This window comes from Narcine bancroftii, chromosome 5, assembly GCF_036971445.1.
Source record: "Narcine bancroftii isolate sNarBan1 chromosome 5, sNarBan1.hap1, whole genome shotgun sequence".
Lineage (NCBI taxonomy): Eukaryota > Metazoa > Chordata > Chondrichthyes > Torpediniformes > Narcinidae > Narcine > Narcine bancroftii.
The window spans coordinates 203,350,497-203,494,675 of NC_091473.1; the positions used below are offsets into that span (position 1 = coordinate 203,350,497).

The 144,179-nt window shown below is 45.4% G+C and overlaps 3 protein-coding genes and 1 pseudogene across 11 annotated transcripts; 1 reads left to right on the forward strand and 3 right to left on the reverse strand.

Moving 5' to 3' along the window:
* Positions 1-7,945: 7,945 nt before the first annotated feature.
* LOC138764594 (zinc finger protein 239-like) lies at positions 7,946-91,738 on the forward strand. 9 transcript variants are annotated; one of them, XR_011358212.1, is made up of 7 exons: positions 7,946-8,468; positions 31,507-31,560; positions 32,268-32,501; positions 40,057-42,118; positions 44,279-44,315; positions 82,778-84,994; positions 90,041-91,738. XR_011358212.1 is itself a non-coding variant. In XM_069940715.1 (2 exons), the coding sequence occupies exon 2, from the start codon at positions 11,765-11,767 to the stop codon at positions 12,602-12,604; it is 840 nt and encodes a 279-aa protein (XP_069796816.1). In that variant the 5' UTR covers positions 7,961-8,468; positions 11,112-11,764; the 3' UTR covers positions 12,605-15,170. The 9 variants fall into 9 exon arrangements, 1 of the variants encoding a protein (XP_069796816.1); XR_011358214.1 differs by lacking the exons at positions 44,279-44,315; positions 82,778-84,994; positions 90,041-91,738 and having other exon boundaries at positions 40,057-40,123; positions 41,928-43,656; XR_011358218.1 differs by lacking the exons at positions 44,279-44,315; positions 82,778-84,994; positions 90,041-91,738 and having other exon boundaries at positions 40,057-40,123; positions 42,006-43,656.
* Positions 44,920-45,771, reverse strand: LOC138765477 (zinc finger protein 391-like; the record flags this gene model as incomplete). The annotated part of the gene is made up of 1 exon (XM_069942515.1): positions 44,920-45,771. A coding segment is annotated over one exon (711 nt), but the record flags the coding sequence as incomplete, so codon positions are not given.
* Positions 91,739-92,212: 474 nt separating the features above from the next.
* Positions 92,213-97,084, reverse strand: LOC138764588 (probable G-protein coupled receptor 139). The gene is made up of 2 exons (XM_069940709.1): positions 97,015-97,084; positions 92,213-93,120 (listed from the first exon to the last, which is right to left on the reverse strand). Exons 1-2 carry the CDS (start codon positions 97,082-97,084, stop codon positions 92,213-92,215), a joined length of 978 nt encoding a protein of 325 aa, XP_069796810.1.
* Positions 97,085-116,143: 19,059 nt separating this feature from the next.
* On the reverse strand, positions 116,144-127,891 carry LOC138764589 (probable G-protein coupled receptor 139; annotated as a pseudogene).
* Positions 127,892-144,179: the final 16,288 nt, after the last annotated feature.

A 144,179-nucleotide genomic window follows, 5' to 3' on the forward strand; every position in this document is an offset into this window, starting at 1 on the left:
TGCCGTGGTCTGGCCCCGCCGAACAAAAACGTACTCCGCAGAAAGCAGTTCACCGGGAACCTGGGCGGCAGTGGGGGTTCGAACAAGTCCAAGTATGCCCTGAGGTGAGGAAGTAGTTCGTGCGGCAACTGCTGGGGATTGTGAGGTGCCAGGTAGTGCCAGTGGCGCACCATAGACCAGCTCAGCTGTTGATGCCTGCAGATCTTCCTTAGGAGTGGAGCAGATGCCCAGGAGCACCCAAGGCAGTTCGTCCGCCCAGTCGGGACCGGTGAGGCGGGCCATAAGCGCCGACTTAAGGTGGCGGTGCAGACATTCGACCAGTCCATTGGCCTGCAAGTGGTAGGCCATGGTGCGGTGTAGCTGGATCCTCAACCTGTTGGCGAGCTGTGCCCAGACCGCAGATGTGAACTGAGCACCCCGATCACTGGTGAGGTGAACCGTGACGCCAAACCGGGTGACCCAACCATGCAACAGTGCTCGGGAGCAGGAGTTAGTGGAGGCGTCTGGCATCGGGATCGCCTCAGGCCAGCGAGTGGTGCGGTCCACCACCGTAAACAGGTAATGGTTGTCCCGGGAAACAGGTAAGGGCCCGATGATGTCCACGTGAATGTGGCTGAACTGTTCCTGGATGTGCTCAAACTCCTGTATGGGCGCCCTGATGTGCCTGTGCGCCTTGGACATCTGGCAAAGGATGCATGTTCGGCCCAGCCCGCGATCTGCTTCCACAGCCAATGCCATATGAACCATTCTGCCACCATCTGGACCGTGCACCTGATGGACGGATGTGAAAGGTCGTGGATGTGATGGATGACCTGCCTGTGCCACTGCTGGGGAACCACTGGCCGCGGGATGCCCAAGGAGATATCGCACAGGATGGTGCCTTCACCACTTGGAGTTGGGAGGTCTCAGAACCGTAGGCCCGTGATGGCGGTCTTGAAGGCCCTCATCTCCTCATCAGATTCCTGGTCCCGGGCGAGCTACTTCGAGGCTGGGCGTCAGTGCGCAGATGGCCAGTCGCAAGAGTGCATCAGCAACCACATTGTCCTTCCCCACCTGTGCCGAAGGTCGGTGGTAAACTCCGACACGAAGGAGAGGTGACGCTGCTGGCGGGCCAACCAGGGATCCTTTGCCATCGTGAGCGCCTGGGTGAGGGGTTTGTGGTCGGTGAAGATGGTAAAAGTCCTCCCCTCCAAAAAATAGCAGAAATGCTGCACCGCCAGGTACATGCCCAGTAACTCACGGTCGAAGGCACTAAACTTGCGTTCTGGTGGGCAGAGCAGGTGGCTGAAGAACTTCAGTGGCTTCCAATGTCCATTCACCTACTGCTCCAGGATGGCACTGATGGCTGTGGCAGAGGCATCGACAGAGAGTGCCATATGCAGGTCGGTGTGCAAGCATGGTGGCCTTCGCGAGGGCATCCTTGGTGGCCTCGAATGCTTCTGAGTTCCAAGCGAGCATATTGTGCTTGCCTGCGATGAGGGCGAACAGCGGCTGCATGATGTGCGCAGCTCCTGGGATGAAGTGGTTGTAAAAGTTAACCATACCCGCAAACTCCTGCAGCCCCTTGAGGCTATGGGAACCTTTGCAGCAGCGGCGTGGCGTGGCTCCTTCGACTGTGATGGTATGGCCCAGGAACTGCATGGACTCTTTCCCGAACTGGCACTTGGGCAGGTTGATGGTAAGGCCGAAGTCGGCCAGCCGGGAGAAAAGGGCACGTAGATGGGCCACGTGTTGCTTCCGGTCCTTGCTGGCGACAAGGATGTCGTCCAAGTAAATAAAGACAAAATCCATGTCCCTGCCCACAAAGTCCATGAGGCGTTGGAAGGTCTGAGCAGCGTTCTTAAGCCCAAATGGCATGGAAAGAATTCGAACAGGTCAAAGGGGGTGATGATGGCCGTCTTGGTTATGTCCTCAGGGTGCACCGGGACCTGATGATATCCACGCACCAGGTCAACCTTGGAGAAGACCCTCACGCCATGCAGGTTGGCCGTAAAGTCCTGGATGTGAGGGATGGGGTAACGGTCAGGAACAGTTGCCTCGCTGAGCTGTCGATAGTCTCCGCAGAGACGCCAGCCACCGGAGGCTTTCGGGACCAGGTGGAGCGGCAAGGCCCATGGGCTGTTGGACCACCAAATGATCCCCAGCTCCAACAGGTGCAAAAACTCCTCCTTCGCTACCTGGAGCTTGTCAGGCGGGAGCCGACATGCCTTGGCGTGAACCGGTGGGCCCTGGGTTGGGATGTGGTGGAACACCCCGTGGCACGGTGAGGCAGCAGAGAACTGTGGCTTGAGGAGTGTTGGGAACTTGTCCAGGATTCGCTGGAACTCATCTCTGGGCGTGCTGATCGTGGTCATCTGCGGTTGCTCCAAGTGGGAGGTGTCAAGGCCAATGTCCTGAAAGGTGCAGGCATCCACCAGGCGCCTACCTCGAATGTCCACTAGAAGCCAGTGTGTGAGGAGGAAGTCTGCACCCAGGATGGCAGTCGGGAGGGACAAGACGGTGAATCTCCTCGAGAACTTCCGCTGGCCAATCAGGAAGTGGACGGTCTTGTCTCCATATGTCTGGATTGCCGTTGCGTTGGCCACATGGAGGGGAGGTCCATGAGGTCGGTTCCTGGATTCGATGGCCATGGCCGGGATGATGCTGATTTGGACTCCAGTGTCAATGAGGAACCGCTGGCCGCTGACTGAGTCCCGCAGGTAGAGAAGGCTGTGTCCTTGTCCAGCCGCTGCAGCCATTAACAGTGGCTGGCCTGGTCGCTTCCCTGGAATGAGCAGGACTGATGACACTTCCGAGCTTTGGCTCCCCAGCGCTGGTGGTAGAAGCAAAGGCCTGAAGTGGATGCTGTGGCCTTGGTTATGTTCTTGGGGGCCCCTGCAGGGGCCGGGTGCTCTAACGCAGCATTAGGGGTGGGCTTGGCATGGTCATGCCCATGCCTTGTGACCTGCTGAACCACTGAGCCTTCCGAGAATCATGCGAGCCATAGCTCTTGGGCCTTCTGGGTGACCTTCCTTGGGTCGGTGAAGCTCTCCTGGACCAGCAGCGGCCGAAAGTCCCCGGGCATATGTTGGAAGAAGATGTGCTCAAAAAGTGGGCAGTTGGTGTGCTCACCCATGAGCGTGAACATCTCATCCATCAGTTCCATTGGGGACCTGTCCCCCAGGGCATTGAGTGGCACGCTGGTGTCCCTGGATAGTCCGAGGGACCCAGTAAGCACTTGCTTGATGGTCTCATACTTGTCCTCGGCGGGTGGGTGCTGAACAAGGTGCAGCACGTATCTGGCGGTGGCCTGGTCCAGGGCAGCAACCACATGGTAGAATTTGGTCGTGTCGGACAAAATTTGGCGGAGGTGAAACTGAGCCTCTGCATGGCCAAATCAGGTCTCTGGCTCCTGAACCCAGAATTCAGGCAATTTCACAGCTATAGCGCTGATCCCTTGCTCAGTTATGATAGGTTCAAAGATGTTTGAACCAGTCGGGGTCACCAATTGTAGCGGCAGCTACACTGCTCTTGCAATAACACACACAACCAGACAGGTTGTGAGCAGACTAGTTTATTGCAGGCTGCTGGGCTGCACTTATACTCCCAGCCCAGACCTGGCTGAGAACCGCACTGGAGGGCGCTGACGTCACCCTGGCGTCCCGTGGTCCCCAAGCACAGGTTTCTGAGCCCCGAGCTGGAAGGAAGGGAAATCCCTGATGGCGCCATTTTGGCCAGCTGCTCCACCACATGGCTTACAAGCGTGGCTGGTTCACCTGCCTTGTGGTGGAGCAGCCACACCTTCTCCAATTAAACACGTTACCATTTTTCTATGTTCATCCTTGTCCAATGTGGTGATATGTAATTACACTACTAGATCGCCAGTGGTCATTCCGGTGACCTTGTATATAAAGCAGTCCAGAGCTACAGTCTAGCCTTCCTGGTTTGTCTTGCAGAGAGACAAGACCTATTAGTGTACATATTAGTTTATTAAAGTTGTCTTATACTCGCACTGCTATTGTGGTTATTGTCAATACATCCATAGCTCAGGGAGTTGTGGTTACTATCACCGAAATGCTTCGCTACTGAGAGGCCTGTCACCTAACCAGGTTCATTACCCAGTACGAGATATAGTATGGGCTCTCCTCTAAATTTTTAAAATTTGAATTTAGACATACAGCACGATAACAGGCCCTTTCAGCCCACAAGCCTATGCCACCCAATTATATCCAATTCACCTACAACCCCAATAAGTTTTTGGGAGGAAATTGGAGCACCCAGAGGAAACCCACAGAGACACTGGGAGAACACCCAAACTCCTTGCAGACAGTGCTGGAAGTAGACCCGGGTTGCTGGTGCTGTGGCAAAGTTGCGCTAACCGCTACACTAACCGTTCCGCCCAGTCAGGTGGTCCACATACTGTGTCAGGAATCCTTCTTGGACATGCCTAACAAATTCTGCCCCATCTATCCCTCTTGCAGACAGGAGATGGCAATCAATATTAGGGAAGTTGAAATCTCCATATCAACTCTGTAATTTCTGCTGCATTCCAAAATCTGTCCCTTGATGTCCAAGGGCAATTTGGGAATCTATAGACTACTCCCATTACAGTGATTACTCCCTGTCTATTTCTACCTTCCACCCACACCAACTCAGTAGACATTCCCTTTACAGCCTCCTCCCTGACCAATAATGTTACTCCCCACCAACCCCTCATCTTACCTCCCATCCTATTCTTTTTAAACACTTAAACCACGGTATCTCCATCAGCCAATCCTGTCTTTCCTATAGCCAAGTCTCTGAAATGGCCACAACCCTCACAGGCAGTTGACATTTGAGTATTGCTGAAGTTGGATAACACTTTCAGCAGTAGCCGATCTCAGTAACATGGGAAGTCTCAAATCTGTCTCCTGTAACAAGCTAGCCATTGAGACTTGACACTGGTGCATTCAAAGAAATATTTGGGTTACAGCCGCCTACCTGCTGGGTTGGATAAACACCCAGGTGGACCTGATGTCCAGGAAATTCAATGATAGCACTGAGTGGATTCTGGGGAAGAAATATTTAAACTGCAAGCAGACCCCTTTGGCATGCTGGAGATAGATTTGCTCACATCCCAGCGGAATGCTCTGGTTCTGAGGTATGTGTCCTGGCTGCCGGATCCCCAAGAGGAGGCCATTGACACCTTTACCCTAGATTGGGCTAAATATAACTTTTATATGTTCCCCCCCATTTGCCTTGGTGGCAAAATGCCTGAATAAGATACAGGAGGATGAGGCCACGGGATTGCTAGTTGTGCCAAATTGGTCTTCCCAATGTTGGTTCCCCATATTCTAAGGCTGATGGTGGGGAGTCCGTTAATATTCACAAACAACAAAGGTCTGCTAATCCAACTGGTGTCAAAGATATCTCATCCATTGGCTCACTTAAGTTTGTTAGGTTGCAGGATCGGAGAGCGAGGATCGAAAGCCTAGAACTTTGGACATCCTGTGGGCATCTTGGAGAAAGTCTACACTAATGCCTCCAATGTATGGAAATAGAAAAAGTATTTTGCCCAAAATGGACTGAATGAACAGTCAGCCTCTATCGGAGGTGTATTGAGTTTAATAACTGATATGTTTTATGTGCAGGGGGCCAGCTACAGCACGGTGATTACAGCAAAGAGAGCACTGGCTGCTTTCTTGACACTCCAGGACTCTGAGCATGCGATGATGAACCACCCCCGATAAAAAGATTAATGAAAGGAGTGCTCCATTTGCATCCTCCGGTACACAGATATAAAGAAATTTGGGATGTAAAAATTGTTTTGGACTATTTAAGACTACTGTCACCAACTTCCAGTTTGGACTTATGTAGCCTGTCCCATAAGATGATCATGTTAGTGACCTTGACATCAGCCCAGAGAGTACAAACTTTGTTTCACATTCATATGGACTATATCCATTGGGAGGAGAACTGTGTAAGAATCAAATTTACAGACATTCTGAAACATAACAGGCAAGGGAGAATTGGGATAAAATTGTCATTGTATGCATATGGAGAGGACGAACGGTTATGTGCGTTGGATTGTTTGAAAGATATGTTGCATGTACAAAACATATTAGGCTAAATGAGAAGTCAATTTTTATATGTTATAAACAACTGTATCAGCGGGCTACCTCCCAGACATTAGCCAGATGGCTGTGGGAGATCATGAGAGTGGCTGGAGTGGATATTGCTCAGTTTGGGTCCCACTCAACAAGAGTGGTGGCAACCTCGACTGCCACTAGGGCTGAGGTCCCTATATGGGATATCCTCTGCCAAGCGGGATGGAGTAATGAGAGAACCTTTAATAGGTTCTACAATAAGCCTTTAAATTCAGAGGGACAGAGTTTCACGTCCTCCATTCTGCATGCGGCAGATTGACAAAGGCTGCAGATGGGGGACCCATTGAACTGATTATGGTCTGTTGGGGACCACCCGAAGGGGATAGGCCACTGGGCTACAAACTTTCACGTTGGTGAACTGATGTACATTGCGAAGAATAATGGAACATTAAATGAGCACTTACTTGTGTGAAGCTTGATGATTATTATTCGAGCAATGGGAGTTGGTGAGTCAATGTGCCCACCTCTCCCTCCCTTTCTTGATTATGGATAAAGATGTTTGTTATGTAATAAATAATGTTTAGTCACAGGTTTGTGTTTTGGTTGGTTCATCAAACTTCACAGGTAAGTGCTTGTCTAATGTTCCAATTCATAGCATCTGCTGTCTTTCTTGTTTAAACTCATGATGAGCTCACTTCGTGCAGGTGCAGTCGTCAGTGACAATTGTATTGTCTCAGATGCCCCAATTGGATGGGGAGAGGAGAGGAAGGGCCAACAGGTAAGAGGAAATAAGCTGAGGCGATGAGGGAAGGAAGTAGTTCTCTGAATGGAGAGGGAAGGGAGGGAGGGATGGGATAGAGAAGAGGGAGACTTGGGGGGAGCGTTAATAGAAATTGGAGAACTTGATGGTAATGCTGACTGGTTGGAGAGCACTCGGATGGAATATGAGGCCATGCATAGACATGGTGTAGCAATGGTTTGTGGAATTAAACTGGTTGGCCACATGGAGGTACCTGTTATTGAGCGAAGGTGCTCAATGAAAAGATCTCCCAGTTTGCATCTTCACTTGGAAAGACTGTTTGGGGCGCCGAATGGTGGTGAGGGAGCAGGTGTGAATACAAATGTGGCATTTCATATGGTCACAAAGGTAGGTACTGAGGGGTCGATTAGTGGAAATTACAGTACATGGCAAGGAATGGTCCCTGAAAGATGGGTCTGGGGTGGGGTCATATAGGATCTGTCCTGAAGCCTCCACATTGATGCAATCATAAAGAAGCCACACCAATGGCTTTACTTTATGAGGAGATTCAGTATGTCATTGAAGACTGTTGTAAACATCTACATGTACCGTGGAGAGCATTCTGGCTGGTTTCATCACTGCCTGGTATGGAGGCGCCAACTCTCAGGACAAGAATAAACTCCGAGGGTTGTTAACTCTGCGCAGGCACCAGCCTTCACTCCATTGAGAACATCCACGAGAGGTAGTGTCTTAAGAAAGCAGCCTCTATTCCTCCCCTCCCCAACCCCCCCTCCCCCGGCCTTGCCCTCTTCAGTCTGTTACCATCGGGGAAAAGGGACAGGAGCCTAAAATCGAGCACTGTGCGGCACAAGGACAGCTTCTTCCCCGCTGCCATCAGATTCCTGAATGAACTAAAATCGATGCCTTCTTTTTCGTGCCCTATTATTGTGATTAATATTTTATTTTGCTGTTAGATGTTTGCAAAACACCGAATTACATAACGTTTTTCGTCAATAACTTACTCAATATGACTGAAACTACGAATGTAAAGTATTAGCAGTTCTTCCCCCCCCCCCCCCCCCCGTACTGTATATAACTTATTGCGAATAAAGTTTGAGTTTCCTCAACATTGTGCCTTGACTTTGACAGGGGCCACAGAGACGTGGCCTGCGGTCTCCATGGTAACCAGGCCTCTCCGGCTCTTCGCTGCCGACTGTCACGGAGAGACGGCCGAGTCGTGCGGCGGCGGAGAAACTCTCCGCAAATAATTTGCGCTGCCTGGATCAATCCTGCAAAGCAGCACCTTTCCCGTTTTTCTGTTTATTTAAAATTTATTTCCCCCTCCCCCTCCTCACCACTCGGACTCCTGTTCATTTCAGCGGCGTGCGGACCGAACGCTCTCTGCCGATGATGGATGGGGCTAAGCGCCAGTAGCGACGGAGTGTGAAGGGGCGGGACGTGGCGCTGACCAATCGCAGCGGCGGACCTCCCCTGGACTTCCTGCCGCGAAGCCGGCCCGCCCGAGGTGACCTGTCGTCCTTTGTCCGGCGGCGGAAGTCAGCCCGGGCGTCCGCTGCGGGATGCCGTGAAGTCGGTCGGAGGGGTGCAGGCGGAGAAGGGAAGAGGATTGCTGTGTAGTGTTGTCTGCCGCCAAACCGACCTTTGTGAGTAGTGCGGAATGCACCGACGTGGATTTGCCGTGTTTGTGTTGAGGGGAGGGTACAAAGCCGCTAGTGTGGCTGACTCCCATGGGGGCGGGGGAAGAGAGTTGGGGTTGAAGCCCCATTTCCAGAAAGGATGCTAAATAGGAAAGTCTGCAGACGCAAAGAAATGCAGGAGGGAACCCAGCATCGCCCATAGGAGGTAAAGGTATATTACCCACGTTCTGGGCCTGAACCCTTCTTCAAGGGGTGAGCAATAAGCAGGCAGGGGCCTGGATGAAATGAAAGGGCAGGGGAAGGGGGCAGTGCAGACCAATTGACAGCAAAAAAAGGTGTTACTTTGGTTATAGATCGGAGGACAAGAGCGGGGTTTGGGTAGTGGGGGTGTTTGGCTCTGTGAATGCAGAGCTGGGTGCTTGGCACCACCAGATTCAGGAACAGCTGCTCCCACCCTTCACTCTCACGCCCCACAACAACAAACTCAGTGAGTGTGTTTTGTAACAGCAAACTCGATCAAGAACTCCGAGGCATGATTATTTCGGAGGTGGAAAGTGTGCTGACTGGCTGCATCACGGTCTGGTGCGGGGACACCAGTGTGCCTGAGGGTAAAGCCCTCCCAAAGGTAATGGACATAGTTCGAGACATCATGGGTAAAACCCTCCCCACTATCGAGAACATCTACAGGGAACGCTGCCGTCGGAGAGCAGCAGCAGTCATCAAGGATCCACACCACCCGGCACATGCTTTGTTCTCACTGCTGCCATCAGGAAAGAGGTATAGGTACCACAAGATTCACACAACCAGATTCAGGAACAGCTGTTACCCCTCAACCATCAGACTCCTCAACAACAAACTCAATCAGACTCATTTAAGGACTTTTGCACTTTATTGTTTTTTTTCCCTCTCTTTATTGCACAGTCAATTGTTTACCTGGCTACAGTTTTTTTTGCACTACCAATAAGTGATAATATTGCCTGGCCTGCAGGAAGAAGGAAAGAAAGAATCTCAGGGTTGTATGTACTCTGACAACTCCAGTCTGTTGGTGGTTACTACTCCTCCCTTCCCTTTCTTTTAATCCAAACTCTTTCAGAATCAATTTATTGTCATGAGCAAGTCACAAAATTCATTGTTTTGGAGCAGCATCAGTACAAAAATTCGTAGAAGCCACCTTTCAAAAATAAAATAGTGCACGAAAAGTGAAAGTAAGGCAACATCTTTCAGGAATCTGATAGCAGCGGGGACGAAGCTGTCCTTGTGCCACTGAGTCCTCGTCTTTAGGTTCCTGTACATTTTCCCCGATGATAGCAGATCATGGCCTAGGTGGTGGGGGTCTCTGAGGATAGAGGTTGCTTTCTTAAGACACCTCCTCTATGATCTCTTACCTGTTAGCCTGCATGCTTTTTACTTGTATCTTAACAAAGCCCTCAGACCTGAAACATTGGCAGCAGTTAGCACAATACTTTTACAGCGCCTGCAACCGGAACCAGGGTTTGAATCCTGTGCTGTCTGTAAGGAGTTTGAATATACTCCCCATGTCTGCGTGGGTTTTCTCCAGCAGCTCCAGTTTTCTCCCACTTTGAAATGTAGGTTAATTGGGCGACATGTACTTGGGTAAAATGGCCTCTTACCATGCTGTATGTTTAAATTTTTTAAAATTGAATTAAAAAAAAATTTATAATGGGTTACTCTTTACTTGCTTTTGATGCTGCGTGACCTGCTGAGCTTCCTCAGCACTTCTCCATATTAACTACAATCACAGTGTCTGCAGCTTTCTTATGTAAATCTATTGAAGGGGGATCGAGTGGTTGATGATCCTGAGAAGGGAGCAGAGGCAGTAAAGGGGTAGGGATGGAATTGGGGACGAATCAAGGGAGCAGAAAGATATGGGAGCCAGAGTATGTTTACTATCTTACTGTATATATACAACCAGACAAAACAGCTTTTCTCTGGACAACTCAGCACACAATAATGATGAGAGATATAAACAGACAACTTAAATTATATAAATATTTTGGGATGATTTACTCAGTTACAGAATATTGTTCATCAATCTCATAACTTACAGAAAGCGGCTCTTTTCCAGGCTGGCATTTCTGATTTTGATCCTCCTATACCTCCTTCCTGATGGCAATAGGTCCAACATGCCGTGTGATGGAGGAAAGGGTCCTCTATAATACTTAGAACCCTATTTAATCAATGCTCCCAGTCAATGATTACATGGGTTTATTTGGGAGGCACAGGTTCATGGGCTCAAAGGGCTATATCTCTACATTTAAACTTGAGTTAAATTTTAAGAAAAGATAAATAGTGGAAAGGGAAGCCCCAATGTAATCTTCTTGACCATTTCGATGAGCAATCTGATATTTTGCAGCTACCATACCACACCATGATGCAGCCAGACAGGGCACTCAATAATGCTCCTGTAAAATGTTGTCAAGATGAGGGCTGGTAACCTTGCCCTCCTCAGCCTCCTGACTGGGGCAAGCCCTAGATATTGGAGATGTGGCAGGATTGATTGTGTCCAAAGGGATGGGTTGGGGCCTGAATTAGTGAAAATAATGGGAAGGGTTCTTGAATAGCAGAAATTTGTTTTCTGAATTTTTATAATGCTCACAATGTGATCACCCATGTAAACTCCTATTATAGGATGTCACAAGTGGATTTGTTGAGGAGAGATTGCAAAGTCGACGTTTTGTTAAGAATCGATTGATTCATCGGGACCTTCAGCGTGGAAGGAAAAACAATTTTGCCCGTGCCATCTGTGCGGAAAAATTTTCGGACATTAGTGCGGAGGGAAAAGCACAGACGCCCACGTTGGAGTGCAAGAATTCCAGGGAACTCACTGTGGGAAGAACTTCAAAAGGCCTGAAAAGATTTTGCCCTTTTCATCGTGCAGAGAGAGGGAGAGACTATTCGAGCATCGTGTGTGTGGAGCAGGCTCTGACTGCTTTTCCAATCTGGAGGAACACGAGGACCTCCGAATAACCGAGTATGGGGACTATGACACAGGATTTGGATCCCCGTCTGAGCTGCAGACTCACAGGTCCGCTCCCTCGAGGGAGAGACCGTTCCCATGCCCCGTGTGTGGGCAGGGGTTTGCCCAGTGCTCTGCCCTGCTTGCCCACCGGAGTGTGCACTTTGGGGAGGCAGCATTGCTTGGGCAGGGGTTCGCTCCCTCCTCGCCCCTGCGTCGACACCAGTGTACTGACGCCGAGCGTCGGCCATTCATCTGCTCGGAGTGCGGCAAGAGCTTCACCCAGTCCTCCCGTCTCCTGAGCCACCAGCGGCTTCATGCTGGCATGAGGCCTTTTGAGTGTCAGGTCTGTGGTGAGAGCTTTGAGAGCGCTGCTGCGCGGAAGGTGCACCGGCAGACACACGCACGGGAGAAGCCCTTTGGCTGCACCCGCTGTGGCCGGAGGTTCGGGCAGTCCTCTGACCTGCTGCGGCACCAGCGGGCCCATGCCAAGGAGCGTCCCTTCGTCTGTGCCATCTGTGGCCGTGCCTTCGGCCAGTCCTCTGACCTGCTGACCCACCAGCGCGTTCACACGGGCGAGCGGCCCTTCGCCTGCCCCCAATGCGGTAGGCGCTTCTCCCGATCCTCCCACCTGATAACTCACCGGCAGGTCCACTCCGATGAGAGGCCCCACGGCTGCGACATCTGCGGGAAGTGCTTCAAGAGGCACGAGGACCTGCTCAGGCACCAGCGGGTCCACACTGATGAGCGACCTTTCAGCTGTCCCCTGTGCTCCAAGCGCTTCCGCCACTCTTCCACCTTGACGAGGCACCACCGGGTCCACACTGGTGAGAGGCCCTTCTCCTGCCCATCTTGTGGGAGAGGCTTCGCTCACTCCAACAACCTGCTGAGGCACCAGCGGGTTCACCTGTCAGGGACAGGGAGGGCAAGGGAGCACTTAAACGTGACACCTGGCGTCCCTCCTCTGTGCCTGCCCCCCCCTTCACTTCCCGTAGCTGCAGCGAACCTGCCTTGTGTCACCGGGGACCCACCTCCGGTTCCAATCCCGACCTCTGGAGCTGTCTGTGCAGAGTTTGGACACTCTCCCTGTGATCTCCAGGATTTCTTCTGGGTGACGATGGGAGTTTATTGTCATGCACAGAAGTACAATGTGCAGATGCACTGAAATTCTTGCTTGTTGTATCTCCACAGGTACATGAGAGCCACCAACAACTAATCAGTATAAATTCCCACACCAGAGTGGAATAATATAAAATATTGTGCTCTTCCACTTTATATAGCTGTATAAAGTTAATTTTAATTTGGAAAACCAGCACAGTAACCGGCCCACAGGCCCATGCCGCCCAAGTACACTACACCCATGTACTCGATTAACCCACCAACCCTGCCAATCTCTGGGATGTGGGAGGGAACTGGAGAACCCCAAGGGGAGGATGTATAAATTCTTTCAGGCAGCGCTGGATTAAAACCCAGGTCGTGGATGCTGTAATAACGCTGCGTTCACCGTGCTGTCGTTAATTTAGAAACATGGTGCAGTGTCAGGCCTTTCTGGTCTGCGTTCCCGCGCTGCCCTAATACAGCCATGTGACCAATGAACCTTTTAACCATGTATGTCTTTAGAATGTGGGAAGAAGTGTTCCTTAAGTGTTTTCTTGAATTTTTTGTGCTCAAGTGCCTCATTTGTTCTTGCTGCCTGTAGCTGCTGTGCACCTCCTTTTTAATCAGGGCTTCTATCTTTTGAAAACCAAGGTTCCCTATACTTAGTCTTGTCTTCAATTCTGATAGGGACAAACAAACTCTGTCCTCTCAAAGTTACACCTTTGAAGGCCTCCCACTACCAAGCACATCTTTGCCAGAAAACAACCTGTTCCAGTCCACACTTCCTCCTCGATCCTTTCTCATTCCCTCATGCCTTTTTCCAATTTAGAATACCAACCTGAGGTCTGGACCCATCCTTTTCCATAATTATCTTGAAACTACTAGTGTTATGATCACTAGAGACAAAATGTTCCCCTATAGGCCCTTCTGTCACCTGTACTGTCTTGTTTCCTAATAGGAGGTTAAGTATTGCACTCTCTCTGGTTGGGAGCTATACATATTGACTATGGAAACATTTGACAAATTCTAACCCATCCAGCCCTTTTACACTCTGGGAGTCTCACTCAATATGTGGAAAGTTTAAATGACCTACTATCACAAACAAGAAAGTTTGCTAACTCTGTATTTGTCATGAATACACAAAGGAGCTGGAGAATTTCAGCAGGTTGCACAGCGTCTGATTACAGACTATTACCATCACAACTCTGCGTTTCTTGTAACTGTCTGTATCTCTGTACAAATTTGCTCTTCCATTTCATGCTATTGGGTAGTCTGAAATGTAATCACATCAATGTGGTTGTCACTTTCTCATTCCTCCGTCCTATCGATGTACAGTAGCCACAACAGAACAAGGAGAAGCTGGAGGGACTTGGCAGGTCAGGCAGCGTTTGTGCAGAGGAGTAGTCAGTCAATAACTTGGTTTGGACACTCCTGACCTGAGACAGCTACTGCCCATTCCTCCCTGTGTCTCCTGTCTGACCCTCTGAATTCCTCTCAATATTCAAGAACTGTATCTCCACAGTTTTTGTTTGTTCCTTGTAATGGTATCCCTGTGTTCATTTTAGATGGTGGGAAAGGTCACATCAACCTTTACAATCTTGCTCACTGACCACCTTCAGAGTGAGTTCCCATGAAAAAATTAGTGGTGGTGTTACTGGGCCATTAGACTGTTAACCCAGGTTAAGTGGTGTCTTTACTAGGGTGTTAGTACGGAGACTTGGATTAGTGGTGTCCTTGCTGGGATGTCAGTCAGGAGCCTGTAGTGACAAATCAGTAGTGTTGTTATTGGGCTGTTAGTCTGGAGATCTTGATTAGTAATGCTGGCCATTACTGGGTTGTTAATCTGGAGAAGTGAAAACAAAACTGGAGAAACTCTGCAGGTCAAATTGTCCTTTATATTAGCAACGGTAAAATTGCATGAGTGATGTTTTGGTCTTGAACCCTTCATCAAGGTTGTGTTTCTCCACCATCAGGTTTTTACTTCAACTATGGTATCTGCAGACTTTTGTGTTTTGCTACTGTTAGTCTGAAGACCTGGATTGTTGGCATCATTACTGGACTATCAGTCTGGAGACCTGAATTGGTGATGCCAATTCTGGCCTTTTAAGTTTCAAGATTCGGTTTATAAATCCAGTGCAATATTACTAGAAATTTATTTTCGCCAGACAGATTGGCCACCGGCAGAAATTGCCTCTTAAAGTCCGAGAAAGAGAAGCAAAAGAGAATGTCCTCCCAGATGCCAGGGATATTTCAGATCGGGTCCAAGATATCCTACAGTGGGAGGGAGAACAGCCAAAGGTTGCAGTACATATTGGTACCAATGACATAGGAAAAGGGAAGAGGTCCTGAAATAAGATTATGGGGAGTTAGGAAGGAAGTTAAGTAGCAGGACCTCAAAGGTAGTAATCTCGGGAATACTGCCTGTGCCAAGAGACAGTGAATATAGGAATAGAATAAGGTGGAGGATAAACATGTGGCTGAGGGATTGAAGCAAGGGCTGGGGATTCAGATTTCTGGACCATTGGGACTTAGTATGGGGCACATGTGACCTGTGGGGGGGGGAAAAAAAAGGATGGGTTGCCCTTGAATCCTGGGGGAACCAATAATCCTGCTGGGGAGGTTTACTAAGGCTACTGGGGAGAGTTTAAACTAGAATTGGTGGGAGGGAGGGTGGGAACTGAACTGAAGAGACTGGGGAAGAGGAGGTTGGCTCACGATTAAAGAAAGCTGTGTGAGGGAGGATAGGCAGATGATGGAGAAGGGAGCACAGATGGATAGGTTTGAGATGTGTTTATTTTAATGTTAGTAGTATTGTACAGATGAGCTTAGAGCGTGGATCAGTACTTGGAACTATGATGTGGTGGCCATACAGAGACTTAGCTGGCTCAGGGATAGGATTGGTGACTTCCAGTGCCAGGTTTTAGCTGTTGCAGAAGAGATGTGGGCTTGGCACTGTTGGCTGCAGGAAAGGTGGCCATCATGGAGGGATTGTCTACGGCAGGGCTTCTCAAACTGGGTTCCATGGAAGAAATGACAGGGAGTAATAGCGATCTACCTGTTTAACTTACTTATTAGCTCTGTCTTTAATTCAATTTGTTTCCGGGAAGGCAGCAAACAGTCCCACCACCCTAAGAAAACAGAAAGGCGTCATGAGGCCTGACATCAGCAGCACAGATGTCAGGCCTGTGCATCATTTTCAACCAATGAGAACACATGGTTTCGTCTCCACACACTAATATCAATTGGCATCCCTTTAGAACAAGGGGTTCAGATGGGGTGGAGTTTGTTAGGTATGTTCAGGAACGTTTCTTGACACAATATGTAGATAAGCCTACAAGTCTGTACTTGATTTCATATTGGAAAATGAACCTGGTCAGGTGTCGGATCTCTCAGTAGAAGAGCATTTTGGAGATAATGATCAATAGCATTGGAGAGAGATAGGAACAGACAAGTTAGAAAAACTAATTGGAGAAAAGGGAATTTTGTGGCTATCAGGCAGGTCATTGGAAGCTTACATTGAGAGCAGATTTCTCAGAAGAAATGTAGCGAACGTTCAGGGGATATTTGTGTGAAGCTCTTCATGTGTACTTTCCAATGAGACAGGGAAGTTAAGGTACAGGAACTGGTGTACAAAGGCTGTAATAATTCTAGTAAAGAAGAAAAGGTTTGGAGAACTAGGTCATGTTAGAGAGCTAGAAGATTGTAAGGCTAATAGGAAGGGGCTTACAAAAGGAAATTAGGAGAGCCAGAAGGGGCCATGAGAAGGCCTTGGTGGGCAGGATTAAGGAAAACCCCAAGACATTCTGTGAAGACCGATCAAGTGTGACAGTGGGCAAGTCTGTATGGAATTGGAGGAAATTGCAGAGGGACTTAATGAATACTTCAGTGTTCACTATGGAAAAGGATCTTGGTAATTGTAGTGATGACTTGCAGCAGACTGAAAAACTTGAGCATGTAGATATTAAGAGAGAGGATGGGCTGGAGCTTTTGGAAAGCATCAAGTTGGATAAGTCACCAGAACCAGAAGAGATGTCCCCCAGGCTACTGTTGAGGTGAGGGAGGAGGTTGCTGAACCTCTGGCAATGACCTTTGAATCATCAATGGGGAGGGGAGAGATATTGGAGGGTTGCAGATGTTGTTCCTTTATTCAAGAAAGGGAGTAGAGATAGCTACTAGTGAGTCTTTCTTGGTAAGTTGATGGAGAAAATCCTGAGAGGCAGGATTTATGAACATTTGGAGAGGTGTAATATGATTAGGAATAGTCAACATGGCTTTGTCAAGGGCAGGTTGTGCCTTATGAACCTGATTGAATTTTTTGAGGATGTGACTAAACACATTGATGAAAGAAGAGCAGTATATGTAGTGTATATGGATTTCAGCAAGACATTTGATAAGGTACCGCTTATTGAGAAAGTTGGGAGGCAAGGGATCCAAGGGGACACTGCTTTGTTCATCCAAAACTGGCTTGGCCACAGAAGGCGAAGAGTGGTTGCAGTCGGATCTTATTCTGCATGGAGGTTGGTGACCAGTGGTGTTCCTCCGGGGTCTGTTCTGGGACCCTTGCTCTTTGTGATTTTTATAAATGACCTGGATGAGGTTAGTAAGTTTGCTGATGACACAAAAGTTGGAGGTGTTGTGGATAGTGTGGGGAGCAGTCAGAGGTTACAGCGGGACACTGATAGGATGCAAAACTGGTCTGAGAGGTGGCAGATGGAGTTCAACCCGGATAAGTGTGAAGTGGTTCTTTTTGGTAGGTTAGATATGGCAGAATATAGTATTAATGGTAAGACTATTGGCAGTGTGGAAGATCAGAGGTGTATAAGATGATGAGAAGCATTGATCGTGTGGATGGTCAGTCTTTTTTTCCAGGGCTGAAATGGGGCCATTAGTCCAGAGACCCAGATTAGTGGTGTCATTACTGAACTGTTAGACCTAGACCCAGATTAGTGGTGGTGTTACAGGGACCCTTAGTCTGGGTACCTGGATTAGTGTTGTCATTACAGGGTTCGTTAGTCCAGATATACAGATTAGCAGTGTCATTACTGGGATGCCAGTCCGGAGTCATGGTTGAGTGGTGTAGTTTCTGGAGTTGTTAGTCTGGAGACCCAGATTAGTGTTGTTGTTACTGGGATGTAGTCCAGAGACGCAGATTAGTAGTGTCATTACAGGGGCCCTTAGTCTGGAAGCCCAGATTAGTGTTTCCGTTACAGGGACAGTTAGTACGGAGACCTGGTTTAGCTGCATCATTACTCGGCTGTGTGACTGGATTCCTGGATTAGCAGCTTTGTTATTGAGCTGTTGTTGGAGACCCAGATTAGCGACGTCATTATTGGTCTGTTAGTCTGTAGTCCCGGCAGATTAGTGATATTGTTACTGGGGTATTAGTCTGGAGACTGTGATTAGTGGTGTCGTTACTGGGGCCGATAGTCTGGTGACCCAAATTAGCAGTATTATTACTGGGATGTTAGTCTGGAGACCTGGATTAGTTGTGTTGTTAGTCCAGAGACCTGGATTAGCGGTGGTGTAACTGGCATGTTAGTCTGGAGCCTGGATTAGCGGTGTCCTTAACTGGGGCTGTCACTCCAGAGACCTAGATTAATTGTGTTGTTTCTGGCGTATTTGTCTGGAAGCCAGCGAATGAGTTCTCTATTCACTTCCCTTGCCATATAAATGTTGGTACATAGAACATAACAGCCCACAATGTTTTGCCGACTATTAGAAGCCTACTCCACAAACTAAACCTATTTTTCTTGTATCTATGTACCTGTCTATGAGACTTTTAAAAGTCCCTTTTGTTCCAACCTCCACCACCATCCCTCTCTGTAGAAAAAGAAAACTTACTCCTGATGTCTCCCCAAGAGCTTATGGACGACAGCCTGAATCTGGTGTCCCAGGGCAGTAGGCAAGTGGAATTGGTCAAGGCTGTAGTGTGAGCTATCCCCAGAATGGGGGATTCAACCACATCCAAACCTAATGATTTGATAACCTGAAACATCAACTCTTGCTCAACCCACCAATTCAATTTTATCATCTCAGTACCTCCCGCGTTCTGTTTTTAGTTTGCTTTTTCCTGCTGCCTTTGCAGTCTTCTGCTCCAATTTCCTACCTGTTGGCTCAGTGAAGGACTTCCTGCATCTGCCTCGTTGATCCTGTCCAATCCCAGAGGACAGCAGTGGAAGCAGGTGATCTTCACTCATGAGGGACTGCATAAAATGATTTTGTTTTAAAACAATGCATTATTTTGTATAATGTGTGTATGTATGTATATAAATATATATATAAATGCATGAATAAAGAATCCTGAATCAACCTCTGCTGGTGAATGAATTGGTGCAGGTGGGTGATGTTGCCACGGACACAGCCTCTTCCTGTGCTGTATGGAGACCATAGGATGTTGGAACGAAATGACGCTCTTTGGTCCATCAAGTCCAGCCTGCCATTCAATCATGGCTGATTTACAACCTCACTCTTCTGCCATCTCCCTGTAACTATTGCTTCCTAATCAAGAACCTATCAACCTCCCTCAACCATATCAAACATAGTGATGGCCCTCCGTGGCAACTAATTGCATCAATTCACCTCTGGGTAGAAAATATCTTCTCCATTTTGACTCTTAATAGATGCTCTTGTGGAATCCTGAGGTAGTGCTCTATGGTGTCAGACTCTCCCACCATAGGAAGCATCCTCTCCACGTTCCAAATTCCAGTGAGTACAGTTCCATAGCCATCAAATGCTCCTCACGTGATGACCCTTTTGTTCCATAGATCATTCTTGTGAACCTCTGGATTAATAGAATATTGGTATATATTATGCAGTATGTAGTGAGTTGATGGAGGTCTGGCGGATAGAAAACAATATTTGGAAATGTGAGGTCATCCATTTGAGAAGAAAACGTAAAGAATCAGAAGTTCACCAGGTTGATTCCAGACATGAGGGGGTTAGGAGACTGGTTGCAGAATAGGAGATAGCTTTGCTCAGCACCTCTACTCCATCAACAGAGAGCTCCCAGTAGCCAACCATTTCAATTCTGAGTCACATTCGCGTCTGCCCAAGGCCTTATGCACTATCCCATCTTCATCCGCAGACTGGTGGAACAACCCCTTATTTTCTGTCTGGGCGCTCTCCAGCCAGGTGCCCTTAACACTGACTTCTCTGCTCTCTGCTAAACTTGCTCACCTTTTGTTTTCCCTCCCCCTTTCCAGTTCTCCCTTCTTACCCACCCAGCCATCCCTCCTCCCCTGATTGCTGCTGTCCCCTATCATTTGCCTTTACCAGCCTCCACCCCCCCCCCCCCAATCTTTTTGTTCAGATGCCTGCCAACATTCTTTCATACCTTCTCAAGCCTAAAATGTTGGTTATGAATTTTTATCTTTGCTACATAAAGGTCACTGTTTGACCTGCTGAGTTCAGCATTTTGTTTTTACCATGAGGAGAGATTGAAACATCTGGGACTGTGGTTATGGAATTCATAAGAATGAGAGGGGATCTTAGAAAAATGTAAAACTATGAAAGAGATAGCTAAGATAGAGACTGGAAAGTTGTTTCCATTGGTAAGTAAGACTAGAACTTGGAGACACTTCTTCAAGAATGGGACCATTTCAGCCTCACGAGCCCTTGCTGCCCATTTACACTGAATTAACCTACACCCCGGTAGGTTTTGAACAGTGGTAGGAAACTGGATCCCCCAGGGAAAACCCACGCAGACAAGGGGAGAGTGTACAAACTCCTTGTACAGACAGCGTGGGATTCAAACCCCGGTTGATGGTGCTGCAACAGCGTTACGCCAACGGTGCCGCCGTAAGAACTGATTTTTCCCAGAGTGTCCGATTTATTGTCAGTACATTCATGACTTCACTTACATGACTTCAATATGAGATTCCTTTTTCCTGTAGGTGAGGCAGAATTACCACTAATTGGTAGTGCAAAAATAAACTGTACGCAGCGTAAACAAGTAAACAAATTTTAAAAAAATTTAAAAATTGCAATATTGAGAGAACAAAAAAATTAATAATGTGCACATCAGAGTCCTTAAATGAGTCTCTGATGGAGTTTTTCGTGGAGGAGTTTGATGGTGGAGGGGTAGCAGCTGTTCCTGAACCTGGTGGTATGAGTCTTGTGGCGCCTATACTTCTTTCCTGACGGCAGCATGTGCTGGGTGGTGAGACGGCGTACCCTGGAGATGTGCTAAATAGTGGGAAGGATTTTGCCTGTGATATCTCACACTGCCTCCACTACCTTTTGGAGGTCTTTATGCTCCATGGCGTTTCCATACCAGACCGTGGTGCAGCCAGTCAGAACATTTTCTACCACACCTCTGCAGAAATTTCCCAGTGTCATGCCAAATCTCTGCAAACTCCTTGGGAAGTAGAAGTGCTGAAATGCTTTCTTCACAATGCCATTGATTTTTTGGGTCCAGGAAAGATCCTCCAAGATAGTGACTCACAAGATCTTAAATTTCTCACCCTCTCCACCTCTGATTCCCCCAATGATCACTGGATTGTAAACCTCTGGCTTTTCTGAAATCAATAATCAGCTCCTTAGTTTTGGTGACATTGAGTGCAAGATAGTTGTTTTTGCACCATTCAGTTAAGTTTTCTATCTCCATCCTGTAAGCTGACTCATCCCCTTGATACAACCCACTACCATGGTATAATGGGCAAATTTGTAAATGGTGATATTGTAATACTGACCCATACAGTTGCAGGTGTAAAGTGAGTAGAGCAGGGGGGCTAAGAACACGGCCCTGTGGTGCCCTGGTACTGATGGAGATTGTGGAGGAGAAGTTCTTACCAATCTTCACTGTTTTTGTTTTGGGAGGAAATCCATGATCCAATTATACAGTGAGATGTCTTGAGGTTTGCTGATCAGTTTTGAGGGAATGATGGTGTTAAATGCCAAACTCTAGTTGATAAAGAGCATCTTGTATGCACCTTTGCTGTCCAGGTGGTCCATGGCTTTGTGTAGAGCCAGTGAGATGGCAACCTGTTACTATGATAGGGACACTGGAATGTATACGGGTCACCACTCAGATAAGAGCGGATATGCTTCATCATGTATTGAATCTGTGGTCTGCTTTGCCCAAGGAAGAAGTGGAGGCTGCCTCATTAAATATATTTGTCGAGTTAGATGTTTGAATAGATGGGGTTTAGGAGGAAAAAGCAGATAAATGGAGCTGAGTCTACAGTCAGATCAGATATTCTTATTGAATGGCGGAGCAGGCTCAAAAGGCCAGATGACCAACTCCTGCTCCTATTATGTTCGTATTGTCACGTCGATACAGTGAAAAACTTTGAATGTTATCCAGGCAAGTAGTGCAAGAGTAAAAAAAATATTCCACCACCTCTCCAGCTTCATTTCAAAGATGGAATTCCACCAAACCCCCTTTCCTTGTGGAACTATCTACATTAGTGGTTCTCAACCTTTTTCTTTCCCCTCACATACTACTTTAAGTAATCCCTCTGCCATGGGTGCTCTGTGATTAGAAAGGGATTATTTAAGGTGGGATGTGAGTGGGAAGGGAAGGTTGAGAATCTCTGCTCTAGACCCAATTGTAACTGAAATATTTTGCTTCAGAAAAATTGTCATTGGCCCATTTCCTTTGGAGTTATGAAACCGCGCACAGAATGAGTCAGTTAGGGATGACTAAAACAGTGGTTTGCAAGCATTTTCTTTCCACCCACATCCCACCTTAAGTAATCCCTTACTAATCACAGAGCACCTATGGCATAAGGAATACTTAAAGAGGAATGTGAGTGGAAAGAAAAAGGTTGAGAACCACTTTTCGGCATATTGTCTCAAACAGTGGTTTGAAATAAAATTTTAAACTTTGACATACAGGGTAACAGGCCATTTCAGCCCACATGTCCGTGTCATCCAATTTGCACCCAATTAACCTACACCCCCCCCCCCCCCCCCCCGTACGTTTCGAACGGTGGAAGGAAACCAGAACCCCCAGGGAAAACCCACGCAGACACGAGAATCATCGTGCTAACCGTTACGCCAACCGTGCCACATTTAGCAAATTTCACCCCAAGCCATTTATGCCAAGATAATCCCAGTCAAAAGTTGGGAAAACTATTGGAAAATACATTCAAGGATCAAGGATCAAATTTATGCAGATTTTGGAAGTCATGGTAAGATTAGGAGCAGGCAACATGGCTTTGTGAGGAGTAGGTCATGTCTTGTACCAAAGAGCTTTTTGTGGAGGTGACAAAGATGATTGATGAGGGTAGGGCAGTATATGCTGTTGTCATAGACCCATGAAACCCCCTTCACTCCCACCCCCCCCCCCCCCCCAACCATAGTAGGCTGATTTAGAAGGAACAGATGCATGGGATCCACAGTGAATTAATTGATTGGATTCAGAATTGGCTGGCTTGTGGTGGAAGGCTGTTATTTGGGGTGGGCGGTGTTTGTTTCTGACCATGGGTGTTGGAAGTGCTGTTACTTGGGGTGGGGGTGGGTGGGTGGTGTTTGTTTGTGACCATGGGTGTTGGAAGTGCTGTTATTTGTGATTATTACTTAAATGTCTTCAAAGAAAAGGCAGGCAGGTGTGTCAGTGGTGTTGAGGGCCAACAAAGGAGACAACAGATTACAGATCAGTTGTAGACATAGAGAAATGATAGATAGAGTTTCATGTGAGGTGTTGTACTTTGGAAGGTCAAATAGAAAGGGAAATACATGCTGATTTGAAATGTATTGATGTTCAGAAAGATCTGAGAAGCTCATTGAAAGTGGCCAAACCAAAATATAGGGAGGTATTGAAGGCCTGTGGGATGTTTGGACATAGGGTGGGGCATTGACTACAAAAGTAAGGTCATGTTTCAGCTATGTAAAATTTTGGTTAGGCTGTGTACAAATCTGGTCACTCCATTACAGGATAGGTGTTGTGGCTTTGGAGAGGGTTCAGAAGAGGTTTACCAGTATGTTGCATGGTTTAGAGGCTATGAGTTATGGGGAGAGATTGATAAAACTTGACTAATTTTCTCTGGAGCATAGAGTGGGCTGCTGGTGACTTGCGGTCGGAGGTTGCACACAGGCTGTGGGCTGCTGGAGGCTGGCAGATGGGAACTGAGAATCGAGAGGGTGCTGGGGACAAAAAGGACTCCCGAAGGGCCTCTGGTGCTTAAGGCTTCATTATCATGTCGGAGGTTTAGATTTGCAACTCAGGTTGCCTGCCACTGGACTCTGCGGCTGCAGAGGCTGTGGGAGCGCTGGAGGGAATCCATGGACAGTCAGTGTCTCTGACGGGACTCTCTTCTCTTATCCAATTGTAGAGGTGCCTGCAGCAGACATATATCATGTATACAGCTTGACCTCTATTATCTGGCGCTCTGTGGATTGGCAACTCCCGTAGTCTGGCATGTTGTGAATCTGCTACAGTTAGTACAAATTCCTTCCAGACAGCGTGCGACTCAAACCCTGGTCCTGACCACTGGTGTTGTAAAGGTTGAATCTGCCACATTCGGGTCTGGGGTTTGTGTCCCGCGCCGTCTGGAAGGAGTTTGTGCTAACGTCCCAGCTGCTGGCACTGTAAAGGCGTTGCACTAACCACTATGCTACCGTGCCACCCCATGGTATTATTTCCTGTTTTAAGCTTTGTTCTACCTTTGATGTGTTTAGATAGGGGGTTCCCCTAGGGATCTGTTTCTGTTTTACGGCATTTTCTGTGGTCCGACGATGGCCAGGTCTCGACATCGCCAGATTAAAGAAATTCAACCTGTATTACATTTTAAATATATTACTCCGTGACAATAAAAGGAACCTTTGAGACTCAGGGGTTAAACAAGAAAGTCGACAGATGCTGAGGTTGAGAGCGATACACAAATGTGCTGGTGGAACACAGCAGTTCACGCAGCATCCATAGGAAGTAAAGGATAACCAATGTTTCAGTGAAACACGAAGCTGGAAATGCTGTGACTATAGTTTCTTAATGCTGAAAGAACTCGCCTGGTCTTTTCAGCATCCATCGGAGACAAAGATACATTCCCAACGTTTCTGGCCTGAGCCCTTCAAGGAATAGGCAGAAGGAGGCAGAAGCAGGAAAACTCAGAATTCAGACAATGCCAGCTAGGGGAGGAATCCAGACCAACAAAAGGTGTCTTTAATTTGGATTTCCAGCTTCTGCTAACCTGCTCTCCTCTCTTCCCCCTTCCCCTTCCAGCTCTCCTCCCTCCTTCCTCTCTATTCACCCAGCCATCCCTCATCCCATTGCTCCCTCCTTTCTCCACCAGTTTCCTCCTGCCTTTGCGACCACAGTCCTCTCCCATTCTTTGTTTGGATGCTTGCCGACATTTTTCCATACCTTGTTGAAGGGCTGAAGCTCGAAATGTTGGTTCTGTATTTTTACCTTTGCTCTATAAAGAACACTTTCACCTGCTGAGTTTCGCCAGTTTTATGTTTATACTTTTATCACAAAAAGTGTTAGTTGGATACTGTGGTAAACCACTGTAATGTATAATTATCTGGTCAAGCATGCCTTTTGGCCTGTTGTACCTGTGGCCCCTCCCCACAGGCTCCTGTATAAAGGTGACTGTTCCACAGTCCCCTGCAACTCAGTGCAGGACAGCCGAACAGTAGTGATATGCCATGTTCTCAAGTGAATTAAAGCCTATTGGTTTCTCCACAATAGTCTTCTGAGCGATTGATGGTGCATCTATTTAATTCACTTGTTTTCAACAATGGAGCAGATCCACAAACCAGAAAAGCTGGAGATCGACCCTCAATCGCCTAAGGCATCTGCCAGCTTCAAACTCTAGCTTTGCTGTTTTGAGCCGTTCCTTCAGGCCAGTGTGTGATCAGAAACCGACAAACTGCAAGTACTGTACTCCTGGGTCGGCATCCTGGTGTACTCCACGATCAGGGATGCTACAACATACCAGGAGTCCATGGACATCCTCAAAGGGGAATACCTGCGTAAAATCAACGTTTCTATGCTGGACACCTTCTAGAGACTCACAAAACAACAACCCGGTGAGTCAAACACTGAATATCTCCAGGCCCTGCAAGCACTCGCCAGGGCCTGTGAATGCAAAGCCGTGTCCACTACAGAGTATACAGAGGACCTGATCCAGGATGCCTATATCGCGGGGATCAAGTCGAACTACATCAGACAGATTTTTGGAGCAAGAGAGTCTGCAGAGAGCAGTAGAGCTGGCAGGTATGCTGGAGGCAGCTCTCTGGAACACGGGAGGCCTACTCGACCGACACCATGGCCACCTCGTGGTCACCCTGGCCGCAGCCATCCTGGGACACACCGCCACTCCCCCTGTTCCACCAACAACCAGACGACAGCAGCAGTGCTCCGCGAAACCCTCCCGACACTTAACCGGCTCTGGTAACGACCCAACCACAGCTGTGGTGTTCCAGGAACTACCAAAGTGCTACTTCTGCGGCCTGGGCAAGCATCAGGGGAAACACTACCCAATGAAGGATTCAATCTGCTCCAGCTGTGGAAAGAAGGGCCACTGCGCCAAAGTATGCGTCCAAACCCCTTCCTAGCAGCACCATGTATGATCCATGGGGGACACCATCTTCGGGACCCAGCTGCGTCACGTGTTGGCAGTAGAGGCCACCATCTTCTGGATCCAGCAATACTGCATGCGGACCCTGGGGGCTGCTATCTTGGATGCCGCCACCTTCTACTTTAGCGAGGTCCTACAACCTGACTCTAGCCTCCATCACCCTCTAACTGGACAGTCCGTACCAATTTGCCAGGTCTATGATGGTTATCAAGGTAAACGGCCACGTGATGAGTTGCTTGTTCGATAGTGGGTGCACGGAGAGTTTTATACATCCGGACACAGTGCGGCGTCTCTCCCTCACAGTACTGCTGGTGAACCAAAAGGTCTCCTTGGCATCCAAGTTGTATACAACAGAAGTTCTGTATTGTGACTTTAATATATATGACAACTTTAGACTGATGGTCATGTCACAGCTCTGCGCTGCTGTACTGTTGGGGCTTGATTTTCATCGTCACCATAAAAGTGTGATGATGGCGTTTGATGAGCCCCATCCACACCTCACTGTTCGTAACCAGCAATTCGATAGCCAACCCCACCCCCCCCCCCACCATACACCTCTACCAACCAAAACCACTCACCTTGCATGACTTGTGGGCTCTCCACACTTAAAGTCCCCCCTCTATCGCTATTTGCCACCTCACCCCCAACTGCAAACCTGTCACCACTAAAAGCAGATGGTATAGAGCAGGGGACAGGGCCTCATCTGGAGAGAGGTACAGCACTTACTTAAGGAAGGGGTTATTGAAGCCAGCAATAGCCCTTGGAGAGTGCAAGTAGTGGTAGTGCAGAATGGAGAAAAGAATAGAATGGTCATCAACTACAGTCAGACCACTGGAAGCATACCTCCTTCCTTGAATTGCCAACATGGTCAACCAAATTGCCCAGTATCGGGTCTTCTCAACCATCAACCTAAAGTCAGCAGACACCAGCTACCCATCCGCCCAGAGAACTCCCAGTATATGGTGTTCAAGGTGGATGGCCACCTCTACCACTTCCTGTGAGTCCCCTTTGGTGTCACGAACAGCGTCTCAGTCTTCCAGCGGGAGATGGACGATATGGTGGATCAGTACAAGTTGTGGGCCACTCTCCCGTATCTCGATAACATCACCTTCTGCGGCCACGACCTGCAGGACCATGATGCCAACCTCCAGAGATTTCTCAAGACAGCCAAACTCCTTAATCTGACGTACAACAAAGCCAAGTGAATGTTCCGCATAACTTGCCTGCCATCCTTGGCTGTGTCATGGAGAATGGTGTCATTGGCCCAGACCCAGACCACATGCAATCACTCTTAGAGCTTCCCCTCCCACATAGCCTCAAGGTCCTGAAGAGGTGTCTTGGGGTTTTCTCTTATTAAGCTTAGTGAGTCCCCAATTATGCAGACAAGGCCCGCCCTATTATCAAATTCATGTACTTCCCTCTGGTGGAAGAGGCTTGTGCAGCCTTCAACCGCATCAAATCTGACGTCGCCAAGGCCACGATGCATGCTGTGGGTGAATCCACCCCTTTTCAGGTGGAAAGTGATGCATCAGACTTCACCCTGATAGCCACCCTTAATCAGGCTGGCAGGCCCATCGCATTTTTATCAAGCACCCTGCAGGGCCCCGAGATTTGGCACTCCTCTGTCGAAAAAGAGGCCCAAGCCATTGCCGAAGCAGTGCGGCACTGACACCATTACCTGTCTGGTAAGAGATTCACTTTGTCATGTTCATGTTCAACAATCAGCAGTGGGGAAAAATCAAAAATAATGAGATAGTGCGGTGGAGAATAGAATTATCCACCTATAACTATGACATCCTGTTCCGGCCGGGAAACTTAATGAGCCACCAGACACCCTATCCTGTGGGATATTTCAGCACCCAGATCGACCGACTGCAAAACCTCCATAATGATCTCTGTCACCCCAGAGTCACCAGGTTTTTTCACTTTGTTAAAGCACGCAACCTGTCTTACTCCATTGACAAGATCAGGACCATGACAAAAAAACTGCCAGGTCTGTGATGAGTACAACCCACATCAGCTCGACAGGGCACAACTTATTAAAGCCACTTGCCCCTTTGAACGACTCAGTGTCGACTTTAAAAGACCCCTTAAAATCATCGATGAATATTCCCATTTGCCATCCTCTGCTCAGTCATGACGGCTACCACAGTCGTCAAGGCCCTGCGCAGCCTCTTCACTCTATTTGACTTCCCCCAGTTATATCCACAGCGACTGGGGGCCTTCCTTTATGAGTGATGGCCTGCACCAGTACTTGTTGGCCAGAGGCATTGCCACAAGCAGATCCACTAGTTATAACCCCCAGGGTAACGGGCAAGTGGAGAGGGAGAATGCTATGGTCTGGAAGGCAGTCCTCTTGGCTTTGCAGTCAAAGGTCCTCCCAGTCTCCTGCTGGCAGGAGGCCCTCCACTCTATCATTTCCCTGCTGGGCACTGCCACTAACGCAACACCACACAAATATATGTTTTCCTTCCCCAGGAAATCTGTGACAGGGATCACACTACCAGCGTGGCTGATGCCCCCAGGGTCCGTCCTGCTCCGGAGACATGTGAGGAACTATAAGCCTGACCCATTGATCGAAAGGGTCCACCTCCTCCATGTCAACCCCCTGATATGCCTACGTGGCATATCTGGACAGGCACAAAGAAACCGTTTCCATCAGGGACTAGGCTCCCTCAGGGGCCCTGGAGACCACCGCTAATCACCCCACCCGCTCCTCATCGTTCACGATACGCCTGATCTCTAGTATCCTGCCGCCGCCCCAAGGGAGGGTACACCAGGCACGGCACCCACCCACCAGCACAATACTGATGGATACAAACAGACGCCCGACACCATCCAGGACTCCACTGCTGCATCGCAGCCGGTTCGACAATGATCCCAGGAAACGACCAGACCACTTGATAGGCTGAACTTAAGGCTTTCAAATTGTAAACTTGTAACTTTGTAAATGTCACTTCACCCCGCGGGACTCTTTTTTAAAAAACAAGGGGTGAATGTGGTAAGCCACTGTAATGTATAAATATCTGGTCAAGCATGCCTATTGGCTGGTTGTATCTGTGGCCCCTCTCCACTGGCTCCTGTATAAAAGTGACTGTTTCACAGCCCCCTGCAACTCAGTGTAGGACAACTGAACTGTTGGGATATGCCATGTTGTCAAGTGAATTAAACCCTATTGGTTTCTCCATAAAAGTCTCCTGAGTGATTGAAGGTTCATCAGATACAATAAAGGGAGAGGTGAGAATTTATCTTGTCTACACGAAAGCAGACGGAGAAGGGGAGAGGCAGAGCTGGGGGAAGGCGATGGAGGAAGAATTAGGGGAAGGCGATGGAGGAAGAACTGGGGGGGTGGGGGGAGAGGTTTAATGAAAGCCAGAGGAGTTGATATCAATGCCATTTAGTAGGAGAGGGCCCAGTCAGAAGATGAGGTGTTGGTCTTCCAGTTTGCGGGTGGTCTCAGTCTGGCAGTGCACGAGACCATGGACAGACATGTCGGCAAGGGAATGGGACTGGGGGATTGAAATGGATAGCCACACTTGTCTGAATGCCGAGATCTTGTGCGATTTCCTGCTTTTGTCTCATTCTTCTTATTCCTTGAATTCAGGCCTGAAACGTCAGCAATATCGCTTTGTCTTTTACGGACGCTGAGTTCGTCCAGTATTTTGGTGTGTTTCAGACCTGGGGCCCTCATCAGGTATAGGGAAAAATCTGAATAATAGGGAGAGGAGAGGTAGTTGAAGCGTAGGATAACAGATCATACAGGTGGAAGGTCAGAAGAGAAAAAAAGCTGAAGTGGTGGGGCCGAGGGTAGTGAACATGGATTTAGACTGAATGCCCCAGGTGTAGGGAGGGGTATGGAGGACTATGGTCTGGGTGCAGGGCCTGCTTCTGTGTTGTTGCATTCTATGGTTCGAAGGCCATGGGCAAAGTGATGGAAAAAATATACAAAATGAATACGATGGTGCTGAACTGGATAAGGTGGGTCATGGGGGCTTGTTTCCACACAAGGCTGTGATCCCAAATTCCCTGAAAATGTCCCTCTTGTCATCCAATTTTCCTTGGCAGGAAATGCAGATGATGGTAGTTCAATCAACATTGGAGAAAGACCCTAGTACAGAAACAAGCCTTAGGCCTACCTTGTCGGCACTGAACTCAATGTCAAATTAAACTAAATCTCTTCGTCCTGCTCATTATCTGCATTTCTCCACTCCCCGAAAAATCTGTGTGCCTGTCTAAAAGTCTCTTAAATTGGATCTGCTTCCACCAGGACCCCTGGCAACTGCACATTTCCTTTGTAAAAATAAACTTGCCTTGGAAATGTTTACACTTTTCCCCCTCTCACCATCAATGCATGGCCTCAAGTACTTGGCTTTTTAAAAAAATGTTTACATTTAAATATAGATATACAGCACGGGCAAAGTCGACTCGAGCCCGCACCACCCAATTTACATACATCCCCCGGTACATTTCAAACAGTGGGAGCCCCAGGGTGGGGGGGGTGTGGGGGGGGGGGTGGGGACTCACACAAACATCAGACATGGGGAGAATGTACAGACCAACCCTGGTCCCGATCGCTGGCGCTGTAAAGGCGTGGTGCTAACTGCCATGCCAACTGTGCTGCCCTCTGGGAAAAGATTCTGATTTTCCACCCCATGCCTCTCATGTCTTCTATGAGGTCTCCTCTCAGCTTGTATCATCCCAGAGTAAACAACCAAAGATGGTCCAACCTCTCCTAGCCTCTAATCCACCCAGTATCTCATCTGTACACCTTCTAAAACCTCCATATCATGTAATGGGGCAACCAGAATTCCACACAGCATTTCAAGCGCAGCCTACTGTATATGTCATTGTATAGGACGACTCTGTACAGGTTGTCCCAGGAATTTCCAACTAAAATGTACCCTTTGAATAAGAAGACCCTCCCCCCCCCCCCAATCTGGTACTTGCCGCTGACCAGTGGATGCTGTTAAAAGCAAATTAACAATATTTTAAGAACAAACTCTCCTTTAAAGGTTTACATTTTATTTGGATATTTTAAAATAAACCACTGCCGGCTCCTGTAACAGGCCGTTTAAAGCCTGTACAGAGCTGACAGCAGCCAGAACCGGGTGGACGGTCCCTGCGGGGGAGCGTTGAGACTTTGCCGACAACTAACAGGGCAGCATGTGGGAGATTGCATTGGAGCTGGCGGAAAGATGGCGGCCATGTCACGCCAACGCCCAGCAAGGTGAGAATGTTAGACCCATTGTATAGGACTTTAAGGTGAAAATTTTGTTTCGGGGACCATCCTATACGTAAATGTGTTCTGGTCTTCTTTCAGAGATGCAACACAATCTGAACATTTCCTGTGTTTTCTGCATCTGTAATTCTCTACTTTCTCCTTTTGTTGAATAATTTGGTGTTGCAGATTTATTGTCATACAACCCTGAGATATTTTTCCCTGCAGGGGAGACAGAATGACCAGAATGCCACAAAAAAAAAACGGACTCAACGTACACATGTAAGAAAATGTAAACAAACTGACTGTAGAGCTCTTCTGACCTATAAGGCCGTGCTCCCAAATAAACCAGTTAATCCCCGGTACGTTTCGAATGGTGGGAGGAAACTGGAGCCCCCGGGGAAAATTCACACAGACACGGGGAGAATGCACAAACCCCTCATAGATAGCGCCGGATTTGAACGCGGATTGCTGGTGCTGTAATAGACATCCATGGCTTCTGTTGTCTTGTTCCAATTTTCCTAACGTGCCTTTTTTTTGCATTCACCTTGCATCACCATCCCAACAGTCTTTGTAAAAAAATGTTTCCGTAATGGGCCACTCTTGTCCCTTTATGATTTTAAAATGTTTAAATTTAGACATACAGCATTTTGGCCCACGAGCTCATGCCACCCAATTTACACCCAAATAACCTACCTCCCCCACCACACTGGTATGTTTCAAATGGTGGGAGGAAACCAGAAGCCCCGGGGTAAACCCACACAAACATGGGGAGAACGTACAAACTCCTAACGGACAGGTGAGATTTAAGCCCCACTCCCGATCGCTGGGGCTGTAAAGGCACTCCGCCAACCACTTTGCCAACCGTCCTGCCCCTTTGAATAACTTTATCGTTCCCTCTTTATCCTTCATCAAGCATGAAAGATTGCCTGTTTTTCCAGGCAATCTGCATAACTGTCAAAGTGTTCTGCATTCTTTTCACCTTGTAGGCAGTGAGGTACAGGAAAAGGACCTTTGGGCAGATGATATCTGTGTCGAACACCATGCCAGACTCACCTAGATCCCTGTTAAAGAAGAAGGTCTGCAGATGGCAGGGTCGAGGGCAATCCACAAACACGCTGGTGGAACTCAGCAGATCACGCAGCATCCAATGGGAACCAAGGCTTTGGGCCTGGGCCCTTCATCGGGTATTAGCAAACACAGACAGGCACCTGAATAAAAAGGTGGGTGAGGGGGGTAAGGGGCACAGGTAGGAAGGCAGAAGAGAAAAAATGCTGAGAAGTGACAGGGGGAGGAGGTGGGAAGTTGGAGGTAAGGAGACAGAAGGATAGGGAGAGAGACTCGGGGATGGGTTTAATGGAAATTGGAGGTCTGGTTGGAGATTGCCCAGAGGGAAGGAATACAGTCAGGCATCGCTTAACATCCACGATATGTTCTGTGAAGTAGGATGTTATACGATTTTGACATTGTGTGAAAACTATATTATACAGTATATAGTAAAGCTATATGGGATGCTGTAGTGTACCTGTATTGACTAAATAGCCAAGATACTGTACACACACAGTACTGTATTTCAGCTCATATATCTGGCAAGGGTTAAGTAGGTTAATACTGTACAATACTGTAAACTTTTTTATTTGTAAATAAGGAAAGTTCATGTTAAAATAACTATAGAAAGAACAGTACATACATACATAAGCCAGTAACAGGCATTTATTATGACTATCAAGACATATGTATTATAGGTTATGTATGTACTATACCATTATACGCCAGGCAACACAATCACTTTGTATACAAGAGACGTGTTGCGCGCAGTAAGCTGTTGCATTCACTACGTCCCCTTCTCCTATCGGGATTTCTGAACTCTATTATAACCTTATTGGACCACGGACGCGTATGCAGTCGGACATCGCCCGAATGGATACTGAGTGGCGCATGATTGCATACAGCGTTCTTCCATGGACAGACATGTCAGTGTGGGGCTGGGGTGCGGAGTCTAAATGTTTAGCCACTGGGAAGTCCTCGCAGTTGCAGCGGGCAGAGCAAAGGTGCTGAACGAAATGGTCTCCCAGCCTGCATCCAGTCTCACCGAGACCCACTACTTCTGATGGACGCTGAGTTTCTCCAGCACCTTTATGTATTAAACAAGATCCTTTCTGGCCGCATGCGGTCTATATCCTTCCCCAGGGTTGCCAGATTTCTTTAAAAATTAAATTTTAAAAAGTTTTTAAAAGCACCAACAGACCCAAAAGGAGCCTAAAAATCTTCTAAAACCATCAAAAAACTGCCGATCGACACTTTCTGCCACCAACCCATTCAAGAAAGCGCCAAATTTATGGCAACCCTGTCCTTCCCTTCCATGCATATCCGTGTCTACTTTCAAGCCTTTTAAATGTTTTCAAGCCTGCAGATTTGGTCATGCAGAACCTGGCTGTTTGTTTGAGCAGAAACAAAAGCAAAATACTGTTATGTTGGATCTCTATCAAAGTGCTGGAAATGTTCAGCTGGTCGGGCAAGTTTGGTGGCAAGAGAAGTCAAGTTAACACTTTCGGGTTGACAGGTTAAATTGGTGGGGGAATTGACATTACTACATGGAGATGGAAAAGAGGAATCCTGGCCAATTTCTACAGAGGTGTGGTGGAAAGTGTGCTGACCGGCTGCATCACGGTCTGGTACGGGGGCACCCAAGTGTAAAGCCCTCCAAAAGGTAGTGGACACAGCCCCAGTACATCACAGGCAAAACCCTGTGATCTACAGGGAACACTGCTGTCGAAGAGCAGCACCAATCATCCAGGATCCACACCACTCTGCACTTGCTATGTTCTCGCTGCTGCCATCAGGAAAGAGGTCTAGGGGCCAGAAAACTCGCACCATCAGGTTCAGGAACAGTTGGTACCCTTTCACCATCCGACTCTTCAACGACAAACTCAATCAGGAGCCTCTTAAACTGCAGCACCTGGGTCGCCCTCCTGAGACCCGGGTGCGATGACTGGGGCAAAGATGCTGGAAGCACCTTTCAAATTGCAGGCGGTTCTACCCATTAAATCGCCATCCTGGTGATTTGAGGGGGATCCCGCCCCCGCGATAATACTTCACATACTCACTGGATGTTCGGATGCTACCTGCCCAGTGACGCACTCATGCAAGCGCTGACGTCACCGGAATGAAGTGGGTCGGCCATTTTCATTTTCAATTCGTCTGTGGACGTAGCCTCGGTTAAGTTTAACTGGGTTCCCTGACTACCTCTAAGGTAAGATTCCGATGGGGTTGACCGGGTCAGACCCTTTCTAACTACCACATAACTGGGATGCTAACTGGGCAAATTGCCTGCTTAACCCCATTTTACACGGCAGTTTGAAAGGACTCTTATTTTTGCACTTTGTTTATTTTTCTCCTGTCTATATTGCACAGTTGTTTACATGTGCAGATTGTGCACAGTTTTTGTTTGCACGACCAATAAGTGGTCATTCTGCCTGGCCCGCACGAAAAAGGATCTCAGGGTTGTATGTGATGTCATGTATGTTCTCTGACAATAAACCTGAATCGAGGACAGCAAGTCAATGCAGAGGATCATCCAAACAGTCGAGAAGATCACTGGGATTTCCCTTCCTCTACTGATGACATTCACCGGCAGCGTTACTGAAATAGGGCTCAAAGAATTATAGAAGAGCCTTTCCATCCAGCACACAGTACCTTTGACCCGCGTCCATCAGGAAGGAGATACAGGAATGTCAAAATCCGGACTGTCAGGCTGGGAAGTAGCTATGATTTTGATGAATATCACAGTTTCCCCCAGTTCTTCCTCCCTTACCCCTGTCTCCTTTCACAAACACATAATCAATCGTCACCTCTACCCTTATTATATCCAACTAACACCTTTCGTTGGTCTGGACTCTTTCCACAGACAGCACTGTCTGTATTCTGAGATTTCCTGTTTTTTGCTCAGGCCCAAAACGTCAGCAATATATTTCATGCCAGGCCTCTGCCTGGAGTTCACAGCGGGAAAACGTAAAACTTACCTTTCCTGGAGCAGCCCTAAAAGGCTACTCCAACGTCGCATTCATGTTGAGCGGCTCCTCGTCGCGCCCTCCGGCGCCAATGGAGGCGGGGCGACTGGTGCCGCAGCGCCACCCGTCATAAATATGCGGTAAAGCAATGGCCGTCGTCCCTACCCATAATCCCCCATGCAGCTGGAATTGCTCTGTGCTTCCCAGAACAGTTCCAACTGCGTGGGGGATTATGGGTATGGAAGTCGGCCATTGCTCTGCCGTGTTTTGAGCCGCAGAGAGTGGCCCGAGACTGTCACAGCCTGCATCGGCTGCCCCCTGACGGCTCCCGTCAGCTTATGCTGCCCTGACGGCTCCCGCAGGTCCCTGCTGCTTGACGGCTCCCGCCTGATGCCCCTGCCTTGAAGGGGTCGTGGAGGGAGAGGGGTGAGTGGGGAGATGGCGTCACCGGCCCGTCCCTAACCACATTCATGTGGGGAGGTTGAGCGTGATTATCCTTCCCCGAGAAGGGTTGCAATCGGCGCCTCAAAGCCGGCCACTCCTTGTTCAGAAAGGTACGTCTCAAGGCATAAGGGCGGAGAACCTTATTCACAGACGGGAATTTTCCTTGCTTGCCTTCTGTCTCCTATGGACGCAGAAAGACCAGCTGAGTTCCTCGAGCTGTGTTTTTCCAGCGTCTGCAGACTTCACTCTGTTGATATGAATGGCACCCTGTATGCTTGATCAGTTATGGCCAAAATTAACATGTACCGAAGCAAAGGACTGCAATTCGCCTACCATCACAAACGTTCCACACCAGGTGCAATATCACTGGCTTTCCCCTCAGCTCTGGATCACCTAGATAACTGTAACTCATACTTCATCGACTACAGCTCGGCCATTATTCCCTCAGTGCTGGTCAACAAGTTCCAAACCTTGGGCTTCTGCACCCACCTCAGCAACTGGATCCTTGACTTCCTCATCGGAAGACCACAGTCAGTACGAATTGGAAACAATGTCTCCTCTTCCTCACTGATTATCAACACAGGCGCACCCCAAGGATGCGTGCTCAGCTCACTGCTCTATGACTGTGTGGCCAGACACAATTCCAAAGCTGTCTGGAAATTTTCCAATGACATCACAGAGGTCGGCAAAAGATTCAAGATTTAATTTATTGTCATGTGCTAAAGACCGTGCAATATTAAGTGAAATTTGTTTTCGTGTGCCGTAAAGCAAACAGATTTGCCGTCGGCAGAACTTGCCTGAAGTGCAAAAGAAAGGCCCCTCAGAGTGTCCATGGATTTGTCTCCCGAGCTCCCGTGGCCACACAGAGTCCAGTCCAATCCATCGGCAGCCCGAGTTCCAGATCTGAATCTCTGACACGATCAAGGATCCTTCAGTGCCCTCGCATCCCGGTTCCAATACCTGGTACCCCTCCAGCCAGTCTCCAGCAGTCCGCAACCCAGTGTGAACCCCTCGTCTGCAGTCACCAGCAGCCTGGAGCCTGCACGGATTCCTCACCTCGAGTCTCCAACAGCCTATATGTTTATTCAACCACCGAGCCCCTCACTGATCCACCACCCTATGGGTCATCTCAACTTCTCCTGAAATGGGAAGTAGTCACCCCCTTTTGTGGTGGCCTGCACTAGTTCTCTGCTTTCCTGAGTCTGTAACGCCCTGTGGCTGCTGCTAATCTTGGGCACAGACCTCATGGTCGCGGGAATTATAAATAAAACCACCGTCGGCTCCATATACAGGCTGTTTGAAGTCTTTACGGAGCTGACAGCAGTCGGACTAGTTGGTTGGACCCTACGGAAACACTGTGACTCCGCTCCCTGCTGGTCTGGCAGTGCCACCATATTCACCTAGCCAGCGATATAGAAGCAAACAGGAGGGAAGACAGATCAGCTCGTTGACAGGTGTCACAACAACAACCTTTGACTCAATATTAGCAAAACCAAGGAGATGATTGTGAACTTCAGGAGGAGGGGTCAGGAATGGAGAGGGTCAAGAACTTAAATTTTCTGAGGTCATTATCTTCCGAGGATGTGTCCTGGAGCCTCCATGTCAATGCAATCATGAAGAAGGCTCGTGATATACTTTGTGAGGAGGTTTGGTACATCACCGAAGACAGTCGGAAACTTCCAGGTGAACCGTGGAGAGCATTATGACTGGTTGCATCACTGCCTGGTACGGAGACGCCATCGCTCAGGACAAGAATAAACTCCAGAGGGTTGTTAACTGGGCCTGCGACATCACAGGCACCAGACTTCACTCCATCGAGGATATCGACACGAGGCGGTGTCTTAAAAAAGCAGCTTCTGTCCTCAAAGACCCCCACACCCCCAGGCCATGCCCTCTTCACTCTGCTACAATCGGGGAAAAGGGACTCAGCGGCACATGGACAGCTTCTACCCCGCTGCCATCAGATTTCTTTTCCTTGCAAGATTTATTTTGAAATGAGCGGTTCATGGAAATTTTGTGACGTGTTCATGACAATAAATTCTGATTCTAACCGAGTAAATCATCTCAAGGTATTTATTTGAAATGACATCTTTCTGTATGTATGTGGAAATGGCTGTACCTGCTAGAGCCACTGCAAATGTTGGAGACCTGGTGAGGGCGAGGATTGGAGACAAAGTGCACCTCCGCAGTGTCCTACCGCCCGGTCCTAATGCCAGCACTCTGTAAACTGTTTCATTAAAGGAGCCGACGGGGTTTTTACTTAAACCCTGCAACCGTGGGGTATGTGCCCAAGATGGCAGAGGTGCTGGCAGTGACCTCGATGGGTTGCAGACTCCGAGGGAGCAGCGGACTGGCGCTGGGCACCTGAAACAGGGCGAAAGAGAAAAAGCACTGGAGACGACTCTATAGGCAGCGGACCAGCATGGGGCTCAGCGGCTGACAGTCAAAGGACCCACACAGGCTGCGGGCTGCTGAAGACTCGTGGTCGAAGAACCCACACGGGCTGCGGGAGACTGGCGGTCGAAGGACCCACACAGGATGCTGGAGACTGGCTCGTGAGAACCAAGTACCGGAAGAGGGATTCGAGCAAGTGTTGAGGGCAAGAAGAGCTCCTGAAGGACCTCGGGCGCTGAAGGCTTCCTGATCGTAGCGGAGGTTTGGATCTGGAGCTCGAGTGGCCAAACAGGGGTCTGTGGAGCTGCAGGGGGCGAGTCCACGGAGACTCAGTCCCTGAAGGGACTCTCTCTTTAACTTACTGTAAGGGGTGGCGGGCAACATTAATGGCGACTCTTTATGTGCCTTACAGATAAAGAGGAAATTTCATGTAATATTACATTTTCCGTTTTATTATGCCAATTAAAGAATCTTGATCTCGATCATGTGCTGTGCATTATGTGTGTTCGTGTTCACCGTGATGAAGAGAAATTGTTTTGTCTGGTTGAATATGTACAGTCTGTTGTGTGTGGAAAAGCATGTTGGACAGGTTCCAAGAGCAGTGGGTCTGAACACAGGTGAGCTGAACAGTAATTTTTATTTACATACATAGGGAAAGCACACCCACACACACACACCCTCCCACACCCACATGCACACAGACACACATAGCCATACACACAGACACCCCCCCCCCCCCACAGACACACACACACACACTTGATGGATTGTACGACATACTCGCTTCATCAGATGTAACAGCTACCCGGTACTCGCAACCACCTGCGAAGAGATAGCTTTACAATCAAGAAATAAAATACGATGCCCATGACACACAGTAAATGACTGGAGAGGCTGAGACTGAGTCCCTGATCTACAGGCTTTTATTCACAATGGACAAGAACCTCGTCCTGTGCCGCGACGCAGGCTTTCCGGGGAAGGGTCAGGGTGATGGAGGCTTTAGAAAGAGGGAAGGGCTGCAGGTACAGTCACAGGACGGGGCAGAGCCAGGTATCAGGAAATCCGAAATACAATATAGTTCAGCAGTTCACCACAGCCCACCACACCATGCAGGCACGACTCTTAACTAAACTAGGGACAGTGATTTCTGGACACACAATGACTACAGCTCCCAACCCCCTTTACCTGCACACACCTCACCAACCTGGACTGGAGCTGGGGTTCGTCCCAGAAGAGAAAGAGGCAGGTAGTCCACACGGGATGGGCTTTATGGTGGCATCAGCTGGAGAACCCGGCCCAGGCATCGATGAGGTGCTTTTTTAAACTTTAGAAACATAGAAGATGGGAGCAGGAATAGGTCATTCGGCCCTTCGAGCCTGCTCCGCCATTCAATGAGATCATGGCTGATCTTAAAGTTCAGTACCCCGTCCCCGCCTTCTTTCCATAACCCCCAATTCCCTTATACTGAGGAAATATATCTAATTCCCTCTTAAAAACATACAATAGTAACATTTTAAATATACAATATATTAAACTTTCTCACACAAAAAAAAACAAAACAGTCCCCCCCCCCCTTCCATACATACAGATCCGTTGACCATCAGAGCTTACATATATTTGAAGTATATAGAATACAGTTGGGGAAACTATGTTTTTTTTGTATAATAGTTACTTTTATACCATTTTTTTGTTCCTATTACTGTATCTGGGCCCCTATGTGGTCCAGGTCCGGCTGCCAGACCTTTACAAAAGTGTCATATTTATTCTTTACATAAGATGTGATTCTTTTTGACCCATAGGTATCCAGCTGTTCATTTCCGTGGCCCATCGGACTATAAGTCGAGGGGAGTTGGACATTTTTTCGAAACCGCCAGTGTCAATTTTATAAACGAGATTTGATATTTGGTCAATTTGTCGCTTCTTTCCACAGATCGATGAGATGATTAAAGTGGCCGGCGTGCGCTGACCTGTGGGCGAGGCTTGACCTTGATCGGCAGGTAAGGTTCCCGCTGGAGACGCACGTGATCCTTCATATCACACAGTCAGATGGTGCCAAACTTGAAGTGCACGCGGGAGTGGATGTGGCAATGGGCCCATTACTGTCACGTGATGCTATATTGAGATGTAACACGCATGAAGTTCTTAAACTTTTGTCTACCGTAAGGAAGACGCTTTTGAGAGTGGAAGGACATGTTTGTGTACAGGATCTACCAAGGCAATGAGTGCTGAAAACAGGATGGGGTGGAGCCGGTGGAATGAAGAAAGTGAATGCTCGCAGTCTATTTCCCACAGCAAACAACTCTAGGAAAGGAAAGGCGAGAAGGGAGAGATTTAAGAGGGTCTAGTTTTTCACCCAGAGGGCGACTGCCTGTGTTTTTCCCACACCCTGATGAAACGTTGGTTGTACAGCTTTGGCTCCAATGGGTGCCGTAGGACCTCCTGACTTTCTCCAGCGCTTTTCAGTATCGACTTACGTTGATGACGCTCATGCCATGTGGATGTCGTGCCTGGATGGACTGTTCGGTGTCGCTCCTCTGATTTTCCAGCAGCCTTATTTTGACAGTGCAGGAGGCCATGGGCAGACGTGTCGGCCTGGGAATGGCGTGTGAGATTAAAATGGTTGGCCCCTGCTCTGCGTCTGTCACAGATTCCACCTGCATCACCCCAGTGTCCAGCAGAGCTGTTCACTCTTGGCCAGAAGCATTCAAGATTCAATTTATTGACCTTACCTGCTGTAAGGCAGACAGATTCGCCATTGGCAGATATTGCCAGAAGCGCCCTCTTACAGTTGGAGAAAGAGAAGCAAATGAGAGTCGCCCTCCCGCCCGGAGTAATCAAGTGTCTGTAGATTCATCTCCAGCAATCCTGCAGCCTCCACGGCCACACAGAGCCCAGCCCCAGATCCAAACCTCCGAGACGGTCAGGAACCCTTCAGCGCCCTTGGCACCTCTTTGCATCCCGGTTCCGATACCTGGTACCCGTTCAGCCAGTCTCCCGCAGTCCATAGCCTGGTGCAGGTCCCCTAACCACGGCATCCAGCCTCCGTGGGTTCCTCGCCCGGGGTCACCAACAGCCCACCGCCTGAGTGGTCGCTTCAGCCATAGGTCCGCCGCCACGGTCAGCGTCCTGTGAGTCGTCTCCTCTGCTTCTCCATCTCAGACTCCATTTTCTGGTGCCCCTCTGCTTCCCCGGAGTCCGCAACCCTGCCGGTCATCGGCGCCGCCATCTTGGGCGCAGACCCGGCGAACGTGGGATTTAAAATGAAAACGACCATCGGCTCCTTCAACGGGCAACTCAAAGCCTGCACGGAGCTGACGGCAGTCGGACTGACCCCACGGGAGCACGGTCTCCGCTCCCCGCTCTCCCTGGGTCCTGTCATCAGCAATGCTGTGACAGCAGCTCCGGCGTTGCCGCCATTTTCTTTCATCCCGCCCAGGAGCCGACGAGACCGCAGACGATGGAGAGCCTTAAAGCGCGAGATTCGATCCGAGCGGCACCAATCGAAAGCAAGGGCTTTCCATTGCAGTCCGGTACCCAATTGATCGCAATCTGACATTTAAAAAAACAGAAAATGATCAGGAAAACAAAATAAAAAGTTTGTTTTGGGTCTGCCACCCTTTATCAGAATGATCGACTGCCAAGATGAAACGAGGGGGGTTGTTCCGAACCGTGCGGAACGAGCAGCAGGAGACAATGAACCAGACAGTGTTTAATTTTAAAACACTAATTTTATTTCGAACTCTTAAACTCTCCTTAACACTAAATCTATACCCAACTATGCATGTGTATGTTGATGCCCAGAATTAATCATGAACTGATGGGAAGACTGGAGTTGTGGCTGCGACAGACTCACAAATTCTCCTTGCGTTGCCTTTGAAGAAATGTCCATCCACACGAGCCATGGTCACAACTCTCCTGGTCAACACTCGAACTGGGCGGCCTCCACGGAGCTTCCAAGACCCTGGAACCGGTCCCTCCAAGTGACTTTCACTGTAAGTCACACTTAAATGAAGCCTCTTGTTTCCCAAAAGACCCTCCTGGCACAGGTCAACTCATCGAAAAGGCCCAGTCATTCCCAGAGCCGGCTTTGCTCGGAATTCCACAGAAATGGTTGGCCACAAGTGCTGCTTCAAGCAGCTGTTTTCTCTTCAGCCTTCAGCATGGTTCCCCCTACGAAAATCACAATGGGTTAGGGACCCGAACCCTAATAGTCCTCCTGTCTATACTATCCCCATCTGTGATCATCCCACTTGACTAAAATGGGAGCTTGTGATAGTATGAATGGTGTAATAAGGAATCTATGGGATTGCACAACATCGAGGGCCTGTACTGTGCTGTAGGTTTCTGTGTCCCACGTATATTTAATAAAGGCTGCCAGGTTTGAGACTTGCTGTCACCTTCTGAAAGGCAGTGAGGGGTTGATGTACTGTGACCCGCATGCTCCGTGATCCCGTGCTAATTCCAGCTTCTCATAATATCTTGACCTTTTGTTTGTGATTCCAAAGTGCGTCACCTCGCCCTTACCCACACTGAAATATATTTGTTGGTTTAAGCATGGACGTCTGCAGACGCTGGAGCCGAGGTCACAGGCCAGGACATCACAGGCAAAAACCCCTCCCCACCCTTGAGAACATCTACAGGGAAACGCTGCCATCGGAGGGCAGCATCATCAAAAACCCTCACCACTCAGATGACACTCTGTTCTGGCTGCTGCCATCAGGAGAGAGGTGTAGGGGCCACAAGACTCTCACCCCCAGGTTCAGGAACAGCCGCTACCCCTCCACCACCAGACTCCTCAATAACAAACTCAATCAGAGACTCATTTAAGGACTCTGACTTGTGCACTTTATTGATTTTATTTTGTTCTCTCTGTATTGCAGTCAGTTTATTTCACCCAGTTATTTGTTATCTGCTTACAGTTCTTTATATGTACAGTGTTTTTACAATACCAATAAGTGGTAATTCTGCCTGGCCCACAGGAAAAGGAATCTCAGGGTTGTACGTGATGTCATGTATGTACTCTGACAATAAATCGGAAATTGTTACAAACCTTGCTAAAAGTAAAAGAAACGGTCTGCGATTTCTTTTACAATATTCCCGCTGTAGGTCATGGGTTTTAAAGCATCATGCAAGTTAATTTTTAACTGCAATCTTTGCTAATTTATTTTTAAACCACAATGCACAAGCATGTTGGAAAAAGTCAGCAGGTCATCCAGCGTCCACAGGAAGTAAAGGCTACCCAACGCTTCAACCCTCTGCCCTTTGTCAAGTACAGGTTGAAAAGATCCAAAATACAAAACTTTTTTCATTCTTGGCTCCCATAAGGTGACAAGAGTTCAGGAATCCTGATCAGAGAACGGGACATAGTTCATTATAGAGTGTAGATCAGTGGTTTTCAAACTGCCCCCTCCTAAACTCGAGTTCTTCCTTGAGTAATCCCTCCGCCGCAAGTGCTCTGTGATTGGTAAGGAATTACTTAAGGTGGTATGTGAGTGGGGAGGGGTGTTGCTTTTTGAAAACCACTGGTGTAGTTGCATATGTAAATATTTGTAATGTAATGCGAATGCATGTATCTGAGTGAATGAGTGCATTTTTTAAATGGTGTTCCAAAATCCAAAACACTTCTGGTCCCAATCATTTTGGATAAGGGGTACTCAATAGGCAGATACTGGAATAAATAGGTGAGGGAGGGGGAGGAGGGTGGAATGGGCAGCAGGAGAAGCACAGGCCAACAGGCAAGAGATCATAGGTAGATACAGGGTGGGAGGGCAGAAGAGAAAAGCTGAGATGTGATGCTCTAAGAGGGCAGGGAATGGGGTGGGGAGCTGGGGACAGTGGGAGGGGAGAAGGGGGTTTAACAGTGGCATTAATGCCGTCAGGTTGGAGGGTGCCCGAACAGAATACAAAGCGGCCTCAGTTTGGCAGTAAACTAGGTTATGGACAGACATGTGGTTGTGGCATTGCAATGAGGAATTGAAATGGTTGGCCACTGGGAGGTCCAAGCTATTGTGGTGGACAGAGCGAAGATGCCTTCTCCCAAGTCTGTGTCCAATCTCCTCGATGTAGCTTTTCTCCAGCACGTTTGCATCTCGCACTCGACCCCAGCATCTGCCGTATGTTGTTTCACGCTAACTTTTACTACTCTCCTTTAGATCTCTCCACAAGGCCAGGAGTGGACTTCCAGAACAGGTAATATCTTGATTATTTCTTGTCTGGGTGTGGGAGAGACTATTTTGAGTCCCTCCCAGCTTGTACACTAATAGGTTGTGAACTTCTGCAGCGAGTTATCCTCAGAAATATGAGGCTGGACAGACTATTTCGCGACCTCCTCTCAGCCCAGTGCTGGGGGTCAAGGGCAAAGGTGGCTTTTTCCCAGCTTGCCCTTTAACCTTGAGCTTCAGAACATAGAACATTACTGCACTGTACAGGCCATTTGGCCAACTATGCTGTGCTGACCTATGGTCAATCTACTCCACAACAATCTAATTTTGACTGACCTCTCACCTATAGCCCTCTAATTCTCTTACATCCATGTGCCAATGTAAGAGTCTTTACAGTGCCGGCGATACTGACCAGGGTTCAAATCCCATGCTGTCTGTAAGGTGTTTGTACGTTCTCCCTGCGTCTGAATGGATTTTCTCTGGGGGCTCCAGTTTCCTCCCACAGTTCAAAATGTACTGGGGATGTAGGGCCAAAATGGCCTGTTTCAGTGCTGTATGTCTAAATTTAAAATCTAAAAACCTTTTGGTAGCTAAGCATCAAAATCGGGAGAGATAAAATTTACAAGGATGTGTTTAAGACCATGCTGATTTAATTCCTGTACATGCACAATACAAGTGAAAATCCACTTCAGAGTGAACTACAGCTGACATATGGCAGTTTAGTCCTGGATGCAGCAATCAACTCAGCTGAGAGCAGAACCCAACGCCAGCTGTCACACATGCACCCGCTGGTGCGTCATGAGGTTGGAAGACTGGGCGAAGCCCTTCCCGCACACGGAGCAGGTGAAGGGCCTCTCTCCAGTGTGAAGTCGCTGGTGGATCAGCAGGCTGGAATGCTGGGTGAAGCCCTTCCCGCACTCGGGGCAGATGAAGGGCCTCTCCCCGGTATGGATCCTCTGGTGCCTCAGCAGGTTGCCGACCAGCTTGAAGCCTTTCCCGCACACAGAGCAGGTGAAGGGCCTCTCGCCGGTGTGGACCCGCTGGTGGGTCAGCAGGTCCGACGTCTGGGTGAAGCCCTTGCAACAAAGGGAGCAGGTGAAGGGCCTCTCCCTGGTGTGAACCCGATGGTGCCTCACCAGCTCCGCTGAGCTTTTAAAGCCGTCCGCACACTCAGAGCACTTGAAAGGCTTCTCCCCAGTGTGGATCAGCTGGTGTGTACGGAGGGGGGATGAGTGCGTGAAGCCCTTCCCACACACGAGGCAGGTGAAGGGCCTCTCCCCGGTGTGGACCCGCTGGTGGGTCTGGAGGTGGGAGGATTGGGTGAACCCCTTCCCGCACACAGAGCAGATGAAGGGCCTCTCCCCGGTGTGGGTGCGCCGATGAGTTTCCAGCTGGTATGGGTAGCTGAACCCCTTCCCGCAGTCGTCACACTTGCAGGGTTTCTCTACACCACGCCTTTCCCTGGGCTCCTCCAGGATGAACGGTCAGTCAAAGTCCAAAGCACAACACAACATGGCCACTCTCCCTTCCTGCCACAATATCCCCTCTGGGCACACAGCCAGCTACATCAACTGGGTGTATCCCTTCCTCCCACACACTTCCGATCGAGGGACCCTCATGAGAGTGCCCCGCTCCCTCTCGCAGCTTCGACATGCACATGGAGCTCGATGTCCTCAAACATTTCTCCTCCCGTGCTCCAAGGTCCAAGATAATTTTGCCCTTGGTCTATCAGTTCTCAGTGTGAGGCAGAGTTTCAGCTTGACATCTGTAAGTCCATTACCCTGCCAAACAAGTTCACAAGGGATCAGTGTGAGAAATAAAGCAGAGTATTTCCTATTTCTATGGAATAATAAATTCAGATAGTTAAAAACCATTCTCTTCTTTCAAGGCCTAAAATGTACCCAGATTTTCATTCTACTGATTATGGCAGGATTCATTTCACCTCTGATGCTTCACGCAATGGCTTCCCTGTGTCATTCAGAGACATCTCAGCACCCTGTGTGACTGACTGTATCTGCCCTCTCTCCCTGTGTGTCTGACCGTATCTGCCCTCACTCCACGTGAGACTGACCGTATCCGCCCTCACTCCACGTGAGACTGACCGTATCTGCCCTCTCTCCCCACAGCTCCCCGTGAGACTGACCGTATCTGCCCTCTCTCCCCACAGCTCCCCGTATGACTGACCATATCTGCCTTCTCCCCACAGCTCCCCGAGACTGACCGCATCTACCCTCTCTCCCCACAGCTCTACGTGAGACTGACTGTATCTGGCCTCTCTCCCCAAAGTTCCCCATGTGACTGACCGTATCTGCCCTCTCTCCTCACAGCTCAGTGTGACTGACTGTATCTGCCCTCTCCCACAGCTCCGTATGACTGACCATATCTGCCCTCTTTCCACGTGTGACTGATCGTATCTGCTCTCTCCCACAGCTCACTGTGTGACTGACCGTATCTGCCCTCTCCCTGTGTGAATGTCCGTATCTCCCTCTCCCACAGCTGTGTGACTGACCGTATCTGCCCTCTCTCCCCGTGTGACTGATCGTATCTGCCCTCTCTCCTCACAGCTCCATGTGACTGACTGTATCTGCCCACTCCCACAGCACCGTGTGACTGACCGTATCTGTCCTCTTTCCACGTGTGACTGTCCGTATCTGCCCTCTCTCCCCGTGCGACTGTCCGTATCTCCCTCTCCCACAGCTCCGTGTGTCTGACAGTATCTGCCCTCTCTCCCCACTGATCCCCATGTGATTGACCGGATCTGCCCTCTCTCCCCACTGATGCCCGTGACTGACCATATCTACCCTCTCTACCCTGATCCCCATGTGACATCGTATCTGCCCTCTCTCCTCACAGCTCCATGTGACTGACTGTATCTGCCCTCTCCCACAGCTCTGTGTGTCTGACCGTATCTGCCCGCTCTCCCCACTGATCCCCGTGTGACTGACAGGATCTGCCCTCTCTCCCCTGATTCCCGTGTGATTGACCGGATCTGCCCTCTCTCCCCACTGATGCCCGTGACTGACCATATCTGCCCTCTCTACCCTGATCCCCATGTGACTGATCGTATCTGCCCTCTCTCCTCACAGCTCCATGTGACTGACTGTATCTGTCCTCTCCCACAGCTCTATGTGTCTGACCGTATCTGTCCTCTCTCCCCACTGATCCCCATGTGTTTGACTGGATCTACCCGCTCTCCCCACTGATCCCCGTGTGACTGACGGGATCTGCCCTCTCTCCCCACTGATCCCCATATGACTGACCGGATTTGCCCTCTCTCCCCACTGATGCCCGTGTGACTGACCATATCTGTCCTCTCTCCCCTGATCCCCATGTGACTGATCGTATCTGCCCTCTCTCCTCACAGCTCCATGTGACTGACTGTATTTGCCCTCTCCCACAGCTCCGTGTGACTGACCGGATCTGCCCGCTCTCCCCACTTATCCCCGTGTGACTGACAGGATCTGCCCTCTCTCCACACTGATCCCCGTGTGACTGACTGGATCTGTCCTCTCTCCCCACTGATTCCCGTGTGACTGACAGGATCTGCCCGCTCTCCCCACTTATCCCCGTGTGACTGACAGGATCTGCCCGCTCTCCCCACTTATCCCCGTGTGACTGACAGGATCTGCCCTCTCTCCACACTGATCCCCGTGTGACTGACTGGATCTGTCCTCTCTTCCCACTGATTCCCGTGTGACTGACAGGATCTGCCCGCTCTCCCCACTTATCCCCGTGTGACTGACAGGATCTGTCCTCTCTCCCCTGATCCCCATGTGACTGATCGTATCTGCTCTCTCCCTTCACAGCTCCATGTGACTGACTGTATTTGCCCTCTCCCACAGCTCCGTGTGACTGACCGGATCTGCCCGCTCTCCCCACTTATCCCCGTGTGACTGACCGGATCTGCCCTCTCTCCCCACTGATCCCCGTGTGACTGACCGGATCTGCACCTCCCTCTCGTGGTCACTCGAGGGGACTCTCTCCGCTGCGCCATCTATCGGTCACCCGCGTCAGTGATGGACAACGCGATTGCGCGAGAAGCCGGACTCTCGTCTCCCCCCATGACGGACAGCGCGCCGAAACAAGCGACCAGCTACCCCGGATGCAGCCGGAGTGCCTCTCACTTCCATCGCCAGGTTTTGGCGGCTGCTGGGATTTTGCGGTGCTTCTCCTCGCTCAACCACAGCTCCCGAGGTTTATCCGTGAACAACATCCCTCACCTGCTCCACTCACCTCCACAGAAGCCGGCGTCGGAGCGAATGCTTCCGGCTGTGCTCGTCCTGCACCGGCGCAGTCCGCCTCCCGCTTTGGATAGGACCCTTTCTGTAGCCCCATTGCATTGTGGGTTGCTGCCTCTGCCATTATACCCCGATGGCGGGCCATCCGACTGATAATCATTTTTCTTCCTTCTTCATTGGAATACAAAGCTGTTCATTTTGATCACGTTGCCACATTGTCCAATCCAGTAGCCCATGATGTACCCGGGTGTAGGTTAATTGGGTGCAAACTGGGCGGCACAGATTCATGGGCCGAAACAGCAAATTTCCGAACTGGATGTCTAAATATCCTGAATATGCCAGAAACATTCCACCATGTCAGCTGGAGGTTTTAATAACAATAAGTTTAATGTCAAGAAATTCTTACTTGCCACAAACAGGTACATTTTGGAAAAAAAGAGAACAGAATTACAGACATTAAACTACCCCTGTATGGAAAAAGACAATAGATATAAAAAATAGATAGATATTTATCCTCCTTGCAGAGTGTCTCACTCTGTGAGCTGCTCTACAAATGGTGCCACCATTTTCCCTGTCATAATTTGTCCCGATAGGCCTACTGATTTGTCCCGGGTCCACTCATGTTTCTCACCAATTGAGGCCTGTGGTGCTTGAATCATGTCCAGCAGAGGTACCTCTTTTCCATCTACCAACACTGCTTGATTTGCCCAAGGCCAGTTATCAAATCTCTCAGCTGGTTTGTGTGGCCTTGTTGGCATGGACAAGTGCCTCATGTGCACTGCACATTTTTACCTCTGCCAATTTGGATGGTAGTTTCATAGCCTCAAGCAATTTGTTAATTTCATGTGCATTTCTTGCAGGGATTCCTCCTGAAGTGAGGTACCCTCTCAGAGCCCAAACCTTACCCCAGTTTTGATCTAACCCCCAGATGTACATGGAATCAGTATAGATATTGGCTGTCTGCCCTTCACACTGTTTGCAAGCCTGGAGTTCAACATGTTGTACCCTGTTTTCCAGAGTTAAATAATTTTCTTCAACAATTCACTAGTCCCAGGGTTCTGTAGTTCAGTTGGATCCATCTTTCCTTGATCAATAAAATAGTAATTATCTCTTTCATCACCTTGTGGTATGACTATTTCACCAGTGATGTACGTGACTGGGAACACACTGGGGCCTCATTTCTGTGAGGGGCACTGGATAAAGTGGCGAGTCTTTGTCTTCCTTACGATAGACAAAGGAAATTAAAGAATGTCTTATAAATGTAGTATTATGTGACAATAATGAAACCTTTACCTTTACATTGCAGCAAAAAATATCAGTTCTTTCACCGTCATCCAAATGAGAGAATCGCCCATTAAAACTCGAACGGTTACATAGGAACATAGGAAGTAGGAACAGGAGTAGGCCAAAAATGGCCCATCAAGCCTGCTCCGCCATTCAATAAGATCATGGCTGATCTAATTTATGACCTAACTCCACCTACCTGCCTTCTCCCCATATCCCCTAATTCCTCTATCATGTAAAAATTTATCTAACCGAATTTTAAATATGTTTAATGAAGCAGCCTCAACCACTTCCCTGGATAGAGAATTCCAAACATTCACTACTCTCTGGGAAAAACTATTTTTCCTTATCTCTATCCTAAATCTACTCCCCCGGATCTTGAGACTGTGCCCTCTCGTTTTAGTTTCCCCGGCCAGCTCAAAAAACCTTCCTACATCTATCCTATCCATACCCTTCATAATCCTATATGTTTCTATAAGATCTCCTCTCATTCTTCTGAACTCGAGCAAATCCACTACAGAGCACTAACCCTATTGGCATGACTCTGAATATGAAGGCAAATAACTCAGCTTACCTTTTCTCCTTGCCTGCTTTCGCCGAAGCTGAGCTGCTCCTCGCTGGCCGCTCCCTCCCCTTTCACTCCTTTTATTGGCCCCTTGACCAATTAACCCCGTCACCTTCACACAAGCTCCTCCTCTGACTCACAGCCCGACTCTCTCCAAGCTCCTACTCCGACTCCCAGCCGAACCAAGTAGGCCTAAGACCCGGTAAGCCCCCGACTTTAATAGCTTACCTTCTCGTCACTTTCACCAAGCTCCTCCTCCGACTCACAGCCCAACTCTCTCCAAGCTCATCCTCCGACTCCCAGCCGAACCAAGTAGTGGTTACCACAACGCCTTTACTAAGCCAGTGACTGGGACTGGGGTTTGAATCCCATGCCGTCCGTAAGGAGTTTGCACATTCTCACCCCCCTGTGTCTGCGTGAGTTTCCCCTGGGGTCTCCTGTTTCCTCCCACCATTCAAAACATACCGGGGGGGGAGGGGTTGTAGGTTAATGGGGTGTAAATTGGGCAGCACGGGCTGAAATGGCCTGTAACCCCAGCTGTATGTTTAAATTTAAATGTAAAATATTTTTGAACACTACAGCACATGACAGGCCCTTCAGCCCTCGATGTTGTGCTGACCCATATATTCCTTAAAAAAGAACTAAACCCTCCCCACCCCGTAACCCTCTATTTTTCTTCCATCTATCTGTCTGGCTAGGAGTCCCTTAAATGCCCCTAATGTTTCAGCCTCCACCACCATCCCCAGCAAGGGATTCCAGGCCCCCACAACTCTCCACTAAAACAATTTACCCCTGAGGACTCCCCTAAACTTCAATCCCTTCACTTTGTACTCGCGTTCTCTGGTATCTGTAATTCCTGCTCTGGCTATCTATGACTCTCATAATCTTGCTGACCTCTTTCATGTCTCCTCTCATCTTTTTAGGCTCCAAAAAGAAAAGTCCCAGCTCTGCTAACTTTGCCTCATAAGACTTGTTTTCCAATCCAGGTAAAACCCTGGTAAATTTCCTCTGAACCCTCTCTGTAGCCTCTGCATCCCTTTCTATAATGAGGTGACCAGAAATGAATGGTGTGGTCTCACCAGAGATTTGTAGAGTTGCAACATGACCTCTCAACTCTTGAACTCAATTCTTTGAGTTGTTGAGGAGAGTTAGACAACATCCTTGTGAAGTTGTCACCTCCTCCACTCCACCTCTGCTACCCGCCCGATCACCCACCCCGTTTTCTGAGGCCGTACTGCTTGTTCTCCTCTTGCCCTCCTGCCTGCCCTCCGCACCCCCCCCCCCCCGTAGGTGCCCCCGCCTCCCGCTGCTCAACATGTCTTCCAGCTTGGTCACAGGTGATGACATTGTGACCTCACGATGAAGCTATCCTGCGATCTTTAAGGCACAGTTCTCCGAAATCTGCCCCGAATCACTCCTCAGACCTCGAATCAAATTGATTTCACCCGTGGTAGTCTCACCACCAAACTTCAAAACACTGCACATCTCAAAGGATTTTCACTATCACTATGGTGACCCTTCCTTTAACAAAACCACACCCTCTGACAGAAAAGGTTTGAATTCTTCCTAATTCTACTGGCAGCAGTTTCAATCCATTTAAAAAAAAAACTTCCATGTGCTTCATCTCTTCGAAAACCGGCATCTGGTGCTGCCTCCTTTTCCTTCTTTATCTTTAACACAAGACAATTTGTTACCACATGACCAAATTTCTTGCAATAGTGGCAAAGGGGGCCTGAAGGCTTTTCCCGTTCTGGCTTCCATTCTTCTTTACCCTTAGCACTACTCCCTGCTCTGTTTTCTAACTTGCATGGATATGCCACATTACCCCACTTGGCACAAATTGAATCTTATGGATTAAAGCCTACTCATCTGCCAGTTTAGATGATTCCTGGCAAGTTTCCACTCTCTTTTCATCCAAATAAACATTTACGTCACCCGGAACGCATCTTTTATTCTCCTCGACTAAGACTAGCTCACGTAGACTGTCATACTCCCCATTTATTGTTCTTGATGTTTACCAGTGGTCAAAGCACACTACCTTATCATAGGAAAAATTCATATAATGGAGGTTTACAAGATTATGAGAGGCCAGGGATAGGAGACACCAGAGGACATGAGTACAATGTGAAGGGAATGAAGTTTAGAGGAAATCACGGGTGAGTTTAGGAATAATCAAAACAGGACATACATAGTAAATGGGAGGGCACTGAGGGATGCAGTGGAGCAGAATGATCTAGGAATAAAGGTGCATCATTCCCTGAAGGTAGAATCTCATGTGGATAGGGTGGTGAAGAAGGCTTTTAGTATGCTGGCCTTTATAAATCAATGCATAGAATACAAGAGTTGGGTGATGTTGAGACTGTTCAAGGCATTGGTGAGGCCAAATTTAGAGTACCATGTGCAGTTCTGGTCACTGAATTATAGGAAGGATATCAACAAGATAGAGCAGGGGTGTCAAACATAAATTCACGGAGGGCCAAAATTAAAAACTTGGACTAAGTCGAGGGCCGAACTAAATATTTATTGAAAATTTTCAACAACATCTGCATGTTTTCTCTTCTTTCAACATATGTAATGTTGAAAGTTTTGGATAAACTCTTTCCAGAAGCATTAACAAATGAGAAATAAAATATTCAATAAATAATATTTCTCTATAGAGGATTTGTCAAATGTTGCTAGTGTGCTGTCGAATAGTAAAATCTGAGGGCTATTGAGAATGTGGGAGAATAACATGATTCCTGAAACAATCAAATGGGTGACTGATTGTGGGCATGAACTCTAGCAGGGTTATTTGCCATGCCCTTTTTCCATTGGTACAGATATCCTTTGATTTACACACTTTTCAAGTTTTATGCCTAATGAGCTTGTATCCAGGTGCAGGACCATTTTTAACCAGGAATATATTTATCACTGTGTCATGAAACTATTGGAAGATCGTTTTATCCTGAGATTAAAGTTCATAATACTTACTCAGGCCTGTGTGCGGGAGGACGGGGTTTGCGGGCGATCGGGTTGGACAACGACAGTGCGGAGGCATCGGCTCTCGCTGCAGGGCGGCATCTCGGCGGATCAGCAGCCCCGTCACCATGAGTCGCAGGTCGGCCTGCGGCAGGGAGGGGGAGTGGGCAACGGTCCTGGCGAGGTCAGGCCCCCCCTGAGTTTCTGCCGGACCCCCCTTGACCTGCTGAGTTTCTCCTGGACCCCCCTTGACCTGCTGAGTTTCTGCTGGACCCCTCTTAACCTGCTGAGTTTCTCACGGACCTCCCTTGACCTGCTGAGTTTCTCCCGGACCCCCCTTGACCTGCTGAGTTTCTCCCGGACCCCCTCCCCTCGACCTTCTGAGTTTCTCCCGGACCCCTCTCCCTTGACCTGTTGAGTTTCTCTCGGAACCCCCTTTAACCTGCTGAGTTTCTCCCGGATCCCCCTTTGACCTGCTGAGTTTCTCCCGGACCCCCTTTGACCTGCTGAATTTCTCCCTTCTGGTGTTTTTACGAGAACCACAGACTTTCGCTCATACATTGATGAGGGAGATCAAGGGCCAAACATTGTCAGGTACCTCTCTGCTGGATAAAGGATACGGTTTAACCCGCTGAGTTTCTCCAGTGTTGGGTTTTCACGAGGTAGAGTCAAAGGGCCGAAGGGCCTGTTTCTGATCTGTAATGTTCTACGGACCCTGCTCTTCTTTCCGTGCCGGTGTCCCAGGACCTTTCCAGGGCAGTCTCCGCGCTCAGGACCGCGCTGGGATCCCGGTCAGCGGTGGAGGAGCAGGTGAGCGCGGCTAATCCCGAACCGGCCCACGCCACTCCCGAGATTGGCGGGGGGGGGGGTTTCACCCTACATGCCCGACCAGCCTCGCTCTCCACATGTACTCCGGGCACCCGCCACTGGTCCAGTGGGAAGGCACAGGGCGCCCCCATCGCCCAGCGGGAAGCCCCAATCTTCCCTCCGGCGTCCCGACTCCATCTGCAGCTCCAAGAAACGCTGTGCCACTGGGGTTCCGGGCGCTGGGAAGCGGCCTTGGCTTCCCCTGACACCGGCCAGGCCACGCTGCGGTGGGGGGGTGGGCGGGGGGACACGACAGCGTGTTTATAAAACCACCCACCACTACTTTTCAAGGACCAGGATTTTTCTTTCTCTCTCTCTCACCCTGGGACACAGCAGTTACTGTGCATGCGCTATACTGGCGCGGCGGCCAGCAGGCCACCTCTAATACATTTTTTATATGATCTTGCGGGCCAAATATAATTATATTTGGCCCACGGGCCAGAGTTTGACATGTGTGAGATAGAGAGAGTGGAGAGAAGATTTACAAAAATGTTATGGGGGTTTTAGAATGTAGATTACAAAGAAATATTGAGCAGATAAGGTCTTTATTCATTGGAGCATAGAAGGTTGAGTGGGGATTTAATAGAGGTATTTAAGATTATGGGAGGGATAGATAGAGTTGATGTGGATAGGCTTTTTCTATTGAGAATAGGAGAGATTGAAACAAGAGGTCATGAGTTAAGGGCCAAAAGTTTAGAGTAACATGAGGGGAACATGAGAGTGGTGGCTGTGTGGAATGAGCTTCCAGGAAAAGTAGTGGTGGCGGAGTCAATTTTGTCATTAAAGGAAAAATTGGATGTATATGAATGGGAGGGGAATGGAGGGTTATGGGCAGGGTGCAGTTAGGTGGGACTAGAGGAGAGGACAGTTTGGTGCAGACTAGAAGGGCCAAATGGCCTGTTTCCGTGCTGTAATTGGTATGTGGTTATGATTCAGTGGAGAGTTGTGGAATGCTTTATATGAAAAATCCATAGAAATCCTCAGATTCCTAAATTTTTGTCATTCAGCCTCTGGAACCTTGAACACGGCTTCCTCTTCAGTCTCATAATGAGCTGCTTGTCGGGTTGTCAGGGTGGAGTAAGCCTGCTGGGCATTTCCTTCCATCACACTCTGTAACAGGAGGGACCAATGGCCATTTCAAACATTCAGCTACCTTTCCAAAATGCTGAAAGTATTTGTCAATCTCTGCCTCATCAAACAGAGGAACCAACGTCACCTCCCTACTGGTCCCAAACCCACCCCAACTAGCACCTTTTTTCTTCTCTCTTCCACTCTCTAATTGAAGTTCCCTTTGTCTTTCGGCTTCCTCCCCCTCAAATGTCCTTTGCCTTTCTGCAAACGTAAGTTTTTCTCATTCTCGCTCAACCTGCCGTTGTTCTCTCTCCTCTCTGCCTCTGCTAATCTAAGTTTTTCTAATTCTAGCTCATCCTGCTTTTGTTCTCACTCTCTCCTCTCTGCATCCACTAATTTAAATGTTTCTCTCTCAAACTCTAAGTTTTTCTAATTCATTTTGTTCCTCTGGTGACCACCGCTCATGGGATTCACCCTGGGAGAAATTGTGTTACCACCACCTCTCCAAACTTAATTTCTCTTACATAATAGTGCCCTATAATTTTCTGAATCTGCCATCTTCTTTGCTAGTTTTACCACTGCGTTCCAACTTTTGTGTGTTACGAGCCCAGAGGACCCCAAAACACAGCAGCAACAGATATTCACTAAGATAAATGGTTGCTTAAATATAAGTTGCTTTGAATTATCTTTAAACATGAACACAGAATTACACTTTAACTTATCTATTATTAAATTAACTAACGTAACCTAACCCCCTTCTAATTCTAAGCACACATGTATGTAATTTGTGTGTAAGTTCAGAAAAATTCTTTGGTTCACAGTCCAATCTCATTTCTAATTCCTCCAAGTTTACTGGTTGCAGGCAATTCTTAGACTGTGCACAGAATTTAACATTTATAAGTTCACCAGGCTTTGGTGCTTGGAAAGTAAATGGTTACCGCTCAGGAAGATTCTTATTGATTTTCAGAGAGAGATGTGGAAATGTGTTGTTCCAGGGCATCCACAACTGATGTACTTCCATCAGCCACTTCAGTGTCTTGCTGATGAAACTTGCTCCTTCAGGGTTCTCCAGATGATAACCTCTTTCTTTCAGGTCACCATAGAGTTCCTTTTTGTTTCCCGTATTTCAAGAGAAACATTAGACAGCCAATCCTCTCCTCTTGCATGCACCACAAGGGCTTTGACCAGGCCATCTTCCAAATGGGGCTTTCCACAAGCTTGCCAGTTGTCCTGTTCCAGTCCCAGCTGTTTCTGCCTGTAACAGTGTAGATCTGATCTCTGTCTGTCTGTCTGTCTCTCTCTGAGAGAAAGCCTGTTTGACTCTCTCTGCTTGCAAAACCACACAACCCTCTTAGAACATCTCCAGACAATCTGCGGTTCCACCAAGATCTTTCATCTGTTGCCTTTTGTAAACAATAATCCATTAGTGAAGTCTCTTGAGCACTCTCCAAACCTCTTGCAAAACCTGTGGAATCGATATGTCTACCATGGGGAAGAGCTCCAGGAGGAGTCACGTGATGGAGTAGTGGCCGGACGGTGAACTCCAGCCCTCTCCAGAAAAGTCGGAAAAAATAAAGGAAAACACAAAGGCACAAAAATAAAAATTAAAGTAAAGTGAGTATAAAGGTGGAAATAAGATGGCGACGAAAAAAGAAAAATCGAAACCAACGGTGAGAAGAGAGGAAGAGAAGACAACGGAAGAAGAAGGAGAAGGCCTTACCTGTTCGAAGAGGCCCGCAGTGGAGAGAGAAACCCGCTCCCTCAGGTCGGTATAAAGTGGACAACAAAAATGGCTCGCTGAGGCGAGTAAAAGTGCGCAACCGCGCATGCGCGAGGAGTCACGCATGCGTGCTGCGCATGCAAAAAGACACACCGACGGGAGGGGTGACCAGCTGGGGAGTCGATCTCCACAGCCGGCAATGACAACTGCAGAACACCTGCAGCAAGAGGAGAACATAGAAGACAACGAAAACAAGAAAGAAGAGAAGAAAAGGACAACAAAGAAACAACAGATGGCCAACCCAGAGGAAGAGGAAGAGTACAGTGAAATAGAAGAAGAAGGGAAAGGCAAGACAAAGTATATACTTTCTCTTATTAAAGAATACATGGAGTCATTTAAAGAATGGCAAGCGCAAGAATTTAATGATTTAAGAAGAAGAATAAACAATACAGAAGAGAAAATGAATAAAATAGATATGACCTTATCAGAAATGGGAAAAAGAATGGATAAGGTGCAAGAACGAGAAGCAGCAGTAGAAATGGAGGTAGAGGACTTAAAAAAGAAATTAGAGGAATCTAATAAAAAAGTTAAAGAGACACAAGAGCTGTTAGCTCAGAAAATAGATATAATGGAAAATTATAACAGAAGAAATAACATAAAGATAGTGGGCCTTAAGGAAGACGAAGAAGGCAAGAATATGAGAGAGTTTATAAAAGACTGGATCCCCAGGATCCTAGGATGTCCAGAACTACAGCAGGAAATGGAAATAGAAAGGGCACATAGAGCACTGGCCTTTAAACCACAACCACAACAAAAGCCAAGGTCTATTTTAGTAAAATTCCTAAGATATACTACAAGAGAAAAGGTACTGGAGAAAACAATGGAAAAAGTAAGAGAGGACAACAAGCCACTGGAGTACAAAGGGCGAAAAATCTTCATTTATTCAGATATAAGTATTGAACTCCTGAAGAAGAGAAAGGAGTTCAATACAGCAAAGGCGATTTTATGGAAGAAAGGGTATAAATTTATACTAAAGCATCCAGTGGTATTGAAAATATTTATTCCAGGACAGCAAAACAGACTATTCTCGGATCCAGAGGAAGCACGAAAATTTGCAGAACAATTACAAAATAGACTGAGAGATGAAGATGTGTAACGAGAGTACAAAAGACTGTGAACTAAAAAGACACATAAGTTTTGAGCTCCTGAAGAAGAGGAAGGAGTTCAATACAGCAAAAACGATCTTATGGAAAAAAACTATTCTCGGATCCAGAGGAAGCAAGGAAATTTGCAGAACAACTACAAAACAAGCAGAGAGATGAAGACATGTAATAAGAGTAAAAATGACCACGATTTATATGTATGTGGGTAAAGAGGTATATGTGTGTATATGTATAGTGTGCATACATGAATGTATCCGTATTTAGAGGAAAATATAGAGTATAGACAAGAATTAATAAGGGAAGGAAATGGAATAGAGGGAATAAGGAGGGAATTAAAAGAGTGACCTTTGTTACATATGAAAAGTGAAATCTTTTCTGGGGGGGGGCTGGGTGGGAAGGAGTTACGGTCACTGCAAAATCAGCTGATGCTTGCGAGTGAATTCGCAAATCCAAATGGAGAGGGGAGATGTGGTTGTCCGACAAGGGATAAAGGACAACTCAGGAGGGGAAGGGGAGATTGGGGCTAAAGAAGTTTTAAATAGGAGAATAAGGAAAATGTTTGATGTTTTAGGAATGTTGTCTTATAAAGGGTTCAAAACAAGAAAACAGAAATGGATAAGAAGGAAAGGTAATGATGGAGAAACGGAAAGGGAAGATAAACAAAGTATAAAATGGCTACGTTGAACTATATGACTTTAAATATTAATGGAATACATAACCAAATTAAAAGGAAGAAACTGCTAAATTTACTGAAAAAAAGAAAAAATTGATATAGCATTTGTGCAAGAAACACATTTAACTGAATTGGAGCACAAGAAATTAAAGAGAGACTGGGTAGGACACGTAACAGCACCATCGTATAATTCAAAAGCAAGAGGAGTAGCTATATTAATTAGTAAAAATGTGCCAATTAAAATAGAAGAGGAAATAATAGATCCAGCAGGGAGATATGTAATGATAAAATGTCAGATATATTCGGAGTTTTGGAATCTACTCAATGTATATTCACATAACGAAGAAGATCAAAAGTTTATGCAAGATATCTTTTTGAAGATAGCAGATACGCAAGGGAACATATTAATAGGAGGGGATTTCAATCTGAATTTGGATTCAAATATGGACAAAACTGGGAAAAAAATTAACAGAAAGAACAAAGTAACCAAATTTATAATTAAATCAATGGAAGAAATGCAACTTTTGGATATATGGATGAAACAACACCCAAAGGAAAAGGAATATTCATATTACTCAGCTAGACATAAAACATACTCAAGAATAGACCTATTTTTGTTATCAGCTCGTATGCAAGATAGAGTAAGAAAAACAGAATATAAAGCTAGAATACTATCGGACCATTCACCCTTAATATTGACAATAAGGTTAGAGGATATCCCTCCAAGAATGTATAGATGGAGATTTAACCCCATGTTACTTAAAAGGCAGGATTTTAGAGAATTTATTGAAAGACAAATTAAAATGTATTTTGAAATAAATACGAAATCAGTGAAAGATAAGTTTATACTATGGGATGCAATGAAAGCATTCATTAGAGGGCAAATAATAAGTTATGTAACCAAGATGAAAAAGGACTATAATCAGGAAACAGAGCAGTTGGAAAGGGAAAAGTAAATATAGAAAAAGAATTAGCAATGAAGGAAGATACAACTAAAAGAAGAGAATTGGTGGATAAAAAAATAAAATATGAAACACTACAAACATATAAGGTGGAGAAGAATATAATGAAGACAAAACAGAAATATTATGAACTAGGTGAAAAAACGCACAAAATCCTAGCATGGCAGCTTAAGACAGAACAAGCTAAGAAAATGGTATTGGCATCAAGGAAAAAAGACAACCAAATTACATATAATCCAAAAGAAATTAAGGAAAACTTTAGAGAATTTTATGAACAATTATACCGAACTGAAAATGAAGGGAAAGAAGGGAAAATAGATGAATTTCTGACTAAAATTGAACTACCAAAACTACAAATAAAGGAACAAAATAAATTAACAGAACCATTTGGAATAGTAGAAATACAAGAGATAATAAAAAAATTACCAAATAATAAGACTCCAGGAGAGGACGGATTTCCAATAGAATTCTACAAAACATTTAAAGACTTATTAATTCCGCTGCTCCTGGATGTAATTAACCAGATTGATGAAACACAAAGCTTACCAGATTCATGTAAAACAGCAATAATTACAGTAATACTAAAGCAAGGGAAAGATCCACTCACACCAGCGTCATATAGACCAATATCTTTACTTAACACAGATTATAAGATAATAGCTAAACTATTAGCAAACAGATTAGCAGGGTATGTACCGAAAATGGTAAATTTAGACCAAACTGGATTTATCAAAAAAAGACGCACAACAGACAATATTTGTAAATTTATTTACTTAATTCATGCAGTAGAAGGGAATAAAGCGCCAACAGTAGCAGTTGCTTTAGACGCAGAGAAGGCCTTTGACAGAGTAGAATGGAATTATTTGTTCAAAGTATTGCAAAAATTCAGTTTACCGGAGAAGTATATTAATTGGATTAAAGCATTATATAAGGGACCATTAGCGAAAGTGACAGTAAATGGACATGTATCAAAGCAATTTAACTTAAGCAGGTCAACACGGCAGGGATGCCCACTATCACCTTTATTGTTTGCGTTAGCTATAGAACCACTAGTAGAATTGATAAGAACAGAAAATAATATAAAAGGGATAAAAATAAAAGACAAGGAATATAAAATCAGTTTATTTGTGGATGATGTTATAGTATACTTAACAGAACCAGAACTATCAATAAAAGAATTATATAAGAAATTGAAGGAATATGGAGAAGTGTCGGGTTACAAGATCAACGTAAATAAAAGTGAAGCAATGCCTATGAATAATGCAGATTTCTCAAAATTTAAGAAGGAATCACCATTTAGATGGCAAATGCAAGCAATAAGATACCTAGGTGTACAAATAAATAAAAATCTCGGCCAACTATATAAACTCAATTATTATCCACTAATGAAAAAATTACAGGACGATTTAGAGCATTGGAAAGATTTACCACTAACACTAATAGGAAGGATAAACTGTATTAAAATGAACATTTTTCCAAGGATATTATACCTATTTCAGTCATTGCCAATACAACTGACAGAGAAATTCTTCAAGGAGTTAAAGAAAATAATAAGGAAATTTTTATGGAAAGGGGGGGAAGCCGAGTATAGCACTAGATAAATTAACAGAATGGTATAAACAAGGAGGCTTACAACTGCCAAACTTTAAAAATTATTATAGAGCCGCACAATTAAGATACCTATCAGATTTTTATCAAACAAGGGAAAAGCCAGATTGGACGAGATTAGAATTAGATAAAATAGGGGAAAAGATACCTGAACACATATTATATAAATGGGATGAAAAATTGGTACAATATAGAAGTTCTCCAGTATTACATCATCTACTCAATATTTGGAAGAAGATTCATGTAGAAAGAAATAAAACAAATTATCAATTACCAAAACTAATATTGACGCAAAACAAGTTACTCCCTTTTACAATAGATAACCTTTCCTTTAGAGAATGGGAGAAAAAAGGGATTAAAAGAATAGAAAATTGTTTTTCAGGAAATAGATTATTATCCTTTGAACAAATGAAAGATAAATACAATATAACTCAAGATACAGCGCTGGCATATTACCAATTGATATCCTACTTGAAGAATAAATTAGGAAGCAGTTTGAGTTTGCCAGAGGGAAGTAACTTTGAATATGTGATTACAGATACAATGATAATCAAAAGATTTATAACAAATATGTATATTAAACTGCAAGAAAAGGAGAATGAGGAAACAAATGGTAAAACTAAACAAAAATGGGAACAAGATTTAAATATAAAGATAAAAAAGGAAACATGGGAGAAGTTATGCTCTGGAACGATGAGAAATACAATAAATACGAGGTTACATATGATACAATATAACTGGATACACAGGCTATACATTACACCTCAAAAGTTAAATAAATGGGACTCAACAGTATCTGATAGATGTTTTCGATGTAAAAAAGAAATGGGAACAACAATTCATGCAATCTGGACATGTGAGAAAGTAGAAAAATTTTGGGAAGATCTAAATCAGATATTAAATAAAATAACAGAAAACAATATACCAAAGAATCCAGAGATCTTCGTCCTAAGTAATATAAAAAACAAAGAATTTGGAATTGATTTGGAGGATGCACAAAAAAGATTTGTTAAGATAGCTCTAGTCGTAGCAAAAAAATGTATTATGTCAACCTGGAAATTGGAAGATAATTTGAAAATACAACAATGGTATATAGAAATGAATAAATGTATTCCATTAGAAAAAATAACATATAGTTTAAGAAATAATATTGAAATATTCGAACAAATATGGGAGCCTTACATGAAACACAATAGCGAAAACCTTCCGGGGACAATCACTACCTAAGTTAACGGAAGGAAAAGGAAATGAAAAGAATGGACTCAGTGGAATTTCTGGTGTATTTTTTATTGAATGACAACATTGTCTGACTGGTTTAATGTATCCTAGATTTTGTACCTTAAATGGACAGGAGGGGGGAGGTAGGGAGGGTGGGATGGGAGGAGGGAGAGGGGGGGGGGAGAAAATGGCACTGTATATGTGTGAAAAGGAAAAAGTGTGTATCATGGTTAATGTGATTTATGGTGTGAAAAATAAAAAAATTGGGGCAGAGCTCCAGTATTTTAAAAAAGATCTGTTTTAAAGTGTTTCTATGTAACCTACTCTAACAAATCTTTCCCAATTTATCTCCCAAAAACATATCTATATACTCTGTCACATGTGTGATACTCAACAACTCTTTTGTCCCCTGCCTATCTGCAAAGGTGGGCGATCCCAAAATCTTATCAATGTCCATCACTGCTATTGTTCCACACACAAGCCTTTAATTTGGCTCAAATATAATTCTAAATCAATCAAATCGAAAATTAATTGATCAGTCAGCTCCCAATTTGGTGTGATCCTGGACGATTCCCCAATTTTGTTATGTACCCAAAAACAGCAAGACAGATTAGCCCAGATGGTGTTATATTTAAAATAATATTTTAATTATTGATAAACAACAATATAATACTTTATCTAAACTTATCTAATATAACCCCCAACTATGCGAGAATATACTAGCGTGTATGTGTGCAATAGCCTAAGCCACTACAACATAATTCTCAGAAGGCAGTTCAGTTACTGAAATTCAATGTTGATGCGTAGACTTGAAATTGATGTGACACACAGGTGTTAGATGGATGGAAAACGCAAGCATTAGATGGATGTGACACGCAGGCTTTAGCTGAATGAGATACACAGGCCTTAAATAGATGTGACACACAGGATTTCGATGAAAATAGCAGTTCATGAAGTGGGTGAAAGAGACCAGCGGTGACAGAATGTTTATAACTCCCGAAACCTTTGTTGAGGTGCTTCCAGCGAAATGTCCTTTTTAGTTGAATGCCAACCAAAACTCCCCTTTCTTTAGCACAGGGGGACATGAAGCAAGTGATGCTCACAAAGCTTCCAGAGCCCATTCCATGGGTCAGCCAAACTCAAATGACTCTCACTCTGGTCACTATCCAAGCACAGTATTTCCTCTGCCTTCAGAACCCTTTCTGTGGTTAGCCGAACAAAAATGCCCTTCCTTCTTTTGGTCACAGAGTGGTATTCTCACTCCTCTATAACAGATAGGAGGAAATCAGACAGATTGTCTATAACTGCACATGAGGCCAATCCAGCACAGTATTTCTTCCAAGAGTTGTTTGCTCCTGTGCTGCCTTCTTAAAATGGTCCTTAAGCAAAGCTGTGTACTCAGTCTTAATCTGTTGGTCACATGGTCTCTGCACCTGTGTTTTAGGGACACTGCCTTGTTTCTCCTCAAATGTATCCAATTTCAGGCTGAAGTTCTTTTGGCAGACACTCCAAAACCTGCAGGGATTTGTTAAATTTGTTCTCTTAAAGTGACAGTCCCACACAAATGAAAATTGGAACATGTAATAGATAGTCAGAGGTTACAGTGGGACATTGATAAGGTGAAAACTGGTCTGAGAAGTGGCAGATGGAGATCAACCCAGACAAGTGTGGTACTTCAATTTGGTCCATCAAATATGATCGCAGAATATTAATGGTAAGACTATTGGCAGTGTGGAGGATCAGAGGGATCTTGTGGTCCAAGTCCATAGGATGCTCAGGGTAGCTGCGCAGGTTGACTCTGTGGTTTAGAAGGTGTATTGGCCTTCATTAATGGTGGAATTGGATTTAGGAGCTGAGAGGTAATGTTGCAGCTCTATAGGACCCTGGTCAGACCCCACTTGGAGCACTGGGCTCAGTTCTGATCACCTCACCACCAGAAGGATGTGGAAGCCATAGAGAGGCTACAGATATTTACAAGGATGTTGCCCAGTTTAGGGAACAGGCCCTATGAAAACCGGTTGAGTGAACCCTGCCTTTTCCCCTTGGAGTGGTGGAGGATGAGAGGGGTGACCTGATAGAGGTGTGCAAGATGATGAGAGGCATTGATTGTGTGGATGGTCAGAGGGTTTGTCCCAGGGCTGAAATGGTTGCTACAAAGGACCGTTTAAGGTGCCAGGGAGTAGGTACAGAGGGGATGACAGGGGTAAGTATTTTACGCAGAGAGTGGTGAGTGCATGGAATGGCTGTCGGCAACGGTGGTGGAGGTGGATTCATTCGCTTTATATATACAAGCCCTTGTCTCTATCAACCCCCCTCCCCCCCCACACATAAACAAGACAACTCACTCAAACTTCAACCAACAATAACAAAACTTTAACACCAGGAAAATAAATAATAAAGAAGGGCAGGGATTGTCGCAGCTCAGTGGGCGGCCCCTGGGCCAATATTCATTCCTGACTTTCCTTGATCAGGATCAGTGGGAGGGAGAGGAAGCCACAGCAAGGAACAGGGAAACCAATCACCGTAGTGCATGTACGGCTCCAGATCTTACAAAAGGGACTGTTTGTTTCTTAGGTTATGTTATTTTCTCCAGGGGAACGTAGCTCTGCATTTCCTTGTTCTGTTGTTCAATACTAAGACTAGAGTCAGGCTTCCAAGTTGCCGCAATGCACTTCTAGGCAACTGCCAATGTGATTAACACAGATTGGATTTGAAATTTGGACAGCTTCATTGTAAGCCTTATGTCCATTATATTTCCCAGCAGGAACAACTCTGGGTCCTGTGGGAATCGCTTGTCATTAATTTTCTCCAGGATTTGGCCTAGATCTACCCAAAAGGGCCTCACCTTGATACATGACCAGCTTGTGTGCACGAACGTCCCAGTCACAACGCCACATCTGAAGCATTGGTCCGAGAGTTCCGGTTTTGACCTGTTTGTTTTCTGCGGCATTAAATACAACTGGTGCAAAACGTTATACTGGACCAGCCTGTACCTTGTATTGATGACTGTGGTCATGCTTTCCCAGCACAAATCGGACCAGGATCTCTCATCAATTGCAATGCCCATCTTTCTCTCGACCTATGAAGGCCCAGTTTGGGTCCCCCTGACTGGAACAGGCAATACATTGCCGAAATAAATTTCTTACTTTGAATCAAGGCCTCTCTGACACTGCACCAAGGTAGGGCCATACTTGGACCCAACGCGTCCCGTAGGAAAGACCTTATTTGAAGATAGCAGTGGCATGTCTGATTTGGCAAAGCATATTTATTTTTTAGCACTCAAACGACATTAATTACCCCTGCTTGTAATAGTCCTCTTGCACCTGATGCCATTACAGCACCAGGTGTCCAGGATCTCGTTACCTACCATTAATGATATTAATTTATTTGGACCCAGGAGCGTTTTTGGTGACACCTCCACTTTAGTGTTCAGATACTGGTTAATTTTGGTCCAGATACTAGTCACTTGCTTTAGTATGGGGCTGCCCTTCTTCCCTGACAGCAATTTGGCGTCCCATTTGTAAATAAAATCCTCTGCTATCTTCTTGCCCACCAAGTGCAGATCAATTTGTGCCCAGGATGGTAGACCTCCTCCCTGAAAGAGAGAGGGGATGTATCTCAACTGAGCTGCCCAATAATTTTTTTAAATCTGGCATTCTCAATCTGCCCAGACTGTAGTCTCATGTTAAATTTTCCATAAAGACCCTGGCCACCTTACCACTCCAGAGAAACCTTCTAACCTTATGTAGCAGCTGTTTAAAGAAACCCCAGGGCAGCAGTACAGGCAATGTTTGAAAAAGATACAAGAATCTTGGCAACACATTCATTTTGATGCAGTTAGCCCTGCCCACTAACATTATGGGCAGGGACATCCACCTCTTTAGGTCCTCCTCGACTCTCTCCAGCAAGGGGGCATAATTTAACTCGTATAGATTATTCAAATTACCATCAATATTAACTCCGAGGTATTTGATCCCCTCCTGTGGCCCTTTAAATCACTTTTTTAATTGACTATAATTATCCTCAGTGAGTGACATCACCTCACTCTTTTCCCAACTGAACTTTGTTGAGTGCTGAGGTAGTAGTAGGCAAGCAAGCAAAAAGCTAAAAAGACCTTATTCTAGTAAAGGTCTGAACACCAGTGGCTCCCTGTCTGACTGGCTGATTGGGAGCTGGTCTTCCTGCAGGTACAGAGATCACCCCTGCAGTTGACTGGTGGTCGTATCACCACATTCATCCCATTCTTAAAATTATCCCGGTGGGGTGTGTAAAAATGGTGCTGGGTGGTACTTACAGTTTCAGGGGGTCTGGCAGCCATCAGAATCCCTGGGACCATCGCAAGGTTGGCTCTTCGTCAAAGGTCGGCGAGGCTACGGTTGCTGCCTGAGGGCTGGCTAGGTTTGGCATGGTCGTGGCGGGTGTTGATGTGGGCAGTGTGGTGTTTATCTGTACATCTGTCCATGGGGGGGTGTGGTCGGGTAGATGTGGTCCGCTAGGTGTGTGGTTCTTTGGAAGGATTGAGGGAGGGGGTTGGCCCCCAGATCCTGGGTGGGCAAGGCTGGGTAGTGGTGATTTGGGGGGGTGGGGTGTGGGCCCCTGCTGGTGCCAAATCCCTGGATGAGACAGTGTTCTCACGGCCACTGGGGTACCTGATGTAGACGTAGTTGTGGTTGGCATGGAGGAGGAGCACCTGTGGACCTGCACATGTTTGCAGAGGAATACCTGTCACAGAGATGTGAGCTAAACTGAGACAGAGACCCCAGTCACCAATTTCCTGGGGAACAAGAAAAGGCGATCGTGAGGGATCTGATTAGTAGCCATGAACAAGAGTGACCTAATGGCATGGAGTGCCTCAGTTAAAGGCATCTCTTGAAGGAAGGCCAAATCTATCCCCATTTTTTAATGTTTGCCAAGACCATTTTCCCGCTTCGCTGGATAATTTAAGCCTTTGACATTAAAAGTAGCAAACTTTACATTCTTAGTCATTACTCCAAGTTCCTTCCCTAAATGCTTCCTCCCTCTGCCATCATCCCTCCTGCACCCCCAATCTCTTACCATCCGCCCTTTGCTCTGCTCCATCCGAGCCGGGAAAATAACGAGATGAGGAACAAGACCGGGAACAAGGACAAAGACAAAAACCCAAATGACTAACCAAAAAAAAAGATGCAAGAAACATTCACTGCCAAACCTTCCCTTAACCCCCTATTGCTCTACCGACATAACCTTTGCCCTATGTTACATTCGCCCTGCCCCCTTCCCTGCTGGCAACCTCCTTCGGTTGACACCACCCTCTTTCAATAACAGGTCGTGCCACCGGCACCCATCTACTCCTCTCTCCGTCTCCCAAGCTCCCCAAGAAAAACTGTAATTACAACTTCTTGTCTACTTGGCATAACCTCTTTTCAGACCCTTCAATTCAAATTCCAAAATATCATTACATTCCATAACACATCTGTACACCCCTGTGGGCTAATTCGCAATATAATAAAAACCACTGTAGGCTGATCCCCAGTCGGGCTTTACTTCTTCTTTGTACTCCCCCGTTGGCAAATCCCCGCACCTTCTCTGGATCTGTGATACATTTTCTTTCTCCTCCTGCTGGTATCACCTTCAGGGTGACCCAATGTGTCAGTCCACATTCGTACCCATTTTGCTTGATCAGCCTCTTTTCTGCTTTTCTGGCCTTCAAAAGTGCCACGCTAATGTCCAGGTAGAAGAAGATTTTGTTTCCCTCTACCTTTCTTTGCACCCATCACCACTGCTCCTAATATTCTCTCCCTGTCCGGATCATGAAGCAACCTGATCAGGACAGAATGCGGTCTCTGCCTCGGACTTGGTCTTGGTCTATGAGCCCTTTCTATCTCAATCTTTTCTCCGGGGAGTCAAGTGATGGAGTAGTGGCCGGACGGTGAACTCCAGCCCTCTCCAGAAAAGTCGGAAGAAACAAAGGAAAACACAAAGGCACAGAAATAAAAGTTAAAGAAAATTGAGTATAAAGGTGGAAAGAAGATGGTGACAAAAAAAGAAAAATCGAAAGCAACGGTAAGAAGAGAGGAAGAGAAGACAACGGAGGAAGAAGGAGAAGGCCTTACCTGTTCGAAGAGGCCCGCGGTGGAGAGAGAAACCCGCTCCCTCAGGTCGGTAGAAAGTGGACTACAAAAATGGCTCGCTGAGCCGAGTAAAAGTGCGCAACCGCGCATGCGCGAGGAGTCGCGCATGCATGATGCGCATGCAAAAAAACACACCGACGGGAGGGGTGACCAGCTGGGGAGTCGATCTCCACAGCCGGCAACGACAGCTGCAGAACACCTGCAGCAAGAAGAGAACACAGAAGACAATGGAAACAAGAAAGAAGAGAAGAAAAGGGCAACAAAGAAACAACAGATGGCCAACCCAGAGGAAGAAGAAGAGGAAGAGGAAGAGTACAGTGAAATAGAAGAAGAAGAAAAAGGCAAGATAAAGGTGGTACTTTCTCTTATTAAAGGATACATGGAGTCATTTAAAGAATGGCAAACACAGGAATTTTATGATTTGAGAAAAAGAATAAACAACACAGAAGAGAAAATGAATAAAATAGATATGACCTTAACAGAAATGGGAAAGAAAATGGACAAGATGGAAGAGCGGGCAGTAGCAGTAGAAATGGAGGTAGAGGACTTAAAAAAGAAATTAGAGGAATCTAATAAAAAAGTTATAGAGACACAAGAGCTGTTAGCTCAGAAAATAGATATAATGGAAAATTATAACAGAAGAAATAACATAAAGATAGTGGGCCTTAAGGAAGATGAAGAAGGCAAGAATATGAGAGAGTTTATAAAAGATTGGATCCCTAGGATCCTAGGATGTCCAGAACTACAGCAAGAAATGGAAATAGAAAGGGCACATAGAGCATTGGCCTTTAAACCACAATCACAACAAAAACCAAGATCTATTTTAGTAAAATTCCTAAGATATACTACAAGAGAAAAGGTACTGGAGAAGACAATGGAAAAAGTAAGAGAGGGCAACATGCCACTGGAGTACAAAGGGCAAAAAATCTTCATTTATCCAGATATAAGTTTTGAACTCCTAAAGAAGAGAAAGGAGTTCAATACAGCAAAGGCGATTTTATGGAAGAAGGGGTATAAATTTATACTAAAGCATCCAGTGGTATTGAAAATATTTATTCCAGGACAACAAAACAGACTATTCTCGGATCCAGAAGAAGCACGAAAATTTGCAGAACAATTACAAAATAGACTGAAGTATGAAGACGTGTAATGAGAGTAAAAATGACCACGATTTATATGTATGTGGGTAAAGAGTTATAAGTGTGTATATGTATAATGTGCATACGTGAATGTATCCGTATTTAGAGGAAAATATAGATAGTAAAGACAAGAATTAATAAGGGAAGGAAATGGAATAGAGGGAATAAGGAGGGAACTAAAAGAGTGACCTTTGTTACATATGAAAAGTGAAATCTTTTCTGGGGGGGGCTGGGTGGGGGGGAGTTGCGGTCACTGCAAAATCAGCTGACACTTGCGAGTGAATTCGCAAACCCAAATGGAGAGGGGAGATGTAGTTGTCCGACAAGGGATAAAGGACAACTCAGGAGGGGAAGGGGAGATTGGGGCTAAAGAAGTTTTAAATAGGAGAATAAGGAAAATGTTTGATGTTTTAGGAATGTTGTCTAAGAAAGGGTTAAAAACAAGAAAACAGAAATGGATAAGAAGGAAAGGTAATGATGGAGAAACGGAAAGGAAAGATAAACAAAGTATAAAATGGCTACGTTAAAGTATATGACTTTAAATATTAATGGAATACATAACCAAATTAAAAGGAAGAAACTGCTAAATTTACGGAAAAAAGAAAAAATTGATATAGCATTTGTGCAAGAAACACACTTAACTGAATTGGAACACAAGAAATTAAAGAGAGATTGGGTAGGACATGTAACAGCAGCTTTGTATAATTCAAAAGCAAGAGGAGTGGCTATATTAATTAGTAAAAATGTGCCATTTAAAATAGAAGAGGAAATAATAGATCCAGCAGGGAGATATGTAATGATAAAATGTCAGATATATTCGGAGTTTTGGAATCTACTCAATGTATATTCACCTAACGAAGAAGATCAAAAGTTTATGCAAGATATCTTTTTGAAGATAGCAGATACGCAAGGGAACATATTAATAGGAGGGGATTTCAATCTGAATTTGGATTCAAATATGGACAAAACTGGGAAAAAAATTAACAGAAAGAACAAAGTAACCAAATTTATAATTAAATCAATGGAAGAAATGCAACTTTTGGATATATGGATGAAACAACACCCAAAGGAAAGGGAATATTCATATTACTCAGCTAGACATAAAACATACTCAAGAATAGACCTATTTTTGTTATCAGCTCGTATGCAAGATAGAGTAAGAAAAACAGAATATAAAGCTAGAATACTATCGGACCATTCACCCTTAATATTGACAATAAGGTTAGAGGATATCCCTCCAAGAATGTATAGATGGAGATTAAACCCCATGTTACTTAAAAGGCAGGATTTTAGAGAATTTATTGAAAGACAAATTAAAATGTATTTTGAAATAAATACGAAATCAGTGAAAGATAAGTTTATACTATGGGATGCAATGAAAGCATTCATTAGAGGGCAAATAATAAGTTATGTAACCAAGATGAAAAAGGACTATAATCAGGAAACAGAGCAGTTGGAAAGGGAAAAGTAAATATAGAAAAAGAATTAGCAATGAAGGAAGATACAACTAAAAGAAGAGAATTGGTGGATAAAAAAATAAAATATGAAACACTACAAACATATAAGGTGGAGAAGAATATAATGAAGACAAAACAGAAATATTATGAACTGGGTGAAAAAACGCACAAAATCCTAGCATGGCAGCTTAAGACAGAACAAGCTAAGAAAATGGTATTGGCATCAAGGAAAAAAGACAACCAAATTACATATAATCCAAAAGAAATTAAGGAAAACTTTAGAGAATTTTATGAACAATTATACCGAACTGAAAATGAAGGGAAAGAAGGGAAAATAGATGAATTTCTGACTAAAATTGAACTACCAAAACTACAAATAAAGGAACAAAATAAATTAACAGAACCATTTGGAATAGTAGAAATACAAGAGATAATAAAAAAATTACCAAATAATAAGACACCAGGAGAGGACGGATTTCCAATAGAATTCTACAAAACATTTTAAAACTTATTAATTCTGCTGCTCCTGGATGTAATTAACCAGATTGATGAAACACAAAGCTTACCAGATTCATGTAAAACAGCAATAATTACAGTAATACTAAAGCAAGGGAAAGATCCACTCACACCAGCGTCATATAGACCAATATCTTTACTAAACACAGATTATAAGATAATAGCTAAATTATTAGCAAACAGATTAGCAGAGCATGTACCGAAAATGGTAAATTTAGACCAAACTGGATTTATCAAAAAAAGACGCACAACAGACAATATTTGTAAATTTATTTACTTAATTCATGCAGTAGAAGGAAATAAAGCACCTACAGTAGCAGTTGCTTTAGACGCAGAGAAGGCCTTTGACAGAGTAGAATGGAATTATTTGTTCAAAGTATTGCAAAAATTCAGTTTACCGGAGAAGTATATTAACTGGATTAAAGCATTATATAAGGGACCGTTAGCGAAAGTGACAATAAATGGACATGTATCAAAGCAATTTAACTTAAGCAGGTCAACGCGGCAGGGATGCCCACTATCACCTTTATTGTTTGCGTTAGCTATAGAACCACTAGCAGAATTGATAAGAATAGATAATAATATAAAAGGAATAAAAATAAAAGACAAGGAATATAAAATCAGTCTATTTGCGGATGATGTTATAGTGTACTTAACAGAACCAGAACTATCAATAAAAGAATTATATAAGAAATTGAAGGAATATGGAGAAGTGTCGGGTTACAAGATAAACGTAAATAAAAGTGAAGCAATGCCTATGAATAATGCGGACTTCTCAAAATTTAAGAAGGAATCTCCATTTAGATGGCAAATCCAGGCAATAAGATACCTAGGTGTACAAATAAACAAAAATCTCGGCCAACTATATAAACTCAATTATTATCCACTAATGAAGAAATTACAGGACGATTTAGAGCATTGGAAAGATTTACCACTAATAGGAAGGATAAACTGTATTAAAATGAACATTTTTTCAAGGATATTATATTTATTTCAGGCATTGCCAATACAACTGACAGAAAAATTCTTCAAGGAGTTAAAGAAAATAATAAGGAAATTTTTATGGAGAGGGGGGAAAACGAGGATAGCACTAGATAAATTAACAGAATGGTATAAACAAGGAGGCTTACAACTGCCAAACTTTAAAAATTATTATAGAGCCGCACAATTAAGATACCTATCAGATTTTTATCAAACAAGGGAAAAGCCAGATTGGACCAGATTAGAATTAGATAAAATAGGGGAAAAGATACCTGAACACATATTATATAAATGGGATGAAAAATTGGTACAACATAGAAGTTCTCCAGTATTACATCATCTCCTCAATATTTGGAAGAAGATTCATGTAGAAAGAAATAAAACAAATTATCAATTACCAAAACTAATATTGACGCAAAACAAGTTACTCCCTTTTACAATAGATAACCTTTCCTTTAGAGAATGGGGAAAAAAAGGGATTAAAAGAATAGAAAATTGTTTTTCAGGAAATAGATTCTTATCCTTTGAACAAATGAAAGATAAGTACAATATAACTGGAGATACAGCACTGGCATATTACCAATTGAGATCCTACTTGAAGGATAAATTAGGAAGCAGTTTGAGTTTGCCAGAGGCAAGTAACCTTGAATATGTGATTACAGATACAATGATAATCAAAAGATTTATAACAAATATGTATATTAAACTGCAAGAAAAGGAGAATGGTAAAACTAAACAAAAATGGGAACAAGATTTAAATATAAAGATGTCACTGTATATGTGTGAAAAGGAAAAAGTGTGTATCATGGCTAATGTGATTTATGGTGTGAAAAATAAAAAATTTAAAAAAAAAAAAATCTTTTCTCCCAATATACCCTTTCCCAGCACCTCAGGCATCCAGGTCTGGAAGAAACTTATTGGGTTTTGCCCTTCGATCACTTCCCTCAGCCCCACTCTTCTTTGGCTTGGCTTCGCGGACGAAGATTTATGGAGGGGGTAAATGTCCACGTCAGCTGCAGACTTGTTTGTGGCTGACAAGTCCGATGCGGGACAGGCAGACACGGTTGCAGCGGTTACAGGGGAAAATTGGTGGGTTGGGGTTGGGTGTTGGGTTTTTCCTCCTTTGCCATTTGTCAGTGAGGTGGGCTCTGTGGTCTTCTTCAAAGGAGGTTGCTGCCCGCCAAACTGTGAGGCGCCAAGATGCACGGTTTGAGGCGATATCAGCCCACTGGCGGTGGTCAATGTGGCAGGCACCAAGAGATTTCTTTAGGCAGTCCTTGTACCTCTTCTTTGGTGCACCTCTGTCATGGTGGCCAGTGGAGAGCTCGCCATATAACACAATCTTGGGAAGGCGATGGTCCTCCATTCTGGAGATGTGACCCACCCAGCACAGCTGGATCTTCAGCAGCGTGGACTCAATGCTGTCAACCTCTGCCATCTCGAGTACTATTTTAACGTTAAAATAGTAGTTCTCGAGGACATCTAATTTCCTCCATATTCTCTCTCTCAATCAGCAGCATCTCCAGTTCATGTTTGGTGTCCTCATTTTAACCCACTCTTTCCTCCACCAGTCACCGACCCATCAGCCCAGATAGGGTACGCTGGGCCTTGACTAGCTTCTCTCCCATGTCTTGGGTTCTCTTCTCGACAGCCTGGAAGAGCCTGCCTTCCCTCTAGCCAAGCATGTCCATTACATCGTGCAGGGTGGGCTCTGAGCTCCCCTGCATGTTTTGTTTTGACAGGATCTTTTCAGCCCCACAGCCCAACGGATCCTTCCTCCACTGCTGCCTTCATTCTCTTCAGAGCTCCAGGACCCATCCCCGCTGTTGTCGGTGCTTGCCGTCTCTTCTCATCCATCGCTGGGCCCATTGATTGCCATGCTCGACCTGACGCCGCTCGCTGCTGTTTTGCCCATTCCACTGCACAACTTGGCCCTGGACCCACCGCTGGAGCTGAGGTGGGTCTTGACCTCCCTCTTGATACTGGAGTTGATGCTGGTCCTTTGCGGCTTCTCTGTCTGGGCTGGCAAACTCCCTGCACTCTTCAGGGTCGCTGCCCCGCAACAGCTACAGTCACACATACCATGATGGTGCCCGACCTGGCATTCCTGCTGTAGGAGTGGGACCCCAAGCTTCTCCCCATCTCCAGGGGCTTCAGAAAGGCTTTCTATATGCACTTGCTGGGTGGTAGCACTGTCTTGGCCTGAGTCTTGTCCTCCCTGCTGGGTGGGTCATTCAGCTGAAGCTGCAGTTCCCTCCTCGGGCCTTGGGGTGGCCCTGTCATTTTCCTCGCGACGATGGAGATTCTTTTGTGCTTTTATTTTGAATTTGTTCTTGTTAGTCTTTTTTGTTGTAAGTTTCTTCCCACACCCTTTTTTTCATATTTTGGTTGAGGATTTTACCCTACTCTTGACAATCCTGGGAGCTCCAGAATTCCACCTCCTCCAATTCTCCCCACATCACGTGACCTCTCTGCTGTACATCTTTTACTTAATTTTTTTTATTTTTCACACTGCGAACCATATCAATCAAAATACCTACAAACATTTCCCTCTTAAATATACACAGTGGCATTTTCTCCCCTTTTTCCCCCCGTACCTTCCCTCCCCCTTCCCACCCCCTCCAAACCCATTTAATGTTCAACATATACAATACAATAAAACCAATAAACAATGTCATCACACAATGAAAATAAACAAGAAAATGGTGTCATCTACTTTTACAAGTCATTTTGTCTTTTTATAATTTTAGGGTGTGGAGGTCTGAGGCAAGCCCTCTCTGTTATGTTCCAAGTACGGTTCCCAATTTTGTTCAAATAATCTGACTTTATTTTTTAAATTATATGTTATTTTTTCCAATGCAATACATTTATTCATTTTGACACCACGATGATGGTGCAGGCGTTCAGAGGAAGGGCCCAATGTGCAGTGAACGCAAACCCACTGTGGGCCAGATCCAGGTGATTTAGCGGTTATTTAACATTCAATACCAGAACGCCTTTCTGGAGAAAGGGGGGTATTTGGCCAGTGCATTACTTCATCCGCAAAAGAAACGAAGAACTTAGGAAAATAGATTTAAGATCGAAGAATATGACCAGCAGAGGAGATCATTTGAGCATCAGAGTCCATAGAATCATGGATATTATCTTGGACCTGATCGGCAGTTTACTTACCAATTGGTCACCATTATCCCTATCCATGATAGGCCGAATTAATGCTATTAAGATGATGATCTTACCTAAATTTTTATATATATTTCAAGCTATACCTATTTTTGTTCCTAAATCTTTTTTTGATAAGGTCGATTCTAAATTGTCCTCGTATATCTGGCAAAACAAGAATCCTAGATTGGGGAAAAAATATTTACAAAAATCTAAACTAGAGGGAGGGTTGGCATTACCCAACTTTAGAATTTATTACTGGGCAATTAATATTAATTACTTAAGGTATTGGTTGAATTATTCAGAATTATCTCTAAATCCCCATTGGGTAATTAAACCGATACAAAATTTCTCAATTAGCTCTATTTTGGGAGCTGCTCTCCCTTTTACTCTTACTAAATTATATAAACAAATTGATAATCCAATGGCTAAACATACACTATGTATATGGTTTCAATTCCGGAGATTTTTTGGCCTAAGTCATTTTATCTTGGAAACTCCTATTGTACTAAATTTCCTTTTTCATCCCTCTCTAATTGATCAAGCTTATTTACTCTGGAAAGTTAAAGGTATAACATGCTTTTCGGATTTATTCTTGGATAACTCTTTCATGTCATTTGAACAATTATCCATGAAATATGATTTACCTCGATCTCATTTCTTTCCATATTTGCAGATTAGGAGTTTCTTAGTTTCGACTTTACCCTCTTTTCCCAATCGGGAGACTACGACTGTTTTAGAAGATATACTATATTCAAAATTCCCTCCAAAAGGTGTGATATCTAAATTATATAATATAATTACAAAAATAAATTCTGGGACTTTTGAAAAGTTTAAAAATGATTGGGAAAGAGAAGTCAACCTTCATATTTCTAATGAAAATTGGAATAAAATTCTGCGACTGGTAAACTCTTCTTCTCTATGTGCATAACATTCACTAATACAGTTTAAAGTTGTTCATAGAGCTCATATGTCTAAAGATAAACTCCATCGCTTTTATTCTCATATCGATCCTATATGTGATAAATGTCAATTGGAAATAGCTTCCCTTACACATATGTTTTGGTCCTGTCCCTCTTTACAGAATTATTGGAAGGAAATTTTTTCCATTATATCTACTGTTTTGAATATTGATTTACAACCACATCCTATTACTGCAATTTTTGGATTACCTATGATAGATTTGACTTATTTATCTCTTCCTGCGGATCGTATGTTTGCTTTTCTTACACTAATGGCTAGAAGATCTATATTATTAAATTGGAAAGAGGTAAATCCTCCCACTGTTTTCCAATGGTTTACCCAAACCATACTATGTTTAAATTTAGAGAAAATTAGAAACTCTGTCTATGAATCCCCTTCTAAGTTTGAGTTAACCTGGCGACCATTTATTCAATATTTTCATTTGTGGTGAGTTGATCTGGCTCTGTTTTCTTTCTATGATTATGTATGATAATTGGGCTGTAAGATGAGATCGGAGTGATCGGCGTGGTTTAGCTATATCTGTAGGTTTTTTTTTTAAGTTTTTTTTAAAGTTTTTTTTAAATTCAGATTTGTTTTTTCTTCTTTTTTGGGGTTTTTTTTCTCTTTTTTCATATATTGTTATTAATTATATCTTTTTTTTAGAGATAGTTCACACCCTAAACTGATCAAAATTTTTTTTTATGATATATTTTTATTCTGTAATATTATTGTTTAATATCTCTGTATTAATTCATTACTTACTATGTATCTTTTTTATATCTCTTTGAACTGTATGTGTTTATAAATTATAATAATAATAAAAAGATTGAAAAAGAAAGAAAGAATCAAGGATATTATCACTGCATACATTGAGATGCCATACACAAAAGTGTTGGTGAAACTCAACAGGTCACACAGCATCATAGAAATCAAACTTCCAGGCCTAAGGCCTCATCGGGTGTGCCTCATTCTTTCCATGGGTGCAAGGTGGCCTGCTGAGTCTCTCCTGCACCAGAACCCAGGATCCGCAGATTTCTTATTTAAATATTGAGAGTTGGTGTTCACACACACACCAAAAAAGTCTGAACTTTTTTAAAAATGAAGATGTCTTGGGTAAACTTATACCTCTCATTTTGTTCATTTTAGATTGGTCACAGTGTTTGAGCTACCGAAAGAAATTAGACACACACACCAGGAGCAGTTAAGTTTATACAAATGTTTATTACAAATTCAAAAGCTGATTTCAAACTACAATATGCTAGCCCTTCCCAACTATACTTATCAATGCCTGGACTGGTCCCAACTGCCGACTCGAGGCAACGACTCCACACTTGTGGTAGGTTGTCAGGGTGCCGGTAGCAGCTTCTCTACCTCCCTTGACCAGGACGTTGGCTGGACTCCAGAAGTTCTTCTTCTTCTTGCTGAGAGATGTTGCCACCTCTCGGAGAGTCTCAAACTTCAGCAGCGGGACCATGGCTTATATTACCCAAAAACTGCTTACCCAAGAAAGATAAGCGAGCAAGCTAGCATGCTAGGCTTCTATCAAATAACATAATTTTCAGCTTATCACCAAAACAAGCAGGAAGATTAAATGTTCTTGGTACACAGATGTCCTTTTGTCAGATAACTGCATCTCTGGCCCCTCATTGGAATTTAGCTTATGTCTGCTGATTCTAAAAACAAGCAGGTTCTCAGCCTTGCAAAGGCTGCAAAATTAAAAAACATGATTTAAATCTTCCATTACAGAAAGTTGCCAGGCTGTGATGGGTTGGAAATTGTACAGAAATCCCAGGTATTCATGATCAATATCAATAGGTTTTATGATAAGACCATGAGACCAGAAGTAAGTCAGCCCACCATGTTTGCCCAACCATTTAATCATGAGCTGTTCCACTGCCCCACACAACCCACTGCCCGACCTTCTCCCCATAACCTGGCTCATCAAGAACCTATCAACCTCTGTCTTAAATACACCCAATGACCCAGCCTCCACAGCCACCTGTAGCGACAAATTCCACAAATTTACCACCCTCTGGCTGAAGGAATTCTGTTACATCTCTGTTCCAAGACGACACCCTTCAAACCTGAAGTTGTGCCCTCTTGTCCAAGACTCTCCCACCATGGGAAACAACCTTTCTACATTTACTTTGTCCATGCCTTCAAACATTGAAAATGTTTCAATAAGATTCCCTCTTATTCTCCTAAATTCCAATGAATACAGGCCAAGGTCTGTCAAACGCTCCTCATATGATAATTATATCATTCTTGGAATCATCTTAGTGAACATCCTTTGAATCTTCTTCACATCCTTTCTTCAATGAAGAGCTCAAACTGATCACAATGCTCCTAGTGAGGTCCCACCTTTAAAGCCTCAACATCACATCCCTGCTCTTATATTCCTCTCAAAAGGAATTGCATTTGCCTTCTTCACCACTGACTTAACCTGCAAGTTTAACTTCCGGGTATACTGCATGAGGTGCATCTGGATATTTTAAATTTTCTCCCCATTTAAAAAATTGTTGACCCATTTATTTTTTTCTACAGAAGTGCACATAATGACATATTTCATTTCCCATTTCTCTGCCCATTATCCCAATCTGTCTAATTTCTTCTGCAGCCTCCCTGATTCCTCTATTCTACCTGCTTCTCTACCTACCTTCGTATCATCTGCAAACCTGCCCTCAAATCCATTCATTTCATAATCCAAATCATTAATAAACTGTTACAGATCTGTGTTAACATGAAACTCTACTTCATCTGGATATGTATTCTTAGTAAGTTAGTTGTGCATTGGTACAGGGTCACACGCAGGTCACCACACATTCTTAGATACACCATTGTTTTCAGAGAAGAGAGTTCATTCTAAGAGTTGATGCATCTTGGATAGACGGAGCTAATGGATTTTAAGTGGTCTTAATTCAAGAACTACTGAGGAAGTCATCTGTTTTTAATCAAAGCCACTTAAACCTCTTGAACAGAGCTGAGCTCAGAGGTTGTTATGGATATGGAATGGTTTTGAAAAAGGAACAGAATTTTGGTAGAAATAAAACTGATGGTCACGTGGATTCCAAGAATTGGGACTCACCTCGTCCGTGATGTAACTGTCACATGATTTGAAGACATATTATCAAATTGAAATTTTTTTGAAAATTTTCACTTTTGGAGAGCACAGAAGTCAAAACCCTGTGACTTTCACAGGAGTTGGAATGTTGTGAAAGACAGGTTGAATTACAGTCACCAGAATAGGCGCTGTTGTTATGTGTTACTCCTGGGAAAGGGGGAACACATAATTAGCGGCTTTTGGAATAAGGAGGGACCACTTTGCTGTCTTTTTGGAAAAGAGGACAGAATTCTACTGGTTCATTTTTCTATGACCACTTGTTCAACCCTTGTCTGGGTTTGTGAATTCATTGTGGGGGAAAAAATAGCCATATTTGCTGTCCCTTTGAGAAGAGGACAGATTCTTCATGTGGAAAACATAATTGTGAGTAAAGAGGCCTGAAGATCTGATATCTTTGAGCACTTTGTCTTTTAAGAGGCAGATGCACAACTCATGTGTGACAGAGTAAATGGATATATTTTGGGAGATAAATTGGGAAAAGTTTGTAAGAGTAGGTCACATACAAACACTTTAAAACAGATCTTATTTAAAATACTGGAGTTTTTCCCCATGCTAGACATGTCAAGGTCAACAGTCTTTACAAGAGCTTTGGAGAGTGTCCAACAGACTTCACTAATGGATTGTTGTTTACAAAAAGGCAAGATGAAAGAGCAGTGTTGGAGCTGCCCTGTCTGGAGGGGAGCTTGGTTTTCTGAGGGTCATATGGTTTTGCAAGCAGAAAGATTCAAATAGACTTTCAGTGTGTGTGTGTGTGTGTGTGTGTGTGTGTGTGTGTGTGTGTGTGTGTGTGTGTGAGAGAGAGAGAGAGAGACAGACAGACAGACAGACAGACAGACAGACAGAGACAGAGATCACTTCTACAGTGTTACAGCCAGCAATAGCAACTGGGACTAGAACAAGACAAGCTGGCAAGCTTGTGGAAAACCACATTTGGAAGACAGCCTGGTCAAGGCCCTTGTGGTTTATGCAAGAGGAGAGGACTGTCTGTCTAATGTTTCACTAGAAATAAGAGAAACAAAAATGAACTCTGTGATGACCTGAAAGAATGAGGTTATCATCTGGAGATCCCTGACGGGGCAAGTGTCTGGACTCTGTAACATCCGCAAGACACTGGAGTGGCTGATTAGAAAGGAATCAGTTGTGGAAGTCCTGGAACAACAAATCTCTCTCTGAAAACCTACAGGAACCTTCCTGAGTGGTAACTGTGAAATATAAAGTGTTCACAATCACTACTCTCTGGAGACAAAGTCTTGGAAAACAGGTTCAGCTTTATTTCGAGTCTGCAGAGTCAGATGTCCCTGGTCTGGAGACACACCAGAGGTTCAGAATCATCACTCCTTTGTACAGTCCCGCGGTCAACATCACTCCACCTTCATTTACCTTCTTCCAATCAGAATCCCAATACATTACAACATTCTCCTTCTCCCTTCCATCAATCCAGGTATCACTCCATATAACCATTTACAGAGCGGAAACAGGCCATGTTGGCCTTTCGAGTCCGCAGAGGTTCACTGATTTTGTGCGCCCTCTTCAGGCATTGGTCCCGGTAGATCTTCATTCAATAACGATGGACGAATTCCTTCTTCAGCTCCCTGAGCAGCGCTCTCTCTTACTCTGTATTGTTCACAGCAAAGTCCCTATATTTTTCAAGGCATTCGGAGAAGTAACTGAGAAACATGGCATTTTAAACACATGGTACGTCAGGATCAGAAGGATTGGAGCATTATTGTTCAAGTGACACAACTTTAAAAAATAACATCTAACTTGATGAAGAATGTGATACTACAACAGGAAAAATGGATGGAATCAGACACATTCTATGAGCATTGGGAAGCAAAGAAATATGGATTGGTTTTCCATCCCTTCACTCAGTTCCTCCCTCTTCATATATCGCATGTTATGTTAATTAGTTCATTCCCTTCTTAGGGGCGTTGAAGTTAATATTCATGTCTCTATTAAGCAAGTGCAGTACTAGCTATAGACTACCTTAGGTCACTGTACCAGCCTGAACCAGATCCTTGCATCCTTGGGGCTCGAGATAAGAAGGGGCCCACTAGCCAGTACTGTCTACTCTCAAGCTCTAATCTACATACTTTGCATTCCATCACAGAATGGTGCGAGTTCAATCACTTTCAACCATTTTTCACATAACCATGTACCTTTCAAGCACCAAAACCTGGTGAACTTTATACATGTTAAATTCTGTGCACAGTATACAAATTTCCTGCAATCAGTGCACTTGGAGGAATGAGAAGTGAGATTGGACTGTGAAGCAAAGACCTTTTTTAAACTTACACACACATTACATATATGGGCACTTAGAATTAGAAGGGGGTTAAGTTAAGTTAGTTAAGTCAGTCATGATAAGTTAAAGTGTGATTCTGTTTTCATGTTTAAAGATAATTAAAAACAACTTTTTTAAGTAATCGTTTGTCTTGGTGAATATCTATTGCTGCTGGGTTTTGGGGTCCTCTGGGCTCGTTACACATGACATTCTTGGTTATTCTTGGTGTTTCAATTCCTTTTTAAAGTGGTTATCATTCTTTTGTATTTGTATGGCAAAAACATTGCTACATATAATGAGGTATCTCCCTCACAACTCAGAAGTGGACCCATTCCCTCATCCTTTCCTTTTGCAATCCTTTTATTGATTTTATAATTATGTATGGATACATATGTCCTGGGTAAACTTGTACCTCTCACTTTGTTCATTTTAGATTGGTCACAGTGTTTAAGCTACCGAAAGAAAACAGAGACACACGCCAAGAGCACTTAAGTTTATACAAATCTTTATTACTAACTCTAAAGCTGATTGCAAACTACAATATGAAAGCCCTTCCCAATTATACTTATCAACGCCTGGACTGGTCCCAACTGCCGAAGCAAGGCAACGACCGCACACTTGTAGTAGGTTGTCAGGGCGCCGGTAGCAGCTTCTCCACCTCCCCCGACCGGGACGTTGGTTGGACTCTAGAAGTTCTTCTTCTTGGTGAGAGACATTGCCACCCCTCAGAGAGTCTGAAACTTCAGCAGCGGGACCACGGCTTATATTACCCATTCTAGCTTATCACTTTGAATACAATGATTTACTTAGCGTCAAGGTCTTGCCTGACAGTCTGTGACCAACAATCCCATCAACCTCAAAAGTCATCAACTGGCTAACCAGCAGGAAGATTAAACGTTCTTGGTACCAGATGTCTTTTTGTCAGATAACTGCATCTCTGGGCCCCATGGTGGAATTTAGATTATGTCTGCTGATTCATACATTATTCTCAAAGTAGGTTACTGATACTCAGCCTTGCATAAGAAAATGTGTGGTCTAAATTCTCCATTACAACATAATAAATACACAAAGTAACACAACTATTATAATCAGTACCTATGTCACTAATCACTTCTAAATACTGAATTAAGGAATGATATGAAATATTCAATTATAATATCTATTTCCACTACCTTGGTCGGAGTTGTTTAAAGAAAGCACAAAACCAATCATAAAATGATCATCGAATTTTTATTCTTCTAGAGTTCTGAAAATAGTCCACAAATGGTCCCCACCTAATTGAGAATTTATTTTTGGATCAGTTACAGAGCATCGGATTTTCTCTCAGTTAAGCCAAGACATAATTTCATGCCACCATTGGGCCGTGTGTAGGCGGAGCAGCATCCATTCACCCCAGTAATATTGCATGTCTTGCCATAAGGGAAGTAAAAGATGTTATTTGATGTTGAGTTGACATTAAAGTCATGTCGTTCTCTCCAATGGTGCTGAAAAGAGCAACTAAAGGAGAACTGAATATTATTGATGCAATTTTAAATTTACAACCTTCACAGGTTGTTGAAATTGCATCAAGCCTCGATTGATGCTCTTTGCACTTGGACAGTCACAATATCTATTTTTATTTGTATACTTTACAGTATACAAAACTCCAATGTTATGGTCCCAGAGGACCCCTTAGGATAAAATTACAAAAGCATGGGAACAGGACTTGCATTTTTCAATATCTGAAAAGAGTTGGGATTTGATCTTTACATTGGTTCATACCTCATCATTATGCACTCGTTACTCTCTCTTACAATTTAAAAGAGTCCATAGATCTCACATGTCCAACAAAAAACTTTCTGGTAGATGTGAATAGGCTCTTCCCCTTGAGGGTAGGTGAGATTGGAACGAGAGGTCATAAGTTCAGGGTTAGGGGGCATAAGTTTAGATGAGATGACCTGTTTCCAAACTGTAATTGTTGTATGGTTTCTGTTATATATAGAGAATTTAGGTTAAAATGGCTTAAGTTAAAATGTGATGATTAATCATAAAAAGGGAAGCCAGAACGGACAGGGAGCTTACTAGCAGCCAAGGACAAAAAGTTCAGCTGGATATGTTTTTTTAAACATATCTTTTCATGGTCATAGTGAGAGACATGCAGGAGACAAAAGATTGATAAGAAGGGTGAGAAACAGAATTTAGTGTATGTAGAGTTCGCAGCGTACATAACGAACGTGATAATTAAAAATTCAGTTGTACTTAGAATGCTTTTGCAATACTAACCAATTAAAACAGTATTAATAAGAAGGGGAAGGGCAAACAACAAGGGTATAAAAATCAATGCACTGTATGTATCGGGGCTTAACTGGTGAGAAGCCAGTTGAGTCCAACTCTGCAGACTTGTAAATAAAGCTTGTCGTGTCATCAGTTTTAAAGAGATTCATGTGTGAGAAGTTTTATTTCTGACTAATGGGGGCTCGTCCGGGATCTACACTCCAGCCGTGAGGGGAGGCGAGAAGAGGGACATCGGAGGTGGTGCACCCCACTGAGTTCAGCGGCTCCTAGTCCCTTGCTCGTCGCTTCGGGCGGCTTGAGCGAGTGGTATCCGGACAAGCTGACACGACAAGATGGAGAGGAGAAGGGTGACGGTTCAATCCCCGAGAAGACACCGGTAAGTGACGACTTACGATTGTGATGTGGGGATTGGGTAACAGGTGTAACGGGATACACCCGTTTGGATAAAAAAACCTAACGTAATAGATCAGGTATAGAGCTTTTGTCGTGGCGTGAGGACCCTGTCGTGGGACTCTAGGATAGAACCCAGGGAAACCTCGGCGGTAACCGAAGAAGGGACAGCACCTCCGATGAAGTGCCGAGAAGAGAGGGGTCGACCCCAGGGAAACCTCAGCGGTAACCGAAGGAGGGACAGTACCTCCGACGAGGCGTCTGAGAAGAAGGGAGTAGGGTCCAGAACGAGAGGGTCCTCAGCAACGATAAACGGATCTAGGTGGGAAAATGGGAGGATCAAAATCTAAGGGCTCGTCTGAAAATTCAGGACAATTCCTGGGAGTTCCCCTTGACAGCCCTTTGGGGAGAATGTTTGAAAATTGGTATAGTAAAAGATATCGAGACAAAAACAAGAAAAAGATGGTTCGATATTGTCTCCTTTGGTCGAAACAACCTATTAAAGGTTCCTCGGTCTGGTGGCCGAAATTTGGATCTGATGAGGATTGGGTTAGACAAGCATTAAACATATATGTAAATTCGAGACCAAAGGTGAATCAAGAAGAGTCAGCATATGCATTTTGTTGGGTTCCCTAGCCAGGATCCTTAACAAAATGTTTTAAATTGAGGGTAGCGGGAGAAAAGAAGTGGGAACGTCTGGACAACCTTCCCCCTCCTTATATTCCCCCGGTGCCTACTGCGCCTGAGGAAAGCTCATTACCGGAGGGGAAAGGTGATGAATCTGATTGCCCCGAAAGGGGCCGGGAAAAAAAGAATGAATTAAGGGAGTCGGACCCTAAACTTCCACCGGTAAACTGACCCTGGACAAGATCCCAGACTGGTCCAGGACCATCAAAGTTTTCAGTAAGCCTAAATCCCCTGAGGGAAGTTCCTATGGGAGGACCGGGAGGGGGAACGGGATATGTGAATGTTCCCCTAACTAGTACAGAGGTGCGGGGATTTAAGAAAGAAATGAAAAAGTTATTGGAAGATCCTATAGGACTGGCCGAACAGCTCGACCAATTCCTGGGACCAAACACAAATACGTGGGAAGAGATGCAGGCAATAATGGGAACATTATTCTCACCCCAGGAGAGGCAGATGATTCGACGGGCTGCCCTCCTCATGTGGGAATATGAACAACCTGGGGACCCCAGACCCCATGAACAAAAATATCCCTTAAATGAACCCAGGTGGGACAAACGAACACCCGAGGGATTGGCAAGTATGAGACAATATAGAGAGCGGACAATTAAAGGGATACGGGAGGCTGTGCCAAAGGGTCACAATTTCACCAAGGCATTTGGGAACCACCAGGGGAAAGACGAGTCCCCTACTGATTTCTTGGAGAGGGTGAGAAAGAATGTCCAACAGTATGCGGGCGTGGACCCTAGTACACCAATGGGTGAACAGCTTATTCGAATTGAATTTGTTTCCAAATCATGGCAGGACATTAGAAAGAAACTAGAAAAGGAGGAGGACTGGAGCGAAAAACCCCTAAGCGACCTGTTAAAAAGGCGCAAAAAGTATATGTGCAGAGAGAAGAAGAAGATCAAAAGAGGGCGACAAAGGTTATGGTACAGACTATCCGACAGATGAATGCCGAATCCAGAGGGGAAAGAAAACAAAACCTTCCTCTAAACAATCCAAGATATCCAAGAGAGGGAAGACCCCGGAAGTTCGTTAAGTGCTATTACTGCAATGAGGAAGGACACTTTAAGAGGGAATGCCCCCGATACAAGAGGGAATTGCGTGCCCTCGAACTTATGGAAGAAGATTAGGGGGGTCAGGGGTTCCAAATGTTGGGGACCAAGTATAAGAGGGAACCCCTGGTAAAACTAAAAATTGGTCCCAAGGGAGAAGAGGTGGTGTTTATGGTGGACACAGGAGCGGAACGAAGTAGTGTAATAACTGTGCCAATCGGGACTGAACCTGTAAAAAGTAATTTGAAAATTTCTGGGATAGAAGGGGCTCCCAGAATGGTATCAATAATTCCCCAAGTAACAGTGAAACTGGAAGAGAGAGAAGGGGTACAAGACCTCTTGTTGGCTGGATTTAACCTCCTAGGAAGGGACTTACAGGCTCTCCTAGGTTTGGGTGCTCTCCCTGTGGACGGAGAAGTGCGAGTCCACCTCTGTGCTCTAAAGGAAGAGGATGAACGGCAGATTGACGAGAGAGTCTGGTATAAGGAGGGAAATCGAGGAGGTCTGGACATCCCACCTTTACATGTCACATTAATACCAGGTCATCAGCCGGTAAGGAAACGTCAGTATCCTATTTCTTTGGAAAGGAGAAAAGGGCTACAGCCGGTAATTGAGACTCTAATACGAGACGGACTATTAGAAGAATGCATGTCACCTTATAACACCCCTTTCCTCCCAGTGAAAAAGTCAGATGGATCCTATCGCCTAGTTCAGGATCTAAGAAGTTTGAATGCTATTGTTCAGACCCGCCACCCAGTGGTGCCTAATCCCTATACTATTATGAGTCGGATTCCCCCAGACCATGAGTGGTTTAGTGTTATCGACTTGAAGGATGCCTTCTGGACGTGTCCATTAGAAGAGGAAAGTAGACATATGTTCGCGTTTGAATGGGAAAATCCATGGACAGGTAGACGGAGACAGCTTCGGTGGACTATATTGCCCCAAGGGTTCACTGAATCTCCGAACCTGTTTGGACAAATGCTAGAACAAATCCTGGCGGACTATCCACAATCTGATGATTCCCAACTAATGCAGTATGTGGACGATTTACTATTATCAGGACCCAAGGAACAAGAAATGAGGGGAGATACAATTAGACTCTTGAATTATCTGGGGAAAAAGGGTCTACGGGTGTCCAGGAACAAGTTACAGTTCGTTGAGAGAACTGTGGTATATCTGGGACACCAGATAAGTAAAGGACAGAAACGGATTACCCCTGAACGGATTGCGGGAATCACTAGAATGCCGTTACCCCGTAATAAGAAGGAAATAAGACAATTCCTGGGACTCTTAGGTTACTGTAGGTTATGGATAGAGGACTACTCAGCGTTGGTGAAGTTTATGTATGAAAAGCTGACAAATGAAAATGAATATCCATTGAAATGGACCCAGGAGGAGGAGGGATGGTTTGAGGACTTGAAGCATCGCCTGACACGAGCCCCGGTACTCACTCTGCCCTCTTTAAAACAGCCCTTCCAGCTATTTGTCACTCATAACCAAGGAACAGCTGTGGGAGTTTTAACACAGGAAAAAGGCGGTCAGTGACACCCAGTGGCTTTCCTTTCCAAAATGATGGACCCAGTGTCTCGCGGATGGCCGACGTGTATCAAGGGAGTAGCGGCTGCTGCTCTGTTGGTAGAGGAAGCACGTAAACTTACTTTTGGAGGAAAGATGACTGTGTACACCTCCCATTCTGTGAGTGTTTTATTAACACAAACTGCCCATCGATGGCTGACTGATTCTCGCATATTAAAGTATGAAACCATTTTAATGGTCGGAGAAGATCTACAGTTTGCAAAGATTAATAGCTGCAACCCAGCTCAGTTTTTATACGGCAGTGAAACAGAGAGAGAGGTGGAGCACGACTGTGTCGAGTTAACGGATCTTCAGACCAAGACCCGAGAAGACCTTTGCGATACTCCTCTGGGAGAAGGATATGAATTCTACATTGACGGCTCCGCCAGATGTGTTGACGGAATGAGAAGAAGTGGGTATGCTATAATAGAAGGAAATACTTGGAAAGTAGTGGAATCCACGAGACTACCCGGAAGCTGGTCAGCACAGTCCTGTGAACTATATGCCTTGCAGAGAGCCCTCAGAATACTGGCAGAGAAAACTGGAACGATTTACACTGATTCCAAATACGCATACGGGGTAGTGCATACCTTTGGTAAGATCTGGAAGGAGCGTGGTCTAATTACATCAAGAGGAAAGGAATTGGCACACGAACAGATGATTACTCTGACTTTAGAAGCCTTGACATTACCCCAGGAAATAGCAGTGGTCTACATACCAGGCCAGCAGAGGGGAGATACCCCGACAGCAATTGGAAACAGACTGGCTGATGAAGAAGCCAAAAGGGCAGCCATGCAACAAGGAGTCCGTTTGCTGACCTTAATCCCAATAAGACAAGGCATAAAGAAGGCTCCCATTTTCACTGCTAAGGAAGAAAAGGACATGGCTCAGCTGGGCGCAAGCCAGCTGCCTGATGGAACATGGAAGACACCAGATGGAAGAATGGTTCTAAATAAAGAAATAACTCGCAATATTTTAAAACACCTGCATCATCAGAGCCACTGGGGCACCCAAGCCTCATGTGACACAGTGCTTCGAGAATATGTGTGTAAGGGAATCTACACCTTGGCCCAACAGGAGGTGCAGAACTGTCACCTATGCACAAAAATTAATAAGAAGCTAATGAGGACAGGGGCCATGGGTGGTCAACCATTAGCCATACGCCCTTTTCAAAGTATCCAGATCGACTTCACAGAGTTACCTCAAGTCCAAAGATGGAAGTATCTGTTGGTGGTAATAGATCACTTTACCCGATGGGTAGAAGCCTTCCCAACAGTAAATGCTACAGCCTCTACAGTAGCTCACCTCTTCCTAGAGCAGATAATCCCCAGATATGGTATAATGGATTCTATAGACTCAGACAGGGGTCCACATTTTTGTTCAAAAATCCAGCAATTGATTTGTAATGCATTACAGGTCTCTTGGAAATTGCATACCCCTTGGCATCCACAAAGCTCAGGGAGGGTTGAACGTATGAATGGAACCCTAAAAATGCAATTGACAAAATTAATGGTGGAAACTAAAATGCCTTGGATAAAGTGTCTGCCCATGAGAATTGAGAATTCGTACTGCCCCACGAAAAGATGTAGGGTTGTCCCCTTATGAAATGATGTTTGGGCTTCCCTTCTGGAGTACAGTTGAGGGGTGTCCCACCTTGGGGGAAGGGGATATATTTGTTAGGAACTATTTACAGGCACTGTCACGCTCTCTTACAGATTTATGAAAGAGAGGACTATTGGCACAAACACCGCCTCTAGACTTTTCTTTACACAAAGTGGAACCAGGAGACTGGATTCTCATCAAGACCTGGAAAACTGAAAAACTCCAGCCCCAGTGGGAAGGTCCATACCAAGTTCTCTTAACTACAGAGGCTGCAGCACGAACAAGAGAGAAGGGGTGGACGCACGCATCCAGATTTAAGGGACCTGTAGAGGCGCCTCAGGACCCTGATACGAACTCAGATTGGACTTGTGTTCCTGGAGAAAAACCTCTTACCTTGCGATTTCGCAGAAAGACTTGATTCACAATGTTATTGTTATGTTCTTTGATTTTTCTTAGTTTGCCTATGTCTTTATCAGGTGTGAAATGTAAGAAATGCAGAGACACAGTGGTCCTGTTTCAGGACCGCACTTGGGGAAGAAAGGAGGGTAATTTTATTTCCCATACCTCAGTTCCTGAGAAATGCTGGGCAGAAAATACCACCCAACATCCATATACCCCTTGTGTGGAAAAAGAAGGAAATAATATGGGTCATTATATACAGATTCCTAATACCACTCCTTTCCCTCTTAACGGTTGGAAGGGTGACTCAGGCCCACCATGCCCTGATGGACTCTGGTTTTGCATACACCAGCGTACTGTTCCAATAAGAAATTCCACTCCACACTCAAAAGTGCCTGCCCCTTTAAGACAGCCGGACTTAATTCGAGTCCATCCAAATAACCATGAAAGTTTCGGTCACGCAGTTGGGGGAGATAACCTTTTTGTTGATCTTGCAACTAGAATTGCAGGAACTTTTAATGTAACCAATTGTTGGGTCTGCGGGGGTCCACGGATGTCAGAGCAATGGCCTTGGTGGGGGGAGTCCCTCAATTCATTGACCATGATTTCCCGAATTTGGACAACTAACCGAACGAGATCAAGAGAAACTTGGTCTCTCTCTAACGTCCCCTCTGGTTTTTATTGTCTCTCACGAACCGGCAAATACCCAGTAGGAAAAAGTCCCTGCAAGGCTGTATGGATTCATATTTCGCCTGGTAATTTCACTTGGTTTCCTAAACCCCTGACTTGGTTCTTATCCACTGTTTTTAAAACTAATTGCCTACCCCTGTCTAATAGCAGTATTCAGCTTTGGAATTGTACTTCAGCACGAGATTAATTTATCATGAGACGTTTCTCTTCCCCTAGTTAAAATCCCCATTTATATATATATAATACACACATTTTAAAGAGAGAAAGGGGTGGATTGTTATATATAGAGAATTTAGGTTAAAATGGCTTAAGTTAAAATGTGATGATTAATCATAAAAAGGGAAGCCAGAACGGTCAGGGAGCTTACTAGCAGCCAAGGACAAAAAGTTCAGCTGGATATGTTTTTTTAAACATATCTTTTCATGGTCATAGTGAGAGACATGCAGGAGACAAAAGATTGATAAGAAGGGTGAGAAACAGAATTTAGTGTATGTAGAGTTCGCAGCGTACGTAACGAACGTGATAATTAAAAATGCAGTTGTACTTAGAATGCTTTTGCAATACTAACCAATTAAAACAGTATTAATAAGAAGGGGAAGGGCAAACAACAAGGGTATAAAAATCAATGCACTGTATGTATCGGGGCTTAACTGGTGAGAAGCCAGTTGAGTCCAACTCTGCAGACTTGTAAATAAAGCTTGTCGTGTCATCAGTTTTAAAGAGACTCATGTGTGAGAAGTTTTATTTCTGACAGTTTCTACCTGAATATGATCCCTCATTGTGACAGGTGTAACAATAGGGATCCAACAATGATTCATATGTGTTGGACTTGTTCAAGATACTGGACGGAGGTTTTTCAGATTTTATCAATAATTCTCGACATAGCCACTCCTTTAGTTGCATTTTTCGTCACTACTGGAATTCATCTCAAAAATGAATGAGAAGCGCCATGTGAATCTTAATTCAGTTTTGCTTTTGCAGGTTGTACACGGTGAAGCATTAGCGAATTTGGTGGCTAAGTAGAGTTTTAATCGGGGTTGAGATAATCACAAACTGATTGGGACCTTAGAGCAAACATAGTCGAAGCGGAGACAACTGTCTCTCTGGTTACTCAAGAGTCGATTCCAGGCCCAGCGAGTGATTTGGTTTCCATTTGGGAATGGGAAATGGAATCGGAGCCGAAACATAGTCAACCCTTACTTCATCAACGCTGCAACCTGCTGCCAAAGATATTTTGCTGCATTTTTAACCTCCTCTCTGAATTTCATTTGGGTGGCTACATAAATGCAAGTGTTTGTGCAACAGTTCAACAGCTGAAGCATGTTTCCGACTTCCTGGCGAACGAACCTCGGGTCATTGAAATTGGAGCCAGTGAAGTATTGCTCGTTGGAAATTTGCACATAGAGGAAATTGACCACATAAGTCATCCACAGCAGGATAAAACTACCAGAAACGGCAAAGAGTAAGATCACCGACTTCCTTCGGCTCTCAGTCTCCGAGTCGCCTCCGTTCCTCCCACTGGCTTGGACCCGGAGTCTCCTGCGGGATCTATTAGCGACGAGGATGTATCTGACCGTCAGCCCATTGAACAGGAAAATGAACAGGAAAGGAAGACCTGGGTTTAAAATCCGCGCGAACCAGTCGAACACTCTCCATGCGACTGATGTGTAATAGTGTGAGACGATGTTACAGAACCACCGCACGTTATTAGTCGTGTAGAGAGGCTCGTAAATGAAGAACCAGGGGACGCTTTTCAAACAGCTCAACACGCACACGGTGCCGATGACCAGCTCCGCCGATCTCTCGGTGCAGTATCTCGTCCTCAGGTCCGGGCAACAAACGGCGACGAATCGGTCAAAGGTGAAAGCGACCGTCAGCCAGACGGAGCTCTCCGTGGTGGCATAAATGATCACGGTGCTGAGCGTGCAGGCCGAAGTGAAGGACAGAAAACTGACGGGGAAGTAAATGCCAATAATCCGATTGAAGATGACGGCTGTGACAACAACCAGGAGATCGGACACCGCCATGGACACCAGGTAGCGGGTGATACACGTAGAGAGGCCGCACCTGCCCCGGGACAGGATCGCAATCGCCACCAAGTTTGCTGGGAAGACACAAGCTTTTAAGGTTGGAAAATGACGGGGATTGAAACGGACACGTTTGAAACCACCGGAGAGGACGGGGGCGTCCTATGGGTTTTCTCGATCGTTTTCACTTGGAGAATAATATGAGCCACATGGGCAACGCGAGAAGGTGGATCCGGTTCTTCGCACATTTTTTGTGCATCGTCCAGATGTTTTTTGCTTCAACATAATCGGATTCCCGGAACGTATCGGGTGGATTTTTTTCAACACGGTGACCAAAACCCAACACAATGTTCCAAACGGAGCCTCAATGGCAACATGACCTCCCAACCTCTGCACTCAACAGTCTGATGAACACCAAGGAGACGAATGCTTTTTTTTCACTATCGTATCTACCTGTTCAGGTCACCTCTCCCCTAGAAGTTATTCCAATGATCCACAACGCGAATCCCTGCCCCCTGCACAGGCACCTCTGCCACTAATTAATCTGGTCTATCATCCTATTTCTGTGCTCACTATCACGTGGAACCGGAAGTCATCCAGAGATCATTACCCTCGAGCAGGGGTTCTCAACCTTTTTCTTCCCACACGCATCCCTCTTTAAGTAATCCCTCTGCCATTGGTGCTCTGTGATTAGTAAGGGTTTGCTTAAGGTGAGATGTGAGTAGGAAGGGAAGGTTGAGAATTGCTGTTTTAATCGTACCTCATTGACTCGTTATGTGCTCGGTTTCATAACCCCAAAGGAAATGGGCCAATGACCATTTTTCTCAATCAAAATATTTCAGTAACAATTACGTCTAGAGCAGTGATTCTCAACCTTCCCTTCCCACACACATCCCACCTTAAGCAATCCCTTACTCATCACAGAGCACCGATAGCTTAGGGATTACTTAAAGTGGAATGTGAGTGGAAAAAGGTTCAGAACCAGGGTCCTAGAGGTCCGGCCATGTGCCACATACCATCTGTACAATGACCTCTGGCTGTTCACCTCCCCTTGAGATGAAGACCAGAGAAGACCTTCTCCCCATAACATTTAGCCCAAGTCATATCAACCCTTCCATCCAACAACTTGGTGTCCATATCTTCCTGTGGCAACATAGACACTCACTGCCTGAAGAAATGTCTTGGCATATCAGTTCTAAGTGGACGCCCTTCAATCTTGAAGTTGGGTTCTCTTTTCCTGGATTCTCCCACCATGGGAAATAAATCTACTCTGTGCCTGCCTTTCAACGTTGGAAATGATTCACTGTAACCCCTCTCCCCCCCCCCCCCCCCCATTCTCCAAAATTCCATTGAGTACAAGCTCACTATCCTCCGTGAGGTCTCATCGGGCCTCAACATCACGCCTCGCCTGTTCCTCTTCTCTTCAAATGAATACCAGCATGGCACTGACCGTTTTCACTGCCACCTCAACTCGCGGGTGCCTTTGAATCTGGGTATTTTCAATGTGCTCCCCGTTGAATAATAATCTGCCCACTCATTTCTTCTACCAAAGGGCCTGATCGTACACTTTCCAACATGGTACCCCATTTGCCAATTTTCTGTCCATTCTCCTAATCTGTCGAACTTCATGTACATCCTCTGTGATTCGTCACCACGACCTGCTCCTGCACCCATCTTCACACCATCAGCAAATGTGGCCATAAAGCCATTTATTCCGTAATCCAAATCATTATTATACAACAGAAAAAGACCTCGCCCCAACACCGTTGACTGGCAGCCAACCAAAACACGATCCCTGTACACTGACTGTGCTTCATGCCCATCTATTCCCTTCCCTCATTGAACAGTGGGATGACATTTGCCGTTTTCCAACCCACCAGGACCATGCTAGAATCTAATGATTCCTGATCCATCATTACCAGTGCCTCCACAATCTCTACCACCGTCTCTGTCAGATACCGAGGGTGGAATCCGTCTGATCCGGGACACTTATCCACCCATAGACCATTCAACCTTCTGACCACCTTGTCCCTTGAAATAGTAAGTGCACTCATTTCCCTTCTCTGTCACCCTTGGGCTTCCGGTAACTGCAGGTGTCTTCCACGGTGAGGATTGTTGCAAAATAGTCACTGAGTTCCTCTGCCATCTCCTTCTGTCCCGTTATTATTTCCCACCGCCATTTTTCAGTGGTCCTATATCTGCTCTCACCCCTCGTTTACTCTTTATATATTGAAGGAGGGTTTTTCTGTATTTGCATTGTTATTATTTGTTCACCTACTTTCATACGAGTTTTTTTTTATCAGTGACAGTTGTTTCATCTGTGTTGGTCCATATTTATCCGGCCCCTTCCCCATTTCTTGCAGAAACTCCACCCATCGCTGCCCTGCCCTCCTCTCTACTCTCCTCTCCTCTCTACTCGTACGTCTGGGTAATGCATTACACAACCCCCAATCCGATACAGCCGATCCCCTCGTGGCCTCATTAACAAGCTACTCTAAAAAAAGCTATCTCATGGGCTTTCTACAAAATCTATCTCGAGAACCAGTCACGGTTTTCCCGATCTAACAGTAGATTAAAATCCCCCACGACTGCTATAACATTCCCCTTGTGAAAAACCCTTTTCTATCTGCTGTTGTGATCTTTTGCCCGCATCCCGGCTGCTGTTTGGAGAACTGTATCTAACACCGAACACTGTCCTTTTCCCTTTGCCATTTCCTAACCCAGCCCACAATAATTCGATACCTTCTGATCGTACACCATCACTTCCAATAATTTAATGTTATCCCGAACCGACGGAGCCATACCCCTCGCTCCTCTCGCCTGCTGATCCTCTCAATATCCTTGGACATTCATCCCCCTAACACATCCATCCTTGAACCCCGACTTCGTGCTGGCCAGAATATAATGCCAGCCAACCTCGGTGTACTACAAGGCCATCCACTGTATTTCTGCTGAGGTGTGCAGTTGAATACAAAACCTTTCGCTCTGTATTTGTTTCTCTTTTGACTCGATGTCCCAGTTGCTTTGCATCGCATCCCCGTGACTGCAATTTGGCCCTAAATGCCCGTCCTTCCACACAGACTCCGTCTACTCGTGCATCAGCTACCTTTGCCTCTTCACCTTGGTTTGCACCCCATGGAAATCTAGTTTAACACTGCCCCCCTCCCCAAAAAGCATTAGCAAACTTACCTGCCATGATATTGGTTGCCCTCAAATTGAAGTGCAACTCGCCTCACTTGTACAGGTCACTCCTATCCCAGAATAGGTTCGAATGATCCAAGACACTACGCCTTGCCCCCTGCACCATCTCATTAGCCACTCATTTGTCTGCACTCTCTTTCCCTCCTGAACTTCCCCAGCTCGTGGCACCAGGAATAATCTGGAAATGACCACCTTGGAGGCCCTGCTCTCCCGAGAGCTCCTGCAACTCACTCCATCTGCCCCCCTCCACACGAACCGGTGTTCAACCATCTCCACTCCAGTTTCCTAGAGAAGGAAGGAGCTGCAGCTGGATATACCTCCAGGCGGGGTCATCAGGGATACGTGGTCTCCTCGATTTCCTGAATCCTGACATTGGACCAGACTCAGCTGACTTCGTTTCCTCTCCTCACTCGGGTGGCAGCAGCGCACGGCCTCGGCGTCTCTGTCGCAGACACAGAACGTCTCGTCCTTCTCCCGCGACTGCTGGGTCTCGGTCTGCCTTGCTCCCTCCCCAGGCTCGTTCGCCTCTCTCCCGGCCTGCTTCCACCTTTACTATCTGAACTAAAGAAACCTCAAACTTATTAGAATTTTCAATTAAGGGCTGCGGTAAATAAAGTTGTATCAACGTATATTTCGAAATATTAACCTAAGAAGATGTAAATTTCCCAATATCAAGCTGCATTCTCACAATCAGGTCACAACTGTGGAAATGAACCTGGCGCATTGTTGATTATCCGTTACCAACGTGTTAACCGGGACAATCGTCTCACCTGTAACTCCAATTGCTGCAAGCACGGGGTAGTAAATGGCATAAACGGGGCCATTGATTCGGCCGTGCATTTTGCATGAGGAGCGAGGGGCCCTCCGGTGGTCGCGGGTCGGACCGTTTCTGCTTCTGATGTGCGAGGAGCCTGTAGGTTATAAGTGCTGGAAATCCACAGAGAGTCTATTAGCTGCGCCAGTCAGTCAGCGTTGGCACCAACGGGTTCAGCTGCTGCCTTTTTTTTCGCCAGAAATTATCCAAGTCAGAAACTCACAGCGCGCGTCTAACTCAAGAATTGTCCGTGTACATCAAATGTCCAACTTGCCTCTTCATGCTCCGGAATTACAGTAATTCTCCCACAGTGCAAATTAGCCTCTCGTGTAGCAACACACCTGACAGAAAAAGCCGTCCCTCACAGACACTGATGGATGGAAGTGTACTGTGACAACAAGAATATTCTGACTGATGAAAGTAAAACCTTAGCAGTTGTGCGTCAAACATAACTTGATTGCAACGTGATCTACACGATTTCACAGATTTAAGGCGCGTCCTCAAATATTCTTCAGTTTATTTGAGCCGTACCACGTGCACGTTGACTGGAAGAAGACGTGTTCTTCTTCACACAGAGGGCGGTGGGAGTGTGGACCGAGCTGGCGGCTGAATGCGGGCCTCAGTTTGAACATTGAAGAAGAATTCGGACAGATACGATGATGGGAGAGGTTTGGGGAGGCCCTGAACTGGGTGCAGTTTACTGGGAGAAAATAGTTGGGCACAGACTAGAAGGGGCCTGGTCCTGTTCTGACCTGTTCTATGGTTCCATATTCACAGCTTTTAAAATTTCTAAAGCATCCAAACGAGTGGAACAAAAAAAATAGATGTTGGCCTTGGACGGATAAGGAAGTGGTTGGGCTTGGTCCATAGATTCGATTTGAGAATACTGTCCGATGATGAGAGGGGGAGGTGGGGATACGGAAAGGTTCCAGCATCGAATTGCACGTCGATAAGAGAGCCCCAAAATAATAATATGACTGAACAGGTGAGCAGGGGTTATGAAACGGGAAGCAGGTTGGGTTCATTTCTTTGAAGTTATCACAGTGTCGTGAAGTTCCTGGGTTCAACGTCTTCAGTGTTTCAGGAAAAATTGGGCACAGAGTGAAGCCGGCGGTGGATGAACAAGCTGAAAATACGCTGGGAGTTGGGCATAAATGTAGACCCAGAACCGGTAAGTGGGCAGAAAGCAAAGAGAAAGAATCCACTGAGCTTTTTGTTAGTTTGGAGGCTATGACTAGTAGGGGAAACACAGCGAAATGCTGGAGGATCTCAACCGGTCTTTTCAGCGCCCATAGGAGAGAAAATACATTGGCGCCCTTTCGGGTCTTGAGCCCTTCTTCAATGACTAAGCAGAACAAGGATAGGGACAGTTCTGGCTGGGGGAGGGGTCCAGACCAACAAATGGCGTTAATTGGAATCGATGAGGGGAGAAGTGGAAATTGATGATGTCTGTTCGAAAGGAGACAAAGGTCGGAGAAAGGGATGGGAGAAGGCGACAGGAGCAGTACTGGGGCGGGGGGGTGCGTGAACGAAAGACACAGAAATCGATATTAATGCCATCCCACCCCGTAACCCTCCATTTTTCTTTCGCCTGTCTAATTGTCTCTGAAATGCCCCAAATATTCCAGCTTCCACCACCTCCCACGGCAAGGAATTCCAGGCTACCACAACTCTCGGCCTACAAAATATATCCCTGATGTGTACCCTAAACATCCCACCACCCACCCGGGGGTGGGTGTTCACATGTCCGCTGGTGTTTGCTATTCCTGCCCTGGGAAACAGGTGCACCAAGGAATCTTGTAGACTGCTACCAAGTCTCCACTCATCCTTCCGTGCTCCAAAGAGAGAAGTTCCAACTCTGCTAACCTCACCTCATATGACATTTTCTAATCCAGGGTATATCCTGGTAAATTTCCTCTGCCCCCTCTCCACAGCTTCCACATCCTTCCTATAATGAATGAGGTGACCAGAATTGAACACAATACTCTGAGTGTGGTCTCACCTGAGATTCTGAGTGAAGTGCCAGTTGATGAAGTAGACAAAGACGATGTGGTCAAACAATAATCATTTTATTATTTATTATAAATAATAATAGCATTTTTTATTTTCCCAATTACATTTATACCGATAGGGGCTCAGCGTTCATGAGCGCTGAACTGCTACGGAAGGGGATTGCCACCAGTCGTATCACGAGCTACAACCTGCAGGCAATGGGCAGGTCGAAAGGGCTAATACTACAGTCTGGAAGACTGTTAATCTTGCTTTAAAAACCCTGTTACCAGGTGGCAGGAGGTGCTGCCTGAGGCGCTACATTCTATTCGGTCTTTATTGAGTACTGCAACAAATCAAACACCTCATGAAGGTATGTTTGCTTTTCCTAGGAAATCAGGAACTGTGATGGACTGGCCAGCCTGTTTATCTGAGGCCTTGAACCGTGCTGCTGAAGAGCCATGCTCGGGCGCATAAAACAGACCTAGTCCAACTACTGCATACTAACCCCAACTGTGCTCATATTAAATTCCCAGACGGGAGTACTGACACTGTACCCCAAAAAGATCTGGCCTCGCCTGGTTCGCCCCTTCCTCGCACCCCTACTTAGAGTGAGCCTGAGATGTTGGACTCACCCCTCCCCCCAGCCTGTGACCCCTTGTCAGGTTTCAGATGGCCATGCTGAGGCTCCACTGTCTCACGCTGGTGATTCTGGAGCGGGTCCAGAAGCCAGTCCTTCCCACACTACGGACCCAGGACCTGTACCAGTTCCCAAGGTTGCAAAGGAGCCACCTGTTTTGAGACGAAGCACCAGAATTCGTAAACAACCTGATAGGCTGACATATTCATAAAACGTCTCATTATATTTCGATTGCTTGCTAGATACTGGCATATTTTGGCTGTTAGAGTATTCTCAATGCCAAACATGGATTCCGTGTATCACTTGCTTCAGTCTTTCCTAGCAGCTGTCCTTTTGATTTTAACCCTTCTTCTGCCGGGGTGGGGGGACTGTGGTGACTGTCTGCCAAGCTGCCTGTCTCCCCTCTGGTGAGCCTTGCTGTACTAACATTGGCTGTGCATTATCTCTACTTTTAAGGACACTCCCTTGGGTATAAGTGTATATGCATCTATTGTCTTTCATTATTGTACCATGAGTTTCTGCTAATAAAATTGAAGTGCCAGTTGATGAAGAAGACGAAGACGATGTGGTCAAACAATAATCATGGCTTTTATTAGCAGAAACTCAAGGTACAGGAATGAAAGACAATAGATGCATATACAGTTATAGCCAAGGGGAGTCTCCTTAACAGTAGAGATAATGCACAGCCAATGTTAGTACAGCAAGGCTTGCCAGAGGGGAGACAGGCAGCTTGGCAGACATTCACCACCCTGTGCTGTTGTGTTCTATGGTTTCATCCTTTAACTGAGTAAATTATCCAAAAAAAAAATCATTTGTATTTATTTGATATAATATATTTTTTTGTATAAAATTGTAATGATTATATGCTGTGTTTTGTGCGTCCATTTGTGTGCACCATGTTCCAAAGAAACACTGCTTGGTCGGATTGTGAGTGCAGTCAGATGACAATCAATTTATAAAAACATATCATATATTTGTTTTGTAAATGATATTAGACACCATTGTGTTCTAATATTCAGCTTCCCTGATACCCGGGTGGGTCCTGTGTCTGGACAAAGAACACTGCCCATTTGGAACAGATCGACATGCGGTTTGATGCGTTGACGTTTGCTCTTCATAACTCCCCAAATCAGCGCGTTATCTCCACATAGAATCAGAATTTACAGTCAGGAGCAAGTCGTTGTTTTGCAGCTGTATCAGAGGGCAAACATTCATATAAACACCTTACAAAATAATTAATAACAATAGCGAACGAAAAGCGAGGCCTACACGCGCCATCCATATTAGCCAACAGCTCCTTCCTTCCATCCCTTGTTTGAGCACTTGGTCTCCATCTCCACTGCCCCTGTATTAAAGTCATTTGTGAGGCGGTGGTCCCATTACTGGGGACGAATATCTAGATCAGTGGTTCTCAGCCTTTTTCTTTCCATTCCACCTTAAGTATTTCCTCTGCCATCGGTGCTCTGGGATGAGTCAGGGATTGCTTCAGGTGGTGTGTGGGTGGGAAGAAAAAGTTTGAGACTCTCATTAACTCCTTATGTGTTCGGTTTCAGAACTCCAAAGGAAATGGGCCAATGACCATTTTTCTCAAGCAAAATATTTCAGTCACAATTTGGGTCTGGAGCAGTGATTCTCAACCTTCCCTTCCCACTTACATCCCACCTTAAGCAATCCCTCACTAATCACAGAGTACCGATGGCAGAGGGATTACTTAAAGTGGGATGTGAGTGGGAAGAAAAAGGTGGAGAACCACTGGTCTAGATGTTATTAATGAACCAATATGGAGCCGATTTAAACGGTAGCTTCTCCTTTAATGTTCATTCGACTGCAATTCTCGCAGCAGACTTTACCTCTAAATGGCCAACATGTTCAAAGTAGAGTCCACAGGCAACCTGGGTAAGGTGAGGTGTGAATCGGACTGAGTTATTATGGTCGGGTTTCTCTTTCGAATGACAGAGTATTGGTGCACAATTTATAAAACACGCTCCTGCAATTGAAATGCGATTGTCTGCAGGAACAAATACCATCCTCACCAAAGTCAATGTTATCTGACTTGTTTGTTTAGTGACTGGAACTAACAGCGAATACACCGATCTTAACCTGTCCCCATTGGATTAGCAACAAGTATAATAAGGAAACCAATGGACAATGAAAGATGAAGCGTGAGTGTGGATGGCGGGATATATCCCGACTGCTCGGGGATCATGTATGCCCCACCTCCAGGATTCATCTTTGCACTTTATTATACGGCCCTCGCAGTTGTCGCTGCTCCAGGTAAAATACTGCAGTAAACTATGCATTATTGTCAACGTCATTGTTTTTACCAAGGAGAGCAGTGTGTGTCTGACTTGTTGCAAGCCTTGGCCGGACCAACTACGCTTGCAGTCCCGGGCGCAGTCAAGATTGAAAGGGAAAGTGAGCTGAGAACGGGAACGTTGCGAGACGTTGGATACTGAAAGGAAAAAGGGTGGATTGGAGAAAACTGGGTTGCACTTGAGTTCAAGTAATGAAGGAGGAGGTGAACGTATCGGCGTGTTTAAATCTATTTCGGTATTTGATGGCGCGGACAAGAAGACGTACTGTCCGCCGATAAGAGATCCAAAGCCAGTTATGTAGGTTTAAAAGGAACACAGTCATGTTTGGAAAATGTTTGAAGAGGTTTTTTTTCATGCATGGTGTCCCAGAATTGGTCTGTCCTCCCAACAAAATGCCTTTGATTTGGGCCAAAACATCTGTGTCCACGAATGTTTAAGGCGAGCTCGCTCGGAATTCCAATTTGTCGGCACTAATATTAATTTAAAGGGACCAGATTTACTCGATGTGAAACAAGCAGCGCTCCCCGTCGATCCTGCTGTCGGAACTTGCAATCAGCCTAGACGATTGGAGACTCGGACAACTAGAGGAGCCTGATCAAGATCAATTCTCGCAATAAATTGCGGGCTCGATGTTAATATTTAAGGAAAAGTTACATTGGTATATGGACAAGAGGAGAGTGGAAGGTTATGGGCCGGGTCCGGGTCGATTGGACTGGGAGAGAGGGGTGGGGTGGGGTGGGGGAGAAGGTATTCAGCATGGACAAGAAGGGCCGATCTGGCCTGTTTCCGCGCTGTAACTGTTAAAAGACATTGCCAATAAACACGGGCGCGGAGACGACGCTCTAACTGAGACGTGGCGTTTCCACAGAATACAAATACCACGCTCCTTAAGTTCAGGTTTCCCTCAGATTAAATAGCTAATGAACATTAAATGTCGAGCTGCATGTTGAAGGCGTTTATTTTCAGACGAGAGATATCAAGCGCTTGAATGCCTCGTTCCTGCCCACCCCCGACCAAAAACTACCCCGGAAGCACCAAATGATCTGCCTGGTGCACCCAAACTTGTTTTCTGGCACCAAATGCAACGGTTAATATTTATTTATCTCTCCTTTTCTGTGATTATCTTCTTTTTTTTTGGCCCTTAGCATGTGCGGTGATACTGCTGTTCGCTCATTAATCTGGACCCAGCACTCCTCCCCTCCTTACCCTGCATCAAGGCTCCAACACCTTAACACCCCTCCCCAGAAAGCCCGGGCCAAAGCACAGGGGAATTGTTAATAAAAGCCGAGAGTTCCGTCACTCTGGTCTTATGAGTTATTGATAATGGATCAACGTGTAATTATTGTCGCCGGGATAACTGTGGGGCAGAATTGTCTTTGCGTCTGTTTATTGCAAAATGATCATAAATCTCGTCGTTATCATCACTTCCCTTAATCCCATATGTTATTGCTAAATGCAGTTAAATATTTTAACATCGAACAAAGTTGCAGACCTTATTATAGAAGTAGTTCCACTTCAGAATTAAGCTATTTTTGATCTGCGACTGAGTTTGTCCACCCAATTTTTATAATATTCAACCTCGGCCAACTCCAGCTTAGATTTTTTTAAAACACCAGTCCACCCGCATTTGTCTGTATTCAGCGTTTTCCCGCCATTGCTTCACCTTTCGCTCGTTCCCCCTTTGCTGCAGCGAATTTAGTGGCGATCGCGGTCCTGTCTCGGGACAAATGCGGCCTCTCCAGCTGCGTCACTCGCGACCTCCTGCCCATGTCCGCGGCCAACTTCCTGGTCATTGTCATCAACCAGATCAGTGGGATTTCCTTTCCCGGCAGCTTCCTGCCCATCACCCCGCTTTGCCATTGCGTTAACCGACGCAGTTCGTTTGGCGAGGCTAGTCCACCACTCATTTTGGATCTCCCGGAGTTTGCGCTGAAGATGGCTGCATGCGCGACGGAAGGCTTGTTTCTTCTCTGGACAGGACGGCTTTGTAAGGTGAGCCTGGTGGGCAGCTAGCTTCTTTGCCAGCAGCTCCTGGATTTCCTGGCTGTTTTCGTCAAACCAGTCCTTGTTTTTCCTGGAGGAGAAGCCCAGTACCTCTTCAGTGGATTGCAGTATGGTAGTCTTCAACTGATCCCAGAGGGTTTCAGGGGACGGGTCGTGAGGCGGGTTGCATCGTGGAGCTTTGCTTTGAGGTTTGCCTGGAAGTTTCCTCTCGCTTTGTCTGACTGCAGGTTTCCAACATTGAACCACTTTCTGGGGGCTTTATTGTTCCTGGGCTTTGGTTTGAAGTGAAGGTTGAGCTTGCAGCGAACCAGCCGGTGGTCAGTGTGGCATTCCGCGCTAGGCATGACCCTGGTGTGGAGCACATCTCGTTTGTCACTTTCTCGCACCAGGATGTAGTCCAGGAGGTGCCAGTGCTTGGATCGGGGATGCATCCAGGTGGTCTTAAGGCTGTCCCTCTGCTGAAAAAGGGTGTTTGTAATGACAAGCCGCTGTTCTGCGCAGAGCTCCAACAGGAGGCGCCCATTGTCGTTGCACTTGCCGACGCCATGCTTGCCCAGGATTCCTGGCCAGGTTTCTGAGTCTTTGCCGACACGAGTGTTGAAGTCGCCCAGGATGACAACCTTGTCGGCTGTAGGGGTGCGTTGGATGAGGTTGCGCAGGTCGGTGTAGAACTTGTCCTTTTCTGCTGGTTCCGCCTGGAGGGTTGGAGCATAGACACTGATGAGGGTGATGTGACGCTTGTTCTGAAGGGGGAGTCGCATGGACATGATTCGGTCCGAGAGGCCTGTCGGAAGGTTTTCGAGTTTGGAGGCAATGAAGCTCTTGACCATGAAGCCTACACCAGATAGGCGTCGTTCATCCGAAGGCTTGCCAGACCAGTAGAGTGTGTAGCCCGCACCGCGTTCTTGGAGGCTGCCTACATCTGCCAGGCGGACTTCACTGAGAGCGGCTATGTCGATGTCAAGTCTGAGGAGTTCATGTGCAATGAGGGCAGACCGACGTTCAGGTCGGTGGCTGTCAGCCTTGTCTAGCATGGTTCTGATGTTCCAGCATGCTAGCTTGAGTTTGTGAGCATCTTTTGAGGGGGAAGGCGTGGAGGGAGAGGACGTGGAGGGGGAGGACGTGGAGGGGGAGGACGTGGAGGGGGAGGACGTGGAGGGGGAGGACGTGGAGGGGGAGGACGTGGACCTGTCCTCAGGCCTGCGCAAAGGAGCTTTTAGGTGGAGTGCAGTGCGCGCAGTACTGGCCCCACCCTTTACACCCATGGTTCGTGTGCCGTGGCCAAGCAAGCTGGGACGTGGCAGCGAGGTCCTTGGGTCGTAGGTTTTATATCGGAGTGGCCTTCTCCTATGCAGGTTTCTTACCCGGGCTGGAGGGGCCTGCCTCCCCTCCTAGGTCGGTCCATACTGCCCGGACCGAGGCGGAGGCCGCCGCAGCTCACCCTGTGCCTGGACTGGGGCCGCCGCCTCCCACTCTCTGCCCGGATCGGGGCCTCCCCCTGCCCCACTCGACCGAGGCCGGGGCCGCCGTCTCCCCCTTGCTCCTGCCCGGATCGAGGCCGCCGCCGTCTACCCTTCGCCCGGACCGGGGCCGGGGCCGCTGCTGCTCTCCCTGTGCCTGGACTGGGGCCGCCGCCTCCCACTCCCTGTCCGGACCGGGGCCTCCGCCTGTCTCACTCGACCGAGGCCGGGGGCGCCGTCTCCCCCTTGCTCCTGCCCGCATCGGGGCCGCCGCCGTCTACCCTTCGCCCGGACCGGGGCCGGGGCCGCTGCTGCTCTCCCTGTGCCCGGACTGGGGCCGCCGTCTCCCCCTTGCTCCTGCCCGTATCGAACCCAGCTCAGCGCGGACATTGGCGACTTCAGGGGTTTCTACGAGGATCTAAAGGCTGTGTACGGCCCCTCACCCCAAGTCCAAAGCCCGCTGCGCAGCTCAGACGGCAAAGTCCTCCTCAGCGACAAGATCTCCATCCTCAACCGATGGTCAGAACACTTCCAATCTCTTTTCAGTGCCAACCGCTCAGTCCAAGATTCCGCCCTGCTCCAGCTCCCTCAACAGCCCCTAAGGCTAGAGCTGGATGAGGTTCCCACCCTGGATGAGACATATAAGGCAATCGAACAACTGAAAAGTGGCAAAGCAGCAGGTATGGATGGAATCCCCCCAGAAGTCTGGAAGGCTGGCGGCAAAACTCTGCATGCCAAACTGCATGAGTTTTTCAAGCTTTGTTGGGACCAAGGTAAACTGCCTCAGGATCTTCGTGATGCCACCATCATCACCCTGTACAAAAACAAAGGCGAGAAATCAGACTGCTCAAACTACAGGGGAATCACGTTGCTCTCCATTGCAGGCAAAATCTTCGCTAGGATTCTACTAAATAGAATAATACCTAGTGTCGCCGAGAATATTCTCCCAGAATCACAGTGCGGCTTTCGCGCAAACAGAGGAACTACTGACATGGTCTTTGCCCTCAGACAGCTCCAAGAAAAATGCAGAGAACAAAACAAAGGACTCTACATCACCTTTGTTGACCTCACCAAAGCCTTCGACACCGTGTGCAGGAAAGGGCTTTGGCAAATACTAGAGCGCATCGGATGTCCCCCAAAGTTCCTCAACATGATTATCCAATTGCACGAAAACCAACAAGGTCGGGTCAGATACAGCAATGAGCTCTCTGAACCCTTCTCCATTAACAATGGCGTGAAGCAAGGCTGTGTTCTGGCACCAACCCTCTTTTCAATCTTCTTCAGCATGATGCTGAACCAAGCCATGAAAGACCCCAACAATGAAGACGCTGTTTACATCCGGTACCGCACGGATGGCAGTCTCTTCAATCTGAGGCGCCTGCAAGCTCACACCAAGACACAAGAGAAACTTGTCCGTGAACTACTCTTTGCAGACGATGCCGCTTTAGTTGCCCATTCAGAGCCAGCTCTTCAGCGCTTGACGTCCTGCTTTGCGGAAACTGCCAAAATGTTTGGCCTGGAAGTCAGCCTGAAGAAAACTGAGGTCCTCCATCAGCCAGCTCCCCACCATGATTACCAGCCCCCCCACATCTCCATCGGGCACACAAAACTCAAAACGGTCAACCAGTTTACCTATCTCGGCTGTACCATTTCATCAGATGCAAGGATCGACAATGAGATAGACAACAGACTCGCCAAGGCAAATAGCGCCTTTGGAAGACTACACAAAAGTGTCTGGAAAAACAACCAACTGAAAAACCTCACAAATATAAGCGTATACAGAGCCGTTGTCATACCCACACTCCTGTTCGGCTCCGAATCGTGGGTCCTCTACCGGCACCACCTACGGCTCCTAGAACGCTTCCGCCAGCGTTGTCTCCGCTCCATCCTCAACATCCATTGGAGCGCTTACATCCCTAACGTCGAAGTACTCGAGATGGCAGAGGTCGACAGCATCGAGTCCACGCTGCTGAAGATCCAGCTGCGCTGGATGGGTCACGTCTCCAGAATGGAGGACCATCGCCTTCCCAAGATCGTGTTATATGGCGAGCTCTCCACTGGCCACCGTGACAGAGGTGCACCAAAGAAAAGGTACAAGGACTGCCTAAAGAAATCTCTTGGTGCCTGCCACATTGACCACCGCCAGTGGGCTGATATCGCCTCAAACCGTGCATCTTGGCGCCTCACAGTTTGGCGGGCAGCAACCTCCTTTGAAGAAGACCGCAGAGCCTACCTCACTGACAAAAGGCAAAGGAGGAAAAACCCAACACCCATCCCCAACCAACCAATTTTCCCCTGCAACCGCTGCAATCGTGTCTGCCTGTCCCGCATCGGACTTGTCAGCCACAAACGAGTCTGCAGCTGACGTGGACTTTTTACCCCCTCCATAAATCTTCGTCCGCGAAGCCAAGCCAAAGAGAAAGAGAACCGACGCAGCCAGAGTCAGTCCGGTTTGGCTGACGGTCGCTTTCACCTTTTACCGATTTGTGACCATCTCCTGCCAGAAGTTGAAACCAAGGTATTGCAGCGAGAAAACGGCGGCCGTGGTTATAGGAACGGTGGACGCCTTTGGATTGGTCACCAATATCCCTTGGTCCTTTCTACACGAGCCCATCGATGTGATCGACAACGTCCCGTGGTATTGCAGGCTGAAGGAAACTCGTTACACTTCGCCCGTGTGGACGGCAATCGAGTGAGTTTCCACCCCGTGCGTCGCTTTCCTCGTGATATTGCTACTCAACGCCCTGAGAGTCAGACGCATCCTGGTGGCGAGCAGAGCCCGCAGTCGGCTCCGCGCCCAAGTTCGCGGGCAGGGCCAGAGCGACCCGGAAATGGGAAGCCGAAGGAAATCCATCGTCCTGATCTTCAGCCTCTCGAGAAGTTTCCTCCTCTTGTGGGCACCGTACGCCGCACAGTTCCTGAATGTCCGCATCACCAACGATTCCACCTCCCAGAATTTCAACGACCCCAAGTTCGTTCTCCAGGAAGCCGGGAACATGCTCCAACTCCAATACTTTTATCTATGCGGCGACCCAGAGTAAATTCAGAGAGAACTTAAAGGAAATGGTTCAACGCCCATTCAGAATATGTGGTAAATTACGGAAGAATGCATTCAGATGAATCGCATTAAGACGATAAGCGGAGTAGCCAACCAACGAGTTTGAATCACATATTTACTTGCAAACACGTAGTTTCATGAACGTCGTTACTTTCTATCATAGCGTCCCGATCTCCAAAGCCACTCGTGATCCATAACCTCGCAATTTGGTTGGTTTACATTTAAGACCATGAATCAGATTGAGTCAATACCTTCACTCTGAATATAATGTGTCATGTTATGTCCGGGCTATTTCGGCCCACGAGTCCGTGCCGACCAATTTTCACCCAAATAACCTGCACCCCCCCCCCCCGGTACGCTTTAATCGGTGGAGAAAACCGGAGCCCCCCCCCCCCCGGAGAAACCCCACGCAGACACGGGGAGAAACTCCTGACAGAGAGCGTGGGATTCGGACCCTGGTCCCGATCGCCCCATCAGAGCGGAGCGGGAACGCCTCCGCCACCCTGTTTCCCCGCCATCTCGCTCTCTGGTCTGAATATTTGCGGTGTTCTCGTGGCTCAAATATCGCACTTGCTGCTGAACAATTTCTGCTGATGTCTCCAAACTCCTTCCATGATTTACCCATCTACTGTCGACGTGCGTTGACCATCCAGAATCCTATACCATGGAAGCCGGCCCCACGGCCCACTGCGTCCACGCGAACCAGCTCTCACCTGTCCGTATTAAACCAGCGTGCAGGTCTTGATCCCTAGACGTCTATGTTTTGGCGATTCAAGGCTGGAGTCCATATACCAAATGCTGGCAATACATTCCAGGTAGGACAAATGTTCCCCTTGAGAAAGGAAAGGGTTAACAGCTAGTGATAGTGTAGTTAGGTTTTGTAGCATTCTGGTAAGGCGGGCAAGACAATTCAAAAGGACCAATTAGCATTACGACTAACTATTGGAATTTACCCTGAACCAATCAAAGAGCAGGTCTGGTGAGAGGTTGTCAATCTTGTGAAGTAATGGAATTTGTACTTAGCAGCAATCGCATTGGGTAAGAATGTAATTCCGCTCATGTTTGAGCAAGACAAGGGAATAACTTTGAAACACATGAGCTTTCACAGAGAGAGCATCTCCGTGAGACTGTGCAGATAATTCACAATTCTGCAGAATAAAAGAGTCTGACCAGAGGAAAGTTTAGATATAGTCATTTCGTGTGATCCACTGAAAGAACCAGAATCCACATCTTCAGGTCCCTTCTCAATATTTTGCTCCTTCTGATTGGATCAACCCCTGGGTGGGAGGTTGACGCATCCCGCGCCGTCCCCGATCCATCTCCATCGTTTACAGTCTTCATTCGCATCCACTTTTCCGCCACAATTAAGATCGAGTTTCTCTTCAGCGTTTCCCATTGGGGACAGCCCTCCCATGAGAATCCCGAGGGCTGCACAGGCCATCAGTGAGCAAACTGAAGGCATTGTGCAAATTCCAGGCTTCAAAAGGCGATGTGGGGAAATAGCTGACTGGAGATGCAGAGAGGTGGCCGATTGTGCATGGCAGCATCACACCGACTATTTCCTCGCTAAACCACAGGCCACCCCTGATTTGGAAGCTTCTCTTAGCTGGGTCTAAATCCCAGAACTCTCAACACCAAGCTACTTCAGCAGAAGGACCGCAGCAGTTCGTGAAGGCAACTCACCACCGCCTTCTCCTGAGGCATGAAGGAAGGGACCAGGGACCCACAAAACCCCATACGTTATTTAGATGGGGTGATGAGGGAGGGGGAGGGGGAACCAGAGCCCCCGGGAAACCCCATGCAGACACGTGGAGAATGTACGAGCTCCTTGCAGACAGCACGGAATTCGAACCCAGTCCCGATTAATGGCGCTGTAACGGCGACGCCAACCGCGCCGGCCACCCCATCTTTAAACGTTTCACTGTGATTCTGGGCAACACATCGAATTTCGTAACATGTTCATGACAATACGTTCGGATTCTGATTCAGAATTGACATTTCAATTGGAAAATGGGGGCAAAATTTCGGGATGGAACGTCGTTAGAATCCAAAACCAGAATGTACTGTCACGAACAAGTCACGAAATTCGTTGTTTTGCAGCAGCAATCATTCATATAAATCACTTCGCAACAATAAATAAAAATAGTGCCCGAAAAGTCCAGTATCTCTGGTTCACTGATCATTCAGGAATCTGATGGCAGCGGGGAAGAAACTGTCCTTGTGCCACCCAGTGCTCGCCTTTAGGCTCATGTCCCTTTTCCCGATGGAGCAGAGTGAAGAGGGCAAGGCCTGGAGGGTGGGGATCTTTCTCTTGTAGATGCCCTGATGAGTGAAGTCTGGTGCCTGTGATGTCACAAGCCCAATTAACAACCCTCTGGAGTTTATTCTTGTCCTGAGAGTTGGCGTCTCCACACCAGGCAGTGATGCAACCAGCCAGAATGCTCTCCATGGTACACCTGTAGAAGTCTAAAGGGGGGCAACATGTGGCTGGAGGCGGAGAAGGTTGGGAAGGTCCTTAATGAATATGTTACTTCAGTATTCACCATAAAAGATGTCCTTGATCAGCGTGAGGTTGAAATAGAGCAGTCTTGTGTGCTGGACTGTGTGGAGATTATGGAAGAGGAAGTGTCAGATCTTCTTAAAATCATCAAGAATGATGTCCCCAGGACCAGATGTGATATACCCCAGGTTGCTGTGGGAAGTGAGAGAAGAGAGAGTTGGGGCAGTAGGTACGATCTTTGAGTCCCCTTTGGCTGAAGAGAAGGTGCCGAAGGTTTGGAGAATGGAAAATATAGTCCCCTTATTTAATAGGGAGAATCCTGGGAATTATAGACTGCTGGTAGTCAGTGGTGTGCAAACTATTGTAGATAATTCTTAAGGAAAGGATCTATGAGCATTTGGAGAAGTACAGTCTACTCAGTCAGCATGGCTTTGGAAGGGGAAGGTCGTGTCTCATGAGCCTAATTGAGTTTTTTTGAGGAGGTGACAAATAAATTGATGAGGGTAGGGCAGTAGATGTGGTCCACATGGATTTTAGCAAGGTATTTGACAGGGCCCCCCATGAGAGACTCATTCAGAAAGTCATGAGGCATGGGATCAGTGGAATGTTGGCTTTGTGGGTTAAAAATTGGCTTGCATGTAGAAAGCAGGGACTAGTAGTGCAAGGGAAGTATTCTGCCTGGAGGTCAGTGACTAGGGGAGTTCCGTAGGGATCTGTTCTGGGACCCCTGCTCATTTTTATAAATGACCTAGATGAAAAGGAGAAGGATGGGTCAGTAAGTTTCTGGATGATAGATAAGGTCGGAGGAGTTGTGGATGGTGCTGAAGGTTGTGATAGGTTACAACAGAGTATACACAGGATCCAGGGTTGCATAGAAAAGTGGCAGATGGAATTCTGTGATGGATAAGTGTAGGATGATGCATTTTGGAAGGACAAACCAGAAGGCTGAGTACAGAGTTAATGGTTGGTTACTTAAGAGTGTGGATGAATAGAGCGAACTTGGGGTTCAAATCCATATATCCATCAAGGTTGCTGCACGGGTTGATAGGATAATTAAGAAGGCCTATGGGATGTTGGGCTTCATTAATAGGGGGATTGAGTTCAGGAGTAGAGAGGTCATGTTGCAACTCTATGGTAAGTCCACACTTGGAGTATTGTGTTCAGTTCTGGTCACTTCATTTTAGGAAAGATATGGAAGCTATGGAGAGGGCGCAGAGGAGATTTACCAGGATGTTGCCTGGATTGGAAAATAAGTCTTATGAGGCAAGGTTAGCAGAGCTGGGACCTTTCTCGTTGGAGCATAGAAGGATGAGAGGAGACTTGATAGATGTGATAGAGGCATAGATAGGATGGACAGCAAGTGCCTGATTCTGAGGGCAGGAATAGCAAACACCAGGGGACAGATGTACAAAGTTAAGGGAGGGACGTTTAGGGGAGACATCAGGGTTTTATTTTTATACAGAGTTGTGGGTGCCTGGATTGCCTCGCTAGGGGTGGTATTGGAGGCTGAAACATTGGGGGCAATTATGAGACTCTTAGACAGACAAATGGATGAAAGAAAAATGCTGTCCAGGGTTACGGAGTATGGAGGGTTTAGTACTTTTTTAAGGAATATGTGGGTCAGCACAACATTGAGGGCTGAAGGGCTTGTACTGTGCTGTAGTGTTCTATGTTTATACCAAATTTCCTCAAATACCTCACAAAATTCTTTGTGATTGCATCGACGTGGAGGCTCCAGGACAGATCCTCGGAGAAGTTGATACCCATGAATTTGAAGTTCTCAGTGCTCTCCAGTAATGAGCCCTAGTGTTCCCCTGACTCCCTCCTGAAGTCCACATTCACCTCCTTGGACAGTGACAGAAAGAAGAATTTCCCCGTGCAGAGGTTCGTTGAAATGTGACGGAGGTCGCGTTTGTTCAGTGTCGAATCGGAACAAGAAAGGGGCTTGTTAGCGTTGGGAGGGGGGTGGGATGTGGAGATTGTACGGGACAGTGGCAATGACGTGGAAATCAGTGAGGAGGAGGGGCTTTGATATCATCCCATTCTATTTGTTAGATTGGTTTTAATCTGGCAGGATACCAACATTCATTGATACGAATTTACAAGCTTATTTACTAATTTCCTTGTTAGGGTTGCCTGGTCACTTCATTATAAGTTCGACAATTTCAAAGCAGTTGAACAACGGAAATAAATAAATTGTCTTAAAATCCAAATGTCTCATTGGGCGAAATCATATTTGATCCAACCCATTCTCCCACCCCCCCCCCCCCCCCACACCGCTCCTTAAGATCAAATCAAATTCAAGTTTTTTAAAAAAAATTAAATTATTTTATGTATGATTTTCCAAACTTAAACTCAGCTATCGAGATCATCAGTGTCAATGTGAACAGTATCAACATTGGCTAAATTTACAAAGATCCATTCTATGCAAAGTTTTCTACAGGGTTTGTTTTAACCCCTAGATTCCAACAGGTTCAAGCTCTTTCCGTCCCCCCTCCCTCCCCAACTTTTAACACTTCACTAACCACTGTTACACGACATTTAAGACACTCACAACAAAGGTATGAGACGCATATCGAGGTTTTATGGGGTTTTCGCTGCACAGCGGCCAGATCTCAGGCTGTTTTCTTCTCTTGACGACCTGGTTGGGATTGGATGGACCTCGCCCCCCCCCCCCCCACTGATTGAGGGGCAGATGGGGGAGGTAGGGCACGACGGTGCACACTATGATCGTGCTCCTATGGAATTTAAGTATGGTTGCAAAATTTTCAAAAAACTGTTCTAATTTTTTCTTCAAGTTTAAAATGATTGTCATTCAACTGTACATAGACAACCAGATGAAACAGCCGTGGGAGACACACAGACACACACAGTTACAGCACTGATTTCTTAATAAATCACATATATGCATCAAGATATAATATAAACTAATACTCATGTTGCAACTCTACAAATCTCTGGTGAGACCACACTTAAGAGTATTGTGTTCAGTTCTGGTCACCTCATTATAGGAAGGACTGGAAGTTGTGGAGAGGGTGCATAGGAGATTTACCAGGATGTGGCCTGGATTGGAAAATAAGTATTCTGGGGCAAGGTTAGCAGAACTGGGACTTATCTCTTTGGAGCATAGAAGGATGAGAGGAAACTTGATAAAGGTCAACAAGATTCTGAAAGGGTGGACAGCCAGCACCTGTTTCCCAGGGCAGCATCAGCAAACACCAGAAGATGTGTGCAAAGTAAATTTTAGGAGAGATATCAGGGCTATGGATTTTTTTATATATGCAGAGAGTTGTGGGGGCCTGGAACGCCTTGCCAGAGATGGTGTTGGAGACTGAAATATTAGTGACATTTAAGAGAAACCTCGACAGGCCATAGATGGAAGGAAAATAGAGGGTTACCAGTGGCTAGGAAATGTATAGCTGTTGCATGGAAGCCTGATTCATGTCTCGGTATGTCACATTGGAATGCTGAGACACATGGTTGTATTCCCCTTGAGAAAATCACCTTTAACTTAAGACATAAATATGACATAATTCTACAAATGTGGCGCCCATATTTACAATGTTGAAGTGTAATTGTGTTCTGCCTAACCCTTGAGACCGGCATTGATCTAATCCACAGAAAGTTGAAGAGAACATCAATTTATGCTCCGTGGACTGTGCTGCTCTCTTCAGTGATCCACGTTGCTTTCTTTCTCATCTTTATTTTTTTTTCTTGGTTTTCTTTCTTTCTATGTCTATCGATCTTTTCCAGGTAACGTTTGGATGAATTAGCGGTCATGCAATGTTTAACCATGTCCCAGCAGAATATCCGGTGACTATAACTTTACTTTCCGGCGCAAAACCCCAGCCGGGTTCGCCTTGATCCCCAACTTTATCATGAAATGCGAATGTAACCAAAGGGAAAGGCGGCAACATCGTCCTCTCTGTACGATCGCCAGGAGAAGGTGTTTCACAACGTGGCCAGCTTCAGAGTGGGGGATTAAATACTGGATTTACTTCTGCACTTGTAACTTTTAATTTTGTACTTGACTGCATGTAATGTCAAAACAAAAATTAAAACAAGAAAATATTGGTAATAAATTTCTCAATAAATGTATCTGTAGTTAAATATTCAAATTGACGTTGCTCTGGAAGTCTTAAATTAATACCTAATTTTCTTTTTAAATAAGATTTAAGTTGTTAATAGGCAAAAATTGAATTATTTTGTATGTCTTATTTCTCCTTCAATTGTTCAAAAGTTTAAAAAATCCTTAAAAAAAACAATCTATTATCCTCTGTGTACCTTCACTGTACCAACTATCAAATAAAGAATTATTCAAAGATAAAGGAAAAAGTTGATTTTGTCTTAGCATCGTTTTGGGTATTTGGGAACGCTGCCGTCCCAGAGCAGCAGCGACCAATAAGGACCCACCCCACCCGGCACACGCTCGGTTCTCGCTGCTGCCGTTAGGAAAGAGGTGCAGGTGCCACAAGACTCGCGCCCCCAGGTTCAGGAACAGCTGCTCCCCCTCCACCATCAGACTCCTCAAGGACAAACTCAATCAGGGACTCACTTAAGGACTCTGACTCGTATTGATTTTCTTTGCTCTCTCTATTGCAGAGTCAGTTTGCGGACATTTGTTTATATGTTCACGCTGTGTACCGTTTATTTGTTTGCACTACCAATAAGTGGTAATTCTGCCTGGCCCACAGGGAGAAGAATCTCAGGGTGGTATGTGATCTCTGACAATAAATATGAAATCTGAATTGGTTCAAGTCGCGCACTAGGGGATTCAAGGGACGGGCTCATCCCGGCAGACTTCACAGCCGTGATCTTTTGCTGCCGTCGCTCGGTATTAACGCGTATTGTCAGTCAGCACCGCACCCAGTCATGTTCTGCCGTTGGCCGACTGAGTCGGGAAGTCGGCGTTAGTTGCCCAGGCTCCTGGCGGGAGAACCCTCCCAGGTACAGGGCTACAAATACATTTGAGGTTCAGCAAATACTCATTTTCACTTTACCGCAATTTTATTTGGTGGTTTTTTGGACGGCGAGATTTCCCACCCAATTCGACACCAATGCCAGTCGGTGTTAACATTATACCTGACTAGAAAACAAAAGTCAGGAACTCACGCGCACCTTCCAAGATCAACCAAACTCCTGGTTCGACTTTATTGATCTTTCATTTGAAACCCCAATTTCAGCCACTTGGCGAGGGAATTGAACGGGTATTTCGCCGCGCCCTTCAACTACTGCCGAAATTGGGTCTGGGTCCCTGCAGAAATACACGTGTTGGTGCACGAACTGAGAAGCTGCAGCATGTACCCACTTTCCTGCAGGAGAAACTTCGGGTCGTTCGCGTCCGAGACGACGGAGTAGGTGTCGGCGGTGATTTGCACCAACGCGAAATTCACCGCGTAAACCAACCACAGGAGGAGAAAACTGCCCGAGATGGCGAAGAGCAAGAAAATGGACTTTCTCCTGCTTTCCATCTCGGGGTCGCTCTCCTTTGTGCCGCTGACCTCCAGAATGAATCGAACCGTCAGCGCATTGAACAGCAATATCAACAGGAACAGGAGGCAGGGTTTCAGAACACGGTCCAGCCAATCATAAACTCTCCACCCAACTGCTGTGTAGTTGATCGCCTTTATTTGGAAGGACCAGGGCGTGTTATTCGCAATATGGACGGGCTCAAATATAAAGTAAAATGGAACATTTTTCAAGCAGCCCCGCGCGCAAACGACTGCTGTTGTGATGCCGGCCACTTTCTCGTTGCAATACCTCGCTTTCAGCTTTTGGCAGCAAATGGCCACGAAGCGGTCGAAGGTGAAAGCCACCGTTCACCAAACCGAGGTGTCTCTGGACGCGCAGCTGAGATCAGCAGGCTGCAGGCCGGCGTGGTGGACAGGAGACTGGCTGGGAAATAAATCGCCCGTAGCCGGCTCAAAATCACGGCGGTGATCATGACCAGGAGATCCGTCACCGCCATGGACACGAGGTAGCGGGTGATGCATTTGGAGAGGCCGCATCTTCCCCGGGACAGGATCGCAATCGTCACCGCATTGGCTGTAAAGAGCGATGGAGAGATGGGAGACGGGTATGATCATCCCCAAGCCCCACCCCATCCCGCCGAGATGACCAGTTACAGGAAGGCAGTCCTGAAACTCGCTACTTTGGTAAATCAGGGACCATGAAGATGTCCGGGTTATGAACAGTTGCCCAGCTGTGTCTTAGAACGTCTATCGAAAACTACACGTGAATCGTTGAATGTGAAACTGGCCCGTAAACTCAGCGGGTCAGTCAAGGACCAAAGGAGAATGCGAATAAATTAAAACGCGACGTGTTGAAGTGGCGAGCAGCTCGGTTCGCGCCGGGGGCAGCGCCAGCCATGGGGGCCGGGGTCCGAATCGCGTCCTAATCAAATACCCAGGAGTAAATACACCAAAAACATCGCTTTTATTCACGTCATGACGACCTGGGGAAGGGGTGTCGGCTGTGTATTGGCCTTCTAACCACCGAGAAAAGAACCGCCCCTCGAAGGGAACCCCCGATATTCTTACTTGGTTCCGGACTAAATGATACTTTTAAATCAAAGTGGGTTGAATAACGCCAGCGGGCAATGAGATGACCCAGCCAAGAACTGCACCAATCCCGCTCGTTTAATATCACTATTTGTAGTAAGTCGCCACTCTGTAGATACCCTTCACAAAAGGAACAGAGTCAAGTTGATACTGAATACACAGATCAGGAAGAGAGGGGGGAACAGGGGGCAGTAAATAATTTCAGGTGGGAATTGTTAGGACCCAGTGTGAGAGATGGGAAAATTGATCTAAAATTATGAACATGGAAGAAACTAAAGTTCATCAGTTAATGGCTGTAACCAGTACAAACAGGATGAGCTTGGGGATTAGGATGCAGGAAAGCAGAGTCAGCACGATTAACATAAGAATCTTCTAGTCTTTGTGACAAGACCATAAGACTAAGAAAAGGAATGGTAAGGTACAATAGAATGTAGGAAGTTGAGGTAGTCTGGATCAGATAAAGGTCTCCTAGCCCTGGACAGAAGTACCAAGTCCTACATATCTAATTAGCTAACCATACACAGATTTATACATATGAAATTAGCCAACCCTAGATAGGATGAGTCAACTCCGCATACCAAGAGATTGTAGCCCCGAGAATCAGGAAGGTGTGAATAAGGACAATGACATGATGAGGCACCCACAGGATACCCCCTGGTCCTCCAAGTGTACTGAAACTGCACGTAGGCAGGAAGGATTACCTATGCCAAACCCATCCAGGGGGCAGAAGAATGTAAGGGGGAGGGCACTCTGATACTGAAATAGACTGTATAAAAGTTGGGTGAGCCCCAGTATATGTGTGTATTCCCAGGGTAAGGGGAAGCACCCAACTTTGCATTGTTGTTGTAATAAATGTTCTTTGTTCTCAATTTTTGTCTCGAGCAATTTCTTTAAAGGTACTTTAATTTCTAACAAATGGGGGCTCGTCCGGGATCACACTCCCTCCACTGACAGAGTTCCCCGACGACGAGAGTAGGTGCACCCCGGCTGATTCAGCTGGACTCACGGGCGACGGGTGGCTGGTCAGTGGAAGAAGCGAGTGATATCCGAGAAGAGGCATTGAGAACAAACGACGGAAGGAAACGCGCTAGAGCATTGCTACTGGAACTCGGTAAGAGTAATTTTACTTGTTTATAAGTATGGGAATAATGAGTAGCAAGGAAGAGAGTCCTGGTTCAGGATGTGAACACCAGATAGCTACGTACAGCCCGCTTGGGTTGATGTTATCTGAGTGGGGCACGGGAAAGACCCGTGGGAAAGACAAACTGACAATGGTCAGGTATTGTTGTATTGAATGGGTTAAATACCCAGTTAAAGGGAGCTCCGGGTACTGGCCAAAGTTCGGATCCGAGGATGAATGGATGTGTCAAGCTTTGAACATCTGGCTCTATCAAAACCAGAAAGACAATGTTGAGAGCAGGGAATATGCAGCCTGCTGGCTCAAGGGACCCATTGAACAACTGGTTTTGAATGAGAAAGAATTCAGGGATAAGAGAGAGGAGGAACCTTTTGTCCCTGAATCACAGGGTTGGGATGTGTTACATTCCCTCCCTCCACCTTATGTTCCTCCTATGCCAGCTCCTATCTTTCCTTCCCCTCCTATGACCTACCCTTCTGCACCTCCCCCTCCTCCCCCACCACTAGAGAAGAAAGAGGAGAACCGGAGTGGTATGGTGACTCGCTCACAAAGCGCTCGATTACCACCTCCGTTGACAGTAGAGGTAGAACATTGTAATTCAGAACAGCGTGAGATCCCTCAGGAAGAAGTGGCAGAACCCTGCGATTCACTTCTCAGGGAACAGGAACACAAATCTAAGAAACCAGAAATTAGCTGGATGCGACCCCTGCGGGAGGTTCCCGTGGGAGAAGGTCTTGGGTTCGTAAATGTGCCCCTGACCAGCACTGAAGTACGTAATTTCAAGAAAGAATTAATCTCCCTGATAGAAGATCCCCAGGGATGTGCCGAACAGTTAGACCAATTTTTGGGACCAAATCTGTATACTTGGGAGGAATTAACATCCATCTTTAAGACTTTGTTTACCTTAGATGAGCGGGGAATGATCCGACAGGCAGGCATTAGAGTATGGGATAAGGAACACCAAGGGGGACACGAGGCGACCCCTGGAGAAGTCAAATTCCCCCTCACAAAACCTAATTGGGACAAAAATACCAGTGGTGGCCGCACACTGATGGAGGAATACAGGATTAATTTGATCAAAGGAATCAAGGAATCTGTCCCCAAAGGACAGAACTTCAAAAAAGCCTTTGAGGTTCCCCAAGGTCCCGAGGAGACCCCCTCTGCATTTCTCAATAGATTGCGCACGGCAATTCAACAATATGGGGGTCTCGACATAGAATCCCCAGCAGGGGAACAATTGGTTCTAACGGGTTTTGTTACCAACTCAGCCCCAGACATCAGAAGAAAGCTACAAAAGACAGAAAATTGGCACGAGCAAGGAATTACCCAGTTACTGCAGATTGCTCAGAGAGCATTTGTCCAGAGGGCAGAGGATAAACAAAAAGGGAAAGCTAAAATTCTATTACAAACAGTCAAAGGAATAGTAGCTGACCATCACGAAAAAGATAAGGATTACTGGCCAACTTCTGTACGAGGTGAGGGGAGCCACGGGTGGGGAGGTGGAGACCCCAGCAGGTGGAGGAGTAGAGGAGGATTCCGGGGACGACGTATGCCCCCTAGAAATTTTGGGAAAGATTGGGAAACAGGACCCCTTATTTGTTTTCATGGTAAAAAGGAAGGGCACTTTAAAAAGGAATGCCCACTGCGAGCAATGGACACACGTTCCTATGCCCTGATGGAAGCTGATCACGAATAGGGGGGTCACGGTTCTCAATTAATACATACCGTGGGGCTGCAAGGAGAACCGTTAGTTAATTTATGCATAGGACCCCACAGGGATAAGATGACATTTTTGGTCGATTCTGGAGTCGCCCGATCTAGCGTTCTACACCAACCCCAGGGGATGAAAATAGAAGGGACAGTTACAGTTTCTGGGGTAGGAGGACGAGACTTTCCAGTCCCGGTATTGCGAGAAGTCAGAATTCAAATGGGAGATAAGATCATAATTGAGGATCTTCTATTACTTCCCCAAGCCGGAGTATGCTTGCTAGGAAGGGATTTACAGGACCAATTGGCTATCGGTACTCGACCTCTACAATCAGGCATTGGAGTACAATTCTATGTTTTAAACGAGGAAGATCGCAAACTAATAAATCCAAGAGTATGGGCAGGAAATGGAAATAGAGGAATCCTCGATATTCCTCCACTACAAGTCACTTTAAAAGATACTCAATGAATTGTTAGACAGAAACAGTACCCGATTCCGATGGCTGGCCGGAAAGGTTTACAGCCCGTAATTGACCAGTTGATTCAGGACGATATACTCGAACCCTGTATGTCTCCCTTTAATACCCCGATTTTACCTGTTCAAAAACCAGACGGCACCTACCGCCTAGTACAGGACTTGAGGGAGCTTAACAAATTCATTCTTGCCCGTCACCCGGTTGTACCTAACCCTTATACCATCATAAGTAAAATTGACCCCCATAATCAATGGTTTAGTGTCATTGATCTCAAGGATGCATTCTGGACTTGTCCATTAGCCACAGAGAGCAGAGACATGTTCGCCTTTGAATGGGAGAACCCCTTTACTGGCCGTAAAAACCAATACCGGTGGACTGTCCTTCCACAAGGCTTTACAGAATCGCCCAATTTATTTGGTCAAGTCCTAGAGCGAGTATTAGATGAAGCTCCTCGGAGAGAAAATTTCCAACTCATACAGTACGTGGATGACTTGCTAATTACAGCAAGAACTTATGAATTAGCTAAAGATTTTACGGTAGCACTTTTAAATTTTTTGGAGAAGAAAGGTCTGAGAGTCAGTGAGTCCAAACTACAATTTGTGCAATCCGAGGTCAAATACTTAGGACATCTAGTTAGTCAAGGAACCAGGAAAATTAGTCCGGAAAGAATAACTGGTATTATACAGATCCCCCCTCCCAAAAATGCCCAGGAACTCAGGAAATTCCTTGGATTAGTGGGATTCTGTAGAATATGGATAGAAAATTATTCGAATCTGGTCAAATTCCTTTATGATAAGATTCCCAGTATAGGAACCGAAACCCTTGACTGGACGGATGAAGAGATTGAAAATTTTAACTTTGTTAAACAGTGCCTTACGCGTGCCCCAGTTTTAGCGCTACCCGACCTAAACAAACCTTTTGATTTATACACTAATACCAAAGCTGGGGCAGCCACCGGAGTGCTCACCCAAAGCAGGGCTGGCTATAGACAACCAGTGGCTTTCCTGTCAAAGCTTTTAGACCCCGTTTGTCGCAGCTGGCCAGAGTGTATACAAGCCATAGCAGCCACTGCAATTTTGGTTGAAGAAGGACGAAAGATTACTTTCGGTGCCCCTATGATAGTTTATACCCCTCATACAGTCCGCAATATTCTATTGCAGCGGGCTGGAAGGTGGCTCACGGATTCGAGAATCTTAAAATACGAAACGATACTAATGGACAGCAATGATTTGACCTTACTCACGACCAAAACTCTCAACCCAGCAGCCTTCCTCATCTCTCCAACTAATGACCAGCCCTCAAACAATTTAGAACATGTGTGCTCAGAGGTTATCGACTTACAAACAAAAATTAGGGAAGACCTAACCGATGTCCCTTTAACTGAAGGAGAAAGATTGTTTATTGACGGTTCTTCACGTTGTATTGCAGGAACCCGCTATAGTGGGTATAGTATAGTGGACGGTAAACAGGAACTGGTGATCGAAGCTGGTCGCCTCCCTGGTCATTGGTCAGCACAATCCTGTGAGCTATATGCCCTCTGTAGAGCACTCCACGAACTAGAGAACAAGGTAGGAACGTTCTATACTGATTCTAAATATGCTTTTGGTGTAGTCCATACCTTCGGAAAGATATGGAAAGAAAGAGGGATGATAACTGGCAAAGGACAAAAGTTAGCCCATGAACAGTTAATTACCCAATCCCTAGAGGCTTTAACACTCCCGTCCGAAATTGCCATTGTACATGTGCGGGGACACCAGACTGGTAACAGTCCTGAAGCTAGAGGAAACAGGCAGGCTGATGCAGCTGCCAAACAAGCAACATTAGCAGAAAAGTTTCACATGTATCAGCTACTGCCCACGCCGATAGAGATTAAAAAGAACCCCATCTTTTCACGGGAAGAGGAGGTCTCAATGAGAGATAAGGGATTTTGCCAGACTGCCGACGGGTTGTGGTGGACAGTAGACGGACGGCAAGTCCTTAACAAAGCCATAGCCCGCCAAGTCATAGATCAGTTACATCAACAAACGCATTGGGGAACCCAGTCCCTTGTTGATACCTTTGGACGTTTCCTTCACTGCCCTGGCATATACAATATTACTAAACTTGCTACTAGATCTTGTCCCATTTGTCAAAGGGTTAATAAGAAATCGATGCGCCAAGTAATACCTGGCGGTCGCGACATTGCCGTTCGCCCGTTCCAGCGCATACAAATAGACTTTACTGAACTTCCTAAGATTGGTATTTACAAATTTCTCCTTGTCATGGTCGATCATTTTACAAGATGGGGTGAAGCTTTTCCTACCCCGAATGATCGTGCCAACACTCTCATCAGAATACTCATTGAATGTGTCATTCCACGATACGGTATGATGCAGACCATTGATTCAGATAGAGGTACGCATTTCACCTCTCAGATTCTACAGGGTGTCTGCAAGAACCTAGGAATAGAATGGCAACTACATACCCCATGGCATCCCCAAAGTTCGGGTCGAGTCGAACGTATGAATCAAACATTGAAACTCCAACTCACTCGACTTAATGAAGAGACTGGTCTTTCCTGGATTAAATCGTTACCATTAGCCCTGATTAGAATTCGGACAGCACCTCGTAAAGATCTTGCAGTCTCACCGTATGAGATGATGTTTGGGCTCCCATTTATGGGGTTCCACACTGATTCTCCCATTCCTGAGGCTAATGACCAATACATTTCCAAATTTTTACGAGGGCTTTCTACTTCCATCCAAGATTTGAAACAAAAGGGACTATTAGCCCCAACACCACCCTTAGACTTTCCTATACATTCTATTAAACCTGGTGATTGGGTTTATGTAAAAGCATGGCAAGAGGATCAACTAAAACCTGCCTGGGATGGTCCCTTCTGTGTACTTTTAATTACAGACACCGCAGTAAGAACAAGAGAGAAAGGCTGGACCCACATTCAAAGAATTAAACCAGCTTCTGAACCACAACATCACGACACACAGTTTCAACCCTCAACCTGGCATGCAGTTCCTCATCCTTCAGACCTGAAACTTACACTGCGCCGTGACAGAGTGCCGTAATGTTACATTTATTATCATATTTTAACGGTTCATACATTTATTGTTGTATTTTTTATTGTCGTATTTTAATGGTTTATACATTTATTGTTGTATTTTAACGGTTCATACATTTATTGTTGTATTTTCTATTGTCGTATTTTAACGGTTCATACATTTATTGTTGTATTTTTTATTGTCGTATTTTAATGGTTTATACATTTATTGTCGTATTTTAACGGTTCATACATTTATTGTTGTATTTTTTATTGTCATATTTTAATGCTTTATACATTTATTGTCGTATTTTAACGGTTCATACATTTATTGTTGTATTTTTTATTGCCGTATTTTAATGGTTTTTACATTTATTGTTGTTTATTCATTTTTTTGGAATATTGTTCGTTAAATGGATATGTCACTTCAGTACTCGCTATGTTTTAAGTCCTCCTGGAATAGGGGCAGCAGAGGTTACAAATGTGATACTTTACAGTGTAGACAGGGCATGGATTTAGGACAATTTTAATACGGACCAGGGGAAGACAGTAGCGATAGTCAGTTAACAGCCTACATAGTGATTAATCAATGTACATTCAACACACAGGGAGAGACTCACAGGCAAGCTGAAATTCACGAGAAACAATCCCCCCCCAGCTTGGTCTCTTTTCATCACCCCGTGAAGGGGAGCACCAGTTACCAACAACGTGAGCTGCTCGACACTTTAATATCAGGCTCCACACAGCCTTCGGAGATCGGTGGCCCTAGGGTTCGGGGCTGAAGAGGACATCAGATACTAGCCACAATTCAACGGAACTGCCTGACTACTGCTACTCGTTCGCTGCTGAAGGCAGCGTTTCTCACAGACTTCGTCAGGACAATGCTTACAAAAGTCGGGCGGTTAAAGACACTACTTCAAGATTTCAACGTGAATCTGCCCATGCCCATGTTCAGACGTGGCAACTTCGGACTGATGTGGGATGGACTAGACTCTTTACTGAGAGCTGGAGCCTGATACTCGCAACCCTGGTGAGCGGCTGGACTCGCTACTCTGACCTTCATGGTGCTCCCCTACCTAAAGACTTTACGCAGGTATTACAATTCGGTTATTGACCAGCTGGGTAAAACAACACCTTACACTTGAAAGATCAGTATTACTGATCTAAAAGAAAAGTGAGGAGGGGGGGGGGGGGAATCAGTCACACTGACACTAGTAACCAAAGATCAGTAACACTGATCATGGTGAAAGATCAGTATTACTGATCTAAAAGAAAAGTGAGGATTGTGAGAGATGGGAAAATTGATCTAAAATTATGAACATGGAAGAAACTAAAGTTCATCAGTTAATGGCTGTAACCAGTACAAACAGGATGAGCTTGGGGATTAGGATGCAGGAAAGCAGAGTCAGCACGATTAACATAAGAATCTTCTGTGTGACAAGAGCCACCATAAGACTAAGAAAAGGAATGGTAAGGTACAATAGAATGTAGGAAGTTGAGGTAGTCTGGATCAGATAAAGGTCTCCTAGCCCTGGACAGAAGTACCAAGTCCTACATATATAATTAGCTAACCATACACAGATTTATACATATGAAATTAGCCAACCCTAGATAGAATGAGTCAACTCCGCATACCAAGAGATTGTAGCCCCGAGAATCAGGAAGGTGTGAATAAGGACAATGACATGATGGGGCACCCACAGGATACCCCCTGGTCCTCCAAGTGTACTGAAACTGCACGTAGGCAGGAAGGATTACCTATGCCAAACCCATCCAGGGGGCAGAAGAATGTAAGGGGGAGGGCACTCTGATACTGAAATAGACTGTATAAAAGTTGGGTGAGCCCCAGTATATGTGTGTATTCCCAGGGTAAGGGGAAGCACCCAACTTTGAATTGTTGTTGTAATAAATGTTCTTTGTTCTCAATTTTTGTCTCGAGCAATTTCTTTAAAGGTACTTTAATTTCTAACACCAGCTTCAGAGTTATGCTACCAACGCGCTCTTCTCCTGCCATCTGATCACGTAGACCGCTAACTTACACGGCGAGCAGAACGCGAAACCAGGCAGAGGGGGAAAAATGATACAAGGCGGGTTCAGTGCAGGAACAGACCATTCTGAACCTTGAGAGCAGGAGGCCACGTTGTGAAACACCTTCTCCTGGCGATCGTACAGAGAGGACGATGTTGCCGCCTTTCCTTTTGGTTACATTCGCATTTCATTATGTTAGAAATAGAAGTACCTTCACAGAAATTGCTCCAGACAAAAATTGAGAACAAAGAACATTTATTATACAACAATGCAAAGTTGGGTGCTTCCCCTTACCATGGGAATACACACACACACACACACACACACACACACAGGGGCTCACCCAACTTTTATACAGTTCATTTCAGTATAGAAGTACCTTCCCCCTTACATTTTTCTGCCTCCTGGAGAGGTTTGGCATTTGCCTGCCTACGTGCTATTTCTGTGCACTTGGAGGACCAGGGGGTATCCTGTCGGTGTCTTCTCATGTCATTATCCTCATTGTCCTTATTCACAACCCTGTCTTTGTTCTAATTTACACCTTCCCGACCCTCAGGGGTGTGTCCTCTTCATAGGCTTACTAATTACATATTCAAACTTGCTAATATTATCTGGGGCTAGAAGACAGACCCTTATCTCATTCATACTAACTCTACTTCCTACATAATTATCTATTGTCTATCCTTATCTCATTCAGTGAACTTGCTGATTCTGTCTAAAGGCTAGGAGATTCTTATCTTACTCAGACTGATACTGCTTCCTGTTTGTACTGGCTTCATTCATTTACTCATGTATCAATTTTGTTTCTTCATGTTCATATTTGTATATCAGTTTTTATCATCTCTCACAATGATAAAGTTGGGGATCAAGGCGAACCCGGCTGGGGTTTGTTGGAATCTAGGGGTTAAAACAGTATGAAATAAATGATTAATTAATAAGTGTATATTTACTGCATGGTTCAGGGAAAAAGGAATGTGATTAAGTGGCAATCACAGCATTGAGCAAAGTTGGCTGAGCAAAATTGTCTCTCCAAAATACAGGGAGAGGAAATGCATAAAACGATTTAGGAGGAATGCTCAAACTAAAGGAGGTGGTGAGTAGCACAGGCCAGATCAGAACAAAGAATGGCCTGCAAGAAACAAAGGGAATGGAAAACCAGTCTAGGAGGAAGATTAAGGCAGGAGGAGGTGTTAAAGAGAACAGCAGAAATTGGCCAGACAAGAACAGAATGGTGATTAGAAATATCTGGGGATGAATTAATTTCTGATCAACACAACAGGATAGTCTGGCCTGGAGGATTAAGATGGGAGTGCTACACCCCAGATATCTGCAAAACAGGAGATGACTTGTGATAACCCTTATGCAAAAAGATCTAGCAAAGGAAGACAACTTTTGTTCTGTATGATAATGAAATCTAGCAAAAGAAGCCAACTTTTGTTCTGTATGATAAGGTTGACCTATATAAACTGAACCAACTGGACAATAGGGGTCAGTCGTGGCGAGTAGCTCACTGTGCAGGTGACCTATGAACTAATGAGTGACCCAGAGCTCTGTTAAGTTTTATTCTTGTGCTGTGTAATAAATTGACTGTTGAACCGAATACCTTCTCCTATCACTTCATTCAAAGAACACGCTGGACTCAGACTACACATAGACTAAAGGTAAAGCCAGAGTCCGACAGGTTTTGTGCCGGAAAGTAAAGTTATAGTCACCGGATATTCCGCTGGGACATGGTTAAACATTGCATGACCGCTAATTCATCCAAACGTTACCTGGGACACCAAAAACAGCGAGAACAGAATAATAACCGGCAAAGACCGGCCCGTTTCCCGAGGCGTGCATTTCTCCCGCCGATATGGTGGGTGCCTCTGAGAAACGTCTATTTATCTCCGATGTTAACTCGGGTCATGATAATTACTTGCAGTGCTCTGAACAAATGAATGAAAACAGTGATGTCAGGCGTGTGCTCATTAATCCAGGAGGAAACACTGCCCCTTGGCACCGAATCATGGGGAATTCAGCCAAGAAAGATTATCCTAGGCTGATCTAGGATAGCAGTGACCAAGAAAGATGACGGCGACCTGGAGGCTCCGGGATATGAAGCTGAACACAATCAGGTCGAGCTGGAGAAAAGGAATGGCCGCGTTTCCAGACCCCAACTCTTCATCATGCGGAGAGGGGCCGCTGGCATTAAAAAATGTCAAGGCGGGATCCCTCTTTACACGAGCTTCTCTTCTCCGCAACCCCGGTCTCACTGGAGGGGTCAGCCCCTCTTCTCCGCAACCCCGGTCTCGCTGGAGGGGTTTGGCCCCTCTTCTTGTCGGACTCTGGCTTTACCTTACTCTTAATTTAGTCTATGTGTGGTCTGAGTCCAGCGTGTTCTTTGAATGAAGTGATAGGAGAAGGTATTCGGTTCAACAGTCAATTTATTGCACAGCACAAGAATAAAACTTAACAGAGCTCTGGGTCAGTCGTTAGTTCATAGGTCACCTGCACAGTGAGCTATTCCCCAAGACTGACCCCTATTGTCCAGTTGGCTCAGTTTATGATCAACCTGATCATACAGAACAAAAGTTGGCTTCCTTTGCTAGATCTTTTTGCATAAGGGTTATCACAAGTCATCTCCTGTTTTGCAGATATCTGGGGTGTAGCACTCCCATCTTAATCCTCCAGGCCAGACTATCCGGTTGTGTTGATCAGAAATTAATTCATCCCCAGATATTTCTAAACACCATTCTGTTCCTGTCTGGCCAATTTCTGCTGTTCCCTTTAACACCTCCTCCTGCCTTAATCTTCCTCCCAGACTGGTTTTCCATTCCCTTTGTTTCTTGCAGGCCATTCTTTGTTCTGGTCTGGCCTGTGTCTCCTGTGCTACTCACCACCTCCTTCAGTTTGAGCATTCTTCCTAAATCGTTTTATGCATTTCTTCTCCCTGTATTGTGGGAGCAGACCATTTTGCTCAGCCAACTTTTCTCCATGCTGTGATTGCCACTTAATCACATTCCTCTTTTCCCCTGAACCATGCAGTAAATATAAAATTATTAATTAATAATTTCTTTCATAATGTTTTAACCCCTAGATTCCAACAGTCCCCCTTTTGGTCTCATGAAAATGAGACCAACCACCAGTTAACTTATGGGACCAAGACCTCAGGAGTTTTTGCAAGGACCGGCATCTCCGACCCCTTGTTAAACTTAACCTCACAAACTTGGCCATTATGAACACAATTCAGTCCAGTGGGGGCCCCAACACTGTGTTCAGGAACGTCAGTCCAATCCGCAAAGTACTGTTTTGGTTCGTTATGGGCCTCCCAGGCTGACCACAAACACTTTGTACAGTTGTTTCCTTCTCCAGATGCTTCAAGGGCTAGGAACAACATCACCCATAGTCCCCACATAGTGTCCATCACAGCCCCCTCAATTCTGTTGACTTCAATATAGAAATATCACTTCAAATACTGAAATACAGTCACCGTAATCCAATAGTCTCTTTAAAGGGACGTGTTAAATGTTCTTAGTCCGTGGTTTCTTCACAGAGTTCCAGTCATCTCCGTTCGAATCTGTTCCAGTGTCCGTGTCGGTGGGTCTGTTGCTGTTTACTGACTCCAATTATACCACATCTCTCCTTTTCCCAGTAGTCGAACCACGTGGGATGTCCTCTCCACCACTCTGTAGGGCCCTGTCCACCTGGGCTCCGACCACTTTCTCTTGATGATCTTTAGCAGAACCCACTCCGCGACTGATGGTATCGGTGTTTCCCCTTCTCTGTTGGGACTTGTGACCTGTTGTGAAAAATCTGACACCAGAGCCGTTAGTTTATCATAATAAAGCTTGCATCCCATTGAACTTACCTCATTCTTCGTAGTCTGAATTCCGGCTCCCGGTCCTGGAAACTGGTGCCCCGTTTGTAGTTCATATGGAGTAAATCCTGTCACAGAACTTTCCGAACTCCTTATTGACATTAATGCCAGGGGCAACGCATCCACCCAATTTAGTTTGGTCCATGCCTGTACTTTCCCGATCTTACCTTTTATTGTTTGGTTCATCCTCTCCACTTTCCCTTGGGATTGTGGATGGTACACCGTTCCAAAGGCATGTTTCAATCCCAAAATTGCTTCTACCTCCTATAGATCATTATTCTTAAAATGACTTCCATTATCGGACCTAATTTTTCTAGGAAATCCGTGTCTCGGAATATACTGGTTGATCAGGAATTTACATACCATCCTTGCATCTTCTCTTTTGGCAGGGATTGCCTCCGGCCACCCTGTGAACACATCTACTGCTACTAAGAGGTATCGATAGCCACTTACCCTCTCAATCATGTCCGTATAATCAAGTACGATTTCCTGCCCTGGTAACGTAGGTAACGGGAACTGTCCTTCATGTGACTTCACAGTCACCTTGACATTGAAAGTTATACATACCTCACACTCTCTAATATGGTTCTCCACCATCGCCGGCAGGAAGGGGTGCCACCAATGTATCAAATACCTTATCATCTGCTTCTTTCCACAGTGTGTTAGCCCATGCGCCTCCTCGAGGAGGGGTTTCATGAGTCCAGATGGTAAAACTGGCCTCCCGTCTATCGATCTCCATAGTCCTTGATCCTTGGTTACCCCCCTTTCCTCCCATACCATCCTTTCCTGAGGTGATGCCTTTGCTTGTTCCTGTACTATTACTTCTACCCTACACGGTGGTAATAAGTCATGTGCTGTTCTGTCTGCCTGTATCATAATAAACTGAGGGCCGTATCCTGCTGCCCTTTTGGCGGCCATGTCTGCTTCCTGATTTCCCCGAGCCACCATCGTATCTGTTCTATCATGTCCTTTACATTTAAGAACTGCTAATCCCCTTGGTTTCAGGAGAGCCTCAGCCAGTTTCCTAACGTCCTTCTCGTGTTTAATTGGGGTCATTGCTGCTGTTAAAAACCCACTTCTAATCCATTGACTAAGCTCAACATGTATTGTCCCTACCACATATGCCGAGTCTGTATATATATTGACCTCCTTCCCTTCTGCCCTTTCTAATGCTGCTATCATTCCCTGTAGTTCTGTGAGTTGATCTGACTCCTTTCCTCTCACTGTCCCTGTAATGATTTCTTCAAATCCTCCTGTAGTTTTTTCGTACCACTGCATAGGCAGCTTTCAATCCATCTGTGGGGTGTCTGTAACAACACCCATCTGTAAACAAGGTTTCATCTGGTTCTCTTAAGGGTATAGCCTGTAAGTCAGGTCTTATTTTAATATCCTTTACTACCCTCTTCTCACAACAGTGTGGTTCTCCCTCTCCCATATTGTCTGCCATGTTAATGCCTTCATGGGTAAACATAACATTTGGAGCATTCAGGATCTTCTCTAGTCTCGTCTGCCTTAGCGAAGTCATTGTAAATGCTGTCGAGCTCACAAATGCTATAATACTATGTGTTGTTAATACCGTCAGGCCATGTCCCATTACTATGTGTGCCATCGTTTGTAGAATCTTTGCTACTCCCGCTGCATGTCTCGTACATGGTGGGTGTCTGCCTTCCGTTGGGTCTAGTGTGATATTCACATACGTGAGCACACATCTTCCACCCCCTTTTTTCTGAAAAAGAACACCATCAATTGTGTGTGCTTTTTCAGAAACATCCAAAAAGAAAGGTAGTTTATAATTTGGAATCGCCAAATCTATAGCTGTTGTAAGAGCTTGCTTCAATAGAATAAAACTCATCTCAGCCTGTGCAGTCCAATCAAGTGTAGCTCCCAGATTCCTCATCCCCTGCTCATTCATCAAAGTTCGCAGTGGATGTGTCAACTCACCATACGATGGGATAAACTGCCTGCTATAACCTGACAAACCCAAAAACGAAAGCATTTCCTTAACTGTCTTTGGTTTTGGATGATGTAGTATCGCTGTTCGATGTGCAGGGGAAATCCTTGTGCCTTTCGCTGAGACCATTCTACCTAAAAAGGTGACCACCTGTCTGCAGCATTGCAGCTTTGAGTGAGAGACTTTAAAGCCTGCCTTGAACAGCTGCACTAGCAGGAGACAGGTGGCCTCCAAACAGGAAGTATGATCAGGTGCTGCTAATAGGATGTCATCTACATACTGGATCAGAACTACCCCACCTGGCAGTGCTTGCCCCCCCAGCTGTTCTTTCAACACCTGATTGAAAATCCCTGGAGATAAGATAAATCCCTGCGGAAGCCTAGTATGCCGCAACTTTCTACCTCTATACGTGAACGAAAACACATCTCTCAATGGTTCTGCCAGCGGCAAGCAAAAGAAAGCATTCGCTAAATCTATGCAAGAGAACCACTTGTGGTTAGGGGTTAAAGCAGTCATGGCAGTATATGGGTTTGGTACTGGAACTGTGGGTGTTCGCACAATACCATTGATGCGCCTTAAGTCATGGGCCATCCGATATTTGCCCGTGTCTTGTTTAGGAACAGGTAAGATGGGTGTATTCCAACTAGAACACGAATGTTCCAACACCCCTGAATACATAAGGCCATCAATGGTATCTGCCAAACCTTCCTCAGCTTCAGGTTTGTGGGGATACTGCATCTGCCAAATAGGGGTGTAATCTGACAGTTCGAAGGTTATGGGATCAACCTGCTGACAAAAACCCACATCTGCTGATCCCACTGACCACAGGTTCTCAGGGAGAGAATCTAGCATAGGGGCCGAGTCGGGGTGATCCATCTTCTCTCTACCATGAAAGCGTTCAATCTGTCTATGCTCAAGGAGGACTTGATCATATGTTGGAGACAAAACTCTGTATGCCTGACCAGATGAGGAGAACTGCACTGTCGGTATTTGGGTGTCAGACCAGTCACTAAGGGACATCAAGTTCCAACACATCGGTCCCAAATCTTTTGCCTGGTGAGTAGTGCCAATTGCAAGGGTGACATGAGGAATGGCCTCACCTGCCATCTCATACCATTCCAGCTGTTCAGATGTCAGTGCCTCCGCAGCGGCCACTCCCTCCTTTCCTACCACTATGTAGTCCGAATTAATCTCCCATAGCATGCCCTCTACCTCTTCATAAAAGGCATGCTGATACATTTCATCCCTATCGTAAAAGAGGGTCATATGGGGGGGATCCGAGGGAGGGGTATACGGGTGTAACGTCTGGATCCATGGCTTCCATTGATTATAAAGCTTTAGCAGCCCTCCCTTCTGTGGGTCCTCTGGTTCCAACCCAGTAAATGTCAGCCCATTGTCCCTCAGACGCGGATCCTCCAGCTGCCACCAACAACATCTGAGAACCGGAATGAAGTGTAGTTAATGAACAGTTCATAGAATATCCATTTGGAAAGGTGACCTCTATTCTGCTGGGTCCACAAAGGATCGATGCTCCGCACCTGACCAGTAGGTCTCTGCCCAAAAGATTAGTAGGGCACCTGGCTGACAAAATGTATTGATGTATAAAAGTCTGTCCCGCCACAGAAGTGACTAGTGGTGTAGAAAACGGCAGATTTTCTGGTGTACCCGAGAACCCTATCAGCTGGACGCAAGAGGATGATGTTTTATCTTGAAACTCAGCGCCAGTGAGTGTTGAAAATCTGGCTCCCGTATCCACTAAAAAGGATACTTCCATGTCCATTACTTTAATCTGCACGAAAGGGTCTGCCAACCTAGCCTGCTCGTGGGTGCTCGGGCTCCGTCACTGTGGGCAATATAGCTCCTCCTCTGTCAGCAAAGGGAATTGTCTCTTCGGAGCTAGAGCCGCATAGGGTGCCTGATGTACCGGGGGTGGCACTGACGATCTCTGGGGCTGGACCCAATGCTCATTTTGTGGTGGTCCATATCCCCTTCCCTCAGTGTCCCGAGGATCCCAAGCTAGGGGGCAGTCTCTCTTCCAGTGTCCTGGCTGACCGCATACAAAACATACGGCTGGTTGCATTCGTGGAGCACCCCGACCTCTCCCTCTTACTCGGAATCCCCCCATTGGACCTCCAGTTCTGCCCCCATAGGTGGGACCCGGTGCCCAATTTGGGGCCGGGTGCCAACTCGTATTATTCCCTTGTGGTGGCTGCGTTGGCTGCTGAATCATCTGGTTCGCACCCTTTGAGGAAATCTTTTTTGTCTCATTTGCCTTTTTCCTAGCCTCTTCCAATTGAAGTTTAAGGAGTTGCACTTGTGCCGACTCCATAATTTGTTTGTCCTCCTTTTGCTTAGCCCTGTAACGTTTCATGTGATGGGTCAAATGTTTTTCCCATTGCTCACTCGAGCAGCCAGGAATATCAGGGTTATTCTCTAACACCTTCCTAACTACAGCTGGCAGTCCACTCGTTATTGCAGCCCTAAAGAGTGTAGTCTGCAAGGGATCTGTGGCTGGGTGTACTCCTGCTTTATCCGTCCAACTCTCCTTACACTGACTCAAAAAGGTCAAGATCTCCTCATCCTCTGACTCCTTTTGTCTATTGTGAGGAGTGGGGGTGGTGTGATCCTCTGACATTCCTACCGAGAAGGCATTCTCAAGTGTCTGTTCTTGCTCTCTCTCATTTGTTTTTTCCAGTCGCATACTAGTTTCCCTCTCTTTACATACATCATTCTGTATTTCCTTTGTTAACTCCTTCATTTCCTCCACCCTTTCCTGCATAACTCTCTTAAGTCTCTCCTTCGCCTCCTGGAGTTCGTGACCTGCTAATTCAGTGACATTCACTATTCCCTCATTTATCTGCATCACTGGCATCTGGGGAATAGGATAAGGTGGTGGCAATGTCTCTGGTAACTTTGGATATAGCGAGGCTGACGGCTTAACCTCCCCCGTTTTCTCCTTTATGATAGGGGTCCCTTTTTAATATCATGTTGAAGGTTCGCTTCCACAGCCATGCAAGCCAATGTCATATTGTGTAAATCTGCCCTTCTCTGTTCCTTCACTTCTTTCTGTTGTTTAAGCCTTCTTCTATTCCATATAGATCCTTGTCCCTTTGCCTCATGTTCCTGTACCTCCTTGGCTGCTTCCCTCTCTGCTTCTCCTAAGTACAGTACCAGTCGGATTTTTTCAAACCCTCGTGGTACCTTCCCCTGACTCTGCAGCTCTCTCCATATCTGTTCGTACCGTGCCATAGCCTGTACCTCCTCTCCCTTCGGTAATCCTCCCAGTAATTGATTCCTTGTTTTTTCCCACTGTCGGTTTACAGATGGGGGAACCCCTCTGTCTTCCCCGAGCTCTTGCCCTACATCCCTATTTACTCCTTCCATCTCCGTTTTGATCTTTAACCCTTTAGACTTCGTACTTCACTGGGTCTCCCCCCGGTAGGATTTTGCCACCCTGCAATCTACTTCGACCCTTCCCACGTTATTATAAACACCAGCGGCACACTGTACACAATCCTTAAACAAATACTTATTATAAACTATTATGATACACTATACGATTCCTAAACAGATACTTATACACTATAGAAACAAATAACTATAACACAATACACCTTATACAGATACTTATTATACACTACTATGGTACACGATCCTTAATCAAATACTTATTACACACTATAGAACCAAATAACTATCACAATACACCTTATTCTAATTGGCCAAGTGTCTAAACCTATCTCTCGAGATCGCTATGAGGGGACTCCAACCCCATTCTACTAGGGGGACTCTAACCCCCTTTTTACTACAGGGGACTCCAACCCCGTTCTACTAGGGGGACTCCAACCCCCTTTTTACTACAGGGGACTCCAACCCCGTTCTACTAGGGGGACTCCAACCCCGTTCTACTAGGGGGACTCCAACCCCCTTTTGTTTTATTTTTTGGCTTTAACGAGGGCTTTTGCAGAGTAGTGACAACACACAATTTATCTTTGCCAATAGCAGAACTTCGTTAAAACAGGCGTCTGCTTACCTCCCTTTGTAGGATGGTCACTTGTTGTTATCACTACACCACAATCGACCGGTGTTTCGTATCTTTTTCTTCCGTCACTTCTCCATCTTCATCACGTCGGGGTCACCAAATTGTCGGACTCTGGCTTTACCTTACTCTTAATTTAGTCTATGTGTGGTCTGAGTCCAGCGTGTTCTTTGAATGAAGTGAGAGGAGAAGGTATTCGGTTCAACAGTCAATTTATTACACAGCACAAGAATAAAACTTAACAGAGCTCTGGGTCAGTCGTTAGTTCATAGGTCACCTGCACAGTGAGCTATTCCCCAAGACTGACCCCTATTGTCCAGTTGGCTCAGTTTATATAGATCAACCTGATCATACAGAACAAAAGTTGGCTTCCTTTGCTAGATTTCATTATCATACAGAACAAAAGTTGTCTTCCTTTGCTAGATCTTTTTGCATAAGGGTTATCACAAGTCATCTCCTGTTTTGCAGATATCTGGGGTGTAGCACTCCCATCTTAATCCTCCAGGCCAGACTATCCGGTTGTGTTGATCAGAAATTAATTCATCCCCAGATATTTCTAATCACCATTCTGTTCCTGTCTGGCCAATTTCTGCTGTTCTCTTTAACACCTCCTCCTGCCTTAATCTTCCTCCTAGACTGGTTTTCCATTCCCTTTGTTTCTTGCAGGCCATTCTTTGTTCTGGTCTGGCCTGTGTCTCCTGTGCTACTCACCACCTCCTTCAGTTTGAGCATTCCTCCTAAATCGTTTTATGCATTTCTTCTCCCTGTATTGTGGGAGCAGACCATTTTGCTCAGCCAACTTTTCTCCATGCTGTGATTGCCACTTAATCACATTCCTCTTTTCCCCTGAACCATGCAGTAAATATAAAATTATTAATTAATAATTTCTTTCATAATGTTTTAAACCCTAGATTCCAACATTCTCCGCAACCCCTGGCTCGTTGGAGGGGTCCCGCCTGAAACGTCCACCCATTCTATTGGCTTCTCTCACTGAATCCGTTCGGCCCATTGAGATTGTGTCCAAGCTCAAGGAGAAAGGCCACGGCCTTTTGATACTGTTCATCAAATTAACTATTAATATTCCTGCCAATTATTATTGAGTTGTTGATATCTGCTGCAACAAGTATTACTGTATGCTTACAAATATCCAAAAGCCACTTTACTGAAATTACCAATTATCCATGTAAATCTTCGGCGGCAAACATGATGTCACTAGTTGATTTTTAAAAATTTGCCATGCTTGACTGCAACTCTGAATCCAATGGAGCTCTCGTACACTCATGATAAGAATTAAACTTTATTTCGTGCTTGAAAAATCTTCCCTTGATCGCTGGGCGCCTGGACTTTTCAAGAGATGTTTGCTAAAGTTGAATGGAAAGCAGAAATTGGTTGGGGCATGACTTGCACACCGATGAATCTTCGCTTTCCGGTTCACTGGGATTTCGCCATTTGCCCCTTGCTTTAGTTGAGATATCAGTTCAGATATCAGATTAGATCACATGTCAGATTTATGGTCAGAAAACGGACATGGCACCACATGTGCCTGCGGGCCAGGCACAATTCCCGCTTATTGGTAATGCAGAAATATCTGTACAAATGCAGAAACAACTGTACACAGCGTGAGCGTGTAAACAAATAAAGAACTGTCAACACAGAGCGAATGTTAAAAAAAACGGCAATTCAGAGCGAATAAACACATCAATAAAGTGGAGAAGCAAGAGTCCTTAAATGAGTTTGTGGTTGAGGAGACTGATGGTGGAGGGGAGCGGCTGTTCCAGAACCTGAGGGCGCGAGTCTTGTGCCCCTGCACCTCTTCCCTGATGACATCAGCGTGTTCCGGGTGTGTGGATCCTTGATGATCGCCGCTGCTCTCCGACGACCGCGCTCTGGAAAGTGGGGAGGGGGTTTGCCTGTGACGTCCTAGGGCTGTGTCCACTTCCTTTTGGAGGGCTTTACGCTCGGGGTATTTGGTGTACCCTACCAGACCATGACACACATCTGCAGAAATATGCCAGGGATTTTTTTTTTTTTTTGTCGTACCAAACCGCTGAGGGAGTAGAGGTGCTGACGGGGTTTCTTCACGATGCCATTGGTGTGTGGGGTCCAGGAAAAATCCTCCGAGATAGTGACTCCAAAGAACTTAAATGTCCAGCTCTGGATTGTCAGCCTCTGGCTTTCCCTTTGGGAAGTCAACAGTCGGCTCCTTAATTTTGGTGACATTGATTGCAAGATGGCTGTGACCACATCCATTCTGTAAGCAATAACTTCAATGCAATATGAAGAGCCGTAAAAGGTGCTGAAAAGTGGTAACCAGTGAATGTGATATTGAATGAAGTGTTTGGAAACAGGGAGGCCATCGAGAGGAGTCATGTGATGGAGTAGTGGCCGGTAGGAGAATATCAGCTCTCTCCAGAAAAGAAGGAAAAAAGCAAAGCCACAGACACACAAACCACAACAAATAAAAACTAAAGGTGTGGAGAAAATGGCACCAAAGAAAGAAAAGCCAAAAACAACGGGAAGAAAAGAAGAAGGAAAGACGTCAGAAGAGAAAGGTGAAGGCCTTACCTGCATGAAGAAGCAGGGACCTGCCCTGGAGAGAGGAGCCCACTCCGTGAGGTCAGTGGAAACCCCGAAGGGTCGTGACCCACCAAGCACAGGACTACAAGGATGGCTCACGGAGCCAAACAGAGGTGCACAACTGCGCAAGAGCAAAGAATCGCGCATGCGCGATGCGCACTACAAAGACAACACCGATGGGGGGATCAGCTGTGGAGTGGAACTCCACAGCTTGAACAGCTGAGTAAGACCTGACAGCAGGAAGATACAGAAAATAACGGAATGAGAGGGAGGAGAGTGAAAAAAGGAAATCAGAGACAGCAGGTGAGCAGCCCAGAGGAAGAGGACCAACAGCAAGACACCATTAATAATTAAAAAAAACCAGCAAACTGAGATAAACAGCCCAACAAGAAAGTCAGAGAGACAGAGGTAGAGGACACAGGTCCTGGAGTGGACTCAGAGGAAGAGGAGGGAGAACATCAAGCTCTGCACAGAGAAATGGACGATGAAGGGAATGGACTGGACATAGATAGGAAATTTTTTGAAGAATATATGGAAGCAGTAAAAGAATGGCAGACACGAGAATTTAATGAAATAAAAAGAAGAGTAAAAGGTACAGAAGAAAAAGTGAATAGATTAGAGATGGTAATGACAGAAAAAGGGAAAAGGAAATTGGAAGAATCTGATAAAAAAGTTAAAGAAACACAGGAGCTGTTAGCTCAGAAGATGGATATAATGTAAAACTATAATAGGAGAAACAATATAAAGATAGTGGGCCTTAAGGAAGATGAAGAAGGCAAAGATATGAAAGAATTTATAAAAGAATGGATCCCCAGGGTCCTAGGAATGCCAGAATTACAGGAAGGAATGGAAATAGAAAGGGCACACAGAACATTAGCCCCTAAACCACAGCCACAACAAAAACCAAGATCCATTCTAGTAAAATTCCTGAGATATACGACAAGAGAAAATATATTGGAGAAGGCAATGGAAAAAAAAAAGAGAAGACAAAAAGCCACTGGAATACAAAGGTCAAAAAATGATTTTCTACCCAGACATAAGTTTTGAGCTTCTGAAAACGAGGAAGGAGTTTAACGCAGCAAAATCGATCATATGGAAAAAAGGCTATAAATTTATGTTAAGATATCCAGCGGTGCTTAAAATTGTTATCCCAGAGCAGCAAAGCAGACTGTTCTCAGATCTGGAGAAAGCACAAAAATTTGCAGAACGCCTGCAAAACAGACAGAGTACCTGTGTCCTCTACCTCTGTAACAAGAACAAGAATGACGACAAACTACATATAAAGAAGAAGAATAAAGTATAAGTAAGAACTAAGAAGGGGAAGAAAGGAAGTAAGGGGGGAATTAAGAGAGTGAAGATAAAAGTCTTTTCTGGAGGGGACTGGGTGGGGAGAATAACAGTCACTGCGAAATCAGTTGACGTTTGCGAGCGGGTTTGCAAATCCAAATGGAGAGGGGAGATGTGGTTGCCTGACATGGAACAAAGGGCAACTCAGAGAAGGGGGGGTCTTTTGGGGTTAAGGGAATTTTAGGTGTGGGAATAGTGGAAATATTTTATGTTTTATGTGTTGTCTTACAGTGTGTTCAAAAAAAGAAAACAGAAATGGATAAGGAGGGAAGGTGGTGATGAGGAAGCAGAAAGGAAAGGTAAACAAAGTAAGAAATGGCCATGTTGAACTATATGACTTTAAATATTAATGGAAAACATAACAGATCAAAAGGAAAAGGCTGTTAAATTTACTGAAGAAAGAAAAAATTGAAAAAGCATTCGTGCAAGAAACACATCTAACTGAAGTGGAACACAATAAATTAAGGAGAGACTAGGTAGGGCACGTAATGGCAAAATCATATAATTCAAAAGCCAGAGGAGTAGCTATATTAATCAATAAAAATGTACCAATCAAAATAGAGGAGGAAATAATAGATCCAGCATGGGGGTATGTAATGATAAAGTGTCAGATATATTCAGAATTTTGGAATTTGCTCAATGTATATGCAGCTAATGAAGAAGATCAAAAATTTATGCAAGATATCTTTTTGAAGATTGCAGATACACAGGGGAATATACTGATAGGAGAGGACTTTAACCTTAATTTGGACTCAAAGATGGATAAAACTGGGGAAAAAAAGACTAGCAGAAAGAACAAAGTAACCAAATGTATGGTTAAATTGATGCAGGAAATGCAACTTTTGGATACATGGAGGAGACAACACCCAAAGGAGAAGGAATATTCATATTATTCAGGTAGACATAAAACATACTCAAGGATAGACCTGTTCCTGTTGTCAGCCCACATCCAAGGGAGAGTTATGAAAACGGAATATAAAGCTAGATTGTTATCGGATCACTCACCCCTGTTATTGGCAATAGAGCTGGAGGACATCCCACCGAGAACGTATAGATGGAGATTAAACTCCATGCTACTTAAAAGACAGGATTTTAGAGAATTAATTGAGCGACAAATTAAAATGTACTTTGAAATAAATACGGAATCAGTGAAAGATAAGTTTATACTATGGGATGCAATGAAAGCGTTCATCAGAGGACAGATAATAAGTTATGTAACTAAGATGAAGAAGGACAACAGTTGGAAAGGGAAATAGCAAGTACAGAAAAAGAATTAGCAATAAAGGAAGATAAAACAAAAAGAAGAGAATTGGCGGACAAAAAAATAAAATATGAAACACTACAAACATATAAGATGGAGAAGAACATAATGAAGACAACAGAAGTATTATGAGCTAGGAGAAAAAATACACAAAATACTAGCTTGGCAGCTTAAGACAGAACAAACTAAAAGAACGGTATTGGCATCAAGGAAAAAGGACAAACAAATTACATATAACTCAACAGAGATCAATGAAAACTTCAGGGAATTCTATGAGCAACTATATCGAACTGAGAATGAAGGGAAAGAAGACAAAATAGATGAATTTCTAGCTAAAATTGAACTACCGAAATTGCAAGCAGAGGAGCAAAATAAATTAATAAAACCGTTTGAAATAGAGGAAATACAGGATATATTAAAAAAACTACCGAACAATAAAACGCCGAGAGAGGATGGACTGCCAATAGAATTCTATAAAACATTTAAAGATTTATTAATTCCTCCTCTCCTGGAAGTAATGAACCAGATTGAAGAAACACAAAACATGCCAGATTCATGCAAAACAGCAATAATTACAGTAATATCAAAGACGGGGAAAGATCCACTAACACCAGCATCGTATAGACCAATATCTCTACTTAACACAGATTATAAGATAATAGCTAAACTATTAGCAAACAGATTGACTGACTGTGTACCAAAAATAGTAAAACTAGATCAAACTGGATTTATTAAGAAAAGACAAACAACGGACAATATCTGTAAGTTCATTAATGTAATCCATGCAGTACAAAGAAACAAGACGCCAACAGTGGTGGTTGCTTTAGATGCAGAAAAAGCCTTTGACAGAGTAGAATGGAATTATTTATTCAACCTACCAGAGAAATATATTAATTGGATTAAAGCATTATATAAGGGACCATTGGCGAAAGTGACAGTAAATGGATATATATCAAAACAATTTAAATTAAGCAGATCAATTAGGCAGGGATGTCCACTATCTCCCTCATTGTTTGCGTTAGCTATAGAACCACTGGGAGAACTGATTAGAACAGAAAATAAAATAAGAGGGATAAAAATAAAAGAAGGAATATAAAATCAGTCTATTTGCAGATGACATCATAGTATACTTAACAGAACCAGAAATATCAATAAAAGAATTACATAAGAAATTGAAGGAATATGGAAAAGTATCGAGGTACAAGATCAACGCAAATAAAAGTGAAGCAATGCTAATGAAGAATGTAGATTTCACAAAATTTAAGAAAGAATCACCATTTAGATGGCAAACACAAGCAATTCGAATCCTAGGTATACAACTAGATAATAATCAAGGCCATCTATTCAAACTAAATTATCAGCCATTAATGAAGAAATTACAAGGTGACTTAGAGCATTGGAAAGACTTACCACTAACACTGATAGGAAGGGTAAATTGTATTAAAATGAATATCTTCCCAAGGATACAATATCTATTTAAATCATTACCAATTCACCTAACAGAGAAATTCTTCAAGGAGCTAAAGAAAATAATAAGGAAATTCTTATGGAAAGGGGGGAAACCAAGATAGGACGCAATAAATTAACAGAATGGTACAAACAAGGGGGCTTACAGCTACCAAACTTTAAGAATTATTATAGAGCAGCACAATTAAGATACCTATCAGATTTTTATCAAACAAAGGAAAAACCAGATTGGACCAGATTAGAGCTAGATAAAATAGGGGAGAAGGTATCTGAACATATACTATATAAGTGGGATGAAAAGCTGGTGCAACATAGGAATTCACCAGTACTGCACCATCTGCTCAACATTTGGAAGAAGATTCACGTAGAAAGGAATAAAAAAAATTATCAACTACCCAAATTAATATTGACACAAAATCAACTAATCCCTTTCACAATAGATAACCTTTCCTTTAAAGAATGGGAGAGAAAAGGGATCAAAAGAATAGAAAGTTGTTTTTCGGGAAATAAATTATTATCTTTTGAACAAATGAAGGATAAATATGGTATAACTCATGGTACAATGTTTACATACCACCAACTGAAAACCTACTTGAAGGACAAATTGGGAAGCAGTCTGAGGTTACCAGAAGGAAGCAATTTTGAATATGTGATTACAGACACAATGATAATTAAAAGATTTATAACAAACATGTACATCAAACTGCAAGAAAAGGAGAATGAGGAAACAAGCTGTAAACCTAAACAAAAATGGGAACAAGATCTAAACATAAAGATAAAGAATGAAACATGGTAAAAGCTATGCTCCGAAACTATGAGAAATACAATAAACACGAGGCTACGCATGATACAATATAATTGGTTACACAGGCTATACATCATGCCCCAAAAGTTAAATAAATGGGATCCGACAGTATCACACAGATGTTTTTGCTGTAAGAAGGAAACAGGAATAACAGTACATGCAATTTGGGCATGTGAGAAAGTGGAAAAACTTTGGGAAGATCTAAACCAGGTATTAAATAAAATCACAAAAAGAAACATACCAAAAAATCCAGGGATCTTTCTTCTAAGTAATATAAGAAGTAAAGAACTTGGACTCGATTTGGATGGAGCACAAAAAAGATTTATTATGATAGCCTTAGCTGTAGCAAAAAAATGTATTATGTCAACCTGGAAATTAGAAGATAGCCTGAGAATACAGCAATGGTACATAGAAATGAATAAATATATTCCATTGGAAAAAATAACATATAATTTAAGAAAGAACATCACAGTATTCGAACAAATTTGGGAACCATACATGGAACACAATAGAGAAGTCCTACTGTGGACCTCCACCACCTAAAATGACAGAAGGAGAAGAAGACGAAATGAACTGACCCAGTTTGTAAAAGTAGATGACACAAATTTCTTGTTTATTTTCATTGTGTGACGACGTTGTTTAATGGGTTTAATGTATCATATAGGTTGAACATTGAGTGAGTGGGGAGGGGGGGTGAGGGAGGGAGGAAAGGGAGGGGGGAAAAGGGGAGAAAATGACACTGTGTATATTCAAGAGGGAAATGTCTGTGTGTATTTTGGTCAGTATGGTTCATAGTGTGAAAAATAAAAATAAACAGGAAGGCCATTGAGTGCCAGCAACCCAGGCTGGACCCGGCATGAAGTGACCCAAGTTATCACTCCCGCGAGAACGTGTATCCCCACCACT

Coding starts and splice junctions, on each gene's coding strand:
- LOC138764594 (XM_069940715.1), top strand. CDS start 11,765: ATGAGGCCTTTTGAGTGTCAGGTCTGTGGTGAGAGCTTTGAGAGCGCT.
- LOC138764588 (XM_069940709.1), bottom strand. CDS start 97,084: ATGCACGGCCGAATCAATGGCCCCGTTTATGCCATTTACTACCCCGTG. Junction 93,121..97,014: donor TGCAGCAATTGGAGTTACAG/GTGAGACGATTG, acceptor GTGTCTTCCCAG/CAAACTTGGTGGCGATTGCG.